The sequence below is a fragment of the Amblyomma mixtum genome, chromosome 8 (assembly GCF_055824585.1).
Source record: "Amblyomma mixtum isolate Tamu chromosome 8, ASM5582458v1, whole genome shotgun sequence".
Taxonomy (NCBI): domain Eukaryota; kingdom Metazoa; phylum Arthropoda; class Arachnida; order Ixodida; family Ixodidae; genus Amblyomma; species Amblyomma mixtum.
This window is the reverse complement of record NC_143019.1, coordinates 120,740,046-120,884,224: the sequence shown is the minus strand read 5'-3', so window position 1 is coordinate 120,884,224 and position 144,179 is coordinate 120,740,046. Positions and strand designations below refer to the sequence as shown.

General features: G+C 47.8%; 2 protein-coding genes and 1 long non-coding RNA gene across 4 annotated transcripts; 2 read left to right on the top strand and 1 right to left on the bottom strand.

Annotated features, from left to right (window-relative positions):
- Positions 1–15,197: 15,197 nt before the first annotated feature.
- LOC149334138 (monocarboxylate transporter 9-like) lies at positions 15,198–33,962 on the top strand. 2 transcript variants are annotated; one of them, XM_089555032.1, is made up of 7 exons: positions 15,198–15,494; positions 18,249–18,532; positions 21,220–21,363; positions 22,819–23,321; positions 25,446–26,054; positions 27,332–27,524; positions 29,875–33,962. In XM_089555032.1, the coding sequence occupies exons 2-7, from the start codon at positions 18,322–18,324 to the stop codon at positions 30,024–30,026; spliced, it is 1,812 nt and encodes a 603-aa protein (XP_089411158.1). In that variant the 5' UTR covers positions 15,198–15,494; positions 18,249–18,321; the 3' UTR covers positions 30,027–33,962. The 2 variants fall into 2 exon arrangements, with proteins under 2 accessions (XP_089411158.1, XP_089411157.1); XM_089555031.1 differs by having other exon boundaries at positions 15,199–15,490.
- Positions 33,963–50,873: 16,911 nt separating this feature from the next.
- On the bottom strand, positions 50,874–90,640 carry LOC149334137 (cytosol aminopeptidase-like). The gene is made up of 15 exons (XM_089555030.1): positions 90,330–90,640; positions 83,184–83,314; positions 81,095–81,149; positions 79,705–79,810; positions 76,675–76,743; positions 72,744–72,855; positions 69,144–69,287; positions 67,769–67,927; positions 64,705–64,829; positions 62,307–62,395; positions 61,590–61,692; positions 58,670–58,749; positions 55,586–55,735; positions 52,538–52,631; positions 50,874–51,060 (listed from the first exon to the last, which is right to left on the bottom strand). The coding sequence occupies exons 1-15, from the start codon at positions 90,432–90,434 to the stop codon at positions 50,999–51,001; spliced, it is 1,584 nt and encodes a 527-aa protein (XP_089411156.1). The 5' UTR covers positions 90,435–90,640; the 3' UTR covers positions 50,874–50,998.
- Positions 88,556–123,111, top strand: LOC149334136 (uncharacterized). The gene is made up of 3 exons (XR_016284721.1): positions 88,556–89,027; positions 122,846–122,982; positions 123,048–123,111. It is a non-coding gene; the product is annotated as an uncharacterized LOC149334136 (long non-coding RNA).
- The last annotated feature ends 21,068 nt before the right edge of the window (positions 123,112–144,179 follow it).

Genomic DNA, 144,179 nt, shown 5'->3' with positions numbered 1-144,179 from the left:
CGCTTGTCTTCTGTGTGTGTGTCCCGCCTTTGTTCTGCTGTTCCCCATAAGATGAATACTTACCAACTCGGCCAAATTTCAGCTTTACTCATTTTACACAAATTTCTGTTTTTGTGAACGTTATTGATGAGAAGTTCACATTTCTTCCAACAATGAGCCCGTAATTTTTTTAGGAGACTCCTACTAACCACACAGTTGCGCCCAGTTATTTTTCTTAATTTCAAAGCTTTGGCTTTTTTTCTAACATGTTGCCAGCTAGAAGCGCAGGAGTTGTTTGTGCTAATCTTGAAGGTGTTTATTTCAGACGATGTGTAAGCTCTAACAGCAACAAGTTTTCAGTTTAGGTTTAGGTTTATGGGGTTTAACGTCCCAAAGCGACTAAGGCTATGAGAGACGCCGTAGTGGAGGGCTCCGGAAATTTAGACCACCTGGGGTTCTTTAACGTGCACTGACATCGCACAGTACATGGGCCTCTAGAATTTCTCCCCCAAAGAAATTCTAGCCGCCGCGGCCGGGATCGAACCCGCGTCTTTCGGGTCAGCAGCCGAGCACCATAACCGCTGAGCCACCGCGGCGGCAGTTTTCAGTTCGCTCTGTGCAATTTCACTTTCAATAGAATACCAGATACACTATGCTTTTACGCTTAAATAAATATGGCCTCAAATTCAAGAAAAAAGTGAACAAAGAACTTTTTTTCACAACAATAAAAATATCCCCTAATGTTCTTATTTTCTGCCACTCCTCTTTAATATTCATAAGCGATACAGATATGTTGAATAACAGTCCTGACAGGTGCAAAGCGTCTGTGAGACCCTTCTACAAGGAGCCGTCGCGGTGGCTCAGTGGTTATGGTGCTCGGCTGCTGACCCGAAAGACGCGGGTTCGATCCCGGCCGCGGCGGCTGAATTTCTTTGGAGGAGAAATTCTAGAGACCCGTGTACTGTCCGATGTCAGTGCACGTAAAAGAACCCCAGGTGGTCGAAATATCCGGAGCCCTCCACTACGGCGTCTCTCATAGCCTTAGTCGCTTTGAGACGTTAAACCCCATAAACCATAAACCTTCTACAAGGCTGGGCACACCTGTTATCGGGAGCATGTATGAAACGCCGGCCGTTTTGTACAGAGAAGTTAGGAATGAAATAACCGAACAACGTTGTATCCCAAGCCACTTTAAGTGGCGCAATAATTTAAATCACTGACTGAATGCGCAAAAGAGGCTTCATTTACCAGAATAGATATGCGGACATCACTAATTGGACAAGATGCAAGGTTTTAACTCCTTTAATGGGTGATGTGAAACTCGCGCCTAGTGGTTGATGCTCGTGGCGGTGGCAAGACCCTCCCACCTAATTCCTTGCAATGTATGCTTTGCACTCCCGACTGTCAAAACTGTACGCCGCGCTCTTTCTGTAGCCGGAAAAAAAAACAGAAATGAGCATCCTTACAAGCACAATCTATGAAAAAAACTCGGACGACGTAAACAGAGTGATGCATTTTTTGGTCGTCCTGGAAAAGCTTTCTTGTTCTGTGCTTCGTTTCAGCACTAGAATTTTCGTATCTGCAATATATAGGAATGAGTTTTAGAATGTTTTGAAGATATGTTTACAGACAACGCAATGTAAAGCAGATATTCTTAGAATCATTTTTTCTTTTCTTAAGACAAAATCTCGAAAGTAGGGAAGAAAACATATTTTTTTTACAATTTTTAGAAGTCTAAAATTACTAAATCAATAAGAAAAATTTATATTACACTTAAGATGAAGCCTTTCAAGGCGCATATGTCAATCGCCCGGCAGTGGCCAGTATCTAACCTTGAAAATTACAACAAATTTTCCGTACGTGAGTTTTCAGGTTTGGTATGGTTTATTAAGGTGTAACGTCCCAAAGCAACTGAGGCTACGAGGGACGCCCTAGTGAAGGGCTCCGGAAATTTCAACCACCTGTTGTTCTTCAGCGTGCACTGACATCGCACAGCACATGGGCCTCTAGAATTTCGCCTTCATCGAAATTCGGCCGCCGCGGCTGGGATCGAACCCGCGTCTTACGGGTAAGCAGCCGAGCGCCGATTTTCTCGGTGTCTTGACTAATTTCCTTAGACCTGCTAGCGCGACATCGCAAGAGGTGGCAGATGAAAGGGGATGAGCATCGTATTAACCACGGCGTCATTAAAATTGGTGGACAGTATTGGCTGGAGAGCCTTCTTAGAGAGGAATCTGTCGCTTCGGTCTTGGGTTGTATGAGACGTACTAAGAAATTAAAACAGGTTGGCCGGGGGAGGGCGTTTTTGGAATGAGCTAGGCGTAATGAGGTAATGTATACATACCAGACATTGTGCGCCCATGCGGTAATGCTTTCACAGTTTGGGAGACAAGAGGGCGGTACCCCTGGTTATGCCTTGTTGTTATCGCGTTGTTAAGCACAAAACAGCCGATGTGTCTGCCACTGCTCATGTTAACTCACATTCGCGCTTCTTGTAGAAATTTCATGCTGAAAGCCGAGATATGTCAGGTGAAACAAAGAACAATATTGCGAAGATAAGCAACGCGGTAAGCAAGTCAATCTTGCTTATAAATGAAAAATCCTTAAAGACCTTCAAATTCCTACGTTGGCCTGGGTTCTGTCAGTAACTAGCATCAACAGAGCAATAATGGTGAAGAAATAAATGGAAAGGGGATAAACTTACCAGTGTTCGGACGAACTGCTGATGACTACTTGAAGTCCGTTCTTCGGAGACCTAAGAACAACTGTATTCTTGTTCTAAGACTGGCTCCTGCTATGAAGTATTAGTCACGGGTGAATATCCTTAATATTCGACCATTTGCTAACTAAGCGATATCCTATTTATGAACCTAGGAATAACGCAATGCTTGCTTGAGCGGAGATGAAATAAAAGACGACCTAGAGTTTTGCTTCAGGGAGCGAATGACGTGCTTAGAAACAACAGGCTTCTGCTATTGATCGCATTTTTTTTAATGCACGGCTTGATTTTTTTAAAGGACAAAAACGACAAGAACTCTTTCCAGAAGTAACATCGCTTTGGAACCCAGAAACATTGGGCTCAATACGAGAAATTTTAGTGCAGCCCACGAAACATGCCTTGTTACGAAATTAAAAATGTATTTGTGTTGATGCGCTGAAGAAACAAGATGAGTATGCCTTTTCATCACACGACATGGTGCGCTAAGATATCAGACGGTCATATTTTAAGTGAGCATCACCGATGCGGGACCTCAGATTTTTTCAAAACACGATAGGAAAAAGAACAAACCATTTTTTTTTCTCGTGCACCGCTTTTGGCGATGATAACTTCCCAGAGTAAAGTTCACTTTTACTCCCAGAGTAAGGTTCACACTAAGATGTTAGATCGACTTTACCGCTGGTTTTTTTTTTTCTTTACTGATCTACTTTACCACTGGTACTGATCGTGCCATTGCAGATAAAGCTCCACCACGTCCAGTCTCGCGTTTTCGTGAGCCCTGCATCTGTGCCGCTCCTTCACATATTTTTTTTAGTCAACCAGAAATCGTTTTTGGTATGACGGTATGGCGTGTCCTGCATGCCTGGCCATCTTCCCTGTATATTTTTTTTTCCCCTAGCCTCACATCTCCCTCATGCACGAGCTGAATCGCCGGGTGCTGGGGTGGCCTGATGAAAAGTTTTAGTTGGTTACGGGAGTGATACAGTGCGAAAGCATGGATCAATACTGACTACGCTAAAAGTGCGTTGTATCCACAAAGTCCATGAAGTAATAACCGTTTTTAAGCAATCAATATCATCCCAACAAAACTCATCGCGTTTAGTAACATCAGCGTCGATACGAGGAACCGAATTCTTTTTTTCAAACCGAAGCCAGAAATTGCATTTCTTCAATTAAGGATGCACCCGCAAAAGCGAATTTGTATATTGTCACGTTGTAGTGACGGCAGTCCAGCGGTCAGGAAGACACCAGAAAGACTTGTAAACGAAGCTCTTTATTTGGGCTGACTTGCGCCCTCAAAAGAACTGAATCACTCGGCGGCGGCGTAAGCAACAGGCGTGCTCGGCGGTCGTCGAACTACGAATGTACGCCGCTCGCGGCATCGCTCAATTTAAAGCCGACAAGGAAACTTCCAGATAACAAGACAAGATCATCTACAGAAATCTGGAAAAACCTAGATGCAGCCTTTCATGGCTGCGATCAATCGAGATTAGTGTGGTCGCTTCTCGCGTCACGAACAAAAGTAATAACAACCCTTTCCTGCCGCCTTGAGCGTGAACGAACAAACACTACAATGATACGTGGCATTACCCCCCTTCCAAAAAAAGCATCGTCTCAATGCTTTAAAATGAAAATAAACACGGAGAATGAAACTTCGAGTCCTTTAGCGTTCATAATATGGCTTCAGACGTACGACATGTACGACTTCCGGGCGTGGGCGGCGTCGCTGAGATGCTGTCGTGCCGTCGGGGATGACTTCATAGTCGAGGTCACCGATGCGACGGAGAACCCTGTACGGGCCAAAGTAGCGTCGAAGCAACTTTTCGCTCAATCCACGGCGGCGAACTGGCGTCCATATCCAAACCCGATCACCTGGCTTGTAATGCGTGTCTCGTCGGCGCAGATTGTAGCGTCGGGCGTCGGTGTGCTGCTGGTCTTGAATGCGAAGCCGCGCAAGTCTTCGGGCTTCCTCGGCGCGATGAAGGTAGGCGGCGACGTCGAGGTTGTCTTCGTCGGAAACGTGCGGGAGCATTGCGTCGAGTGTTGTCGTGGGCTTCCTGCCGTATACCAGCTGGAATGGAGTAAACCTGGTTGTCTCCTGGGCGGCAGTATTATAGGCGAAGATCACGTAGGGCAGAATAGAGTCCCACGTCTTGTGTTCGGCGTCGATGTACATGGAGAGCATGTCTGCGATGGTCTTGTTCAGACGCTCTGTGAGTCCGTTTGTTTGCGGATGACAGGCAGTTGTCCTACGATGGCTTGTCTGGCTGTATTTAAAATGGCTTGCGTCAGCTCCGCTGTAAATGCTGTTCCTCTGTCTGTGATGATCACTTCGGGTGCGCCGTGTCGGAGGAGAATTTGTTCGACAAAAAATTTTGCAACTTCTGTTGCGGTACCACTAGGCAACGCTTTTGCTTCGGCGTAGCGGGTCATGTAGTCGGTGGCCACGATGATCCACTTGTTACCTGATGATGAAGTCGGAAAGGGGCCGAGGAGGTCCATCCCGATTTGCTGAAAGGGCTCAGTTGGCGGTGGTATGGGGTTCAGGAGTCCGGCTGGTCTAGTCGGAGGCGTTTTGCGTCGCTGACACTCACGGCACGTTTTCACGTAATGGGAAACGTCGGTAGCTAACCGCGGCCAATAGTACTTCTCCTGGATGCGGTGCAACGTGCGAGCAATCCCGAGATGCCCTGCAGTCGGCTCATCATGACATGCCTGCATAATTTCTTGCCTGAGATTTTTGGGCACGACAAGAAGATGCACTGTCCTGTTGGGCGCGAAGTTCTTCAGAAGGACATTATTGTGAAGGACGAAGGACGACAGTTGGCGCTTGAACCCCCGGGGAGGCGATGCGGTCTTGCCTTTCAAATAATCAACTAGGCTTTGCAACTCAGGATCCGAGCGCTGCTGCTGCGCGAAACTGCTGGCGCTTACCGGTCCTAAGAAAGCGTCGTCATCTTCCTCTTCCGGTGCTGCGTCTACGGGGGCTCGCGATAGGCAGTCTGCATCGGAATGCTTGCGGCCAGATTTGTAGACTATAGTTATGTCGAATTCTTGAAGACGCAGGCTCCAACGAGCAAGGCGGCCTGAGGGATCTTTCAAATTGGCCAACCAGCACAGAGCATGGTGATCGCTCACAACCTTGAATGGTCGTCCGTATAGGTAGGGGCGAAATTTGGACGTGGCCCAAATAATGGCGAGACATTCTTTCTCTGTCGTCGAATAGTTGGCTTCGGCTTTCGACAGTGAACGGCTAGCGTACGCGATAACTTTCTCCTGTCTGCCATTTTTCTGAACGAGGACCGCTCCTAAGCCCACCCCGCTTGCATCGGTATGAACTTCGGTTTCGGCGTTTTCATCAAAGTGCCCGAGCACAGGAGGGGACTGTAAGCGGCGCTTCAGCTCGTTGAAAGCTTCCTCTTGCGGCCTTTCCCATTTAAAAGGCACGTCAGCCTTGGTAAGTTGGGTCAAAGGTTCAGCGATGCGCGAAAAGTTCTTGACGAATCGCCGGTAATAAGCGCACAATCCAAGGAATCTGCGTATAGCCTTCTTGTCATTAGGCTGTGGAAACTCTGCGATCGCAGCCGTCTTCTTGGGGTCTGGGCGAACTCCATCCTTGCTTACGACGTGACCAAGGAACAGCAGCTCCTCGTAGGCGAAGTGGCACTTCTCTGGTTTCAGTGTCAGGCCTGAAGACTTGATCGTTTCCAGCACTATCTGAAGCCTTCTGAGGTGGTCTTCAAAGCTTGAGGAGAAGACAACAACGTCATCTAAGTAGACTAGGCAAATCTGCCACTTCAAGCCTGCGAGCACCGTATCCATTACTCGCTGGAACGTCGCTGGGGCAGAGCAGAGGCCGAAGGGCATCACCTTGAACTCAAAGAGTCCGTCTGGCGTGATGAACGCAGTCTTCTCGCGATCTCTTTCGTCGACTTCAATTTGCCAGTAGCCGCTCTTCAGGTCCATCGATGAGAAGTACTTAGCGTTGCACAGCCGGTCCAGTGTATCGTCGATGCGGGGGAGGGGGTAGACATCCTTCTTCGTAATGTTGTTCAGGCGGCGGTAATCGACGCAAAAGCGAAGGGTGCCGTCTTTCTTTTTCACTAGGACGACCGGTGCTGCCCAGGGGCTCCTCGATGGCTGGATGACGTCGTCACGAAGCATTTCCTCAACTTGCTTGCGGATAGCTTGGCGTTCTAGCGGCGATACGCGGTAGGGGCTCTGTCGCAGTGGTCTTGCGTGTTCGTCTGTGACAATGCGGTGCTTGGCAAGCCGGGTTCGTCGCACATTCGATGCTGATGAGAAGCAATCGGTGTACCTTTGAAGAAGACTGCGTATTTGGTCTTGTCTGCTCGGGGTAACGCCGGGTTGATGTCGAACGTGGGTTGATGGCCTTGGTCAGATAGTTCTGCGGGTTGGTCGGGTAGGGCAAATACGTCTCTGATGTCTGCCAGCTCGTCGAGGAAAGCGATCGTCGTACCTTTGTTTAGATGCCGGTATTCTTCGGTGAAGTTGGTTAGCAACACCTGGGCTTGGCCATTTCGTATTTCGGCGACTCCCCTCGCGACGCCCAATCCTCGATCCAGGAGTAACTGGGTGTTCCCCTCGATAACGCCTTCGGCATTTGCGATGTCTCCAGTACCTATGCCGACGAGAACACTTGATCGGGGCGGCACGCTCAATGCTTCAGCGAGGACGTTTAAGGCAACGTGGTGAGTCGCGCTCGTCGCAACAGGTATGGCTTTTTCCGTGGAAAGCTTGATCGACTTAGATCGAAGGTCGATGATGCCACGTATCAATGCCACGTAATGCCACGTATCATTGTAGTGTTTGTTCGTTCACGCTCAAGGCGGCAGGAAAGGGTTGTTATCACTTTTGTTCGTGACGCGAGAAGCGACCACACTAATCTCGATTGATCGCAGCCATGAAAGGCTGCATCTAGGTTTTTCCCATTTACAGTAACTCTCGCGGTGCAGCGTCCTGACGGCGTAATCAGGTTGCCACCTGCGGTGCGGATCAGCGGGCCATCCCAGGTTGTTGTTACCTTCCTGAGTCGGACAGCGAGTGGGCCACTCATGACAGAGTAGTCAGCTCCCGTGTCCACCAAGGCAGTAACCGCGTGACCGTCGACCGTAACTTCAAGGTCACTTGTTCGCGTTCTGGTATTGTACGTTGTCTTCGGTGTCCGATCTCGGCTCCGTCGAGTAGTGAGGCTGCGGTGGGCGTACTGCGACGTTACTTCACTGGGCAGCGGTAAAAGCTTCAAGTCTGGCCGCGTCGTCGTCGGTGTCGTCGTCGTCGGTGTTGTCGTCGTCGGTGTTGTCGTCGTCGGTGTCGTCGTCGTCGGTGTCGTCGTCGTCGGTGTCGTCGTCGTCGGTGTTGTCGTCGTCGGTGTTGTCGTCGTCGGTGTTGTCGTCGTCGGTGTTGTCGTCGTCGGTGTTGTCGTCGTCGGTGTTGTCGTCGTAGTTGAGGCATGGTCTTGAGTACTCGTCGATGGAGGATCTTTGTCATTGCGCTTAGAAGCAACCTCACCTCCAGAGGCTGCTTTATTTAGTTTAACCTTCGGGGGCTGGGGGAGCGTCCACGCACGGCGTAACCTCGGCTAGGAGAAACAAAGCGCGGGGACGATGGCGACGGGGAACGTGATAGGCGGCTCGGCGATGAGTATTCTTCCCGACGTAAAAACTCCTCGATTTCGGCTGGTCGCTGGCCGGGTCGGGGTCGTGGAGCGTCGTAAGAGAACCCTCGGATGCCCAGTCTTCTGTATGGGCAGTGCCGGAGGACGTGACCGGCTTCGCCACAGTGGAAGCATAGTGGGCGGCGCTGGTCGGGAGTTCTCCACTCGTCGCATTTCCTCGGCTGCGCGCGTCGCTCGTAGGACGGGCGGGTTGGGGCGAGTGGGCGGCGGTCCAACGCAGCTGGCTGAGGGCGATAGGGGCTTGGGTCCCGTCGTCGAGGTGCAGGACGGCGCACAGCTGCGGCGTAAGTCATGGCTGGGGGCTGCAGAGGCTGCGTGGGTGTCGGCGTCACACCCAAGGCCTGTTGAACCTCGTCCCGGATGACGTCAGTGAGCGATGAAAGTTGCGGCTGCGTTCCCGTTGGCAGCAACCGTCGGAGCTCCTCTCGCACAACTTCGCGTATAACCTCCCGCAGGTTATCATTGTTAGCGGTGTCCATGCAGCTTGCTGACAAAAAGCGCTGCTGGCGGTCATACTGGCGGGCTCGGGCGTCAAGAGTTTTCTCTATTGTGGATGCCTCTTCTACGAATTCAGCGACGGTTTTCGGTGGGTTGCGAACGAGGCCGGCAAATAGTTGCTCTTTAACTCCTCGCATAAGCAACTTCACCTTCTCTTCTTCCTTCATGTTCATGTCGGCACGCCGGAAGAGACGCTTCATCTCCTTAGTATACACTGCAACGGTCTCGTTTGGGTGTTGTATGCGAGACTGTAGCAGCTGCTGGGCTCTCTCCTTTCGCACGACGTTTGTGAAGGTCTTCAGAAGCTGTTCCTTGAAGGTTTCCCAGTTGGCAAGGCTGGCTTCTTCATTCTCGAACCAGACTCTTGCTGGTCCCTCTAGGGCGAAGAAGACGTACCTAAATTGCATGGCATCGTCCCAGTTGTTGAAGACAGCCACACGGTCGAACTGCTCCAGCCATTCCTCGGGGTCGGCGCCAGGCGAAGCGTCGAAGGTTGGTGGCACCCGGGGCTGCTGCAGAATGATTGGAGTGGTCGTCTGGGGCAAGGTCATGATGGACGTTGGTACTTGTTTTCGCTTCCGGGTAGGGTCCGGCAGGGTCCCGAACTCAGGTGCGTCCCCTTGCAGGCGTCGGCTTGCGCGGTGGACTGGACTCAGGTCCTGCGGTAGATGACTCAGAGGGCTGGCGTCACGACTTGTTGGGGGTGTCCGGAACATGAAAGGCTACCCAGCACCTCCACCAGATGTCACGTTGTAGTGACGGCAGTCCAGCGGTCAGGAAGACACCAGAAAGACTTGTAAACGAAGCTCTTTATTTGGGCTGACTTGCGCCCTCAAAAGAACTGAATCACTCGGCGGCGGCGTAAGCAACAGGCGTGCTCGGCGGTCGTCGAACTACGAATGTACGCCGCTCGCGGCATCGCTCAATTTAAAGCCGACAAGGAAACTTCCAGATAACAAGACAAGATCATCTACAGAAATCTGGAAAAACCTAGATGCAGCCTTTCATGGCTGCGATCAATCGAGATTAGTGTGGTCGCTTCTCGCGTCACGAACAAAAGTGATAACAACCCTTTCCTGCCGCCTTGAGCGTGAACGAACAAACACTACAATGATACGTGGCAATATTTAAAAACGGCATCACTGTCATGTCACATAACGCGTCCTTTAGCATACGCCAATTTCTTAATGCCCTTTAGCATATGCCAATTTCTTAACGTTTTACTTGGTAACAAAACTAATTTTTAAACCAAGACTCGATTCCTCGAGCTGATTATTATGTTCCCAATATGCACGTGTTGTCTGATTGATGGCGCGAATATGTCACATTGAATACTGCCTTTACCCAACAATAGCATGGTATTTCGGTTGGCTGAGTTCTAATACAGCTTTGATTTTGCTGTGAGGTATGCAAATAAACTATCCATACTAAGTTTTCAAAATTTGACATTCCTTTGTTATAAAAAGAGAACAATGGTTAAAATAGGAGATATTTTAGCGCAATCCTGCGTTCTCGTTTTCACCAGGTGCTCAAGCGACGACGATAGAGAATTTTACTGTCTACCCTTTGTCTGCTGGTGGACATAATTTTGCTGCTTACATAGCATCTTAGTTTGAAATGTAACTGGGTAAAACGAACTTTTCATTACAATGCTGTTAGAAACGGCTTCACGATTGTAAAAAAGCTTGAAGATCAATACTGTCAAAAAGATTAAGCTTTCTAAATGCTCATTTTGACCCTGTAAAACATACCTTTTTAGAAACATTTGCGTACACACCCGACAGGGTATGAAAAGGGACACGCACAGGTGCAAACTGGATTCTTTTGTGATGGGAAGTAATATATATGCTTTCACAATCAGGAGAATCATTGAGAAATGACAAATAAAAACATTCATTGCCACTGATGCCGAAAGCGTAATGATATTTGTCATATCATATCCCCATCCAAGAACTTCAATTCTTCATCTAGTAAAGCCACTGATGGCGCATTTACGCAACCAGGGCCATACAAAAAATTTCCATCGCTTCGCCAATCTCTCTGGTCGAGGCAAGGGAAATAAAATCCGGTTGAAGTTTGCGCCTGTGTAGGTGCCTTTTCATGTCCTGTTATGTGTGTGCAAAAATACTTTTAAAAAACCATGCAGTGCCAACTCGCCCGAAATGCAATGCTCCTGTAAAACAGCGCGGAAGCCTGAAGCACGGATAGTATCGGTGCACGCATTCATGAACTTTTTGAAAAAGGCAGACTTCCATTCATCGAAGAACACTTGGATACGACGGCGATGGTATCTCATACTATCACAGTTCCACCTCTATCCACCATTTTGGACCGTGACGTCATCATTGGAACGCGGCAGTGGGTTGTTTCTACAGTGCTATGATAGATGGCGCTACAAGTATCAATGCGAAATGTGCTGTTTTCTGGTTTCGGTCAAAGATGGCGTTGTGATCTCAGGGTGGTAGCAGACCCCACGAAATCTCGAAACGTGATGAGTAGTTGCTGCTACAGATGGCGCTGTGATCTCAGGGTGGTAGCACACCCCACGAAATCTCGAAACGTGATGAGTAGTTGCTGCCAAAGATGGCGCTGTGATCTCAGGGTGGTAGCAGACCCCACGAAATCTCGAAACGTGATGAGTAGTTGCTGCCAAAGATGGCGCTGTGATCTCAGGGTGGTAGCAGACCCCACGAAATCTCGAAACGTGATGAGTAGTTGCTGCCAAAGATGGCGCTGTGATCTCAGGGTGGTAGCAGACCCCACGAAATCTCGAAACGTGATGAGTAGTTGCTGCCACAGATGGTGCTGTGATCTCATGGTGGTAGCAGACCCCACGAAATCTCGAAATGTGATGAGTAGTTGCTGCCACAGATGGCGCTGTGATCTCAGGGTGGTAGCAGGCCGCACGAAATCTCGAAATGTGATGAGTAAGAGCTAAAGCTCTTAAAATCTTTCCGCACAATATTCGTGAAGCGGGGTGCTTCAACATTCTAGGCAAATAGCAACTTTATTAAAGCTCTTTTCAGAGCCCCTTTAAGGCGGCTAGATTTTCCAGGAAAGAGTGGTCATTTTTGCGGCTGGTATGACAGCACTTCAACAAACAGCAGTTATACAGGCCGGTTAGTGATTGTAAGTTAAGGCAATCCAAAATAGGCTTTGCAAGTGAGTCACAGGTTGCGCTGAAACGAATTCTAACCGCTTACTTTCTATAGCACTTTGTTCCCAGACGGCGCGCTGTGTAATTGAAGTGGTATGACCTTTTCCAGTCAGGCTCAAAGATGTCCGCAAACCCACTTCGCGCTTGGGGGTTTGCTAGTTCCCTTGCAGGAACGTATGAAGCGAAGCTTCTGCGGTTTCTTATGACAGAGTACTGCCTATTGTAAGTTCCGATGTTTAAAGAGTCTGCGTCCTCAGCTTCATCTCTTTCTTTTTCTTTTTTTACTGCCGCAGCTTTATTTACAACCTCTTGAGAGCCACTTAAAAATGCAGCTTGTACTCAGCACTTGTTCCAAGTAGAAGACAATCGCACAGTGCAGGAAATACTTTGTTTGCGGACAAATCCTCCAAAGCTCACGCGTTTTGGACTTTCATACCTTATTGCTGCCTTCGATCGTGTGCACCTAAGAGCACGCAAATGTCAATCATTTATTGCCGCCTCGGCCTAATCTTGAAATATTATGGATAAGTATGTGTCCGTTGTAGCGCCCCTCACCAAATACAGATATGTTAAAGGGGCATAAACGCACAATTTCGAACGCAAACAAATATTTTTTTTTCGTTGGCGTAAGGAGACTCCTCCCTGGCAAGTTTGAATCGAAGGCGTGAAACTTAATTTAACAGCATACTGAACGGTGTACTAAGAGCCGCTGGACATTTCCACCCGCATCGACTGGCGTCAAAGTGCACTTGCCCCATTTGTTGTGACGTCACCAAACCCACTGGTTGTTCACGGGAACAAAAATTCAGGGGCACTTTGACGATGTAATGTGCGCGAGGCGAAAGCCTTTCCACGAAAATTTGGCTGCACGGCCGTAGGCACACACGAGGCGGCCATGGGGCGACTTGGATTGGCTAGTCATGACTAATTAGTTGATGACTATCTAGTCATGACTGGTGTGTCATTACTACTTAGTTATTAACCAGTCATGATAACCAGTCATGAGTCATAGACTGGTTAGTAAATAACCAGACATGAGTCATGACTAACCACTCAATGACTCATGACTGGTTAGTAATGACTGGTTAATGACTAATCAGTCAAGGACTCATGGCCGGTTAGTCATGACTGCTTAGTGACTAACTAGCCATGACTAACCAGTCATGCCTGGTTAATAACTAGTTAGTCATGACTTGTGACTAGTAATGACTAGTTGACTTTCACTCCAGATGTAACGGACGGACGGACGGAGTCATGGCTGCGAGTATGAGCCATTAAAGGCTCATACTCGCCTTTAATTTTAGAAGTATAGAATGTGGTCGCCCAGACTGGCCGATCGACCGTGACCTCTAGGTGCAATCCAGGGCCCGCGCCGAGCGAGACCGAAACTGCCGGTATAAAATCGCTTGTAATTAATTACTGAAGCTGCGAAATGCTGTTCTGACCTCATTTTCATTATTACTTGGCTGTAAGCCTCGTTAAAGGCAATACAACAAACACCTGAAAACTTTGTGTCTCTATCCCTTTAATGTGGCTACGAAAAACGAGAAAAGGAATTGTATAAGAGTAACTTGATGCGTTGCAGTAAAATCGGAAAATCGGAAATGGTGATCTCAGAGTCATTTTTGGCCTTAGCACGAGTTTGAATTGAGTGGAGAAAAAAAAATATTCCATTTTGTTACTCTTTCCGCACCGCATGCATCGACCATTGTTCACCCGCTAAAGATGGATGAGAAAGAAAATTTCAAGCCCTATCGCGCCGCTCATGAACATACTGCGTCATTTCCCTTGAAGCTAGAAAACGAAAGTTTACTTTCTCTTTCTGTTGTCTTTTACAAGCATAGCGGCTATTTTCCAACAGCTTATTGAAATAGCATGCCGTAGACGTTGACAATAGAGACTTTCAGAATAGGGTGACACTGTCGGTTAGGCTCATTAGGGAATAGAGGGCGCCAGTGCGCAGGCGTAGTACAATAACGCCCCTCTGGCGCCACACTGTTCCCCTATGCCCATTACCGATAGCTTCACCCTATTCTAAAAGCCCCCAATGGCTGCTTCCGATAGCATGGCGCGCGCCCTGAAACAAGGCAACTCTCGTGGTTCAACGCTGCCTTTTCGCACAAAGGAAGAGAAATGTTTCATTAAGCAGGCACTCGGTTCTACAGACAATGCTAGCGCTGGAGCAAAGGAGCATTAACGCACAGTTCGCCCTTGCGATTGTTCTGAACCAATTACATAGCCACTGAGCCAAGATTTTCCTATTGTTGTTCAGCAGCACACACCTCCAGCCCTCTAAACAACTCTCCTGACGACAGTACGGCACGTACTGTAAAACTGCAAATGCTTTTCTCTGCATTGCACAGACTTCATTCATATTCAAACTTCATTCAAACTGCAAGTGATTCATTGCACTGCACAAACTACATTCCCTCAAACCCTCTATCAAACTTAAATAATAGTATGTGAGCAGGCCTTTTGACAGAGTGGTATGAGACCAATAGGAAGATTGCGCATTTGAAACGATAACTGCACAGGAAAAATAACCATCAATTTCGAGCTCTGGCACATGTTGAACTTATTTTGAGTTCTATTTATTTATTATTGGAACCTGAGTGCACGTATGCAGAGTTATTCCTTTTAAACATCAAGGTATATTTCTATTGTTTTTATAATCACACTTAGACAGGATTAATATTTTCACAATGAGTCTATCAGTTTCTTGCATTAATACAATGCAAGCGCCAGCGACGAAGCAGTGCTGAAACTTTTGTAACTCTGTGCATCTTTTCGTTGCTTGGGAATTATGAGGTTAACAGAGACTTCCTCCCTCATTACTGACGACATTCTTTTTCGGTTTCAGTAATTAGACGGTCGACTGATAGAGTGTATCCACAAATATGCGAATAAATACGGTACTCAGTTACAGATGGAGTGGCGGCTAACATAAGTGGTATGACCTTTTCCAGCCAGGCGCAAAGACGTCAGCAAATCCACTCCACGCTGGGGGGTTCGCAATGCGAAAGCTTTTTGTCTGCCTGGCTGGTTCTGTCACTGGAGTGAAGAAAACAGTTCCTGCAGTTTCCTATGACAGAGTGGTGCCCATTGTATGTCTAATGTTTAAGACGTCTGCGAATTCATTTTCTTTTTCCTCTTTTGTTAAGACTGCATCCTCATTTCGAACCACCTGCAACACAATTTGAAAAATACAGCTTGTACTGAACACTCGTTCCAAGTTGCAAACCTTCGCAGAGTGCAAAAACTACTTCCTCTCCGGATTAATCCCCCAAAGCTCATGCATTCTGTGCTTTCGTGCCATAGTGCTTCCTCCGTGTGCGCCTAAGTGTGCGCAAATGCTCACCATATAGTGCCTCCTGAGCCGCATCATGAAGAAAGGTCTACACGACTCAACGAAATTTACCTTCCAAGTTCTGTTTATCAAGTAGGTACGTTCAACTATCTTGAGGTTCAACATTACTAGAAAAAATAAGCCCACACTAACCCTTCTTTCAGATATATCTGCTCTTAGTAAGCTATTCTGCGCACTTATTCTTACTCTGAGGCGTCTCTAGGGAGTGGATTTCTTCAACCTCTTCTTATACTCCATTTCATACATAGCAGGCAACGCTTCGGAGGCTACGGAAATAGTACGTCCGCCGAACACATATTACTCCGCCACGTTTCATTCGTCCGTCTCGTAGCCTCGGTTAGCGTCTGGACGAAAACACAGCCCAGTATAAAACGAAGTGGCAGTGAGGCGCTCAGGGCTCGGACCGTCTAGCTAAAATTTTCACTCAGTGGGAACTACTTTTTAGGCGCGGATGGATTAAGGGTGATTCGCCCTGCCCGCCGCGTATCAGGTCACCAAAGTCATTCTTACTTCACGAATTCTCGATGACTCGCAGGAGGAAAACGTGGCAAGAGATTAAACGAAGTCCTGGAGATTGTCATTCACAGCACTTGACATCTGTCACAACGAAATGTGCTTGTGTTCACTTTAGTTGTAAGGCGAACTACTTTTTGGGTGCGGACTTAGCCTGCGAACAGGCGCTCTAGCTTTGGCAGCGTTGCCTGCTAAGTATGAAACGGAGTATAGGTCATGTGCGTCTCTGGGCAACAAAGTTCAAACCAAGTTCAGTAGATTGTTAATCCCGGCCGGTAGCTTCTTTGCCTGTTAACGTAAACAGCACGAAAAACGATGACGATGATGTCGTTACGTGTCCATCCACTTTCATGCTCCTCGCGTTAATCCCTGAAATGAGTTCCGGAGCGCTTCGAACATCTCGGCCAGCTGTAGATTTGGTCAGGTTGGGTAGAGCACAGGGCAACCACATGGAGGGGATTCAAAATTAGGCTTTAAGATTTTTTAAGCAGTAAGCAAGAGCCGCTTTTACACGCAGGTTATGTGTCAAGGCGGACACAACGTGAGAGAATAACTGTTGTCGTTAATATTCATTGTTGTCATTGTCATTTCGCGCCCATTGTCATTGTCATTAATATACAAAAACGACCTAAGATTATTTAATAAATAAAATGTTTTGTGGCGTCCAGGATAAGCATGCACCAACTAGCTTGAAATAATATTCTAGCAATTAATAAAGTTCTGATTGAAAGCAGTGAGCGCGAATTTATATATGGGAAATATCGAGATTGACGTATTTATACACTATTCCAATCGGTAAAATTCTCGCAGTAAGCCCTTATCCCGAGGCATTAATTTCAAAGTTTCCAGATCAGTCCGGATTAATACCAATGCATGCAGTACGGTAGCAATCAGCGCGGAACTCCCACCGGCATGACGTAGATACTGTGTCATTACTAGCATTTAAAGACAGAGCCCATCCAGTGCTATTAAACATAACGGCTTATCCCGTTCCGTTGTGCATCTATTCGGTCATTCACTTTCTTTCGCACGTCACCAGTGATGTCAGCGCGCTATCTTTTTGAAGCACGAAGCCGTGCACTACATGGCGGACACTAACTGTGCTGGAAGCGCTCGCCCAGAAGTTTTGGTAATGGTGCATTTCTATCTGTGAACGTCATTAATCAGCAAGTCAAGCTGATAGCTTATTACAGTCTACCGAAATCGAAGAAACCCCTACACAGCGGCTGCAGCATACCAACATTAATTTTGCACCCATCGTCATTGTCGTCACAAACACGCGTTGTTCTTGTTTTTTAAACAACAAGGTTTGCGCAACGAAGGTGAGAAGACAGAAGTATTCACGAGACACCCGTCACAAAAACAGTGAGGTTCAAGTTTCGTGAAATTAGGTACTTTTTCAAGAATGCGTCGCGATGGGTCGTCAATAATATGCCGCTTGTAGAAGCTCCACCCTGGACTTTGTAATAAAGGACCTATTACCCATCAGCATCCACCCAAGCGCTGTCATACGGCTACACAAGAAAGATATACAGCGTCCACAGAAATTTCGCAGTTAAAGAAAGTTCGCAACGCTCCGGGGGTCGAACCCGCGACCAGGACAAATTTTGCGTCTATAAGCTTTTCCGCCTATGAAGCTCATGCTTCTATTTAGGAATGCGGAAACGACAGTACAACACCTGCAACATGGTAGACGGTGTGTGTGTGTGTGTGTGTGTGTGTGTGTGTGTGTGTGTGTGTGTGTGTGTGTGTGTGTGTGTGTGTGTGTGCGTGTGTGTGTGTGCGTGTTTGTGCGCGTGCGTGTGTGCGCGCGCGTGCGTGTGTGTGTGCGTGTGTGTGTGCGTGTGTGTGTGCGTGTGTGTGTGCGTGTGTGTGCGTGCGTGTGTGTGTGTGTGTGCGTGTTTGTGTGCGCGCGCGTGCGTCTGTGTGTGTGTGTGTGCGCGCGCGTGCGTGTGTGTGTGTGTGCGCGCGCGCGTGCGTGCGTGTGTGTGTGCGCGCGTGCGTGTGTGTGTGTGTGCGTGTGTGCGTGCGCGCGTGCGTGTGTGTGTGTGTGCGCGTGCGTGTGTGTGCGTGCGTGCGTGTGCGCACGTGCGTGTGTGTGTGCGTGTGTGTGTGTGTGTGTGTGTGTGCGTGCGCGCGTGTGCGTGCGTGCGTGCGTGTGTGCGTGTGTGTGTGCGTGCGAGTGAGCGAACAATCTGAAGAAACGAACAAATCAAAGCAAGCGCTGTTTTCTACATCGGGTCCTATACTGCAAAGCTCCTTTTTTTCTTCTATTTCCCATTAAGCTTTCCTTTTGCCAATTTGGTTCTTTTGGCAGCTTCAATGCTTCGAGACTGACCAACTAGGCATAAAGGAAAGGAGAGGAGACAGACACGCCTCACGAGTGAGCCATGGCTTCTTCAACGGCGTGCCACCGTTTGAAGCCCGACTGCTCGTGGAGCTGGACGGTGGCGTTGGCATGCTCGGCGACGAATTTCTTCACGGCGCCCATGACTTATTCGGCGGGCGTGGTGTATACGTACATCATGGAGCTGTACACAGTATCGCGCCAAGACGCCGCCTGGCCGCTATCCATTGTACCATTCAGCCTCAACATTGTCGGTAAGAAACAATGGAAGGCTCACATGTCGCATACAGATAGTTTGGCGTCTTGGCGCTGGCAGCCAATTCTTCTCACTTTTCTTTTGAGTGATTTTCACGATGTCCTTTTTACGGCAAGAACAATTATACGGAGCTCAACCTTTGCCTTCGTGCAACCGTGGTCCGTAGAATTCGGCAGTTGAGCGGAGAAGCACCAATCGGAGTTTGCTCCGGCACACGCCTGCCACGGAAGTTGCCTCCCCCGGAGCACACTCGTGTGGATGCACCTCCGGCCACCTGCCGAACCAGGAGGGTGTTTCAAAGTTGCTCTGACCCCCTTTGATCCCGTAGGGGCTCTGGGTGTGGCTCCCACCCAACGGCATATAAGCGCCACCACCCACCCTCCTGCACCCTTCACTAGTTTCGCCGCTTGCATTGCTGACTAATCTACACACACAGAGACAGAGCAATGCTTCTTCGGTCAGAAGAACGGACCTTGAACTGTCATCTCGGACGAGGTCCGTGCTATAAAGGCTGTAAAAGTGCAGGAAGCGTCTGCATTAAGCAGCCGCAGCCTCCGCCTCAGATTTACAACCAATTACGGCTCTGGCCGAATGGTTTAACTAAGACGTAGCCTGGTTATTGCCGTAATTTGTCTTATCTTGTAATATATATACCGCAATTCGCTACACACTGTTGGAATAACAGCTTTTTAACTGCAAGGCTTTTGTCCCCTTAGTCATCAAAACGAGCCTGGTGATGAATGCAGGAAAAATAGTATATAGTGCGCAAAAGAAAGTTCGAGTGTCACTGACGCAAAAAAAACAACAAATAAATGCAAGTATACGCCTCCCGAATGTACGCGGAGACGCTGCACCGCCATTCCCTTCAAAACGGTGCCAACCGAGCAAAGCCGTAAATGAATAAAAATAAGCATTGCCGCTACTGGGATTCAAACCCGCGGTGGCGTGAACAGGTAAGCTTCGCTGGCCACTGCATGAGAGCACTAGGCTATCGCCGCAGCCGACCACGGCTCACGCTAAGCTGCAACGCACTCTAGCGCTGTGCATTGCACATCATCGTCTGAATCAATTAATACTAATACCAAAATAATATTGTAACGTGGCGGCCAGCCGAAGAATGAGACGTGGTGAACCATGGCTATGAGATGATTTAATGGCCGCTGGCCTAGCGCGGGCGCTCCGTCCCGCGCCACTGCCAGCTTCGTCTTCGTCACACTACCCGGGGCCTCCGAGCGATCGTCCCGATCGGTGACGAACAGACGGCGAAATGGCGATGGTCTTGAGTGAAGAATCGAGCAATATGTAGAAGATGGTGCAGTGCTGGCCGCCACGATGAGAAAGATGAGAGAATGAGTCCCGGTCCACGAAGCACCCGCGCCGTAGGGTGCCAGGAGCTGACGGCCGAGGTCTCTGGACGCACCGAACGGCGGGGGCAGGGGGACGGTGTCTTCACGTTTGGGTCTTGGGTCAGTGGGGTCTTGGGTCGGTGGGGTCTTGGGTCCGTCGGGTCTTGGGTCCGTCAGGTCTTGGGTCGTCCTGTAGTGTGGTCCGGGCGGGGGACGGGGCTGGGGTGAGCGTCGAGGTCGGTTCAGGTCGGGCGGGCTGGGGCACGGCCGTGCGGCGCTGACCAGGTACTCACGGCCGACGTCCACGGCAGGCCCAGGACGCCGAAGCTCCGTGACCAGGATGGCGATGAAGGGATCCCAGCACCTCCACCAAATGTAACGTGGCGGCCAGCCGAAGAATGAGACGTGGTGAACCATGGCTATGAGATGATTTAATGGCCGCTGGCCTAGCGCGGGCGCTCCGTCCCGCGCCACTGCCAGCTTCGTCTTCGTCACAATATCGCCGTCAGACGAGCCGACGAACCAGCAAACCAAAACAATGAGCCTACAGAGACTGAGAGCCGCAGCCGATCACGCCGCGTGTTAAACTTCAACGCACTCTCGCGCTGTGCATTGCACATCGTCGTACTGCCACTAGTTATCGAGTACTACTACTATACGCAAAACAGTTAGCCTACAGAGACTGTGACACCTATATAGCTTCTCTAAAAGTTCGCATTAGAGAGAATTTTAATCGTCCTTAGAATTTTTTGTTTGTTTTTCTCTAAAGACCTGATGCGTTCGAACTTAGCGGTGGGAAGAAATTTACATTCAATTTTTTCGCCAATCAATGCTTCTCTTCCTGCCAAACAAACGCTTAAAAAGACAGCCAGAAAGAGTCAGCAGAAAATCAGTGTTCATTGAGAACAATACTGGACTTAGTTGCCGTCAGTGCACTTACAGACGCGACGACAACACAAATCCGGCGTGCGTACACCCGTGTTGTCGGCTTTATTTTTGTTTCGGAAACAAGCTGTTCACTCTGGCGTTTAAACTACGTCTCAAAGTAACACACGTTCTATGAGGGACGCCATAGTGAAGGGCTCCGGATTAACTTAAATCACCTCGAGTCCTTTAACGTGCGCTTACATCGCACAGTATAATGGCGCCTTTTGAGTTTCGCTTGTATCGAAACATATGCACGCCGCGGCCGGGACTGAAACCGAGTATTCCGGCTCAGTAGCCGAGCAACCTAACCATTTAGCCACCGTGGCGTCGCAAGTAATTCTTGATAACATTTGTGGGTCGCTGGACTTTCCACAAGCTGTGTCCGTTCCTCTAACGTTCCTCTGCCATGCAGCGCCCCTGGCGGCTATCATCGTGAAGAAGATCGGCATCCGCCCGGTGGCTGTGGCTGGAGCGGTGATCAGCTCGGTGTCAGTTGCCCTCTGCTTCTTTGCACCAAATGTTACGTACCTCTCTGTTTTTCTTGGAGGATTTTACGGTGAGTGACCGCTAGCAGAAATATAAGTGCATCAACGCTTTCGCCTAACATGGGTTAGAAAAGTACCTTGGATGTTATTGTTTATTTAATTAGCTTGTTGTTTATATACTTTATTCACTTATTTCATTATTTTCAGAGTCCGAGGAGGTTAAAGAGCGGAGTGGGTTACGCACAAAAAGAATAAGTATACAAAATAGCGGGAAATGTAAATACGAAAGGTCCGCGCCAAAATGTGAGTTAGTTACACCAAGAGTGCAGATAAATAAGTAGCAGAAAGTACAAACTGCAAAAAAGTTTGGACATTTAACTATGAAAGTAAAAGTGGAAAGCGTAAAAACATAGCTGGCTATCAGACCGAAAAAATAAAAATAGAACATTATAATATTGAAGCTCGTAAAAGCACCAGACAACCATGTGCCTCCACCACTGGCCATGAAAACACAGCAATAAAGGAAAAGAACTTTGGAACAGTATGGGTTTAACTGCAAAATTTATACAAAAAAAAGCAAGATGTACAGTAGCAAGAGTTTTATATGCTCAAGAGTATAGCAAGTTGTTTAGCGCAAATTTGAACTCAGAATGATCAATATTGTCACGTTGTAGTGACGGCAGTCCAGCGGTCAGGACGACACCAACCAGTCTTGGAAACGAAGCTCTTTATTTGGGCTGACTTGCGCCCGCAAAAGAACTGAATCACTCGGCGGCGGCGTAAGCAACAAGCGTGCTCGTCGGTCGTCGAACTACGAATCCCCGCTGCTCGCGGCATCGTTCAATTTAAAGCCGGCAAGGAAACTTCGAGATAACAGGTCGAGGTCATCTAGAGTAATCTAGAAACACGTAGATGCAGCTGTTCATGGCTGTGAACAATCGAGATTAGTCCGGTCGCTTCTCGCGTCACGAACAAAAATGATAACACCCCTTTTCTGCGGCCTTGCGCGAAGGAATGTTGGCTACATGATCTACATCCGTCTTGCAAGATAGATGTGACGCAATAAGTATGCTTGAATATTTGTCACAGGGCACAGATTCAAGATAACTCTTCTTAAACCGGTACATACGAAGTATAGAATTACGGCGAGAGGCACTTGTTTATGTTCAGTTCCATTGTTTGCAGGTTCGCACCATTGAAAGTATGCATATAGTCATAAAGTTACTACCGAAAAAATATGTGTGCCACACATGTGAGTAAAAAGACAGCATGGAAAACGTCACACACCATACATATGTATGGTGTGAGATCTTGGAATCTATTTCGTTACTCTTAAGGACCAGCGGTAATCTTGCCTTCGCATTACGCGCCCTGCCCAAGCCCATTTCTTCCTCTTGATTTCCACTAGGATGTCATTAACCCGCGTTTGCTCCCTGACCCACTATCCTCTCTTCCTGTCTCAACGTTTTCATGTCCCTAAGGCAACTATACAACAACAACCAGTACTCGTTTCTGTGCCATTCCAGGCATTGGCAGCGGCATGCTGGTCATTCCGAATGCAGTCTGCGTCAACACCTGGTTCGACCGGAAGCGGGCTAGCGCAAGCGGACTCGTCCACGCGGGAACGACGCTCAGCGCCTTCGTCTTCCCCACCCTGTTCAGGTACTGCGCGGACGCCTTCGGACTCAGGGGTGGCTTCCTTATACTCGGAGCCATCATGATGAACGCGACCGCGTTCTCTCTCGTGGTCCGCTCACCGCCCTGGACCTCGACGCGCGGCGAAGACAAGCAGGCTCCGAAACCGCTGCAGGAGCCCGGCCGAAGTTCCGCCTCGGCGGGCCTGGTACGAGCCGCAGCCGGTAGACGGAGACACTACAGCTCGTTCACCTCGGTCAGTGAAAATGCCAAGCTTGGTAGAGACAACCAGGCTTTCGATGTCCGCCCGGAACCATTCGAAGTCAACCGACTAAGCAAGGTGCCCCTGAGAACAAAAGACGCCAGTACTGGAACCCTAAATGATGCCAGCACGGTAAGTCGGTCGTCAAAAAAGACGTAGCCATTTTCCTTGAATCACGGCTGGTGACCTTGCGTAATGGCTAGAACCACTCAGGTGTGGTTTTCTTCTTGGAATAACTCGGATAATGATTCGACCATGCTAAACAGGTTGCATTTGTTCGTGGAACAAAAAAGTACGAAAAATTCCACTCGAGGCAATCGGCGCTCGCGTAAATCATTCACGGGACGTAATGGTACATCTCGAATTCCGGCTCTGTTCGATTCAGCTTGTTATTTTATAGAGGGGGCCGTGGTGCGAGCTTAGACACCATAAAAAAATCAAGCCAAATAAAGATTAAAGACCCTACGCTTTGACATCCAATTTTTTATAACAACTTCACGTATAACATCGCTAGGCAGGAGGTTAAGAGCGCAAGTTGTACAAAAATTATTATTGAAGGCCCCTTCCTCATGAATGTTTGCATGTACACATACGTAAAAACGCTGTGGGTATGGTTCACGTACCCTGAGCCCTTTTTTCTGAAAGCGAATGGACGATTCCTAAAGGTTTCTTCAGGTTCCTTTTATTGTGCAAGTTTTCCCAGGAAACGCTTTAGCGCAAATAGGGCGTATGCTTTACCTCACTACTATCCTGCCGTTGAAGTTCCCACAGCTGCTGCCAGCCAGTTAGCGGCGCTATTACTCCTACTACGCGGCCTTCAACCTCTGTGGAAGAACGTCAGTAGGTGCGCAACTAATTCGGCTAATTAAAACGATGCAGAACAGCCACTGCGCTTTTAACCGGCTGACTAGCGAAAGAAGTGGATTCATCTTCCTCATCACCGTCAGCCTAACCAAGCCCTCTTCAGGACAAAGGTCTCTCCCATATATGCCCAATCAACCCTGTCGTGTGCCATATACGGCTGCCTTATCGCCGCAAACTTTCTAAGCTCATCCGGACACCTGACTTTCTGCCGCCCCGTGCTGCTACGCTAGCCTTATCTGGGAATCCAGATCGTTACCCTTAACGACCATCGGTTATCTTGCCTCCGCTATACAAGCCCTGCCCATGCCCATTTGTTCTTTATTTCAAGTGGAATATCATTCACTCGCGTTCCCTCTCTGACCCAGTCTGACCTCTTCCCCTCTCTTAACGTTACACATATCCTTTTCATAGCCCGCTGCCTTGTACTCAGTTCAAGTCTAACTCTTTTCGTTAGCCTGCAATTTTGTGCCCCATAAATGGTTACTGGAGAAGATACAGCTGTTATGTACTTTTCTCTTGAGGGATACCAGGAGAAGGCCGTTTATATTCTAATACCACCTGCAAAATTCACTCGGTCCCATTCTTATTCTCCTTGTTATTTTTTTCTGGTGTCCTGGATCTGCGGCCACTACGTGCCCTAAGTAGATGCGGTGGTTTATCAGGACTTAACGTCCCAAAGCGACTCAGGCTATGAGGGACGCCATAGTAAAGGGCTCCGGAAATTTCGACCACCTGGGGTTCTTTAACGTGTACTGGCATGCACAGCACACGGGCTTCTAAAATTTCGCCTCCAGTGAAATTTGATCGCCGCAGTCAGGATCGATCCTGCGTCTTTCGGGTCAGCAGCCAATCGCCATAACCACTGAACCACCGCGGCGGCCCCAAGTACATGTGTTTTATTACCACTTGCAACATTTCGCTACCTATTGTAAAGCTCTGGTTCCTTTTGAGAGTGCTGAAGATCGTTTTCATTTGCTGAATAGTAACTTTCAGACCTACCGTTTACTGAGATATCTTCGATTACCTCTCACTCCCAACTCCTCCCAATCCAGGCCGTTATATACCCCTCTAAAAAAATATTACAAAGGTGCTATCTCCGTTCTCTAATACGCATTAATTTTCTTTGCGCAACCTTAAACGCCTCAGTACGCGTTGTATATTTCCACTCCAGCGCCAACAGAATGTGAGACAGTGCAACACACCAGCTTTGCAGTTTGCCGTGCGAACCCCTTCTTCAGTCTATGATGACATGTTGCCAACAATGTTAAGCTTCATAGATGCAACAGTAAAATTGTCCGAAAGATGCGATGCAGCGTTCTAGCTTTTACACTTTAGACTGACAGATTGGTATATCGTTGTCTCCTTTTTCATGTTCTTTTCTACTGTGACAAGGATCCAAGCTGTGTGCACGGCTGCGAGAACCACAGATATGGAACAGGGTGTGAACTTCCTGACGTTCTCCAGTCTTCGCGTCCAGAACTCGTGGCCATCGAATGCCCCGACACCATCAGCGATGACAGGTCGAACGCTCGGTCCGTCTTACGCAGGAAAAACATGCAACTATCGCATTCAGTGGACAGCACTTGGTCAGAAACCTCATGTTACAGCCGCATAGCGGAATATGGCGACAGCACTGATCATCGGTTGGGCGTCGGTTGCGCCAAACAAGACGGAAGTGAATTCTGCTCTGTCAAGAGGCCGCCGCCGTTTGAAAGTTCCGAAAGTAATGTGGAGCAGACTGGTCTGTGCACTACCCTGTTCATGCTAGTGTGTGTGACATTCGTGGTTGTGATGAACACGCTGATGATGTTCATGACGGTGGTAATGGACTTCGCCGCGGACCGTGGCATCCCTCTTAAGAAAGCAGTGTACCTCATCTGCGGGTTTGCCGCGGCAGACATCGTCGGCCGCCTCGGCTGCGGTTGGGCTGCCGACGGTGATCGTGTCTCGCACAAGACCATCGTAGGCGTCTGCTGCTTGCTGCTGGGCGTCTGCTTTGCGGTAAGCTGACTCTACAATGATTATTATGAACTTTTCTTCGTCCCAGAGATGCTGCCTTGCTTGCAGTATCTTCGTCGATCTGTGTAATACCCGCCCCCATACCACACGCTTTACTATCGTGCTCAGGTGATGGCATGCGTACAGCAAGTGGGGAAGAGAGAAAGGGCAACGGCTCATTTTCAACGCACCACTAAGCGTCGCTGATGTCCTACGCTAGAGTCGCCAAGCCCAACTGGCCCGTCAGCTAGTCCCAGGCTAGCCATGCCCACCACGTCGGGGGAAAGGGCTTGCATAATGGGGAACTTGAACGCAGTGAGGCCTGAGAAAAGGGAATGCCACATATGAGCGTAAGGATCGGGGAAATTCGGACATCCAAAAAAACGGAGACGTTAGAGCAGGAAACGGGTAAGGAAGAGGAGTATATCGAGGTGGATGTGGCGAAGAATGCGACAAGAGATTTCTCACGCACGCAGTGCAAAGAAATTTTCTATTGTTATCATAATGAACATATATTTTGTGTTTGCATAAAATAGCAGTGTCCCACATTAATTGATCGATAAGGCCGAGGGACCTCAGGCGCGCGGTCCTGAAGTTAGCTGGCAAAGTTACGAATCACATCACTGCCTAGAATCACAGCATAAGACTACATAATACACTGAATAACGCTGCACATAGCAAGATGATATTTTATCATATTAAACAGCGTGCACTTTGAACGTTCAATTGCCAATGCGCGTACTATGTACACGTTAATACAGTCTTAACGCAGTCAATAGAAATGTAATGTGAATTCTAAAGAAAGTTAAGCATTTTTGTTAGAACTTTCAGATGCAGGTAAGAGATTGCGGTGTGTGTCCATTCCTTTGTGCTCTGTCTTAGCGCTGTGCCTGGAAACTACGCTCTCAATTCACCCACTCACTCAGCCAATTTGCAATCCTCAACGATTACTTAATACTGCAGCAGTAGTAGCAACGAAAAAGGCAAGAAAAATACGCATACACTGGCGCTGACTGCAACACCTGACGCATTTTGAAACCGAACCGCTCCATGGGCCTCAATACAATTTCCGACACTGTTGGACAGGTCTTCGTGCGGGATCAAATAATACAAGTTTTTTACATCCACAGAAAAGGCTAAAAAACTGTCGCTATGCCAGCCTTTTAGATACTCAATAACCTACTCGTAACTTTCCGTTTGAAAAGGGTCGTCAGTCGTTTTATGTTTTCAGTGTACAGTATGGATATACGGTAAAGACTGGCGACGTTTCCGGTTTGCAGGTGCTGCCCTTTCTCACTACATACCTGTCGATAGCGGTGGCCATCGCGATGATGGGCGTAGCCATCGGCAACTGTGCGGCCCTCTTCACGGTCGTCCTGAGCGACGCAGTTGGCGTGAAGCTAATTCCGACCGCCATGGGCATCGTCGGCTTCTGCGCGGGCATCACCGCCCTCGTCAGGCCGTACATCATCGGTGAGTACTCAGCCTCCGAACCTGACCGCGCACGACTCGTCCTGATTCTATTCTCTGCCACGGATGTTTCGCACTGAGCACAGAATACCACCATCAGGGTCTACAGGACTAGATCTCAGATGGGTTTGGGGTTGTCTCATACGAATCTGCACTGTGAGGCATGTCCCATCTATTCTCTTCTGCTGACTACTCTTTCTTTATACAGTCTTGTCTGCATGCGGCAGTGATGGTGGCCACCTTGATGTCTGCCGACAGGCGCATGTCCTGTCCTCGTTTTCCTTTATCCACTTACTACAATTACGACTGAAGTTAGAAATCTTTAATACGCACTCCTCCACCACTCATTAAGTGTATCAGTGGTCATACACTTGGCACACGTCGTGTTCACAGTCAGCGGAGCCTGTGGATATGGCTGTGGGCCATGTCCAGCCGTCACACCTAGGTAGCTCGACCGTTCATTCAACATTACGCTGAGTTCAGCAAAACAGTGAACCTGAAAGGCAGCTTTTGTTCACCACGCATCCCACGCGCTCATGAAAGTGCGTCCACGAAACTGGACTGACCGTTATTTGAATTTTCGGCCAGAGTGCCCAGTTGTTTAGCGGCACCGAAAAGAGGCGTGACAGAGGTGCTGCAGACAAGCCGTACTCAGATTAAGTGATGGTGTGTCACGTCACAGTCTGCGGACAAAACCGCTGGTCGAATATCCTCGGATATCCTAGCAACTGGGACAAGTGCCATGACGACTAAACACCCCTGATGAATAATTTCTGATGTTTGTTAGGTCGCCAAGATTCACCTCAGTCCCAGTCTTTAGCACCTGTAAACATGGAAATAAAATGCGTTGCATCTTTTCAAGCGATACTCCATACATTTTGTTTTTAAATTTTATCCTAGTGAACGTTATCCGTGTTAGAGCGTCTTGCACACCTCCGTGTACATGCATTTCGGTGTTCACTTACTGTAGACGTATGCGCGTAGACGTGCACTGCAAGATCAACTATGATAGTGCACTTGCGCTTGCGCGCTTTGTAAGCAGTCTGTAGCGAGTCACCATAAGCTGGCTTAAATTAAAAGCACATCGTGTGCTCTACGCGCCAGCCAAGTGCTTATTTCCTCCACAAAGTAATTTTCATTGCCGGATTTACAGCCCACTCCCTTCGCGAACTTTTTCTCTGGGCAGATCTTTTATAAAACACTACTGAGCATCGCATAATGTGACGAGTATTTTATTACAAAGCCGGTCCAGCTGAAGCAAGTAAATAAGATATATATTTGTAACAGCACGCAGCATCAGCATGCACGTGCCTTGCATTGTTCTACAGCGCTGTTTTTTAATTGATCAGCGGCGAACCAAACAGATTTCATCTTAATGCTCTGGTAAACTGTCATGGAAACTGGCGCTGCGACAGCAACATACTTGCCACAAATGAAAGTAACCAGATTCATTCTAGTTCTGCACCAGTTTGTGTAGCAAGCAGACGCCACACAAGTGTTTCAAAGTTCCGGTATTCAATTCCCATTCTTTTTTCCTATTTTTTTTCAGTAATGCGGAAAAGACAAATTTGTGAATTATTATTTGATGTTCAAAAAGGTGGAGAGACTGCAGGAAGATGCGCAACTGCTTGCCGTATCTTCATTTTATACAACACAAATTCCCCAACGAAGGCGGGTTGCTTCCCGGCAGAGACCCATATGAGACCAGTTAGATCCCACTTGGCCTCAGACAAAACCCAGCTGCCTTCTATCCTGTTTCCAACATGAAAGCGTTGATTCCAGCTGAGTTGATACCAGTTACGCCCAGTTGACCCAGGGGAATATTTTCACCTGGGTCCTTTTGTGTCCTTCATCTCCCCTCTTCCTTCTGGAGAAGGCAAACGTTGTGCCTCTTTTGGTAGCAGGTGCCAGCTTATTCCTTTTCCTTTTTCCACTTTCCTCTGTTTGTTTTCATGCTTGAAACGAAGACACAAAATCAAAATGTATAGTGCTATTGTAAACGTAACGTATGCAACAAACACGAACAACCATCGGGGCTGTTCAACTTACGTATTCGCTCACGTGCCTGCGAGTACCATACTTCGATACCTTGGTCAGAAACGGTTACTTCGCTCAAATAATTGTTCGATTCTACTTTCTTTTTTGCCATGAGGTATGGGATGGGAGCAACAGCTGTCTAATTATAACCGTGTAGCTGCGAAAAACGTCGGCACCCTCCGGCACAGCTAAGTGTTGTCCTTGATTAAAGTTGTCCAAGCTGTGTATATTGCCTTTGATGACGACTCTTCTCCAGAAAAAAAAAATGGTCTTTTTTTTGGGCCTTACATCAGCGCCCTTTTTTGTTTCTTTCCAGGCTACTTTCGCGACCAAGCCGGCAGCTACGACAACATGCTTCAGGCCATGGGATACGCCGTGATCGCCGTGGGAATCACTATACTACTTCATCGCGTCTTCGAGGTTACGCGTGAACGAGAAAGCTGGGCACTGCAGCCATGCGCCGATTAATGGGAACAGTGTATTTACAGAAACGCCAGGGGCTTCAAATCAAGGAAAGAACCCAGCACGTTCGTGTCGGGAAATTGTGCGCGCTTCGGCGCTTCTTCGAATATATCGTAACTTTTCCAGTAAAGATACCAGTGCGATAATGGCGCTTCTGCGAACGCTGGCGTTGCATAGAGGCTAACGATAAGCCCGAACCTCAGTTCACAGCGAGGCTTGCGGCACGCTTTTTGCCAGGGGTCTTCTGCGTGCAAAATAGTTCTCCACGGCACCATTTGACACCCTTGGTGTTATTAGCCACAAGACTGGGAACATTACAAGACTGGCCACAGTAGCCAGGTGGTTGCGCATCCTATTTTCTTCCTAAAGGCTTCGGCCTGCCCTACATGCCGTACCTTGTCAACTAACCACAACGGTTCTGTCTGGGAAATGGCCCGAACTCCGTGGTTCGAAGCCCTAAAAAAACCACTCGGTGGCGTTGGCTTTGATCTCAGGCCATTATACACCGAGCCAAATTCAAGTGGCGTTATTCCTCACGACAAGTCGTCGCTTCAAGTATCAATCATGCCTGATTCCACGGTGCTGTTGTCGAAGTTAGCCAGAGTTGTAACCAGAGTAGGCTCACATCGCTCAGAGTTTCACTTCCCATGCCGAAGACGTGATAAACTGCTCTTTTTATTCCCTGCATTCCTCTCCCTAAACAGCATGCGACGAGCCTTTCGCCATCTCTTTGTTTTTTTCTCGCGCACCCTTTTTCATAACTGCCTTACAATGGCAACGAGGTGAATTAACACTAGTCAACAACACCTTGCTTCGTCACTGCGAGTTCTTGAGCGGAAGCGCACGTTTTTACCAAACCCTGAAAGCATTTCTTCTAAAACTCTACGAGGCACAAAAAAAATGTATAGTAAAGACCGATCCTGAATGTCACCTACAGAGCTCCAGGGCCGCAGTTCCGTCATGAAAATATATTGTTTGAATAAAATATTGCCACATTCCTGGACATTCTCGTGGCGCCGTCTTCAGTTTTCCCGCCTTGGGGACCTGCCTCTGAATTCGCCAGAGGTCGACGGGCGGCTGGGAGAAGAGAATCTCCTTGGCGATGGGGATCGAGACTGGCGTCGCGGCACGGTCTGAGCCTGCAAGTTGGACGTCAGGTACTGCTCAGTCTCCTGGGGTCGCTCGCCGTAGCGTGGTCGAGGAGCGTCTTAAGCAAAATCCCTGAAACCCATCCGACGGTAGGGGCAGTGGCGCAGGATGTGGCCGGGCTCACCGCAGTGGTAGCAGAGTGGCCGATTCCTCGGCGTTCACCACATGTCCGCTTTACACATGGCGGGCCGGAATTCCTGCGGCACGGTGGTGGCCACAGTTGGACGTGGGTACTGCACAGCCGGCACAGGTGAAAAAGCATGTGCCACTGCCGCAGACCGTCGAAGTGCCTCGCTGTAGGTCATGATGTAGGGTTGCGGCTCCGGAACAACTGGTGCTGGCTGCACCACTCGACGGATTTCATCCCGTACCACGTCCGACAGTGCGGCGACGCTGGCCTGTGGAGCTTCGAAGCGAAGTTTCGCGAGTTCTTCGCGAATGATGCTCCTTACAAGCTCTCGAAGATCTTCAGGGGGCAGCGTCGTAGGCCGATCACCATCTCGACGGGTGCGCACGGTGAAGAGCTTAGTATAGAGAGAGAGAGAAGGTAGAGACGAGTGAGCTGCTAGCGGGCGTGGTACGGCTTCATTCGTGCGACATGCACAACTTCGGACGTTGGTCGTCTAGAGGAACGAACAGTTCCTTGAGGCAGAACTTCATAGTTTACCTCGCCGAGTTGGCGTAACACTTTATAGGGGCCAAAGTACCGCCGAAGCAGCTTTTCAGAGCGCCCTCTTTGACGGACTGGGCTCCACACCGAACATGTTCTCCGGGCTGGTAAGTGACATCCCTGTGGCTGTGGTTGTAATGGCGAGCGTCTTTTTCTTGTTGATGCCGGATATGCTGCCGAGCAAGTTGGCGGGCGGCCTCGGCTTCGTGAACAAAGCGGTCGGGTCCACGACAGTGGAGTTTTCACTACCAGGAAGCAGCATTGCATCGAGCATAGTCATGGCCTCGCGACCATGGACTAAGCGAAACGGTGTGAAGTGAGTCGTCTCTTGCAGCGCAGTGTTATATGCGAAAGTAACGTAAGGGAGTACTGCATCCCAGTTGCGGTGGTCGTCGTCGACATACATGGAGATCATGTCGGCGATCGTCTTATTTAGGCGCTCAGTGAGTCCATTAGTTTGGGGGTGATAAGCTGTTGTTCGTCGGTGACTCGTGCCGCTGAGTCGCATAACTTCCTGTGTCAGCGCCGAGGTAAAGGCCGTTCCTCTGTCAGTTATAACGACCGTGGGTGCGCCATGACGAAGCACGATGTTGTGCATGAAGAAGGTGGCAATTTCCGCAGCTGTTCCACCGGGAAGAGCTTTCGCCTCACAGTATCGACTGAGGTAGTCAGTGGCGATCACAATGTACCGGTTACCCAGCGAAGACTCCGGAAAGGGGCCGAGTAAATCCATGCCGACTTGGTAGAAAGGAACTTGTGGTGGATTAATAGGCTACAATAGGCCGGCCGGCTTAGTCGACGACGTCTTGCGACGTTAACACTCGCGACAAGTTCGGACGTAGCGTTTCACAACCTCCGCGAGCTTGGGCCAGTAATACTTTTGCCGTATGCGTGCCAACGTTCGGGAGAAACCAAGGTGACCAGAGGAAGGGTCATCGTGGCACGCCTGCAAGACTTCATCGCGAAAGGCATTAGGTATAACGAGCAGATAGACAGCCCCCGTCGACCTATAGTTCTTTTTGCACAGGATGCCCTCCCGTAAACAGAATGATGACAGGCCGCATGAAAAGATGCGGGGCGGAGTCTGAGCGCTTCCTTCGAGATAGTCAATCAGGGACCGTAATTCAATGTCGTCTCGTTCGCGTTGAGCCAGGGCGGACGCGGAGATGACCCCAAGGAAAAGAGAATCGTCGTCGAGGTCCGCGGTGTTGGCTGGAAGTGGGGCACGGGACAAACAATCTGCATCACTATGCTTTTGCCCTGATTTATACACGATGCTCCTTACAAGCTCTCGAAGATCTTCAGGGGGCAGCGTCGTAGGCGTGCAGATTTTAGCGGCTGCCATACTATCCTGCCGGCCGGCCATACTGCGCACCGCGTTCCTGCAAGGAGCGTTCCATGCTCACTGCCTCCCTCGTCAAATCGGCCACGGTCCTTGGGGGGTCGCGGACAAGTCCAGCAAACAGCTGCTCCTTAACACCCCGCATTAGGTGTCGCAATTTCTTGGCTTCGGCCATAGCAGGGTCGGCTCGACTGAAGAGGCGCATCATGTCCTCAACGAACATGGTGGCGCTCTCATTTGGCTGCTGCGACCTCGAGTGCAGAGCGACTTCCGCCTTCTCTTTTCGTTCACTGGTGCCGAATGTCGCCAGCAGCTCGCGACGAAAAACCTCCCAGGTGGCAAAAGAGGTCTCGTGGTTCTCGAACCAGATCTTTGCCGAGTGCTCTAGTGCGAAGTAAACGTTCCTCAACTTCCGCTCACCGTCCCACTGATTGAAGGCTGCCACACGGTCGAAACTGGCCAACCAATCTTCAACGTCCTCGAACACCGTGGAACGTCGGCGGTGACCTGGGCGCGTGGAGTACGAACGGAGCGTCAGCTCCAAAACGTTGAGTGGTCTGGCTACCAGTGGTTTATGTCATATCTCTTAAAGCCGCTGAACTGTGGCTGCAGGCCTCGCAGGCGGCGGCTCGCTTTGTGGACGGGGGTTGTGTCCACGCACTGAGAGCTGGCTTCAAAGGTGTCTTCAGAGGCAGTGTACATGGGACGTTACCCAGCCGGCTCCACCAAATATGTCACGGCTAGACAGTCGGGACAGCCAGGTCACGTTTTACTGAGCAGCGCAAGGCAGCAGCGAACTCCCGAGCGGAACCCGAAGAAGAGACGGCGAAGAAGCACTGCCCGCCACCATGGCTAAGGCTAGCCAGGATGGCGGTTAAGGCAGTTCGGCCGGGAGACGGCGCCACGATAATGTCCAGGAACGTGGCAATATTGTTGCGAGGAATTCCACGGAAATATTTCTTTTTCGTTGTCGTACAAAAAGAATCATTTAGGTGGCCACGTCCACCAGTGCCATTTTCAATAAAACCAGTTGTGAAAATGGCGCGCTCGCTGCGTCTTTTTCCTCCGCCTACGTTAAGTTTGCACTCACAAAACATCACGAAATTTATGGGAAACTGTCTACCCTTATGACCGGAGTCCCTATTGAAAGTTCGTTCCTGGAATTTTTTGTTTCGCTTGAATAACGAGGGCCAATATCTTTGCAAAGAAAAACTCTTGCTGGGATTTCCTTCCCCTTTCATATATTGAAGGCATATTTAACTGCCTTTAGGTGACAGCCGTTTGGCAACTGCTTTTGGTTTGTCTTTATAAATTTCCCAGGAGATGAATTAACACTTCGCACTACTTAAAATCGAGGCAAAAAAAAAAATGGCTGAGGCTTAACTTGGTTAAGCCTGGAGAATGCGAAGCATCATCGTGTCGCGTAATTTGGAGGCGCACAACCACAGCGACGGCGCGAGGGCCCCCGTTTCTCCACTGTCGTGACGTCGTCGTGTTGCGTGGTGCGACGTCATGTATCACGTGATTTGGAGGCGCACAACCACAGCGACGGCGCGAGATGGGCGCCCGTTTCTCCACTGTCGTGACGTCATCGTGTCACGTGGTGTGGCGTCATGTATCACGTGATTTGGAGGCGCATAACCACGGTGAAGGGCTGAAGTGGTAGCTAAAGTAGTATGCTTCGCATAAAAGTAAGACCGCAGAGGCTAGGAAGAGCCGATTAACAAGCGAGCACTTGAGGGCGTGACCTTTCTCGTGCTGTGCGAGTATCGACGAGCGAGCTGTCCGGCGTTTTGATTGATGAGTGAACTGTGTCGAGAAAAAATCGTTTCTTGTGTCAGCGCGTGGCACACCAAGGCTTTGTATGATTGTTTTCGGGTGGAAAATGCCAGCGTTAGCAAGAGACGAAAAGCGACAAGACTTTAGAGAGTTTTAGCATAACGGAAGTGTACTAACGTATACGTATACTGAATTACCGGATGCCTCCTGGGCATGTGCAGTTTGCATGAGCGGGGCCAATGTACGTGCCCGGCCGGTGTCCAGTAATCCGGTATAGTCTATGGTAGTACGTCGCAAGTTATACTAAAACTCTCTTTCCAGCCCATTTTCATGGCGAACATACATCCTTATGGTGAAAACGCCCCTTGTGGCTTAGAGCCAATTGAATAACGTTATAACGTCCAGAAGAAACGAACGGCACTTTCTTGTTACACAATTGAAAGTTTTTGCCCCACCCTACGGTAACTACGCCAACTGCGCCATACAGCAAAATGTGACCTGGCAAGCGTGGCAACAGTAGCAACGGCAACACTTTACCTTACTGGCGGTACGGCTGTCCGACTCTGATAAAAGTTCCCGATTTCGCCGTTTATCTCATAGTCGTTCCTCCACTTATTCGTAATATATCGATTAGAAGGGCGAAAAACGAATTGCAGTTAAATGCAATTTCAACGGACTTCAGGGAACCTCAAGAAAGTGTCCGCTGAACCTGAATGAGCCCGTATCCACTCATTTTGATGAAACGAAGACAAAAATGTGCGCACATGGCCACGGGACAGTGAAAATCCATTCGAAGCATTAAGACTATATTAAATGCCACTTGCTCACGACTCAACGTCTGCAGGCTCTCACAACGAAATCGGCCGCCGCGGTGGCTCAGTGGTTATGGTGCTCGGCTGCTGACCCAAAAAACGCGGGTTCGATCCCGGCCGCGGCGGCAGAATTTCTTTGGAGGAGAAATTCTAGAGGCCCGTGTACTGTGCGATGTCAGTGCACGTTAAAGAACCCCAGGTGGTCGAAATTTCCGGAGCCCTTCACTACGGCGTCTCTCATAGCCTGAGTCGCTTTGGGACGTTAAACCCCATTAACCAAAACCATCACAACGAAATCTGTTATCAGGCGCGACCGCAGTAAACACAGCACGACGTCAGCAACTGACGCCACCCGCGGTGCCGTTTTCCACAGAACTCTGACGTCAGGAGCCAAAATGCTGTCTTAAGCAGCCTCAAAGTAAACAAGATCAATCATAGGGAGCCAAACGTTCTTTTTTTCTGCTGGGGAGGGTGAAGCTGCACCTACGATATCAAAGACTACTCGAGCGCACGCACCCGTGTCTGCGAATCCATTTCTACACTCTTTCACTAGGACATTTGTAATTCTATAGCCAGACACTGTCAAAGGGTTATGACGCTGTGATGTCGCAGCTAGCTGCAGAGTACTGGAACGAACAAAAATCACTGACGCGTATATTCTCGTGTGTGCAAGGCTAACATCCTGCACGCCTAGCCGGAGCCCGGAAAGCCTTGGACGGTCGTGTTCTATAATGTACTGCACTTGCGAGGAGGTCGTGAGCCTTCGAGCCAAGTTTAAAAGCTCTGCCGAAGCGCCATCATTTAGAAGTATTCCTTATAAGCGCAGAAACCGGCGCATTAGTGCGAAATCACGCGTTTTCAGATCTCTCTGTACTTGCTTGTTGCGTCACCTGGAAAGCTTCAATGAAGGGGCTCGGGAAGGCGACCTCAAGAAAAATTGTTGCAAGTCTTCAACCACAACAGAGCACTAGAGTTTTTCGAACAATGTTGCTTTCCTATTTTCTTTTGCCTCAAAGGGACTTTTTACATTTTCTTTATTGTTCGCAAAATCCAATAGTTCTGCACTTCAGTGCTTTGTTATCGCTTTTCCGGCTGCGAAAGATGCATTTATTGCTAAGAAATTGGGATTCGAAGTTGAAAAACTTTTTCCCGCCATTCTGATTCAAACTCGGGACTCTCTCATGACGTAATACTCGAAAAGTGACGTAAACTGGCGTTAACGTGGACTCCGTGATTGCCGCGCCAACGGTGCAGCCTAACAGGAGCCGAAATGAAAACTACTGCCCCCAGTCAAAAAAAAAAAACCATTGAGATTTCCAATTGGAACCAGTTGATTTTTGGGCACCATTGGAACCAATTGGCTAGAAACTAATTCGAAAGTCTAATTGGTTCCAGTTTTCTTTTGAGCCAATTGGTTCCAATGGTGTCTGAAAACCAATTGGTCCAAATGGTTTTTTTTTGACTGGGTAGTGCCAATCAACATTTTTCTACGGAAGTGAAATTAACATGCTTTTATGGAAATCAAAGCCAACAGACACACATACATCACACACAAGCAACACTGCACAATCAGGCACTAGTAGCATACATTAGCTCAATATGTACATCCAGAGAACACACTTCTGCTCCAACTTATATACTCAATTTATTAGGCTCTCATGCGGGGGCCGGTGGTGCTTGCCCACTGAGCACAGTTATTTAATTTAATTTCAGCTCCAGTGGTGGTGTAGGTGATGAGTACAATTTATTAGGCTAAGCTGCTGATAGCTCTTATTGTAAGTGCCATATTAGTTCTACCTTTTTCGTCAAACATGCAAACATTCATTGGATAAATTGGGTGCAGTTCGGCGGACCAATTGAATGCAATGGGTAAGATCAATTGGGCTCACCAATTGGAAACCCAAATGGTCCAATTCGATTGTCCATTTGGACCATCCAATTGGAACACCATTCCAATTGGAACCAATTGGAAACCCGAACGGTCCAATTGTATAGTCCATTCGGACCGTCCAATTGGAACACCATTCCAATTGGAACCAATTGGAAACTGAACTCGTCCAATTGGAACCCATTGGAAATCCAATTGGTTCCAATGGTTTTTTTGACTGGGCCGGCCGGACGTTGAGGGCCTATTATCAGCCATTATCGCTTCGTTTACGTTTGCACCAGCGATGGCCGTTCCCGATCCCGACGACGAAGTTCTCGCAAAGAACTGTGACCTGAACTTCAGCGACTTCAACCAACGCACCCTAGATAGGGGGCATTAACTCAACCCCACACAGCGTGCGATGTTTTTGAGCGCTGAGGCGACGGGTCGGCCGGGATAGTCCGAACACCAAGGAGTCAGCATGCAGAGTCGGCAGCAAGCCAAGCTACTGGTGCGAAATCTGCTATCACTGACCCACTGGCACGACTAATGAGTACAATGGGGGGACAAAATTCTCCAGGACGCGCGACAAGCGATTTTGGTTAAAAGCCGCCATGTTTGTTAGTGATTCTGCAATCACTAGCGCACATCACAGCACGCGATCCCGACTTTCACCTATACAAGTGTGGTCTCCAGCCCGCGGTTAGTCACAAAGCTATCAGCTTCGGTTCCCAATGACGCGTCCTGGAGACTTTTGTCCCCGACAGTACATGTTTAAATTCTGTTACAATAATCCTCGTGGCACTGGTTATATAGCCCAGCGTCTTGATACGCAGACGAAGCGAACACGCCAAGCGATGCGTTTGCTAGCGTGGAGGTCCGCGCAACATTAGCTAGCCACGAGTGTTTTCCTCGTCGCAGGTGAGTGCCCTGGCATAAACTTCGTCCGAGTGCTTGGAGTTCCTCTGCTGCTTCGTACTTGCAAATCGAGGAGCTTCAGAAACAAAACCATACGCTTACGCAAACCGCAAAGCTGGCATAGCCGCGAACCACCAAAACATGACGAAACTCAGCTGGCCGGCTGTTGTGCCGCCAAGTATAGGTTTTTTTTTTTGCTTCTAACAATCACGTTGTCTATTTTTTTCTTTTCGTCTTCCTTGAGACATGAAAGTGGACTAGCGGTTTCAAAACAAAACGTGCATACTTCATTTCCAAACGCGCAACATTCGTGCGTGTTTGTCAGCCTCAGAGATTCGTGGTTGTTTTCGGGTATTTCGTCATCGCGCTTCTACGTGCGAGACTGGCCTGAGGCGGCGATGCCTGTATTTTAGTCCTTGCTCTTTTCTCCCTCACAAGAGGCTTGTTTTATAGCAGCGCCACCTTTTCACGGTGGTCCACGGGAGGAAAACGGAGTTACACGAGCCGCGTGGCAGAAAAGCTCGGGCTCCAGGTCGGCTCGAGTGGGTCAGAATAAAGCCTGCTCTTAAGACCAGCAGATGACCATGGTTCGGCTCCTGTATCCGTTGGCGCTCTACAGCTGGTGACCCAGACCTGATCCCTGTGTCCCTTGCTGAGACGAGTTAGAGCCATGGGGTGCCATCAGGAGCTGCTCTCTACGCGGAACGCAGCTCGTTTCCGACTGCGACGCCTCAGGCCACGGAATTATTCTCAGCTGTTGCTTTCCGCCTTCCTCCCTTCTGGGAGAGCACTCAGCGCTCTGCTCTCTCCAGACCGAGGCACACTTCGACCTGACCCGAATCACATCGCAAGCCATCTGGTATTTACACGCGTCGCATCCTCACTACCTCCCACCGTGGCTGAAGAGGTAGCCGACATCCTGGCCAGGTCCAGCTCGAACCTCCCGATGGATACCTACTACCGGCCCAAAGCAGCGCTCCTAGAGCGCACTGCAGCATCGGAGCGCTCGCGGATTCAACAGTTTCTGTCAGCAGAAGAGCCTGGTGACCGCTGAACCAGCCAACTTTTACGTCGCATGACACAGCGGCTCGGTACTGCGACACTCTTCTGCGACAGCTCTTCCTTACAGCGGCTTCTGGCGAACGTCCAGATAATCCTGGCCGCTGCCTCGACTAGGACGTCTCCAAACTCGCCGACTTAGCCGACGAGGCTATGGAGGTAGGAAACTCCTGTCCACAGCTTGCCACCGTCAGCTCATCCACCAGCGCCACCCGTGCGCCCCGGGCACCCACTTCTTACCCGGGGCAGACATTTGCATCTGTGCCTATCGATCAGCTCTGCCACGTCATCGATCAGCTCCCAAGCAACACATGTAGTCGTCCCAATGTTGGTAACACACTGGCAAACGTCGGTCCTACAGAGGGCCAGAGTGGAACCATCCATTCGCAATATTGGGCCAATTGCCTGTGCTGCTTGGACTGATTGCTGCCACAGCGCCTCAAGCCCACAATAGGCCTTGGCTTCGCCAACGAAAGGTCCCCTTCCGGTTCCCAGGAACTTCGTTCGACCTCACCATCGAGGTCAACGCTCTTGGGCGGGACACCAGACGGCCGACGGCTAGCAGCGTTGAGCGGTCAGGCCAGAAGCCCTGTCGCCTTTTCTACGTGATTGACAAGACCACCGGCATTAAATTCCTGATTGATAACGGTTCCCAAGTTAATTTTCTTTCTGCTACACGCCAAGACCGTACTTCACAGCCGTTTACCTAACTGCTCGCCGTGAACGGCACACGCATTCCTGTCTATCAGCTTAAGCTTGGGCCTCCGCTGAGTTATCGTGCGCTAGCACTAAGGCTTCGAATCTAGAAAAAACCTGTTGCCCGTGTGAAGCCAGCGAGACCTGCAGAAATAAAAGAAACATGGCCGCGACCGAGTTTCGAACCAGCTGCGGTACGAACAAATCAGCTTCGCTAACGACAGTATGAGAGCCCTATGCTATCGCCGCAACCGATCACCTCTCGTGTTTAACTGCCACTCGCTGTTGTTGTTGCCTCAAAAACGATGGCACATACCCACGGTGGGGGAATGGTGCGGGTTTGGTGCAGATCCAAACAGGAGAAAACTCATCCAGGTTTATCTCAAGCGGTTCTTAATATAAATACATGATTCTGTGAAAAAAAAATCACGAATCTTAAGAGATCTTGAAGAAATCGGAATGAAAATCAAGGAAACTGCACTCTCTCGCTCTCTGCATTGCGTGTCGTCGTCTTCATCAACTTCCATCCTTGCACAATGGATCCAAAACACACCGCTATTGCAGTGCCCCCTCATGGTGCGTTAAGTGGTCCCAAAATTTTATACTTCTCTACCACTAAGGTCCCCAATCACCGATGCCCGAAGCCTGACCTTGAAAACCTAGCCTCGAACCGAAAGCGAAATGAAACCCGACGTACTAGCGCACATACTTCGCATTTGTTTAAATCGGCTTTAATTTTTTCCGATGGCTATTCGTGGTTGCCGACGTCCGCACGTATATTACTGGTGCCGACTTGCTTACCAAACATGCTCTTTTTGTCGGCGTCAAGCGTCGCCGTCTTCTGGACTTTACCACCCAGATATATGTTCAGGGACTTGCTGTGGAGGCAACAAATGATGCGTGTCCTTCCTGTTCCGCGGTGGCCTATCCTCCGTTCGGCCCTTTGCTACGCGAGTAGCCTATCGTAGCGGCCCCGCCGGACCTATTCCACATGAGCCCTAACAAAATATTTTAGACAGTCTATAGACTTTCCATAGACTTCTCTCTATAAAGTCTATAAACTATCTATAGACAAATCCTACAGAATAGTCTATAGGCAATACAAATGCTATAGATGGTCTATAGACAACATATAAATTTATGGCCATACACTTTTAGTAGGCATTTGTCTATAAATAGTTTTGTCTATAAACAGACAAATAGAAATATCTATAGGAAGGCAAGAGTGTATAAGAAGTCTATAGACTGTCTATAGCCCATTTTTATAAGACAGGTGCGTTACCATCTGGTCACCACCAGCCCGCCTGTCTTTTTCCGCCCACGTCGCCTTACACCGGACAAGCTGAAGATCGCTCGAGCCGAATTTGAGTACATGCTTTTGCTTGGCATTACTCGACCATGTTCTAGGGGCTGGGCGTCTTCATTTCACATGGTCCCCGAAAGGATTGGGGACTGGCGGCCTTGGGGCGACTGCTATCCGCACGATCCCTGACTGCTACCCACTGCCACATATACCAGGACTTCCCCGCAGCTCTGTACGGCAAGACCATCGTCTCGAAAATCGATATCGCCCGCGCCTACCACCAATACCATCGGTGAGGCAGATATTCCAAAAACAGACATCACAACACCTTTTGGCCTATTCCAATTCCTGAGGATGCCGTTCAGCCTCCGGAATGCTGCACAGTGTTTTCAACGTTGCGGTGCTCCGTGGTCTGCTCTTCATTTTCGTTTACGTTAGCAGCGTTCTTGGCCGCCGCGGTGGCTCAGTGGTTATGGTGCTCGGCTGCTGACCCGAAAGACGCGGGTTCGATTCCGGCCGCGGCGGTTGAATTTCGTTGGAGGAGAAATTCTACAGGCCCGTGTACTGTGCAATGTCAGTGCACGTTAAAGAACCCCAGGTGGTCGAAATTTCCGGAGCCCTCCACTACGGCGTCTCTCATAGCCTTAGTCGCTTTGGGACGTTAAACCCCACAAAACCAAACCAAACAGCGTTCTTGTGCCCAGCCAGACCATGGACGAGCACTTGCACCTTCTGAGCCAGTTGTCTGACCGACTCCCTACCCATGCCCATAGTATCGTCGTCAACAGTGATAAGAGCGAGTTTGATGTCCCTTCTCTTGGCTTCCTTCACCACGTCAACTAGTACATATACAGCTCCTCCACAATGTGTTTCGACATCATCGACCTAAGCCATCCCTCCCCGGGGCACCGCGACCAGTTTACGCCTTCCTATGTTTTGTCCGTCGCGACTCCCACCGCAACCCTCTTCAGCTGTGTTTCCTCAGGACTTTTCGCACCCTGGAGTGCCATCCTATGCAATCGACATAAAAGGCTCTACCGACTCGGTGTGCCTGGAGCGGCTGAAGCCAGCCTGCCTGTTTAACAACTCCGTGACTCCACACGCTCCTGCTTGTTTCTCTACAGCGGGTTCACTGGCGTCAGCACCTTACTCTCACTCGTCGCCTAGCTCCTCGCGGGGGGCAGGAAAGCTCGGGCTCCGGGTCGGCTCTAGGAGGTCAGAATAAATCTGGCTCTGAAGTCCATCTGGGAGAAAAAAACCATTGGAACCAATTGGATTTCCAATTGATTCCAATTGGACGAAGTACAGTTTCCAACTGTTTCCAGTTGCATCCACTTGCTTCCATTGCATCCAACTGGTCCGCCCAACTGCAGCCAATTTATCCAATGAATGTTAGCATATTTGACAAAAATAATGGTTTTATAATAAGAGCTATCAGCAGCTTATCCTACTGAATTGTACTCATCATCTACACCACCATGGAGCTGAAATTAAATTAAATAACTGTGCTCAGTGCTCAAGCGCCACTGGCCCCAGCATGAGAGCCTCATAAATTGGGTATATAAGTTGGAGCAGAAGTGTGTTCTCTGGATGTACATATTGCGGCAATATATGCTACTAGTGCTTGAATGTACAGTGTTGTTTGCGTGATGTATGTGTGTCTGTTGGCTTTGATTTCCATAAAAGCATGTTAATTTCAATTCCGTAGAAAAATGTTGATTTGCACTGAGCACAGTGTCTCTCTGCAGTCCTCATAAACCAGTTTTCCTTTTGCACATTACAATATGTTAAGTTGTAGAAATATTTATCCAAGATCCTAGCGTATAATATTCACGAATGTTTAGCTACCTTTCTCAATGAACGTAACATATTGTCATGACCAGAGGAACCGTGAAGGTAGGCGTCGGGAAGAACCCAAGACTGGGAGCCTTCTTTTTCTAGTACACTATAACCGAACAGAACAAGCGCGCTGCGAGAGCCCACCGCCGCTTCGTCGTCGTTTTCGCGACTCAGCGCGGAGGCCGCGCGGTGCGTTAGGCGCGTGGCAATATTTTGCGAATATTTCCTGGCCGAACTAACTGCCTGGCCTAATGGGTCCATTTCGCTAGCCCAGTTCGGTCCAATTGGTCGGGTGGCTAAGAACACAACTGGAACCAATTGGTGCCAATTGGGAAATCCAACTGGACCCAATGGGAATGTCCAATTAGCTTCAACTAAAATGTCCAATTGGTTCCAACGGTATTTTTTTGGCTGGGCAGCAGACGGCTGGGGTACAAGTCCTGTTTCCGCCCGCGCTCTAGTTTTCAGTAAGAGTGGTCGTTTTGGTGATTAGGAGGTAGTATTCTGTCGATACAAGCCAGCTTCAATTTCTCCTCACTGTCCCTTTGAAAGGGTAGGCACATATTGTAAGTGAAAGTACAAAAATATGAAGGAATTCAGCTACAAATTCCTCACATCTAAACCATGCATTTGCAGCCATCATTCTAAGCATGACTCATGAGCTTGAACGCAATCGCTCGCTGATGCGGTGCAGGCCAAGTTTTCTTCTTTTTCCGACAAGTGTGCCGACAAGGTGTAGAAAATCAGGTGGGAATTTAGGAGAAATATAGGACTGCAAACGAGTATTGCTAAGGAAGCCACCAAGTTTGTCTGTATGGACGTTACCAATAAAGGCTCCCTGGACACCGTCAAATCGGTGTCTGCACCCCGCGCAAGTGCGGTAGAAGCGGCAGAGGAAGCTGTTTGCAACAGTCCAGAGAGGAGTAGTTTCGACATCCTCCTCTCTCGACGGAAAGGCGTCCATTGTCCTATCATAACAGTCTCATCTGCGGTTCCACCGTGGGCCTGCCTCCGCGAAGAACACATGCGTTGCTAGCAGTAAAAGTGATGGGTCCTGAGTAGAGATGTGAAGGCCTGAAAATAACACTGCAATTTTGGAAAAAGACCGTTTTTTTTTTCGTTTTTTTCAGACGACAAAAAATGGAAAGAAACATCGAAAATTTCACAATGCAATTTCAAGGTTTTATAATTGCTTGCTTTTATTTTAAGCTTTTGTTTTTGCTTTGAAAACCATTACAGCGTGCATCGTTGAACGTTTGGAGAGCAGTCGTCATCGCCTGTGCCATGTAGTGCTTTTTAAAACGTTCGTGCTACGAGTACGCAGGTTGAAGGCCAGGTCACATATAAGATCCAGGCTTGACTTAAAAACACACTAATACTTCAACTCACGGCTGAAGTAGAACAAAATGGCTGCAAATTCTACAGCGCTACACACACGGCATAAATAACATAGGCTGCTGTGCATGTAAGCGGTTTTAGCTAAATACAAGCTTAGCTGCTTGATTTCCAACGTAGCACAGTACAGGACAACCGCAGGAATTTGGTCTATAGGACAGGGGTCCTCAGGGAAGCACGTGACCCCATCTACCTGGTGGCAAGGCCTTTGCACCAACCAGCCGCTAACTCGTCTGGCTTGCCGACTGCTGCAATACCACCATCATGCGCCAGCTGCGAACGAATTAAACTGGTCACGTTTCGGAAACGTGGAAACAAGGATTCGCAACAGGCTTTCAGAGGAACGCATTCTAAAGCTTGTATATGTGCAGTCAAACCTAGCTGTAGACACAGCTTCAATCCATGCTGCTGAACGTAGTGCCGCATCCAGCGACAGTGACTCTAAGTCCGATATGGAGTGACTTATAGATCAGTTTTCATGTTCCCTTTCTCGGTGCAAAAGAACAAGAAGTTCGTTCTACAAATATGATATTTATATCTCCATATTCGCCTGAAGTGCAAATCATTATTTATCTTCTCGGTGCAATAGAACAAGAAGTTCGTTTCACAATATGACATCTATAACTGCATATTCGACTGAACTTCAGAGCGTTATTACTGATCGTTGTGCTGTTGTAAATAAATCTTTTTGTCAAGTTTCGCAAAATTTCCAAATTTTCATGAAAAAAACCCTGAAAGAAATGGTTTTTTTTCATGCCTTTCAAAATTTCTTGAAATTTTACATCTCTGGTCCTGAGCGGCTGTTTCATGCAGCAATAGCGAACATGACGGCGTGCATTACGAGACGGAAGACGAGGCCTTGTCAGGCTTAAGGCCCTTTGCCTTGTCTTCCAGTTTCATTAGGAAGAAAATAAAGTGAACTGAGGTGAACTAAAGAATATGGGCTGTAGATAGATAGATAAATTTAATGAAACGAAGGCAAAGAGGTTGGCCATCTGGCTGGTTAATCTGGCTTGCTACTCTGCACTGCGGAAGGGGAGGAGAAGAAACAGGCTCGTGATGGGTGACGAAATCCACACGGCTTTCCACGAAGCCACGAAGGTGATGGGCCACAAGTGGAACAGTCATGAGTGCCGGTCGAATTAAATGTAAGTACTTTCGTGTGAAAGCGACGTCTAAACGTAGTGTCAAGCATTCATGAGGCCGCGGAATTCCACGCGGTACCTACAATTTCACACCTGCATCTAGTCTTTTCAGGCGGATTTGCCGAGTGTCTGTCTGGCCCAGTATCCCGCCGTCGTACTCTTCATGAAGTTCAAGGGAAGGCAAGTGATGTCCGGTCTAGAGAAAGGTACAATTAACTGTACAGAGGACATTGCTGAGAGCACTGTTTCCTTCAGCATCGGCCCTCTCACTTCCATCGAGCCTTAAAATGATAGGTGTGACGTTGAGACAGGAAGCGGGCAGAGGGGGTGAGGGAACAAACGCAGGTTTGACATCCTAGCCAAAATCAATAAGAAATGGGATTTGGCGGGGTATGTATGCGAAGGCAAGATAAGAGCAATAGTCGTTAAGAGTAATGGACTGGATTCGAAGAGAGGGGAAGCATATAGCAGGGGACGGCTGAAAGTTAGGTGGGCGAGTGAAAATAGGAAGTTACCGGGAGTAAAGTAGCCGCAGCTGGCGCAGGACAGGGTATTGGAGAGACATGGGAGAGGCATAATTGTCCTGTAGCCTGATAGTGTCAGCGGCGATGATAGCGATGAAGGCCGCTTCAAATAGAGGATGGCGATTAAGACCGAAGGAGCGCAAGGGTATGGATAGGCCAGGGTCTCGTGCTCCCGGCCTGCGAAAGAGCGGCGGCCAAGGTCGGATACGTCGAGTTCGCGGCTTTATAAATGATGGTTCGCAGTGCGGCATGAGCTGAAAATTCAGCCTCTACAACCGATCAACTCGGACGCGGTCCGAAAGGGGGCCCTGTTGAGGACCCATCGGCATACAAAGTTATCAGAGGCGCCTCATCACCACTAGTTCGTTTTGTGAATTTCGTTACTAGCCCTGGCGGTAGCGGCTGACGGCAGCGCATCAGCGAGCCAATTAAGCTTAGCTGCGCGCCGTTTTGGACGGTGGTTAGCGCGTCGCTGGTTTTTGTTTTCTAGAGCACGCAAATCTTTATTATCCTGGATTTCTTCCCCGTAGTCTTGAGCGCCGTCAACAAGCGCTCATCGTTTACGTGGTGAAGCCTCCCTTTGTGGGACACATACCTCCCACTTTTTCTTTGCCATGCTTTCGCGTTACCAGCTTAAAAACTTAAAAGCAGCTGCATCGATTGGTTTCACACTTCTAGCAACACAGCCTGGACGTGCAAAGAAGCTTTTTCTGCTTTTGTTTTAATGGTATTCACACGGTGGCAGCACATTCCTGTATATCAAATGAACCGTTCTGCACGCGCGCGCAGTGAAGGATTTCATCACGCTATTCAGAAAGTAAATCATGAGTAGAGTCAAAAGTTTACTTCTTACTCATGAGTCCTTAGATATCCTGTTTGCTCCGTTTTTTTTTTTTGTCCAGCCTTTACAGGTTCCACAAAAAGTTGCGCAACATATAATTAATTACTCTTTGGCAATATACTGTTACGTGGCGGCCAGCCGAAGAACGAGGCGCCATGAACGATGAACAAGAGATGATTTAATGTCCGCTGGCCTAGCGCGAGCGCTCCATCCCGCGCCACTGCCAGCTTCGTATTCTTTGTCGCAATATTTAGTTTGTTTTATATTATTTTTATATTACTTTTGTATGTTTTATAATCTGGTGGTGCTCGACGAAAACAAGAGAAGTGAGGACATCATCCACATGCAAAGTCTGTGTAGTGCGTCTTTGTGCAATTTCCTTCCTGTGTTTTCAAGAGGGAAAATATCCTGCTGTAGGCTTGCTCATTTCTGTTGCCGAAATGTTGACAGGGAGTGGATGTAACATGAATATTTCAGCGGGACGTATGCATCCTTCTCTTTTAATGCTTGCTGCACGAGAACGTCACCGCCAGAAAGCCGCGACAGAAACGCAGCCCGCAAATGGTGTCATCACCCTTCCTCGAGCAGTAGGCCATCAAAAGGCAGGTGTAGATCAAGACAGGGAGTCGCTTTTCGCGGTGAATGGAAACAGGTTAGGAGGCGCCCCTTCCTCCTCCCTGCAGAGGCTATACAATACCCTCTCAACTGGATAACAAAACAGGCTTCCCTCCAGATAGGTGTGGGGCAAAAATGTGGCTCACTAAGTACATCAGTACCCCTCCATTAGCAATAGGCCATCACAAGACAGGGGTAGACGGGGAAAGGCAAATCAACTTTGGTGGTGAATGCTAACAGGTTTAAGAGTTGCAAAATACTAGTATTTGTCTCATAGAAATCCATAAAGCAATTCAGATCTAGTATTAAAGCATAATGAGATGCAATCTTGATAATTCAAACAAAAATATCTAATTGCTCGATGTTTTAATTAATTAACGAGTCCACTGTACTGTACAAGCACTTTTTCCCTTCTCCTAGAAAATGATAAATAAGCTTGTGCTAATGTCTACCCCTGCTTTGTCATACTTCATGCTCCGAGCTGCTAAGGTGCACTAGGCAAGGCATGTAAGCTATGGAGACAAGAAAAATATCCGCAGTAAAGTATGCAAGCATACAACAAAGAATTTTGAAGCGAAAAGCTTCACTAGGCTCGTCAACACCGCCCTTCGCGTGAGCCACCCCGGGGCGCCGCCGCGGCGCGCGCTACGTCGCCACTTCGCCTCCTCGCCACCGGTTTACCCTTCGCCGCTGCCGCGCGGTCGCCGTCACAAGAGAAGGTTCTTTCGCAAGGCGTTGCGAGAACGACTGAGCGGCGGCGGCCGTAGAAGAGGCGCAGACATTCGCCATGGAAGGAGGAAAAAAAGACCCAGAGGTGGTAGCGAGGGAGTTGGCTCAAAAGCAGCGAGCACATGAAAAGTGCAAGGCTAGACAAGCGGCTGAAACACCAGAAGCACGAGAGGCACGCCTTGCTAAACGGCGGCAAAAGGACGCTGAATTGCGGCGTTTGGCTGCGTCAAATGGGAGTGGCCAGGTGAGCGAAGACTGTACTTCGGGAGACGTCGAGCGGTTTTGAAGAAAGAATGAAAACGCCAGAGCTAAACGAGCAGCTGTTTGACCTCTCGCCGCAGCCGTGCGCAGTGCACATTTGAAAGCAGGAGTATAGTATAAGCCGCGCTTGCCCATAGAACAGGCGCAGACACTCGCCATGCAAGGAGAAGCAGCAGCAGCAGTCGGACGGTGCAGAAACACCGATCAAGAAGTGGTAGCTTGGGAGTTGGCTGAAAAGCGGCGAGAGCTTTTCGTTTATCCAGGCTTAACCTTAGCTAAGCCACAGCCAATTTTTTTGTATCAGGTCTATATGCCACCTTAAATACACGAAATAAATGCATTTAGCACAGTTTTGCAGGTCAACAGAACACTGGATTGTAGTGGTCTGGTCTGCAGACCATTTTTGAACAGCCGGACAGGGTTGTTTGACAATCACCAATATGGATTGTCTCAGTACAAAGGCACTTTTGTGCTTTGCCAGTATTGGAAGTGCAGCCACCATTGCAGGGATCAATGTCTCGAACTTACCACAATCAATCCGATCTCTATCATCGACTAAAAAGATTGATCCAATCAATTTCCCAAAAGGTGGGTTGCAGAAATCTGGTAACCAGCTTCCCTACACTGGTGAACTCCGTCAGCATGGCCGCCAGACCAGTTTTTGTAGAAGAAATTAGGTGCAGCACTGAAGACTCAGAGAAATTCCATGAGTCTCCTTTACACTCATCCACTGTGCTGCCATCACGATTAAGGTATTAAGCACAGTTCTCCCGAGCCACTACTTTGCAACGGGGGATGAAACCCAGCCATGCAAAGTTTTCTGCAGCTCTGCAGCCAAAGCTAGGCAGGAAAGGGAAGTGAGATGCCTTTGTGCCCATGCCATAAGGAGTGGGTAATTGTCGTCCGAGAGTATAGGCACATGCAAGACATGGAATGGAAATCTCCAGCACTGCACGTAACTTCTGCCCGTAGGATTAGCCGCACCGCCTTAGTGAAGTATTTTTGCTTTGCTGGAAAGCAGACTTCTGTATTTATGCAACCCACATATAAGAAAGGACAAAAGGCAAAGGAGTCTGGTGTGCACTTTTTTTTTCACTTTGCGCTTCCTTCTGCCCATTTTTTTCTGAAATTAACTGAAACTGAAATAGGTGCATCCTGCAGCTGAAGCTACTAGATTTGAGCTTTTTGTTGTTCAGTGTCAATGTGCAAGGTTTCAGTTCTCTCATTCAGCTGTGATTAAGGTTTTCTGCCAAACTTCAATAACACTTGACTTCAACTGAAGCTGTTTTTAACCCCTATCTCTTGCCTGAAGAATACTAACCTGCAGCATTTTATTGACAAATGAGCCAAATGGAAAGGCCCTGTGCTCTGTGGTAGATGTGCAGTCTTCGTCAAATGTAAAAAGCCCAGGGGTGGTCTGTCTCTAAGCCGAGTAGCAAGCTCTTGTAGTAGCATTTGCGGAAGTCCAAGCCTTCGGAGAGGTGAAGACAAATCTTTGACCTACAAGAGATTTAGAATGCTGAGGTTGTGTAATGAGCCATCAAAAGTAAACGGAAGGCGACTTTGTTAAAACATTTTAATTTCTTTAAATCTAAAGCATAATGGTCCATGTTTGTTAGCGCACAGTGCAATTCGCACAATCACAATTAGGCTGTTACATATGTATTCAAGGACGCATGAATTCGGGGGGGGCAATGATTAAATTTTTTCGTTAATATTGCCTTCCATTTACTTCTGACGGCACCTGTACAATGAGCCACATAAGATGAACCCCCTCCCAAAGAAAAAAAAGAAACACCTTGGGCATTAAAGTTTTGACAAAAGCCACACATCTACAAGTATACCTCTGGAGAACCCAGAGCTTCACACTTTTCACGACTTCTGCTTGCACGAAAAAAATATTACTGAATGATGTGTGTCAAAAAAAGGACGGTTTTTTAATCGTACGTCGTTGATTTGCTGCAAAAAAACACATCAACAAGTAGCCCGCAAACTAAAATGGACTGTTGTTGCGGCCTAGTGGGTTGGCCCCCATCAAAGCTTCTCCAGCTTGGCTACGCGTTCCACAAACTCCACCAGGGTGCGCACTGGTCGACCTGTAAGAAAAAGAAGTTCGGCTTTACTCAACATTTGCTAGATTCGCGAAGCACATGGGCGTGCATGCAAAACGAAACCTCTAAAAGACTGGACCTGTTGTGTACAGCACCATATGCTAACTTGAATGTGCACGAGTTGTAATAAGAGTAAATGCACGACCTAGGCTTATCAGGCTTACACCAGCAACTATAGTTATTACGACCAGCCTATGTGAATATAACAGCAGAGTACTTAACGACCACTTGTGACGGCGCACTGGTCAGAAAAGTGCATAGGAATAAGATACATGCTAAAAACAATAAAAAAGAAAAAAAAGAGAGAGGGTGTTGGAAGGTGAATACAAAAAAGCGTTTTGGTGTGTATGTCAATTTTCAAAAGCAGGAAAAGAATGCTCCCAGTAAAGCAGAAAAAGTAAGTGCAGAGCAGCTATCAAAGGTAAATTTATCAAGGACAACGCTCAAAAATGCCCCATGGCCAGGATTGGAACGAGGCCAGGATCGAACTCGCATCTCTTGAGTCAGGAGCTGGGCGCCCTAACCACTGGTGGTCTGTTGTGGTTAGACGGTTAAGTTACCAGCATAGCTCATCTATTTGCAGAGTCTAGGGCAGCTTTGGATGAGCGGCGGGTAGTATGCACCCATTCCTGGTAAGACGCACGGGGCTCCAGGCGTAAAAATAAAAATCGTTAATCCGTATGCAAATTGGTTCCCCTAAAGCAAATTCGAATTGCGCGTCGTTTACAACGTTCTTTTGCACTGGTGGCCCTTTCTTCTGACGAGCGGTAGGCAGCGCGAGAGCTAACTCTCGATAATCACTGAGGCTTGTGTCACACCGGAATTCATGTAAGGTAGAATTATAAAGCAAGGGGTGAGTTTCACGTCTGTTTTTCGACTACAAAAAGTCTTGCGTTACATCAGAGTAAACGTGGTAGACCCCCGCATGATCTACCATAGCTACTGTGATTTAAAACCTGAATGTCGCCATTTCACAGTGCACACTACAATGGGATAATGCAAATGCATAAAATGGGGAAGCATATGCTAGACCAAACGTTCTAGAAGTTTCTAGCCTCTGGGAAACCTTGGGAAACCTAACGGCTTTCGAAAGGTGCTGCCAAATCCCATGTTTCTTGGCTTCAGCCACTTCCAACCCAAGATGCATGCAAAAAGAAAATAGAGATGTATGGCGCCACAAAAAACAAAAAGAAATGGCCAAATTTGATCCATAACCACTGGCCACAGAGTGAAGAATGACTACAGCGTGATTATTCCCAAAAGATAATGTGGGTAAAGGAAATGATGTGGGGGGCTGAAAAGCATGCGCTTTGATCCAAGGGCTCAGAGAACTCAAAAGGAACCTGGTTTGAGAAACCCTGGCCTATGCCATCCCAGCAATGAAATCAATTTCACCGTCCTACACTAAACACCAGATCCCCGTTTCCCTCTGGGCTTCAGTGAAGGAGGAGGGTGCACCTACCGGCCATGCCCGAACCCAGGTAAGGCACGTCGTCCTTGTTCTCCATGACGCCCGCTATGTCCAGGTGCGCCCACTGGGGGCACTTGACAAACTCCTGCAGCACGGACACGGGCAGTGGCAGTGAGAAACGTCACTAAAAGCCCTTTGGTGCAAAAGGCAACAAACACCTTCGCCCATACTACAAAATACATTATATGCACAGCACTTAGACAGGGTGCTAAACAAATTGGAAGAAGTTATCTAAATAGGAAAGAAGCAGATACTAAAACTACGCTTGCGAGAATATTCAATCATTTCGAATATTCAGTCGTGCAAACTATTTGACATTCAATTCGATCCGCCTTTTTTATACAGACCTTTTTTATATATAACCAAAAGGTCACCCCTCGACTTATATACCTGCCTTTGGCACAAACTGAATAGTCGTCTGGCAACATGAGCGAGCCACGGACATTTTGGCATCCGCATCATTACCGCTTCCATGTTGACGATTCTTTCCTTCCTCTTTGTCAGCCGACGCGGCCAAATGTTGACGGCGGTAATCATTCTTGGCGTTGTGGCGTATTAATTTCACGACAGCCCGCAAAATGAGTACCGGTACTCGACCTCAGTTCACCGCGGCATTTAAACAAAATTATCGAATTCGTTGAAGAGTATAAGAACATGTCCGCCCAGCGACACTTTGGTGTCTCGGAAAAGAGCGTCCAGTACTGGTGAGCGCAGAAAATCGAGCTGTCTGCCTGCAACGCGCGGAAGACGTCCTTTCGCGGGCGCCACACGGTGCACCCTGAGCTCGAAGACAAGGTGGCAGATTTCGTCCGCGAGCATCGTGCCACATCCTCGCCAGTGACCGCAGAGCTTATCCGCATGAAAGCTATCGAGCTCGCCCGTGAACCCGGACTGTCCCAGGAGCAATTCAAGGGCTCCATTTACTGGGTTCGTCGCTTCATGCGACGCACTTCGCCGGCACACATCAATCTGCCAGAAGCTTCCAGAGGCATACGAGGACAAGCTGGTTGAATTCCAGAGGTATAATATCCATCCCCGGCAGCAGCATGGCTACTTGCTGGGACAGATCGGCAACGCCGATGAAATGCACATACCGCTGTCCACCAGAGTGTGCGAGCGTGGCACGAAGGAAGTTAAGCTTCTTTCGGCGAGCATTCACGCTTCACGGTAATGCTCGCGTGCACTGCAGACAGCAGAAAGCTGCCCCTATATATAATCTTCAAGCAGAAGACACTGCCGAAAGAAGCTTTCCCACGGGACGTTGTTGTTCGTGTGAACGAAAAGGGCTATATGGACGAGGCCCTCATGGTGAACTGGATCAACACCGTCTGGAATCAACAACCCGGCGCACTCTTGCGGTGTCCGAGCATGCTCATGTTGGATGCCTTTTGCGGGCACTTGACCACCGGTGTGCAGCAGGCGCTCCGCGATGGGAGGACGGAGCTCATTGTCATTCCGGGGGGCATGACTTCAGCCATTGGACGTCGTGCTGAATAAGCCCTTCAAAGACCGCGTGCGTGAACTCTACAATCAGTGGATGGCGGGCGACAACCCTCCCACCGGCCGGCTGCGCAGGCCGCCTCTCGCCACTGTGGCCACCTGGCTGGCTCAGGCTTGGCGCTCGCTGCCTGACGATATGGCGGTGCGGGCATTCAAGAAATGTTGCATTAGCAACTAACTGGACGGTATCAAGGACAACATGCTGTGGGACGCAGCCAGCGCGGAGCAGTCGTCTTCGGACAAGAGCTCAGACAGCTCGGACGAATGAGGAGGCTACGAGTCTGGTGGCACCAGTGAATAAAACGAAGTTTTGTGCCTCATAATTTTTATGTTGACTTTTTTGCTTCAAGGTAAGGGGGTCGACCTATATTCCGCCTCGACCTATATTCCGCATTATACGGTAAATGACAATTTTTAAAGCAAGGTCTCCTAGGCAAAGTTATTAAAGTTCAACTTTTTTTGGAACTGTTCCATTACTATTCAGAAGATTTTTTGGGCATCGCCAGGTCCCGGAAATTGGTCGGTGAGTGTATTACAAAAGGAGTGAATACAAGAATATGCAGCAAGACCAAGACAGAAAGTACCGGGAGACATCAAAAGTAAAATAATATCACGGCAACTTAAATAAAGCATAAACAGACAGGAGAAGTAATAAGTGTGACAGAGATGCAAAATACGAAACCAAAAGAGAGTGAATACAAATGTGAACGAACGAAAATAACACAGATGTGAACAAAAACAGATGCTCCAAAAGCCAAAACAATGCAGGAAGAAGAAAGGCAATGAAAGAAAAATAAATGCAGGTTGCATGGAAATGATATAAAAGTCATAATGAATGATCACGTGTCAAATGGATTCAGCAACCCTCGGATTACCCTTCCTTCAATGCTCCTAATTAATTTTCTTCACAAATAACTGGGACGACATCTCAAGAACACCTTGTATCCCGTGGTGTGGGATAATACTGAGACTGGGGAGCGCTAGATTCTAGACAAGGGGACAACACACACAAAGGAGCAACATGAGCGCAAACTTACAACTGAGTTTATTTTGGAGATGGTGTAAATTTATACGCATCTAATCATGGGACACACAAACATAAAAGCGTTAAAACCAGCCAAGATAGCCGGGCAGTCGAAAATCATGCAAGATACAAGCTATCCTCGCAAGTGATGCATGGCTTCAGTAAAGGACGGTGGCAGGTGTGTTAGTGACCCGTACATGGTTTAAACAAAAAAAGAAAGATTGTTTTTAGCTGGTCAGATCTCAAATTCATTACTTGCGAGGATAGCTTGTATCTTGCATGGTGTACGACTGCTCGGCTATCTTGGCAGGTTATAACGCGTCTCATGATTAGATGGGTATAAATTTACGCCATGTCATCAGTTGTAAGTTGGCGCTCGCGTTGTTCCTTTGTGTGTGTTGTTCCCTTGTCTAGAACCTAGCGCTCCCCAGTCTCAGTATGCCCGACCAACTAGGCCCCTACAAAGCTTTAGTGGTGTGGGGATAAGCGCTTAGTGCTCTGAGTGGCCCACCCACCTTGAGGAAGGCGGCCGCCACGCAGGATCCTCCGGCCCCGGCCTGTTTGGAGATGTTGTTGATGTCCGCAATGGTCGGCTTGGTCACGTGCTTGTGGTACAGCTCGTAGAGGGGCATGCGCCACATTCGGTCACCGGTCACACTGCCAGCCTGCAGCACACGCCACATCCGGTTGAGACAGTTTCCAGGAATGAACTCGCTTGCCCAAGCTACGGAATACTGTGTGCCCCACTCAGGGCCCAACTCAAGGCCTGATATCTGCGTGGGAAGCTTTTTATTTATTTACTTATGTATTTACAATAGCCCTAAGGGCCCTCGTGCGAGGGTGTTACATAGAGTGGGAGGGGGGGGGGGGGGGGAGGATATAAGGATGAAAATACAGCACAGGAACTTGAAACAAAATGTACGTAATAACGAAGTATGAAATAAAGCTAGTAATGTACACAAATAACACAACAAACAACGCAGAATAAAATACTCAGAAAATGCACATAATGCAACAAAAATACAAAATCTGTTAGTCCATGGTTTGCTTTAACGAATGCTGAAACAGTTGTAAGTTAACCTCAGTATCTATGTGTGATGTCAAGTTATTCCAGTCTATTATGGTGCAAAGAATGAACGATTTCGTGTTAAGCAATGAACGGTATGTTATGCATTTCAGGGCATTATATTACATGGCTGACTGACGAGGACAATGCTGCAGTGGAATTACAGCACTAAACTCCAGAAATGCAGTTCAACCCATAATGGGAGACATAATACATAACATAATGCAAGCTGAAACAAAAACGGCATTCGTTGTGGCAAGGGCCGATGGCATCAAAGAAAGGCCACTCTTATCACAAAAATCTAGAAAGAAATTGAAATTGAGGAAACACCAGATTTCACATCCATAAGATATTTCTAACTAAATATCAAAAAAGATCTTCCCCGAAAACAGCCTGGAAAGGACATTAAAGAATATTTTTTGTGATCGTAGGTAGCAAAAAAACTGGCTGAGATATCCAAGAAAATGGCAGTTTTCTGAAAACTGTTTCTTGACCTGATTGCCCTGCTTGCAAAAAGCATAGCATGACGATGGCTTCATGAATTTTCAGGAAGTTTGATGCATTGTGTTCCTTGATAAATCCTTTATGCAGTGATGTGCCTATTTTTCTCAATTACTTTCTCATTTTATCACTCTGTCACTAATCTTGAATGGTAATGAGTGCATTATGCATGCATAGACATAATGTCCTGGGTCGAAAAAAAACCAAGGCTGAAAAAAAATATTTCAAGCATGTTGCAGCAAGAACCATTCCTTTGGCTAAAACGCAAGAGAGGACCAAGGCTCCTGCCATGTCTTGTTGCCAAGCCAGGCTTTCTGCAATTTTGGCACATCAATGAAACACATAAAAATTTATAACATCAAAACTACTGAAGACATGCGAGCGAAAATTTGTATTCATTCATTCAGCGCACTGTCCAATAAGCGTGTCAAATTTCATTACTCCAGAGCAAAAAATAAAACATTTCTAGGGGTGTGCGAATATCAAATTCTTCGAATACGAATCGAATACGAATACTTGGCTCCGAATATCGAATCGAATATCGAATAATCAAGGACAGGCGCATTTAATCTCTACAAAACATTAATTTGAGCACCCAAGAACATCACAGTTCAACTATCGATGATTAAATGAACACAAAAGGTGTGTGTGGCTGCACAAAAAGTATCAGTCTCGAACATTATTCTTAGAAGAGTGGAAATATCAGAGAAGATGGCTGGTAGACAGCATTGATTAAGGCTAGCTTGCCATCAGCACGAACGCGCGTTGCTGGGATGAACATAAAAGGTTGTCGTGAAGGAAAACTGGCTGCTCCACATGGTCAGACAGTAGTAGTTCCCTTCTAGCTGAAACGACTCCTCCAGCCACAGAAAATGCCCTCTCACTTGGCACTGAACTGGCACGTATTGCGAGGTACTTCGTGCACAGCTCTTACTATACCAGCTTCGCAGGTATAGCCACTAAGAAGCTCACCAGCGCAGTCAGCTACGGCATGGCCCTTGGAGGTCCATGCGCATTGCTCTGGGCGCCGCCTTGTTGTTATATCTTTGTCGATAGGGCTTGCTGACCGAAATTAACGCCGGTGCTCACAATGAATATTCGGCTAGATATGAATATTCGCGTCGGGTCGAATATTCGAGACAACACGAATACTTGGATTTCGAATCGAATACGAATACTAAAAGTATAAAAATAGAATTATATTCGAAAATTTCGAATATTCGCACACCCCTAAACATTTCACCTTCGAAATCCATCCCCAGCAGCACAGCTAAATGGCCCAATACAGTCGCCGACCGATTTTTTGGACTTGGCGGGACGCGGAAAATGGTCCAAATAATCGAACAGTCCAAAAAATCTGTGAATTTAAAAAATTACACATTCTGCGAAAAACCAGCTTTCAAAATCACGAAAATCACCGCTCCCCATGTTCCGCCTTCAAGTGATAATATTGGACTCTATCTGAGTCATAGCCATGCTTTCTTCATGTCTGCACCCTATCACATCATGATGCAGAACAAATAGCCAAGCCTATCCAAGCGAGTCCGATTGCGCCCGCCGAGCTGATTCCAATTAAATCCAAGATGGCGCCTTTCGCGGTGGTGGCAAACGGGTTGTTTGTGACAGCGATGCCCGCTCACGTCTATATTAGGTCAAAATGACGGGCTTCCGGTTGAAAAATGATCATCACAATATTGTTGGCGCCTATTTTAGTCCGAAAATTCCAACTTTTCGACTCCACAAAGTCTGAAGTATTGGTCGTGAAAATGTACACATTCCTATGAGGTGCATGATGGTTCCTCAGCGAAGTCCCGAAATATTGCGCAAGTCCGAATTATTGGAGTCCAAAATATCGGTCGGCTACTGTAATGGAAATGTATTGGCAGAGTCCGGTCCTACAGAGGATCCTGGTGAAACCATTCATTTCCAATGTTGGGCTGCTCACTAGTGCAGCTTGGGATGTGCCCCCCTAGATGGGTGATTGATCAGACTGCCCGTTCCATGCATGCTGTTCAAAATAGGGGGCGCTCACCTCGTGCAGCAGGTTCCAGAGGGCGTTGGAGGTGCAGAAGGCACCCGTGGCACCGGCCCCCAGTGCCACCACCATGGCACCTGCACCACAGGGGAGGAGGTGCAGAACACAAGTAAAGCAACGCAGACTTTGACCAGGTTTCGTCACTGTGAGGTCAACCCAAACTTTTAACAGCAATGGTGCTTAAGCCAGAGGTTGTCCCGTTAGTTGTGCACAGCGGTGTTCGCAGTAATGAGGTCGCCCACAGACACCTGACGCCCCCTGCCGGAGCAGACCCCAACTACTGTATTAGTAGTTGTCATCTGCGACAACAGGGGGCGTCGGGCATCCGTGGGTGGTACTGAAATAAACACTTGTACGTACTTATGACTGAGTGTTCGTTGATCTTGGAGGAGGGAGTACTATAGACGACACCAGATAGAAATGACGAGTATAATCACGGTTAACGTAGTATAGAAACCAAACTCAAAGAGCATCGCTGTGTCATCAGTCTTACACACGAGTGCAATCTGCCCTACAATTTTTTTTTTAATGGTGTTTAACGTACCAAAGTGACTCAGGCTATGAGGGACACCGTAGTGGAGGTCTCCGGAATAATTTCGACCACCTGGGGTTCTTTAACGTGCACTGACATCGCACAGCATACACATCTCTAGCATTTCGCCTCCATCGAGATTCGTCCACCGCGGACGGGATCGAACCCGCGTCTTTCGGGTCAGCAGCCGAGCGCCATAACCACTGAGCCACCCCAGTGGCTAATCCAACCCAAACTGTGTGACATGGGGTGAAGCTGATGTGACGCTGGTAACCAAAGCAAGATTTAACAAATGCAATCAATGCAACCAATGCATGGTTGAGGTTGGTAGCCAGTTACACCAAGAACCTTCAGTGACTGCTTTATGACGTCTTTCTGCTAAGGAGGCACAGGACGCAGCTCTGAAATCCCTTAGAATGGCCAAAAAACTTTATTTTTTGAAAACTGTTGTACCTGCTTGTATGCCTCATTTATTTTTATGCTGTTCCCAAGTTTTGGGGCTGAAATTGACCGGGGAGTACTTTAAACAAAAATTTATTCGTTAATTGTGGTGGCTGTGCATTTTAGGGAAACGGTGAAACAATGGGCATTTTTCTCCGTTTCGTTTCTGTGGCTAGATACTGAAGTAGCAGAGCAGATTTTTTTCATGACTGGTTAACGTATTTTGACCTCGTTTGTTTGTTGCACTGCTAGGACCACAGCGCAGGGCAACATTCTTTGTTTTTAATATTTGTGAGCTTTAAATTTCTAGTATGAAATATTTTTCTCACTCTAGATATGTCACCATACAGTGCATCATGAAAATTCAAAATTAATGTTTGAAGCTCTGCGGAAAGAAAAAAATTCTAAGAATTAATTGACCTGTAGGACGACAGCAGGAACCCAACGAATGTTGAACCAGCTTTCTGCCACACTTTCTTAGCTCTGCACCCTTTACACAAGATTCAGAGGAAAAATAAAGATAACGAGACACTTTTTGGAAATAGAACAGTGAAATTCTGTGATAGCAGTCATCAAATTATTTCTAATATGCTGAAAAGATTTCATATAAATGCATCACAAAATACAAACATCCTTTACAAACGGGAGCTTTCGTTGCTTTAGAAAATTTTTGATCCCTCCAGAAACCGAAAGTGTCGCATTAAACGTTTTTGTCAACTTCTTCATTCGCAAGACTAAACCATGCCTTCCTATTCGCCTAATTTTGTTCACTAATGTTGCTTATGTGTGTTGATTTATCTGTATTACCTTTTGTTGCTTCTCCGATTGATTGTCGTCTTGTTTCATTCTGTATTACCCGTTGCTTTGTGATATTTTTTCATTTTTGTGTAAGACTGGCCGTCATCCTGCTGTCATGCCAACTAACAAGGGGTCGGGACCTCGTCAAGCTGTTCGAGCTTTTAGTCCCGTACTCCTCCTTTTCTAAGGAAATAAAATGATTGATTGATTGATTGATTGAACCAAAAGGAAGTTTAACCGGAAAAACCCAACATGCCACGTAACAGTCCTCGCACCCTACACATGTACACACCAACAAGGAACACACACTCTCAATTTCTGACTGCAGTCAGCAATGCTCACAACAAAGAGCACCACTGAAAACCCTATTGCGCCTGTAAGCAAGCACAGTTCTGCAGCTTCTGTGTAACATGAATAACATCACAGCAATGATATATGTACTATAAAGGAAGATAAAAGTCATTGAAACCAAGGAGAATGAGGGAATGTTTCCTTATTTTGAAACTTGCGATGTTCTAAATGAGAAATGAAGAGAGCAGTTATCTAAGGCTGAAAGATAATTTGCTAGAAAGTAGAAGAAAAAAAAAACATGTAGCAGGTGGCATACCGACTCACGACCTCCAAATTTAGCGTCCAGTGCTCTACCAACCGAGCTATGACGATGGCTGTCCAATCTTATTTATGCTTTCAGAGGTATTTACGTTGCCTAACCCTGACATCGTTCACCAGCACCACCCTAGTCCACAGCAGCGGATGTAGGACGTCCCGTATTTCCACGAGTGGAACATGAATCGTGGTCGAACAGCGGAAGCTGTGCAAGAACCCTCTTAAGTTACCGATGGCATCAAGACTGACAGAACCGAGGCACTAGTTAGCTACTGAGCAGTTTGGGAAGTGAGAGGCTTGTTATCACATCCATGCACGCTCATCGCAGGAAACAATATCCAGAAACTTGTGTGTGAAAGGCACCCCATTACTTTCTTGATGTAGTGACCAAAGGAATGAGGTCACCGCTATGTGCAAAACCGCTTGCTCCTTGACAACAAATGTTATGCGCACTTCCAAGTAGCAACACAACCTCACACACAGTGCTAAACGCTGCGCCCCCAACATAAATTCTCGTGCCAGTGAGACAACAACGCCTACCAGTGAGGGTGGCAATGTCGATGACCACCTTGGGGTTGAAGGTGTCCGCATAGCAGAGTGCGTCGGCCAGGACAAGACGGCCTTCAGCATCAGTGTTGTCCACCTGCACGGTCCAAGTTAAGCAGGCAATGTCAGTGGGACCAAAGAGGACTCATAGGGGTGACAGGATGCTGATGCTGACTAGCGTCAAATACACGAAACTTATTCACAACTGAGAATAAGTCATCAATGAAACAAGCCTTCACAATGTATCTTATTTACTCGCATGATTTGCGCATTTTCTGGGGGGCTAGTTTCTACACAAATTTTAAACATTCTTTTTACGTTCTAGAATTTTTCCAATACTTTTTTTCTCTAAGAGATACTACCCAGTAAAACATATACTTTTTTTTTTCAACTTTTTTGTGTTTGGTTACTTTTTTCGCAAAATTCGTACCAAGTATTGGTGTTGACATGAATGTCTCCAGGAAGCACATTCTCCTGCCATCATTTTCTTGCACTTCGTATTTTTTTACACCTCACAAGTTCTGCGGACAAAAATTCGGTCCAAAACCTATCAAAAACAGCCATTTTCTCTGCAGAAATAAGGCAGTTAACAAGCAATTTCGCCACACAACAACACTACAAAAACATCTTTTTAACTGGAACTACGAGAGCACTGACAGCTGTTATAAAACAGAACACGCTGGCAACAGGAAGGTGAGGCGGGCACTTCACCTGGATGGTGGTTCCGTTCATGGCGGTCACCACGTCCCCTGGCTTAGTGGCCTTGCCACTGGGCAGATTCTCACAGAGCGGGGTCAGACCTGCACAAGACGACATTGCCCTTCTCAGTTGCTGGTTCCTTTAAAAAGCACAGACGCAACAGATACAACCACGAGTGGCTACAGAATCTGCCATTGCATGCAACTACCAAGCTGCAGACAGTGTTCTTGCATAGTCACATCATAAACGCAGCTACGCATTAGGAAAATACTGGCCCATATTAGCAGTGCTCAATTCCTTTGCTCTTCTGTCCCATTCTTTCTTTCTGTCCCTTGTCCGTTTTTTGCACTAACTTCTTCAGAAAATGCATCACCAACTAGCCCGGCAGCTTGCTCTCCCGTTCTGTCCCATCCTTTCCAGAAACAGACAAGACAAACGAATGAGAGCAAAATCGAAAGACTGTAAACCTCGTTAATTCGACTCTGTTAATTCAGGAATCCAGATATCATATACACTCGCATAACGAGCCTACTTTCTTTCAACAAAAGTTAACATGAAATTGGGGGGAGCGTTCATTACACGGGGAAAGAAGTTTCAGCAGGTTTTTTGGGCAATTCCATTCTGTTCGCCATACCCATCCATGGTTCTTCCATTCCGCTGAAACCGCATGCTCGTCCCATGCCGTTTGTACAGTTAAGCCCCGCAGCGTGTCCGATCCAAAGGGGTGTGGGTAAAGCCTCTCTGGACTGCAACCACATCGCACTGTGCATGATCCCCGGGAAGGCCCTTGTCATTTTAGTGAGAAAGCATTACTCCATGGAGTCAAACCAAAACAAGAATCTTATGGCTTGCATGACCTTGAGGGTGCCGAAATAAATATTGCCGTGACTGGGTTTTGAACCCGTGGTGGTGCGAACAGATCAGCTCTGCTTTACACTGCATGAGAGCACAATGCTATCACTGCAGCCGATCACACCTCGTGTTTAAACTGCAACACACTTTCGTGCTGTGCATTGCATTTCGTCATCTTCATCAGCTTCCATCTGCGGCATGAACAGATCAGACCAGCTTAACCTCGATCAGAGCTTAACCTGAGTCTAACATCACCGCCAGATGTGCCGACGACCCAGAAAAGCAAACCCATGAGCCAACCAGGATGAACACACGCTTTTGTGCGCCTACTCAGTTTGACTATGTTAAAACTCTGGCAGTTTTTTGTGCAGTTCTGCAAAGACAATCCAGACGGTGTGTACACCACGAAGCACTGATGGAAATGTAAAAAATAGTCACCACTGCGCTGTTCTCATCTCGCACAACCTTTCACTAAGTAAATTGGCTGTGATGCGAGTATTTCTTGTGAGTTTTCTTCTTGGTCACGTTTAGTATTGTATCTGGTATTTAATGTCCCAAAGCAACGTGGGCTTTGAGGGACGCCACAGTGAAGGGCTACGAATTATTTCCGACTACCTGGAGTTCTTCAATGTGCACTGACATTGCAAAGCACACAAGTGCTTTGCGTTTCGGCACCATAGAAGCACGGCTGCCACAGCCGGTATTGAGCTTGCATCTGCAGCCTGAATTGTTGAGTGCCCTAACCACTGCATCATCACAGTGGGGCATTTGATAATTCGAACATGCATTCACTGCCGCAAAGCAAAAAAAAGCTGGTCCATATCGAACAGTGGAACTTGCCAATAGTATGGAATCATAGTGTGTGATCGATGGGATCAATAGTGTGGGATCAATGGAATCACCAATATCATGGGACCAATGGTATCACCAAGAGCATGGAATCTATGGGATCACCAATAGTATGGGATCTATGGGACCACCAATAGCATGGGACCAATGGGATCACCAATAGTATGGGATCTATGGGATCACCAATAGCATGGGACCAATGGTATCACCAAGAATCCAATAGTATGGGATCACCAATCACATGGGACTAATGGGACCACCAATAGCATGGGACCAATGGGATCACCAACAGTGTGGGATCTATGGGACCACCAATAGCATGGGACCAATGGGATCACCAATAGTATGGGATCTATGGGATCACCAATAGCATGGGACCAATGGTATCACCAAGAATCCAATAGTATGGGATCTATGGGATCACCAATCGCATGGGACTAATGGGACCACCAATAGCATGGGACCAATGGTATCTCCAATAGTATAGGATCTATGGGATCACCAAAAGCATGGGATCTATGGGATCACCAATAGTATGGGACCAATGGTATCACCAGCAGTATGGGACCAATGGGATCACCAATAGTGTGGGATCTATGGGACCACCAATAGCATGGGACCAATGGGATCACCAATAGTGTGGGATCTATGGGATCACCAATAGCATGGGATAAACGGGACCACAGACAGAGTAGCAGCCAAGACTCACCAATCATCTTGACGGGCAGCTTGAGGGCGGACACCGCAGCGAAGGTGGCAACCACGCAGGCAGCACCCGACATGTCCGCCCGCATCTTGTCCATGTTAAGCGGGGGCTTCAGGGAGATGCCGCCGCTGTTGTTGGGAAGGAGGGAAGAGCAAGAACCGTCACACTAGTGAGCACGAGTTGCCTTCGCACATACACAACATTGGTTAGAATGATGACTCTGACCTCTGTGGGCCACTCCGAGATTGTGTCTTTCCAGAGTACGGTGTGCTTAAATACTAAAGATTGTTTTGTACAACATCCATTCGCTCTGATAAACTAGAGCTGGGGCAAGTGGATCTCTCAGTCACACTTTATACTACAGTATATACTGCGCGTAGTGCCACAAGTGGTTATCATCTATCACTCCCAGTATAACGCATCACGTGGAAAAAATTCTGCACACATGAAACAATTCTTGTGGCTGACCTTTTTTTACGAATTACCAGTGGCCAAACAGGGGGTCACGCCCTTACCCGAGTATAGTATATATACAGTACATAAGTAATCATTGCAGATTAGCATGTATCCTGAAATAAACACTGCGCGCAAGTTTTTGCACTGCACATGCAAACAAGTACTAACAATGAAGCAACTAAAAAACAAAAGCACTCCGAGTGCAGTTGAAGTAATGTGGATTTTAGCTGCTGCATACAGCAAGCAATGCTTATCTGGTGAAGCTTTTTATAAAGAGTGCACAGCTTACATATGCCTCTCAACCAGGATCCTCGGAGGTAATACTATACAGCTCAGACCATTTATAATGCACCTGCTTACAATGTGGGACCACATTATATGCGGATTTTTGTGACAACCGCTTCGCTTCTCATAGAGCTCAATGTAGTGACATAATGTTTAATACGTGGCAGCGCGTAACCAGAGACCACATAAAGTGCGGTTTCTGGGAAGCCTGGCGGCCTGCAGGCGCGACGAACGTGCTTCCCAGATTGCGCAAGAAGGGGGCAACAGGCGGGATGGGGAAGCGTTGTCAGCGTGGTTCAAGGCAAGGCTGAAGGCAGGAGAAGAGACACAAAAAACATAGAAGTCGCAAAGCAGGCGTTTTTCCTCTCACTCTCCGATACACCTCGACTGGGCACAATAATTGGACAAAACTTGAAAGCACGTGACAGCACGGCCAGACTGGAGCGTGCTGGAGCGGCGGCGGCAAGCGCATGACCTTGCAAGCGCTGTTTGTAGCACGCAAACGTGTGACAGCATCTTGTCACACCTGCGCCCCTGAGCACGATATGTGTCGTCGCGTGTTGCGAAAAGTTGACAATGTAGGCAAGTCAGCTGACAATGTCCGCAAGTCTACCAGCCTCGGCTGTCTTCAGTTCTGATGGCGTCTGTTCCTCCGAAAGCCAGGAAACGGCAAGTCCCTCGAAACCAAGCAGAGCAATGTGAGGGACATCAAGAACGGTTTGAAAAAGGATAGGGTGCCAAAAAAGTATGGTGTCGCTGACGCTACTGTGTCTGCCATTTGGAAGAATAACAAAGAGTTTCAACAACTGCTGCAGCAAGACTCCGCGTCACTTGCAAGGATGCGGATCTGTGCAGATCAGAGTACGAAGATGTTAACGCCGCTTTTTTTAAGCAGTTTCGTGAGGTCCGAGCCCAGAGCCTTCCTGTAAGTAGCCCAATATAGCAGGCCAAGACCAGTTGCTCCGCAAATCTTTTGGAACATGATGGTTTCAACCCACTGAATGGTTAGATGCAGCGTTTCAAAAACCGGTTTGAAATAAGCTCGTGGTAGTAGTTGCCGCCGCCGACGCTGTGTGCAAAGTAGCCAGCGCAGCAGATGAAGACATCGTGGCAGCGATGTGCAGTCGCGATTAACCTCTATCCGAGGATAAGCCTAAGCCCGACGAAGTGAGTGAAAGTAAAGCAGAAGTTCCATGCAAAGACACGATCAACTGTTGCAACAAACTGCGCGTCTACTGTGCTCAGCGAAACCTCAGCAAGCAAGCACTCAAGTGCCTCATTGGTCTTGAAGATGAAGTCATTAGCAATGCAGTTATATCACAGTGCGAGACGAAAATAACATCGTTCTTTCATTCACTCCAATACTTGGCCAGAAAGATCAAATAAACCATAAACTTCTTTGTTGCCTGTAATTGCAGTGTTGTGCATATGATGCGTTGTCAGGTGCACGGAAAGGTAGGCTGGCCATACTGAATACACGAATGCATGAAAAAGCTACATTTTGGTTACAGCGCAGTACCACTTATAATGTGGATTTTCTCGACTCCCGCAGTATGCATTATAAGTGGTCTACGCTGTAATGAGAGAAAAATTGTCAACTCATGTCGGGTAGTCGATCACGTCCCTTGCCATCGCCAACAAAATACTTGCTACTCTTGACATCGGCCGCTGGCTTGCATGCTTTGTCATCTGGTCTGCACACCTTACATGCGCCATGAGCAGTGAAGCCACACTGCATTAAGCAAATTAAAGCTAGCAATAAAAGGTAATGAACTAAGTAATGAACTCATCTAACCGCCTGAATCTATCTCGGTAGCTGCTTTTATTTGCGCAGCCACGATGGAAACAAGTAGAAAACGCTCTTATCACAGCCTTCTTGAACATTGCGCCTGCAAATGCCGCAGTATGCCGATATTTGTAGTGTTTTTTCGGTAGCCTTTCCACACTTCTAGCCGTGGTAGCGCCCTTGTCCTACCACACAGTGCAGCAATGGCCACTAGGTGGCGCTAACGGTCGGTGGGGAAACTCCAGCGCTGGTCCCCAGTTCCATGCACTTATTTGAAATAAGTTTTCATGTCTTTTTTACTTTCACAGTGCACTCAATCCTTATGGGATTGTCAGTAGTTGATGGAAGAGCCGACATTGCTCGTGCATAGTTTCTCTTTGACTCTGTTTGACGCATTTAACTCCGCAGTCGGCCATGTTTTACCAGTGTTTACTGTCGCGCTTCATTAATCGTCAAAGTGTTGCAGGTCCGGTAAGCATTGGGTGCTGCCCCACAACACTAGGTGGCAGCAGGTGCAACACCACTCGCAATCCTCCTCACCTGTCGAAGGTGATGCCCTTCCCAACGAAGACGATTGGCCCACCCGGGAGGTGGCCGGGACCCTCGTAGTGCATCTCCAGCAGCACGGGGGGCTCGTCCGATCCCCGCGTGACGCTCAGGAAGGAGCCCATCTTCTGCTCCTCAATCCATTTGCGATCCCTGCACGCAACACCACACAACGGTCACACACACACAAAGAGAGGAAGGAATCTGACTCGAATGCATTCCATCCACTCTAAATCTTCTTTTAGCAATTCTGGATGCCGAGGGCTCCAGGATGCAATCGCTAACTTGCTGTGCGCACCGCGCAACTGGTGATCACAACACTGACGATGTAATAAGAGAGTAACTACTCATGGACATCCACCCGAGTACAGCCAAACGGCTACAGAGGAAAGCTACACAGCTTTCTCGGAAACTTCGTAGTTAAAGAAAAATTCGTCCTGGTCCGGGGTTCGAACCCGGAACCACCGTGTCACTGGAGCAGTCGCTCTACCTTGGGGGATTCCCCTAAACATTTGACCAACACTGACGATGTGCGGGCAGCGTTTACTACTTCAGATGGGGGTTGTGGCTCGTGCATTCGTATCATCCATAGTGGTATACAGGACAATGTTTGGAACATCCCAAATTCTGCACAATGTACTCTGGCAAGCAAATTTCACAAATTCGTATCAACCGTGATTGTACCATCAAGATTTGACTGCATTTTCAGTTCATGACTACATCCCATTCCTTGAAGGCCCCTGTCTCTAGTGCAACACACTGTTATTGAAAACACCTCATGAAACTGCGAAATGGCAAGAACAGCAACAAGAAACTGACGCTCAGCTGCATAAACATGGCAGTGTCCTGCTTGATGCAGCAATGGCGTGACATACATTATTCTGAGAACACTTGTATGTGACGGGTGGATTAGTGGCTGGAATGATGACTTCGATCATAGTGTAACAACCTAATGAAGCTGAAAATTCTGCTCAGCATGCGGGGAAGGGTATGACGGTGTGGCTAATGTCTGTGGCGTCGCAAACTTTGCATTGCACGCAGAGAAATCACCTGAACTTGAGCCTTGGAAACGGCAAACTTTAAAATCGATTTGGTCAGCAACAAAATTCTGCATAGTTGCCCAACTTGGTCGAAATGACCAGGATTCAGAGGAAAACATGCAGTAAAACTCTCGCTAGAATGGTACACGAAGATCAAAAAGCTTCAGGGTTGGCCTCAAGCAAATTTTTGACCCCTTCGTTATCATGTCATTTCGCATTCTGTGCCCTCTGGGGAATACTTCAATCTACCAGTTTTTTCTCTGCCAACTCCGGAAGGCCACGACTTCACCGACTGCACCAGACTCTGCACCTGATGAAGGTCCACCCACCTGGCGATGACCCTGACCCCCCTCTTCTCCAGGACCTCGGCAGCCTGGTGGGCAAAGCGTGTCGGGGTCATCAGGTTGGCCGGTGTCTCGGCCAGGCGCCTGGCCAGGTTCTGGGCCATCGACTTCTCCACACCCCGGGTCCACCTGGACAGTACAAAGGCAGAGGTTGGGCATGCATGACCCAAGTAAGTAGTCAATAACATGTTAGTAACGTGTTAATAAGTTTTCCGATCAGGAATTTCTTTCCATTCAGCAGTTTCTTTGCAAGCGAAGAAATGCAATTGTGCAATATCTTCAGTGCTAACTGACATAGTGAAAAACTGATAATACCATATAAACGCATGTAAGGGCCGCACCCTGTTCTCCTGAAGGAAATATTAAAAAAAAAAGATCCGTGTAAGGGCCGCATCTAAACTTTCCACGAGCCATGAAATGTATGTGCTGTGGCCTTCGCGATCAGCTCCACCCGCGAGCACCGGCGCGTTTGATCGCGGAGGCCACATGCACATAGGAGCTTCCAGGTGCCAACCACAGATGGCACCCGAGGCCATGTCTCATCATCATCATCAAGTTTTCCTCCTGCCATGAACTCCCGCTATCCATATCAGCATCAGTCTTACCAGCTCCAGCTTTTTGTTGCAGTCAAAAGCACGGGAGTTACGGTAGTGTGTTAGTTCACAGTTCTGGCCTTTGCATGCTGCCGCCGAGCGTTACAATTTCAGCACGATGGGCAAGCACCTTCTTGGTAGCTACACGGCTGGGAGTTTGCTCTCAGCCACAGCAAGCATGCGGTGGGCAGGAAATTCGACGCGGCCGAGAAGTGCGTCCCATGATGGTGCAACCAAAAAGATGCACTGAAGAAAAAATTACCGTATTTACTCGCATAATAGGCACACCCCCAGTTCGGTCGCGAAAAATCAGATTTTTTTATTTCCGTGCATAATAGGCGCACCCCGAACTTGGCACTGTGATCAGTACTGTATTTACACGATTGCAAGCCGACGCCTCCCCACCCCCACAATCTTTATTTTAACAAAGTTTTTGCTGAACTGACTACTAGTCCCTACTAGTGCTGCTGCCGTCGCAGATGCTGCGGACCCACAGCACGTACGACATCGCGTGGAACAGCCACACGCAGTTTTCAGGGATGCTCACTTTAAACGTCTGTTTGGAAAGCTTCATCAGGCGGAAACCTTCCCGACTTAGGACCTCGAAAACCACGGTGATAGGAGTCGCATACGAAAATTTAGGCACGCCGCAGTCGAAATGCCGCACTTCTCGTCCACATCGAATTTCCGGCCAGCTGCACGCTTGCTGTGTTCGAGATCTAACTCCCAGCCGTGTAGCTATTACGGCGCTTGTCTGTCACGCTAAAATAGCAACGCTCGGCGGCAGCGCAAGAAAGTCACAATTAAGATGAACTAACACGCTACGGCAGAAACCGGACCTTTGACAGCCATAAAAAAACTGGAGCTGGTGATGCTGATGTTGATATGGATAGCGAAAGCTCACGGCTGCTCGTGGTGGGCGAAAAAGTTGATGATGGTGATAAGCTTGACCTTGGGCGCCATCCTGGAAGCTCCTGTGCGCATGTGTGGCCTCTGCTCCTCCGCGACCAAGCACGCGTCGCTCGCAGCCGGAGCTGATAAGGCTATTCCCACGTGGATCGTGGGAAGTTTGGGTGCGGCCCTTACACGGATATTTTTTAAAATTATTTCCTTCGGGAAAACAGGATGCGGCCCGTTCACGGGTGCGTTTATGCGGTATGTTCAATTTTGCGAGTAGAAAATTTCCGGAAATTTTACCCCGCATAATAGGCGCACCCCGAACTTTGAGCCGGATTTTCCGGAAGAAAAGTGCGCCTATTATGCGAGTAAATACGGTAATTTTTTGCGCATCGTGTGTATGGGCCACATCCCGAATATTGGCTCTCGAAGCTGAAAGAAAAAGTTCGGCCCTTACATGCGTTTATACGGTATATTTGAAATCTCCACAAAAAAAGTGGGTAAGACTGAATAGTTTTGTTATGTTTCTCCCAAAAGTAACAAAAACAGTTCCATCTCCCCTCCCCATAACACCTTTGGCGGATAGAGTACATCACCGTGAGCATCCTGGCTGGGCCAAATAAGGAACTGAGTAGCACATACCCCTCTCGCTGCAATCAGCACTAAGTCTTGCCTACCTTCTAGAAGCTACAAGTGCTGCCGGAACACAGAGAAAGGAACCCCACTAGAAGAAAGACTGAGAAAGCTCCCGTATATCGCCGATTATTAGTTGACATTTTCACAGAGTTGACGTTTTTGCATCCAATGAAAATTAGCTTTTATAGGCCAGAAGAGGCCGAAAAATGAAATACAGGCGTCATAATCACCACGCGACTTTGCAAGAGAAATGTGTGCACTGACATCAATTCCTGGGAGTGGGTCCCAAAGGCCATGCAGCTCAAAATGTTGGCAACCCGTCCTTTTCAGTAACAAGATCACTAAGACTCGCGGCAACATTTTTATATCTAATCCTCTTGGCAACACACGACTCTTTTGGTGCTGGACAAACCTTAGCACAGCCACGAAACAACCAGAGAACAAATTTTTACCGACAAGAATAATTGGGTCAAGTTGTCCCCCGTGCACCTTCTTCAACTCTGCTGGCATTGCCACACACTGAGAAAAAATTCCCTCAGGGCAACCTTGCTAGTGTGGGTCTCCAAAGATTCTACGGTGCTCTTGGAATCGATAACGAGGTGTCCAAAGCTTGCTCTTAATAAATCCTTCTGGGGCCAGCCTTACTACAGTGCAATCCACTCATAATGATTATGAGAAAATTAGGAAATCCGAACGTTATAACTGATTACCGTTACATCTGGACTAGCAAAAAAAAAAAAGAATTAAGAAGCTCCAAAAGAATGATGAGTATGATGAGATGTCAACATCTCATCATAATCCAAAAGTATGATGAGATGTCAAAAAAAAGTTAAGAGATCACTGTGGCGACCCACACAGGGAGAATGCGAAAGCATTGACGCCTCCTCGGCACCCGTCCCGTCTTTCTGCCTCTTTATGATTTGCTCTTTGTTTGTTAATTTAACTATTTAATTAGCACAATTATCTTATGCTTTAACTAAAGATCGATTTATTTACTCTGGTTGTACCTTCTTTTACCTGAATCAACGATTTTGGTTTTTCAAATTTGGCGCCATGGTTGTTTTGCCATCCACTTACTAAATTCCCATCCAATGGTTTTTGCTGATAATTAACTAATTATTCTATGTCAATTAAACTTTTTTGCTCGATCAATTATCACTCATCAAATACGTTTCAATTCGTTTCGAACTTTATTTTCCCTCCTTTGCCGATTTTCAACATTTCGACATTTTTGGCTCTAAATAATTAGCCAATCATGCTATCAACATCATTTTTTTGCGCAGCATCCTCACATCATTCTCTTTCGAGTACAACCACTCATTTGATGCTAGCTCTTCTGAGAACATTGTAACTGCTGCAGACGCGTTTTGCGGACACGTTTTGGGGAAACGACCCCGCCGACAGCTCGCCGACAGCCTAGAAATGCTTTTGCATGAGTAGCCAAAGACTGAAGGCCCACCTGTCCTGGTCGCTGCTCCCCAGGAGGGACACGGTCACGGGCGGCTTGCGGGACTCCTTCTTCTTGAGTTCCTCAAACACGTGCAGGGCCAGGGTGCAGCCCTCCGCAGCCGCTGGTGAGAGCCACGTGAAATGAAACAGAGAAGAACTTGCTCACCTTCCTAATGATTTCAGGGCACAGAAGAAACAGAAATTAAGGGGACACTCCATTTGTATTTTGTCCTCAGTGAGAATTGATTGAGCGGTTCTTCCTGCTTTTGCTTCCATTTGTTTGGCAGTGAGAGGGACATTTAGGGCTAAGAAGATCAGATCTGAAAATTTTTTGGCCGCTGAATTCAAACTTGTGACGTCAAGGCCGACAACAGCCTACCATCATTAAGCCCGTGTCGTTAACTGTTGTGCTTAACTGTTCATTAAAAAATACATAGTCTCAACGTCATCACACTCCACTAGCACAAACAGCTGGCGGCAGTGATACCTGCATTTCATTTTCACCGTTTTCTAGTTTAGAAAAAAAATAAACAATCCGCTTTTAATGAAGGCAGCATCTTGCTTGTTAGAAAGCAGTAATCTACGGATACACACCGGCTTGAATTTGTGCCTGGAGTGCCTTGAATGAAACGCTCCCAGTAAAGAGAGAAAAATCCCCATATTACCCCAGAGAAAAAACTGCGTAACGAAACCACTCACATAATAAACCCACCCCCCACTTTTGTCCTAAAAATTTAATTTCTGTTTTAAACTGTTAGCCTTTTGTAGCGCATTCCTCAGTTGTCACGATTTCCACGTTGTAGACCTTGCCAGCGTGCCAAGATGCTGTGCCGATAACATCAATATCACGCATATTTGTTTATCTTTTGATGAAAGCTCTTGGAGGACTTGGCAGTGCTCAGCGAACTTGGCAGAGTGCTAAAATGCCCTTGACAAGCAAGAAACAGTGGCTTGCTTTGCACACTGCGCTACTGTATGCTTAGGAAGCCAGCGAGCGCTTGAGCATCGGAAAGGAGCGTAGCAGTCTAAACCGGAACACTATAAAACATCCTCTACACTGAACTGCTATGAAAGAAGCACAACCTTCAGACCCTCAAGCATTTTGGCAAACTGATCATCGGGAGCGAAAATACCTAACCCCTCACCACAGCTAAGGCTTAAGCATTCGCATCACACACTTGTGACTGTCCTCCTAGTTTTGTTTTTTTTATCCTCGCATAAAAAACACGCACTCGGCCTTCAAGGCCAGTGTTGACCATGTTTGCCTTATCTCGCCGTGATTGGCCGGCGCCGCTGGCTGTCACAAAATCGTTGGATCGCGCTGTAATATGGCAAACACCTTTCGAAGCTAACAATGATGTGCCAGAAAGCTTGCTGCATGGTTGCTTTGCGCTTTCTTGCGGTTCTAGCCCGTAAGTTTTGGTACGTGAGCAGCGGAATGTGAACAGTTTAAAACACTGGCGACATGAATGAGTCTGACTGCGTGCTTTTGTTGATGATGAATGGGCAGGCAGGTGGATGTACAATATCAAATTTCGAGTCTGCCTAAAGAAACTAGTATTGACTTTTTTTCTTTTTCGTGTAATGAACCTTCCCCGCAAATTGATGTCAACTATTATAGAAAAAAAAAGTGGGTTCATTAGAAGAGCAAATAAGGTAATTGAAAGAAACCTAAAAGAACTTAGGTAGTCATTTCAAATCATTGCCATGCTAGAACAGTCTCCAATCACTTCTTGTCGAACTCTGCAAAACAATTCCATCTTCCCTCTTGCATGGAAATGCAGCGTTGACACATCAACGCTGCTCACTTTTGCACTTTTTTCTGCACTTTTTGATGTGCGCCTTTCCTGCTGGTAAAAAAACATTTCCTTAGCAAAGAGGCCAATTAGCTTATTTTGTTCTTAAGAAGTCAGACCTGCGAGTTTTTCAGCTTTTGAGCTCCTTAAAGGTGCACTGAACAGGAATCTGAACTCGTATTTTTGCCACGGGAACTCGATCTACACGTTCCCAGCAATCTTAGAAACTGCGACTTATTGCCCTGTGTGGCCGATTTCCCTAATTAAATCGAATTAACGTCCGGCTCCCGCCCTTTTTTTTTAATTCTGCCTCGTACGGTGGGCGGAGTCGACCAACGCGTGGAGTGCCCTTCAGCCAGCTCCGTGGAGGCTTTGCTTTCGCTTCATTTTGTTTTTTAGGTTTCCGTGAATAAATCGTTTCATTTGTAGATAATATAACCGCAAAATAAGCCCGCAGAAATAAAAATACGCGTGGACTATTTGCTTCTACGGACTACTACGTATTACTCCGCCGATGGCAGATCAGCAAGCCGCCACGGGACTGGGTGAGAGGCACTCCCCGCGTTGGTCGACTCCGCCCACCGTACGAGGCAGAATTCGAAAACAAAGGCGGGAGCCGGACGTTAATTCGATTTAATTAGGGAAATCGGCCACACAGGGCAATAAATCGAAGTTTCTAAGAATGCTCAGAACGTGTAGATTGAGTTCCCACGGCAAAAAGACGAGTTCAGATTCCTCTTCAGTGCACCTTTAATGGAAAACTGTGGACACTGAGGACGCACTTAATTTGGCAAGTATTGATAGATCACCACTGTAAAATTAGAGTGGCTACTCTTATTAAAACTGAGCTTTTATAAACTAAGGAAAATTTAAAAAATTAATATACAAGTAAATACCACTGCCCGTTTTCACAAGCAAGCAGCAATAATATTGAGAGAGATTTTTAACACAGATCTCTGAGGCTACACTACATCACTATTCACTTCAAAATGGTGATCTGGGGTCCTTTTCAATGTACGTCACAAGTTTGAATTCAGTGGGGAAGAAAAACATGATGCACTTTTCAATCATATTTTCTCACCAATAAATGCGTCTTCTATTCTTAAACAAACATCAATGTAGACAAAAAGACCCGAACAATGAATTTTTATTAAGCATAAACACCGCATGATGTCACCTGTACCCCTTTAAAAGTGCCGCCACATTTCACTTGGCACTTTGGCCTTGCTTCAGCTAAATAAGGTAGGAGCTAGGGCAGCCAGTAAACGTGTACCACTCGAGATAGAAGTGAAGATTTGGGGGACAACAGACGGATCAAGAGAACAGGATGAAGCAGCTCTTCCTAATAATCCTACTTCAAGCAACCCTGTGAGTTTTCAGTAACAAGGAACAACCAAAGCACTAAAGCACTACAAAAAATTCAGGGGGGGGCACTTTGTTGACCTAAAGTGCGGTGAGGCGAAAGCCTTAAGCGCAGTGTTGCTGCTTGCGTCACTGATTTGTGGCTAAGATGTTAAGCTTCGCCTCTGTGTGTGGAACATGACAGCGTCTTGCAACGCTGCCATGGCGTCCCCAGAACGCCATTGCCCATTCGGCTCTGCGCCTTGCTCGTCGGTAAATTGTTTTTTGAGGAAAGGAAATGTATCCCTCTCGCATATCTCAGCATATCTCAGTGGACACCTGAAACTCATGGTAAGGGAAGGGAGGAAGAGGGGAGTGAACGAAGACCCATATCAAGCTGCTCCCCAACTTGACCAATTTCTTACTTGGTTTTTATTTATTTATGTGGTCTGACTAGAGAGGTTATTTAGGCTAATTGGTTAACTAAGCAATGAACTGAGCTCACTCCCACTTACTTGGAGCATCACTATACCATCCCTTTAATTGGTTGCATGGTTGCTAGCCAAAGTACAATTGGCCCCGTTTGAAATTCGCGTGCAGTGACGTCTCGACCATTTAGACCAATTGGAACAAGGTAAGCGTAGCTACGGTGGCCACCTGAGGTCTCGCTTTGGCTGTCGGAGTGTTGCTTTCACAACAAAAACCAGGGCAGAAAACAACATGACGCACACATGCAACGTGTTGAACACAAGCTGGAGTTCCTAACCGGTGAAAGCAGGCCGCCTAGTAGTAGTGGTCCCTTACCTTCGGCATTGGCACAGGGGTCCACGTCAATTGCTGTGGCGCCCACACCCCGCAGGCCACGGACACCGGCTGCAAAGAGGAAAAGAGATGAAGAGAGAGTGATTGGTGGCTGTTTGCCAGACAAGGAATGTGCGATACAAGCACAGGTCAGCTGGTCCACTCATGGCCAGTTCACTCAGCCTAGTCTGCACCCACAGTCACTAGGGTCGTGATCAAATGTCTGCGGCTCTGGAGCCAAGGATAGGCAGGAAAGGGAAGGTGACGGGGCTTTGCCACCATGCTGTCTCATTGTATCGAGTAGTCTGGCTAGTAAATGAAGAAAGGGACCCTAATTTTCCAGCTCGTTACTGTACAAAAACATTTTTCGTACTCACCTCCTGAGCCTTAACCCCCCCTAGCTCTTGAGCCACCTAACCCTAAAACTGCAAAAGGCAAATGGCAGAATTTTTCAACAGTTAAAGAAAGACAGGGGTCGATTCTTCAGTGAAAAGTTGTTGGCCTCGTCCACATTGTCTTCAGGACCATACTCAGCTGCCGAATGACACTAGCACTTCGGTCCTCCAGCCTTCAGAAGACAAAGGCCAGTCTCCTTTCCTTTTCTACTTAACCTTGGCTGCAGAGCCACAGAAAGTTGACTGCAAGTAGCATGCTAGCACATCTATACGTTCCATTCAGGTTGAACCTGAGTGGAAGTGAATGCACTCAGATGCAAACCCATCTCTAGCCAAGGAAGAGGGTCTCCACAAGAGTGAATCCACAAGAAGCTGGATCCACAAGATGCTGAATCCACATACCCATAAACGACGTGAACATGAGTTTACATGCATTTCACCGGGATTACAAGCGCCTGAACTTGTCCGGCTACAGTTGTGTTTGATGCCCTTCTAGAACAAGTGAGGCAGGCCTTTTTATAAGCATGGGCACGGAACACAGGGCCACAAAGGCAGGCAGGCTGAGGTTCAACTATAGATCCACACATTACTTAAGAATGATTTGTTGCCGGCTTAGTTAGCATTTGCTGTTGCTTTATTTATAGACTCACCCAGGATACACATAGTGCTCAATGATATTGCTGCTTATAAAAGAACAAAACAATCTGAGCTTCAAATGCAACTTGTATTTTTGGGAAAACAAGTAACAAAACTGGGAACAAAACTAAAGTATTGGCTATGTTGCATCATTCAAAAAAGCTGCTGGTGTGAGTCACAGTGAAAAGGAACGAAATTAGGCTTAGCACTTTGGTTCTACTGAACTGCCATCAGCTAGATGCCGCTGACCTCGAGACGCAATTTGCTGGTAGCCATCCAGAAGGCGTGAGGATATGCTGTGTTAACATAAAGAGACAAGTGTCAGAGGAAAATGTATGACACACAAACATTACAGCATCAGCCTTCGGTGACGTGAATTATTCCCACAAGCTTTTACGAAACGTTGCCTGGTTTGTGAGGTTCCCAATTTAAAGAAGATGCGCTCCAGCACCCATCAACTTGGTCCAATTAACTGTGATTTGATCGAAACCACTGCAGCTGCTGACATATTCAAGTATTTTCATAATACAGCTACACCTAGATATAACGAACCTCCATATATTGAATTCCCCAATGTTATGAAGTTTCTCAATTCCTCAACTGCACCCACATTCAAGTGTGTGTCTTTGCGAACTGCATGTAAGGAAGGAGCAGCAGCGGTCATCCTTGACATAACAAACTCGTCATGCCAACTACCCATTAACTAGTGTTGCGTTAGTTGAAGTTCGGCTGAATCATGCGAAAGTTTCACGAGATAAAATATGAACCACCACAAGAGGAATACCTACGATCACAATCAAAATGAGCAAAACGAGTCGAAATAACGTGCCATGCTTCAAAGCAACTCGTGTCTCTCCAAGGCAAATGCAATTTCACTTTTGCAATTTTACCCCAAGTAGCACTGCAAGAGCTCTGTCCAAAAGCACCATAAAACAACAGAACACACCACAGTAATCAAGAAAATGCCGTGCAAACCAAGACTAGACACAAGGCAGAAATACGCACACAAACACGAGCACAAACTTATATAAGTTCGTGCTCATGTGTGTGTACTTGTGTCCCGTCTTGGTTTGTGCAATGTTTTCTTGATTATGTTGCTTCACCAACTGGCCCGACGATCTGCCCTACATAGCACAGAACACACGGGATGTCCAGTGCGCGCCACCGCCGCTGCTCAGCGATTCAGGCAATTGAGACATCGACAGAAGACGCGTGGTGGAAGCCAAGATGGTGGAGAGCCCCAACAACACAAGTTGAAGAGTCACACTTCTGAGCACTACGGAGGACAGGCATACTGAGATATCTTTTGTCTACAAGAGCTGGGAGCAGGGAAAGAGGTAGGTGCTTCCAACTCTCTCTCTCCCCCCCCCCCCCCCCTCCTCCGCTGTTCTCCCCCACTTCCCCAACTCTCTGCCGCCGCGGTGGCTCAGTGGCTATGGTGCTCGGCTGCTGACCCGAAAGACGCGGGTTCGATCCCGGCTGCGGCGGCTGAATTTCTTTGGAGGAGAAATTCAAAAGGCCCGTGTGCTGTGCGATGTCAGTGCACGTTAAAGAGCCCCAGGTGTTCGAAATTTCCGGAGCCCTCCACTACGGCGTCTCTCATAGCCTTAGTCGCTTTGGGACGTTAAACCCCATAAACCAAACCAACCAACTCTCCCCACCTCGTGTGTAATGGCACTGTGTGAGCCACAGCAGAGACGGTCGCTGCTGCTGCCACACTCGCATTATCAATGTGATCGCGAATTGTCTTTCAATTGTCTTGTCGCGAATTGTCTTTCAATGTTTAACATTTAATATAACATGCTAGTTTTGTGAGAACACTTTCAAGGTGATCTCAACTACATTTCTTTCATACTTTGGTTTCTATTCCGCACTGCCCTTTGTTCACATAAAAACTGCATGTAATGATAAATTGAGGGCTTTTTTCAATTCTTTACAATTACGTTTGACTCATACCATAATCAGCGCAACACTTGAGAAATACCAATGACTCCTGCCTCACCAGCGACAGCGGCCCGAACGTTCTCAGCTGCTTCATCGCAGTCCTCGAGCTCGTGGACCTCGGCTTGTCGTGGCCCCAGGTGCACCACCGAGGCAAGGGGGTATTTCTGCAAGGCCAGTTTGACAGCAAGGTCATCATCATCATCATCAGCCTGAGCACGCCCACTGTAGAACAAGGGCCTCTCCCTTATCCCTCCAATTAACTAACCACGCCCTGCACGAGCTGTGGCTACCATACTCCGCAAACTTGCTACTCCCATTCACCCACCTAACTTTCTGCCGTCCCCTGCTACGCTTGCCTTCTCTTGGAATCCACTCCGTTACCCTTGAGGATCAGTGGTTATCTTGCCTTCGCATTACATGCCCTGCCCAAGCCCACTTCTCCCTCTTGATTTCAACTAATGTATCATTACTGCCGTTTGTTCTTTATTCCAGCCTGGTTTACTGTTTCAAGGTGAAGCTTTTCTCAAGTGCAAGGTGACTTTTCTACAGAGAAAGAGCAGTAATAAAAGTTCCTGAATGATAATTCCCACGTCCAGGCTAACTTTCAGTCATTTAACATGAGCCCTTCTACTGAGCCTCGATGAGCACAAACTCCAGCAGCTTTACATCAAAGCAGCTGACTGGATTCCGTTACTCCAAGAAAGCTGAGGGGAATTCGGTTCAGTTTTGGGGCCTTTTTGTATGTTTCTCTGTGCATTGGTCAGAATAAAAGAGCTGCACTGACACAGTTTTTACACTACCTTACAATAAACACTTTTCAGCCCGACTGAAGCATCAAATGCGCAAGTTCCAGAGAAATGCGTAAATGTAATATCCGCTTCTTGGTCACTTTAAAGGGACTCTATGCAGAGGTTCTCCATCTTTTTTGCTTCAGGCAACCCCAGTGACTTCCAAAAGGTGAGTGAGGAACCACGTGTGTCCTGGTACCAATCCTTCCTGCCTGACATGCATGCAATTAGGAGTAAGTAGAAACACAACCCATTAAGAAAAAGCTAAATTCAATAACAATGACTGGCTGTATGTAGAGTCGAAGAGTCTGCTGTAAGAACTGGCTAGGGTGGGACTGACTAGGGTCAGTCTCAAGATAAAGTGGGCTAAGGATAGGCAAGACTTGAGACATGCATGGATACAGATGCCCAGGGAAACCAAATCAAGAAGGATTCCACTGCTATATAAAAGAAGGCATCCAGGAAACCTTGACTGCTTGGTAACTTAGCTTTAAATGTACATCAAGGAAGCTCCGATAAATTAAAAACAATGCTCTTCCTGTAAGGAGCTTAAACTGGTGTGAGACCCTAGTACACCATGGGCAACAGTATATGCAGCACTACTATGTAACACTACCTATTGTGTAATACTAGGCAGTACTACAAACAAAAATTCTTCACCTCATCGAGACCGTAGAAAATTCTTGTTTCGCCTTTCTTGAAGGAGCCCTTGGTCCTGCAATGAAAACAGAAATAGTCAAGGCAGCGAGGACAGTTTCCACAAACCAGCACATCAAAGATGTGAAGTTTTACCACACATGCCAGCAATGTGAACACTGCAGAGCGAAGACTACAACATGAGCCGTTATCTTCAGAACAGCGCAGGGACCCGGATGGGTAAAGAAACACACACATAGGGCATTGTTAAAACCCAGTTCCAAAGGTGTTGCCCCAGCTTCCACTCAGATCATCCATTAGGTGGAAAATTCACAACCGCCAGGAGAAAACACTTTTCCAACATTAATTCGGTAATTGCTAGGGATGTAGGGGGCTTCAATGATCAAACTAATGACCCATTAGTGCTTGGACCTTGCAACCTGAAAAGAACCAAACACATTGAATACCGCAAGAGTATATGAATACTGATTTGTGCACTTTCATTATAACACAAGGTACGAAAGTGTGGCATGTCCTCGAGATTTGCCGGGAAAACAATAATTATGCCACAACGTGAAGTATGCTGCATTCGAAGCTAAGGGCCAGAAAAAGAACATCAACCTGGACAGGGCACACATTTCTACTGAGGGGTTGCCCTAAACATGTGGGACAATAGAGGCTTTGCATAGAGGCTTTGCGTTTCATGCGGCTCATAACAATGAAGTCACAGTTAAGAAATCTTCAGGGAATATGTATTTTTGTGCGCCGATCCTAGATATGTCATTTAATTTCATGTAAGAGAATTCCGTCAGAACTTATGTAACTTTTATGCTTGTACTTGGTGAAGAGCTTTGAAAAAAATTTCTTGCAGGAAACTTGCTGAAATGTATGCCATGAGGTTCTCTCGACACCAAGGAATGCAAGAAGGGTAAAACTGTCTTCCTGCCTATCATAGAACTTGAGTTATAGGGTACTGAAGCTGCCAGTTCAGAAATGAGAAGAAAAGTGTGTACTCCTGTTTCTGAAGTGGCAGCTTCTGTACCCTATAACCGTGGTCTAGACACTGCTCCATCTGCCTCCCATATGCCTCACACAGAACTGCAGAGTCATGCATAGCACTGCACTAAAGTACATGAATGTACAGTTCGCAAAATGACAGGATAGTGCAAAGCAACCAAAATGTACTGTACAATTAGGCAGACAAGCAAAATAATGACAGCTTAAGTCCCACATGACATCTTTAACACAAGTAGCAAATATTCCCGACTTTCCATGTCTGTCATTCTAAGCCTGCTTCTGGAATGAATAATAGAGCAAAAAAGACACACACGAAAAGGCTGAGCACTACTCTCATTTATGTTTCTCTTGGCCTTTTCCTGTTAGTCTTTTCTGTGTTATTATTTCTTCCACAAGCTATGCACCCTCTAGCCCCACCATTTTGCATTTTGTTAAGCCCGCTTTGGCTACTTTAACCCTTTCAGGCACCATTTCTTGTTTTGACTGAAATCAATTATTTTTTCACCTAAGTCATATATTCAGGCCTCAAGAAAGGGAATTTGTTAGTTTTCGAGCATGAAAGACCAGCAGGTAAGTTTTTACAACGATATGGAGAATTCCATAAAAAGTGTCAGATTTGTTAGAAATAATAACATCGAAATGTTCTCGTGTGTCAGGTAAACACCCTAGGGATCGTGGAATCACTTTGTGCTTCGAAGATTCACATTACACTTGAAACTGAGCAAAACAATCAATGTTTTCACTGGTGGCAAAATCTGTCTGCACAAAAACGGCGGACAAAGTGCTACCTAGCTCACTCTCATGTGGAATATTATTTACTGCACTCTCTACATAGTACCAAAAAGCAACTTATCTGGAACAAGAAGGGTGCTCAATTTGACTGAAATAATGAAATCACTGTCAAATGCTCCAGTTTCTCAGAAAAAGCTGTAAGTTTGCCGCTTACACAGTTGTGTACAAAGCGCCTGAAAGGGTTAAAGAAAATGTCTTCAGCCCAGCGCCATCTACTTGGAAAGACTGGCTCTCTGAATTAGCAATGATGCAGCAAGGAAAGTAAGTTTGTGGAGTTGAGCAAGTGCCCGACACTGCCACTCACAGTTCGAGGAGTTCGACCACCTTGGCACTGGCGGCAAACTGCTTGGCACTGGGCGTCAGCACAAAGTCCCCTCCCCCCGCGTCCTTGTCCTTCTCCTTCTCCTGGTACACGCCCAGAAGCACAGCCTGTCTCTGCAGGGACACAGCGGGGGAAGCACACCGTTAAGAGGGTGGACGTCCACTTCCCACCACCAGGGGGCCCCGTCATGGACGCCACAAAGTTAATGACGATGATCATGGTGACATGGGAGGACATCTACGTACACCCGGCCAAATCTTCAACTGGCTCGGGTGTTGCATCGCTAAATGCACCTTGTGAAAGGTTCTTTTCAGCTACACTGCTGGCATATTCATGCTGTAATTTGACGCGTGAGATGGCATTTCGTAGTTCCTTTTTGTTCAAATAAAGTTTGAGTGGAGTACTAGCATGTTTAGATCAAAGTTATCAGAAATATTCATCGTCTGCCACTACGAAGAGCCGAAACAAGCGGAATTCGCAGCAATGGTTCTGGTGGCGCATTTGCGCTTACTATGGGTAAACGACTTGTCCGCCACGAAAGAAGTGGTAGTTTACCCAGAGGAGGAGGCCATATGGACCAGAACCATTGCTGCGTATTCCGCTTTTTTCGGCTCTTCATAATGGCAGACGATGCATATTTCTGATAACTTTGATTTAAACACGCAAGTACTCCACTCAAACATTATATGAACAAAAAGGAAGCACGAAATGCGATCTCACGCGTCAAATTAGAGCATGAATATGCCAGCAGTGTAGCTGAAAAGAACCTTTTACAAGGTGCATTTAGCGATGCAACACCCGAGCCAGTTAAAGATTTGGCCCGGTGTACTGCCATGTCTAGAGTAACATGCAGCATGCTTCAGCGCTATAACCATTCACGTGCTTCACGCAGAGATGTTTCTTGCACTCAGCACACAAGTGCCACTTATGAGAATATGTATTAAGTGGCTTCTAATTTTTTGGCAGGTAAAGTGCGAGAGGAGTCTGATCACTGAGGCAAGCTTTGTAGTGTTATGGCCACGACTGTATCCATAGGTAAAACAAGCAATGGTTATGGTAAGTGTATTCATTGTTAAAACATGCACTGGTGATGATAGGTGTTCTCACAGACACTTAAATCACGGCTAGAGAGAGGGCAACGTGATGCATGCTACAAAGTCAGAGCTGTGAAGGCCACCATGTAGGTCGCTGTTTTTGAGGCTAAGTACATGGCACTTATACCAGCCCCATTCGAACAATGAACCATATTTGTTTAACAACGTCTTCTCTACATCGTGTGGCTTTTACAAGTGCTGGCTAACCCACTGACAAAATTTCTCAACTTGCTCAACTATGGTCAAGATCATGAATGGCTGTGACGTCTGTTTGGGAAAAAGAAGCTGCTATTCATCGATGGAGCACTGGATGAGTCCTCTGTTATGCTGTGGATTTCTTTCTTTTTCACGAGCCCAAACAGACCTCCCTGGAGTCAAAGTGACATCCAAAGAGGGTCTCTCGAGCTACATTAATGATTTGGCTTTTTCAACGTGATCAACATCTCAACACAAGGAGGGCGCAGCTGAATACTAAGCCTAATGCAAATTCTACTACAGAGGTGATCAGAGCTCCGTCATCATAAACTCAGCAGTAGCTCAGCAGTGCCCAACTTATTCTGCTTTGAAAGGAGTAACTGAGAGCCTCTACAATTGATAAGCTCACACAGAAAGAAAAATTGACGGAGAAAAAGCACAGAGCACAAGCTGCTTAAATTTACCCGCTACAAGTCTCACACTGGTGTTTTAGCATCCGGTACAGTTTTCCCTTTTTGTAAGGATCAAACAAAGTACACAGCTGGTTGTTTCATGCAGCTGTACACTTAGCGCAAATGATTCAAAGGTCCTGGCCCCACATGATAATTCCCGAGTTCAGACTCCACTGCAATGCCTTTCTTTTAGTTTGTACATGTCCTCAGCCCTCATCCTCACATGAAACTGATCTGTATGTTGAGACCATGGATTAACTTAGGCTTGCAGGAAGCTGGGATGATCTTGAGGTACGCATTACATTGAAGCCATGCAAATCACATGTTCAAGTGAGTAGACTAAAAGCTGAACACATTATCACACTAATCTTCCACCTTGCACCATAAAGCTTGCACAAGGTTCAGGCAGCATTAAATAGGGCTATTATACTTTACGTCCGCTAAAAGTCTTGAGTTAATTAAAGAGCTGAATACGCTATTTGCAGTTTTAGTACTTGTACGATTTGGAACACATGCTGAAGCGCACAAGTCAAAGTCTGCGATAAATCCAACAGCCACGTAAAATTTGTGCTCAAGCAATGCTCACACATGTTCAAGGGCTGTTAAATGTTGACCACATCATTTAGAACTTGGGCCTACATAAAGCTTAAATAAAAGTAAAGCCTGCGATAAATCGAGGAAGCATCTAAAACTTTAAGCTCAAATAATGCTCAAAAAAGCCACTGAGCTAGCCAAACTCGCACAAAGCGCCTTCACATAGCTGTTCAGCTCCGTGGGGAGTCTTACCTCCATGGCGACCGACCGCTCAGAGAGTTGGGGGTATGTCACACGAGGCCCTTTCTAGGTGTCCATTCCCCCCACATGATGAGGGAAAAAAAAAAAAAGCTAATAGTAGGCCACCTGGTGGGTAGGCCGGACGTGAAAAGGGGGGGATCCAGGTGTCGTTTAGCGACCTCAATCGAGCCAGCTGCACCTGCTCCCTCCCTCTCTCTTTCCCTTTCCCTCAAACTGCCTCCCTACCTCGAGGGGAGGAGGAGACACAAGCCATGCGTGTACCTCAGCCAACACAGAATATAGAAGCCACATTCAACGCTGGCTTTTTCCGACTGCTCTCCCCTTGGCCACGCCTGCAGCGAACGGCATAACCTGGGCTCCTTGATTCACTTCATTGCTTCAATGCGCACATTAGAATGCCTCCTTGAATTCGAATTACACGCACTGGCCCACAGATCAAATAAATGCCTCCCATTTTTGATTCTGTATGCCTTCCTTTGCTCTACAAAAGGTAAGCATAGCTGCACGAAAGCAAAATGCACGGTCTTCCGATTAACCCATGTGGCAAAAAAGATCAAGAAACTCCACTGGGAAACCCGTGCGCTCGTATTTTTTCAGCCTCGACACAAAGCAGCAAAAGCAACAACAATGGTTTGTAGAAAAGAAAGAACTGCCGGTTAAAGAATGACCCGCTATTGTAGAGTTCGGTCAGCAGCTAGAGCATTTGCCAAAGGTGTTTGTGCAAGCTCCAAAACTAACCCATGGACGGAATACACAGAGAAGTGAACGAAAGGAAAAAGTTCAGTCGTGACTAACGTCTCAAGCAGAATGGCCTACTTATGTCAGCTGAAAGAATGTTGCAAGGAAGACAATGCCAGTTCATTTAAGAACTGAGCATCTGCATTTGGTGCTATTCCTTGAGACAGAAAAATGTAATAAGAGGCATCCACAACCAATGGTAAAAACAATACCATGACAGCTGTTAACTCAAAATAACACTAGTTTATGCTCCTTCTAACATTAAGCTACTTTGTTACTCTTCAATAATTAGACCTAAACTGGAATATGCATGCATAGTGTGGGACCCGTATACTAAATTTAACGTAAAAAATCTGGAAAGAATACAGAGAAGAGCCGTCAGGTTTATATTTAATAAATATGCAAGGACTGACTCCCCAACCACTTTAATGGAGATTAATAAAATTGAACAACTTGAACATCGGAGAAGAAAGCTTAGGTTAGAATTTATTTCTCTCTTATTACATAACAAACTTGGTTTGGATTCCACATCATACTTAACGCCGGCACCAACCAGACAAACTCGTCAACACCATCCCACTTCTCTAACCCCTATATTCGCTAGAACAGACACTTACAAGTTTTCGTTCTTTCCACGCACAATAACAGATTGGAATCAGATAGTTAAATCATTGTCTCATGAGTTTTAGCCAATTATTGCTGTATTGTGTTGTTCTTTTTTTTTTTGAACTGTTGCGTTTTTTGCCGTTTGATTGACTTGTTCGCCCACCCTGCTTGGACTCAGTGTACGCAGTATTTTGTAAATAAATAATAAATAAATAAAATAAATAAAAATAAATGTGGCATCAATTTTGATCAAAAACAGAACAAAAAGGCCATCATTTCCAAAACAAAGTTTGAGAAGCACAGCATTTTTCCAGGTTGAATATTTTGTTGTGAGGCAGCACCCAAGAAGCTCATCAGATAATTTTTTGAAAAACTCTCGTCAATAAATAACGGACAACCATCACAATTTCGATGTTCAATCATACTTCTTTTTGCTATGCCTTCACAAAGATGGTTTCTCGTATACATTAGGAGACTTTTATTATTCTCATTTCCTGGAAGGTACGAATGAGGAATGTCACAACTGCACATCATTTCTTCCCTTCATGCAGTAGGTCATCTCAATTTATCATCCACTTTACCCTCATACAATATACGGGTCAACTGGACAAATATTTTCCCACGCTCTGTTTGCTGACATGACGAGTAAAGGGCTTTTTTTTTTTTTGTGCCAGCAAGATTTTTCTCCTCAAAATGAAGAGTAATTCTATTCACTTGGATTGACCCACTCTTATCCCATTAAGTCAATCATCTATCACAGTTGTCCACATACGCATATCCATAATAGCAGTGCATTAAATTTAATATAATTAGATTAATGCAAAACTTGTTTATCATAGTTCAAATAGACTGTGATTTTTGCAAAATCTCAAGTACCTACATAGCCCCACTTTTTTAAGGTTAGATTAACAGCCACATAATACCTCATTGAGGTATAGTAGTAAATATTAATTTATTAATCACTTAAGATGTTACAGCAATAAAATTTTAAAAGAAAAAATACTGTTAATTCTTTTTTTATGCGCCTGGACGTTAGGGCTGACTAACTAACAGTAGTGTTTAGGTAAACTAGGTTAATGGTTCTGATACTTGCCACCAAAATTTTTCCAGTACACAATTTTTTTTTTCCAGTAGTGAAGCATGCAAACAAAAAGAGACACCAGGTCAGAGGTGAGGCTCTCAAAGTTACACTTCATATGCACTACATACCACTCATAATAGGGTCACTGAGTTGATGATGCAGAGTAGAAGAAAATACTACAGCGCACATACCATCGTGGAGGTCTCTGAGCTCTCCAGAGGACCATTTGGAGGTCTGCGGGCTACAGTTCGAGAAACACTGCCCACGACTGAATCGTCACAACCCATCACACCCATCCCAGTGCAGTCCCAACCAAACTTCCTTGTTGCCAGTGGTGCTTCAAACGACTTCAAAGCTATACATGAAGAGCTCCCAGCCACCTTTCTGGGTGTTTACATCGTTCAAGGAATAGCTGTTCGGCCTGGCTTCACTGTCCTTATCAACGAACCCTCTGAAGTATCAATAAGAGGGGTCCCTTTTATGGCCCTTTATGACCACACGGATCTTCGGCTAGAGATAAAGGAGCCTTCCCATGATGCATTTGGGCCTGTGCGCACTCTGCAGCGTTTCAAGCTCAGTCTTGAGGCTGTGGACAGTCTCTGTCTGCGTTTGAAGAAACGCGAAGTTCAAATTTCTTTTTTCATACATCATCAATATATGCACAATAGAGAGAAGCACTATCTTCAATTAGCAGAAGGGCTACGAAAGAATGACGAATTGTGTGACAGTGCCACTGGTGTGCAAGGCTCATGAGAGGTGTACTCCACTCGCAGGAAGATACTTCAGGAATCAAATCTGCGGCCAGTAGATGCCCAGCACGGAATAATGGCTGGCTAATCGCCACACTGGACTTCAGTCTGCCAAGGTAATCAGGAAAGGTAACAAGTGTGCATGGCTGTTAAAGCGACCAGATAGTACAGCTGCCAAAAGTCCGCAAAGGCCAAGTATTCTGCGCACAGACTGCTGCAATGTTGTACACACACCGTAAAATGCTTCCCTCAGCTAAACTGCTCGCTCATTCCTGCTGGAATTTGAAGCACAGATAGCATATGACAGTCTTGCTTTCTCAATACTATTTTTGGATGATATACTTTTCTGATTTGATCAGAATTAAGCATAAACCCGCATAGTCAACAGCATGGGAAAGAGCAGCTTTCGCATAGTGCGTGTTTAGCATTGCAATAGTCTGTAGCTTCGTTTTCGATGAGCACTGCCGGGGACTACTTAACGTTCAGAGTGACGCGATTTAGCCCCTGGATTTCCCCTTTGCTCTTTGGCAGCGTCGTTTTGGAAAGAATGGGGTTTGCAGCGTCAATGTCCGCACGCAGCCAGCAGGATACGCGCTCCATATCCACAGTGGCATGCACCGAGTAGATCGCGGATGCTTCACGCTCGGGCGATGACTTGCATAGAAGGTTCTCGGCTTCTCACCCCTACTCTCCTCTCCACCTCTACGCACGCGTTTATTTTTACTTACTCTACCCGGATGCACGACCGTTCCCGCCGATGACTATGCTGGCCGCGGCGACATCGGCGTTATCTACAGGGACATAAAGTGCACGCAATCTACGCAGCTCTCGACAAAGCCGCAATAACTTTTCGCAACACGATGATTCAGCGATTGAGCGCTAGTACGCCTATCCGTCGCTCGCAAAAATTTCAGACGTAATCATACGGCTAAGTTTCGCATAAACCACCTCAACCTTCCCACATATCCTAGGGCGCTGAACAGTTAAGTTCACCCGATGCAAACCTAACTAAACTCACCGGCATATGCCGATTTATCGAGGTAATCGAAATAACCGGACCGTTCTTATTAGTGACTGAGATGCACGTTTACAGAGAAACCAACTAGCGCCGATCACGCGTGTGAATCAGCACAATTGTAGGCGCGGTCAATCGCTTGACCTCGAGCGTGCGGCATTATTTTTCAGGGATCGCGGGGCTGCCTCTAAGATCGTGCAGTGTTTTTTTTTTTTTCTAACAGAGAATGCGCGCGATCTTAGAGCAATGCACTGGGCTCACCAACGAATGGGATGCGAAATCGCGCCACGATCACGAGACAAGCCCGCGCTTCGAGCGGTCGTCCGACCGGCGCCACTGCAGGCGGGATGCTGATGCTGCAGAATTCGCGCAGGTAGCAATGGGAATGATTTGTAATGGGTACCTTAGCGGCCATGGCAAGGCTTCTCCGGTGAGCAGGGCCAAGTGCCGAGAGGACGATTGGGTTCGACTTGGTGCAGGCTGCCGAGATCGCACGCAAGGAGAGCATTTATCGTCGACGACCCCGTATCTTCGAGTATGCGTTGCTGACGCTAAGCGATCGGTGCACGGGAGAACGCCCGCAGGTGCTGATAGGAAATCAGTTACGGTGTTGTGTTTTCTAACTTTAGAAGAAAGTAAACCCCTTCCGTGCACGCGATCCCTGTTGCGGCCCGACAACACGCTCGGGGTCGCCGGAACCGGAATGCAATGTCGCGTGGCTAATATTCATGGCTGCCACTGTGACTTGTTAGTGGATTTTTTCACTTTCGGTTTTGTTTTCAGCAAGTCGTCAGCGCCCAGATATCTTAGCTGTTGCGTCGCGCAGAGTAAATCGAAAAAAAAAAATTCCTTCAGCCTAACCACCTGCTTTTTCGAGCTCAAATTTGGCATAAAGCTGATATTTCGTAGTTAGCTGTGTTTTAAACTTCATTTCGGTAGGGTACTTGCCTAAAGAGTCATCACAGGGCAAGTGCGGTTGCTTCCTCTTGATTTGGACTAGGATGCCAATAACCCGCGTTTGTTCCTTGGCCCATTTCGCCTTCTTCCTGTGTCTTAACATTACACCTATTACTTACACATTACACATTTTCCTTTCCATATTTCACTGCGTTGTCCTTAACTTACGTTGTCTCCTTGCATGACACCCTTCCGTATTAGAATTTTATTGCTGACTTTATGTAGGGCTACGGTTGCTGTGCAGCCGTTCTAGTTATCTTTCAGTGTTTTTCAGATATCTTCCAGTGCTTGCCTAATTAGGTGAGAATTAATCGATAATCTCATCGGCTGCGGTGAAGGCGGACCAAAACAGCCAGACGCAGGTTTCCACAGCATTACCGGTAACGCCTTTGCGCCCACCGGAGGAACGAGCGCTCTACCTTTGAGACTGCGACAAAGAACAAGTGGGGGAAGCGGCTGCATGCATGGTTGGTTTAAAAGTGCTTTCGCCAGCTTTCTCGACTAATGTATAAAAACTGAGCGCAGAAAACATTGTTTGCACGCGAGTCTCCTCCTCCCCGCACCTCGCCTTTCTCCCAGCAGCAATATTCCCGCGACGTCACATTGGGCATGGTTTTTTTTAAATGAACGATGGCGATAATCAGCCTTCGATTCAAGCTGATCACGCTTTTGACGGAGGAAGCCATCCCTTCGATCCCAGGTGGAAATTTTTTATGTGGGACCACTTAAAGAGGGTTATGGTCAGGGACTACTCGGCAAAGTGGGACCACTTGACAAACAGGACCATTTGGAACTAGCCAGAAAAGTGGTTTATGGGGACATTTAACATTCCAAAGCGACTCATGCTATGAGGGACGCCGCAGTAAAGGGCAACGAAAATTTCGACCACCTGGGGTTCTTTAACGTGCACTGCCATCGCACAGTACACGGGCCTCTAGAATTTCGCCTCTATCGAAATTCGACCTCCGCGGCCACGATCAAACCCGCGTCTTTAGATCAGCATGCCGAGCGCAATAACCACTGAGCCACCGCGGCGGCTCAGTGGTTATGGAAATTTGGTTATAGAAAAATTGGAAATTTTAGAACTAATTTCAGATGGTCCCAACTGGCATTTTAAATATGTTCTAATTGCGCCTTAATCAGCTTACATATTATTAAGGGGCAAAAGGAAAACTGATTTTGGAGGACTGCAGGGCGGCGCTGAGCCTGATGCCAACGTTTTGACAGGAGAATTGAAACTGAGAATTGCACACGCTGTCTGGAAATACATACACACACTCACAAGCATACATCACACACAAGAAAAACATTAATAACATTAGCTCACGCATACGCATACAAAGCAAACACTTCTGCTCCCACTACTTATGCGGCTCATGCTGGGGTCAGTGGCGCTTGCCTATTGAGCGCAGTTATTTCATATAATTTCGACCGCAGTGATTGAGCAAATGATGAATACAATTTAGTTGGCTAAGCTCCTGACAGCTCTTATTTTAAGAGTCGTATTATAGTTATGCCTTGTTTTGGATCGTGGTTCCGCTCGATGCCCCGCTGTGGCCGCTTGCAGTCTAGTGGTCCCACTTTGCAAACCACTTGCTTTCAAATTGCACCCCTTGATAGCAAGTGGGACCACTTGTAAAAACCACTTGCTTAAATGGCACCACTTGAAAGCAAGTGGGACCATTTTAAAACCCATTGCATTGAAGTGGCACCACTTTAAAGCAAGTGGGACCATTTGTAATCCCACTTCATATTTTCACTTCGGATGACATCCATGGAGCAGATGTTGCCCTTAGTGTCCTGGATGAACAAGTGAGCGTCCCACCCCGATGAAACATCATATGGTCACCGTAGATGCCACGGATGCCAAGAACGGAAGCCAGATCTCATCGAGGGGAACACGGAGTTGCTTCTAGAGCGAGAAATTGTCATCGCAAAAGGCATTGAACATTTTCGCAATGGCCAAGCTGAAGTGCTGCTGACTTCAGCGAAGAATACCGGCACCCTGGTGAAAATCTTTCCCAGGCCAAGTGGTTTATGGAACAATTTCCAGCTGGTTCCAGTTGGAACCAACTGGAACCCAGATGGTTCCAACTGGAACCCACTGGAATTGTTCCATAAGCCAGTTGGGCCAGAAAAGATTTTCGCCAGGGCACGTTAACAAAGGAACGAAGACTGCTTTCTTCGACGAACTATCTGACGTTCGCGACTCCCTAGCCCTCTCCGATCGAGTCCCCGGCGATTCACCTAATGAAGATCACAAGCACGTCTTAAATATCAGCCCAGCCCTGCCCCGGAACAACAAGACCAGATCCGCAATCTGCTTCCAAGCTACAGCGCGTGCTTCTCGTCATCGTCTAAGGTCCGACAAACGCATTTCCAAGCATCGCATTGTAACCGACCAGCACGCCCGACCTCTGCCAGAGCCCCTGCCGAGTGTCGCCGCGAGAACGACGAGCCATCCGGGACCAAGTGGAACAAATGCTTCGCGACGACGCCATGCAGCCATCGAAGAGCCCCTGGGCGGCACCAGCTTTTCTAGTCAGGAAGACGGCGCACTTCGATTGTGCGTTGATTACCGCCGCTTGAACATCACAGAGAAGGACGTCTATCTCCTCCCCCAATCGAGGACACACTGGACCAGCTGTGCAACACCAAGTATTTCTCATCGATGGACCTCAAGGGCGATTTCTGGTATATTGAGGTCGGTAAAAGAGATCACGAGAAGGCCGCATTCAACACTCCGGATAATCTCTCCGAGTTCAAGGTGATGCCGTTTGGTCTCTGTTCCGCACCATCGACATTTCAGCGAGTAATGGATACAGTGCTGGCAGGCCTGTAGAGGCAAATTAGTCTGGTAAATTTATATGCCGTCGTTGTCTTCCCCTCATACTTTAAAGGGCTTCGAAAAGTACTTTACGCTACCCAAGTAACCACAGATATCCGTCGTACGTCCGAGCTAGATCCTAATGTCCTGAGCCGAGGTCGGACGTCCGTCGGACATACAATCGCAATTCGGCTTTGGATATCCTTTTCCGTACGTACGTCGAAGGTACGGACTGTGTCCACTTTTGTATATCCGCATGAGAGACCGAGTATTTTCCCAGGCCATGAATATGGACATTTTTTTTTCACAGAAAATTCGCGCCTTTCATGTATGTATACTGTGTATACTATGCAGTTTGCTTTTGTAGCCGCGAGAGGCTTATTCCGCAAAATTTTTTCAAGAAATTATTTGCATCACTTGGAGGGTTTGACGCGAATACGTTTGTAAATTGGTGCGATTCCACTCCTACCTGCAGTGCAAGAGCCGCCAAAGAGAATTTATTTAAGGGGAGAAGCAGGTGTTGCAGAATTTTGCAGCAACTCAATGACATGGTTTCATATTTAGAAAACTCCAAATTAGTGGAGTTGTGCGACATGTCCACCGTTTTGCTAGCTAAACTTGCCGTTGAAACGATTCGTAAGTATCAAAACTCCCGCGCATTCTGATATAATCATTATAGACGTCAGTTCGCGGTCAGTCCAATCCAAACCATCAGTACGGCTCTGTCGGCTCCGTTGTGCTCTGTTGGCTTGTTGCGTAGTGTTGTGGTGCTTTATAGGTCTGTTGTTATAATGCGTGGTTTTGTTCGGTCTGTGGACGAAAGTACTATAACTTCAGCAATTCGAAAGATACAGGAAGCACCTGAAGCTCCTCTGGAACGCTGGAATGCCGTACTGCATCGACCTTGGTTTAAAGAAGGCTTAGTGCACATGCGATTGCCTATGTAGGTACAGACGCCCACAGACTTAACACATAGAGTTAATATAACCAACTACTTAACACGAATGACGGAAAGCCACGACTGCCGTCAGCGCCACGAAGCGATAGTCATTGGTGCGAGAGAATGCTCTCGGTATGTTTGCGGTGGTTGACGGCAGCTGGTGCGCAGCTCGCTTGTACTGCTTTTCCGCTTGTGCCTGATTGCCGCGTGGACAGCGCGCTCGTCACGGGGGCGTTTACGCGCTTTTTGCTCGCCGATTCGGCCTCCACGGTATAGTGCCTAGAATATACTGGCTAGTGTGCGCAGCGCGCGTGTTTCGTACGGGAGGGCGAGGCCCCCGCCGCGATGCCTGCGCGGAGAGGCCGCAAGGGGCGCTGCCGGTCGGGTGGGTGCGCGAAAGCCGCCGAACTCCCGTCGTCTGCTGTCGCGCCGATACCGCAGCCTCGCGCGATTGCTCGTGTGAAATCAATGTTTGACAGGCATCATCTCTTGAATTGTGAAGCTGGAAGACGCTAAACGTGAGCAAAAACATCCTGAAATGGTAAAGGCTAAGCGGAAATGCAAAGAGAGGACGTGTTTTGTTCCGTTGTGTCGAAGCGGTTATCGGTCTAACGAAGAAAAGGCGTCTTTGTTCACTGCACCGGCGGACCCAGCACGGCTTGCTGAATGGGCAAATGAGATCAAGAGGACAGACAGAAGGCTGACACCGAAGGCTGTCGTATGCGAAAAACATTTCAAGAACGAATGCATCGAAAGATCTTTTAAGATCACGGTGAACGGCGTCGTGAATGAACTCGCCCGAATGAAGCCACGCCTGAAGCCCGATGCTGTCCCTACAGTATTCGAAAATTATCCACCTCATCTTGTAGGTACCTAAAAAGACGGTGAAAAGGAAGGTGCGAAACATTTGCGACTAAGGACCGGCCCCTAAACAACGGAAGCGAAATGTCGAGCTGGTGGATCCCGAGTTGTTCTCTGCAGTCGACGGTGATATGATGCGCGGTTTGACTCTCATTGCGTCGCTCGTGGAGGCGCATCAGAGAAACTCCAGAAGCGTTCCGATTCCGAGCAGACAGACATTGCTACAGGACCGGTGTGTGATAACGAAGCGATACTGCAGTGTCCGTGCGCAAGTGATGTTCGGCACCCGTTCGATGGAATTCTGATTCCGATGACATGGATTAAGTTGCCTGCTGCGTCGAATGGCGCTTTAACTTATGCCTGTTGCGAGACCGAAGCTGGTGACTTCTCGAAACTATTCATCGAAAGAATGGTGACTTTTGGAAAGCCTTTGCGTGAGCACGGTTCTGTAATTGCCACGATTTACTTCCGAGGAAGAGAAAAGCAAATGCGCGTGCTTACAGCCCGCCATGAGACAGAGACACTAATCAAAGAAATGGCTCTGCGTGGCCTCTGTAATGGATGTGGCATGATTCCTGTTGCAGGCAAGCACACTTGATACAGAAGTATGTACTTTGCAGAAAGATGCTTGCTGACCACCGATGGAAAAGGAGAGTCATGCTTGCACTGCAAATATTTACGGAAGCTCTCGCAGAACAACATGTACAGAAGAAAAAAAGACGAAAGGTCCTTGCAGTGACAAAAAAAAATCAAGAATTTTTCTTGTGCTTTGAGAAAGACAAAGAAAAGCGCGGCCAATGCTCAGCAGCATGTGACTCAAAAGAAGGAGCAAAACAATGCACTGAGCGAAGAAGCACTCGAGACAAAAATACAGTCACTCCCAAAGAAGCAGCAGTTAGCTGTGAGAGCTTGTTTCCTGGCTGCAAGACGAGAGTCTCTGAGAGGCATGCCTTATGAAGATGCCTGGATTGTGGAATGTTTGCTAATGAGGATGCGGAGCCCAAGGCTCTACGAGCACCTTCGGAAGCAGAGCATTATGATTTTGCCTGGGCGAAAATGCTTGCAAAAATATCTGCAACGATTTAAGGGTGGCTTTGGTCTGAACACGAAGGTTTTTGAGGCTTTAAGCGAAAAGACCAAAAGCATGGACCTGTTCAGCCGTAATCGTAACAAGTTCTCTTTACTTGGAACTTTTAAAATTTATATAAATTATAGGCTGCAATGGATTCATAATAGCGTAGTGTTTTATCTGTTTCCGTACTAATATAATCAAAAGCTGTAAGTTTGATATCCTGCCGCTGTCGGCAAATATAAAATGCGCTGCTCTATCACACTCAGAGTTAATTTGTGTAGGTGAAGCCTACACAGTATCTATCTGTTGCTGGCTATCTGTGACAGTGTCTGTCTGTTGTCACTACAATTGAATACGCGCTTTTTCGTACTTTTTGTTGGCCAAAAAGCATTACCCCACTCGCACTTCCCCTTTGATTAAGCATGCTGCATTCATTCTATTAAACCGAATTGTGTGTTTTGTGAAACGTGTTTTTTTTTTAGTTTGAATTCTATCACCCGCTTACGCTCGCGTGTGCTTACATTTGGTTAGCGTTTGGTTGGCGCGACGCGTGCGAGAAACCGGCTCGCCCCGCCGCGCGCGCTCACCCTACACCCTCTCGCACCACAGCGCCGCTATGCGGCTGCCGCGGCAGGCATCACCTTGGGTGCCACCGCGCCGCCCGCGCTCAGCACACTAGCCAGTATATTCTAGGCACCACGGCCCCGGCAACGCTCTTTCCAGTTTTCTTATCGCGGCAACCAGGAATTGCCCGCTAAGCTGCCGCGGTTAGCACCTCCTATCGTGCATGCGCATGGAGCAATGCAAAGAGGGAAAGCAGCTGGTGAGGATCAGGTAACAGCAGATTTGTTGAAGGACGGAGGAGAGATTGTGCTACAAAAACTAGCCACCCTGTATACGCAATGCCTTGTGACCTCGAGAGTACCAGAAGCTTGGAAGAATTAACGCTAACATTATCTTAATTCATAAGAAAGGAGACGTCAAGGACTTGAAGAATTGCAGACCAATCAGCTTATTGTCCGTTGCCTACAAGGTATTTACTAAGGTAATCGCTAATAGAGTCAGGACAACCTTGGACTTTAGTCAACCAAATGATCAGGCAGGCTTTCGTAAAGGATACTGGACAATAAATCACATTCACACTATCAATCAGGTGATAGAGAAATGCGCAGAATATAACCAACCCCTATATATAGCCTTCATTGATTACGAGAAAGCATTTGACTCAGTGGAAACCTCAGCTGTCATGCAGGCATTGCGGAATCAGGGTGTAGAAGAGTGCTATGTGAAAATATTGGAAGATATTTATAACGATTGCACAGCTACTATAGTTCTCCATAAAGTCAGCAATAAAATTCCAATACGGAAAGGTGTCAGGCAGGGAGACACGATCTCGCCAATGCTCTTCACTGCCTGCTTACAGGAGGTATTCCGGGGTCTGGAATGGGAACAGTTGGGGATAAGAGTTAATGGAGAATACCTGAGTAATTTGCGATTCGCTGATGACATTGCCTTGCTAAGCCACTCAGGACAAGAACTGCAAAGCATGATCAATCAGTTAGACAGGCAGAGCAGAACGGTGGGGCTAAGAATTAACATGCAGAAAACCAAAGTAATGTTCAACAGCCTAGCAAGGGAACAGCAGTTTGCCATTGGTAGCGAGGTGCTGGAAGTAGTAAGAGAATATGTCTACTTAGGGCAGGTAGTGACCGCAGATCCGGATCATGAGAGGGAAATAACTAGAAGAATAAGAATGGGGTGGAGCGCATATGGCAGGTTCTCTCAGATCATGAATGGTAGCTTACCAATATCCCTGAAGAGAAAAGTATACAACAGCTGTATCCTACCGGTACTCACCTATGGGGCAGAAACGTGGAGGCTAACAAAGAGGGTTCAGCTTAAGCTGAGAACAACGCAGCGAGCTATGGAAAGGAAAGTGATAGGTGTAACGATAAGAGATCGAAAGCGGGCGGAGTGGGTGAGGGAACAAACGCGGGTTAATGACATCTTAGTTGAAATCAAGAGAAAGAAATGGGCTTGGGCAGGGCATGTAATGCGAAGGCAAGATAACCGCTGGTCCTTAAGGGTAACGGAGTGGATTCCAAGAGAAAGCAAACGTAGCAGGGGACGACAGAAAGTTAGGTGGGCGGATGAGATTAAGAAGTTTGCGGGGATACAGTGGCGGCAACTGACAAAGGACAGGGTTAATTGGAGAGACATGGGAGAGGCCTTTGCCCTGCAGTGGGTGTAGTCAGGCTGATGATGATGATGATGATGATCGCGCATGCGCGCCCATTACCGGGCCGGTAACACTTTACGGAAACTCTTCAGCTTTGCGGAGAGAGTTAGCGTTCGCTTGTAAACAAACATGGCGGCGCCCTGCTCGCCCGCTTCGGAATAAATGCATGTGACCGCTGGATTCTTTGATGCGACAGCTCACTCAAATGGTAGCGGTTCGCTTTTATTTCGCATACTCTCACCCATACGTCGAGGTTTAAGTGACAACTAGCCCATGTTGTTGAGATAATTCTGTGATTTTCGAGCACTTAAGCCTAACTATCTGCGTCGCAAATTTTCCTTCCTCCAAGCGAGTAGCCAAGGATGCAACAACACTGTAGCTTTTGTGCCAGCTTTAACATTTTTCTCTCTATTTTCATAGTTTTCTTCCTGGAAAAACAAAAACATTCTGGTAATGCTTGTCATATTCACCACTAAATTCAGAAAAAAAAAAATGTTTCTCCAGTCCAGAGTTCAAGCGCTTTGACTTACTGTCACCAGATGGCGCCACTATGTTTACATCCAAGTCGTGCATCCAAACATCCAAAGAAGCGACGTTGCGCACGGCAAACAGAAGGTGTTGTAGCTGCGTTTTTACAGCATTCGCAACGCAGTAAGCGCAGCGTACACAAGCTTAGTGCGTTCTGTGTAATAAACTTGTCTACTGGTCAGGGTACTTTTGAAGCCACTGAGCCGGCCGTTAGCAGAAAAATAGTGAGCACGTCTTTATATACAGAGAAAAACATGATTAAAGAGCATGTAGCACCTCACTGCAAAGAAATGCTTTCAATGCATGCGTATTTCTGTTTGTAATTAATGCTGGGGCTTCTACCATCATCATCATTCGTTTTCGCCTTACGGCATGGAGGAAGGAAAGAAAGGAGAGGCCCTGACGTCTTTTTTTGTGAAGCCGCCCCGCAACCAGAAGTTGGCTCGGCTCTCCTCACTATCTTCTTTCTCCACCGAGCTATGACCGAGCTACGGGGCGGGAATCGCGCGCGGCTCGCAAGCGCTTCGTAAAAGAAAGGTATAAAAAAAACCGCGCCGCTTGCCGCTACACTCCTACACCTCCCTCCCCTCAAACACGCACCTAGACACAGACCGGCGCACAGGTGCGGTGAACCTTTTCCGACGCCAGGCGAAGAAAGACGACATTGCACGCCGCTTATAGCTCAGCTCACCATTCTCCTCGGGCTACCGTCCGCCGTGTGGCCTTCGAAACGCAGCTCAGCATCGCCGAGAGCGGCTTCATGTTTCTGTGCTGTTTGGTGACGTGCGAAAATTCGCTGATCAAAACAATCAACGCTTCTTCGCGTGTCGAAGCGCGATTCCGGAGTGCCACCTTTTCGCGAGATTCATTTCAATGCATCGATCGCTCCGCGTAACGACACCAAGTTTGACGAACAAAATATCAAATGAGCGGTTATTTGCCGCACTTAAAAGCAATCCTAGATGCGTGCGTAACGTCACGACACCAGGCATGTAGACTTTAACACGCAAGGCCGAACACACCGTGCCGAAAGCCCATCCACCGCCACCGAGAAACACTCGGGCCCCTAGCAACAACGACGCTAGCGACGCCGTACGCCGTTGCTAGTGGCCCGAGTTCTCTTAGCAACAACGAAAACGTTGCTAGTGGCCCGACTTTTTAAGCCTAATTTTTGACGTCACTTCCGCCACATTCTTGTCAATGCATTGGGAATGCCATGGAGGAAGGAAAAAGAGAGGAGAGGCCCTTTCCACACAACACCATGGGAGAAAAATGTGGAGGAAATCACGTGGTTTTTTTCGCGATCGGGAGGCCACCTAGTCCGGGCAGCTTAGCAACGGCGTCGTAGTTGCTGCTTGCAAGCCGGGCGGTAGCAGACGACCGCGGCGTAGCAGTTGTGGTGCGGCGTACTTTTCTCAACTGCTCGAGTTTGTTTTTGATCGTGCTCACAAGCTTACGTTGGCGCCGTTCACTCATATCTCAGGCGGAATTCGCTGCAAAACTCTCGTTGTTGCGTGCATTGATTTCAACGCGCTCGACCACGATCGCACGGGCATTTCGTCAACTGCGTGACTGCTCGGAGCCGTCGGGAGACCATTGCTGCTTACTGAGGAGCACTCGCGCTGTTCGTTCACCAGTGATTCAATACGCCGTGCGCTAGAGAGGTCGTCGGCGTATTGCGCGGACGTTTCGCGTCCTGTGCGTGCAGTGTGCGTGTGCCATTCGCGCTCCCGTTTCCATCGGCAGTGAAACCTCGTTGCTATTAGGCGTGCTCTTGCAACGCTCTAGTGATCGTCACTGGTGTTAGTGTAACTATTTTAGTTTTTCGCGATTGCGCTTGTGTGAGCAGCGGGGGCCATGACATGGGTGGAGGGCGATATTTTAAAGGAAGCCGCTGCGCTCGCTTTGCATGCTTGCACGCCCCTGTTATACGCCGCCGGTAAAAATGAAAAGATACCTGCGCTTAAACAATACCTTAGAGATTTTTTTTTCTTTAATAAAGGCGAAGGGTTAGTTTTGTTCGCTGCAATATCTACATAAAGATACGAATGCACACAGGATGCCGAGAACTTCATTTGTAAAAAATATTTATTTTCTCACAAAAAACAACTCGCACGAAAAAACGTGGCTATTTACAATTCACATCATATACAACAACACAAAAGCTTCTGCTCTATAACAAAGTCATCAACTGCAAACAAATGACATTTGTCAAAACTTCAACCCCACATGCAAACCTGCGCTCGGCTGCAGGTCCTTTAAAAAAAAGCACTTTTTATTTTCGCGATACATTCATTTGAGGAGAATGCAAAAGGATGAAAAAGTAAACTGACGTTAAAAGGTCTGTTAATATTGGGGTGAACTGTGCCTGGAATTAAAAGGAGTGCCATACGCCGTGCGAGTGTGAAGAATAAATGGGCACTCTTATTTTCGTTTCCACATTTACTATATCAATGCAATGTGTGTGTGTGGGGGGGGGGGGAGGATGTAGAGCTCGGAAAATTTTGGGGGGATGTTCTGACACCGAAACACCTCCCTGGCTACGCCCCTGGCGACTACAACTGGGGCTCACCGATGGTGCCGATGTACAACTGGGGCAGGTTAATCAGAAAAAAAAGTCGTAACTCATATATATATGCACACACATACACATGTGAAAAGGTCACCTGTCAGAGCACATGTACCATGAGCACGAAGAATGAAACGCCAGAAGCAACACTAGCTATATGAGACAGATATACACAAAACTTCACTGACAGCTGTCAGCGGCAATGAAAAATGGCCAAGAAAGTAACAGGATCGCGGCTAATTTCGAACGCTGAGCTAAACAAGCAAGTATACTAGTTTCATCGAATGCAGCCTTCAACTTCAGAGTCCCAGGGACGGGCGTTGCCAGAGGGGGGGGGGGGGCACCGCAGTAATTGAAAGCGAAGGTCACTTCCCGCGCTTGCAAGAGCTGAGATAAGTATTTTTCTCGGCTGCTACTAATTGTGACCAGGGCCGAGCAGTTGGAGACGGCGCGGAGACGACGCAGTACGAAGCAGTAACTGAAAGTAGCCGCCTGTCTCACACAGGTATTTCCGCTTTATTAACTTTTACGCTGACGAACACCGGCATAGGGCGCCCTAAACCGGTCGGCAAGCAGCCAAGCGCCACCAGCGCGGGGATCTGTGCCCATCTGTGCACGCTCCTTCGTTGGCTTTGAAACGCGCGCGCAGTAATCGAAGGCGGGACTTACGCGATGACGTCAGCCCGGACAAGATGGCGCCGAGTTGATTTCCGGCTTCACAAAATGTCACGTGACGGCCTCTCCTCTTTTTTTTCCTTCCTCCATGGGGAATGCCAACGTTTCTAGATAAAGACAGTTGGGAAACTTCGCCGGCGAGCCATGGAGCAGAGCGGCCCCACGCGATCGCCGTCTAGGCGGTGGCGCTGCGGTCGCTTTAGGATGAGCGCGTCGTCTGCTACTCCCAGTTCAACGTTTTTAGATAATATAATCAACATAAAGTACGAGGAGGCAATCGGCACGTCATGTTTCTCTAAACCGCGGAAAGAAGGGCTTCCAATTTTTTCCGATATTTACAGCCAAAAGCTCAACCTCGAGCATCCTTACCTCACGTACCCCAGACGTAGAGCGCAATGGGCGCAATGCAATGAGCCAATGGGCGCCGCGGCGGTGAAGAGAAATCGTGGCCTCTGAGATCAAGCGCGATGTTAAAGTACCGATGCATGAGGTGGTCACGGAGGCCATAGAAAACAAACGCGGTACTCCCACCACCCAAGAGATGGCGCTCGCATCTCTTTGAGATGAAATCGGCGACAGAAAGGGGCCGCATACCCGGACAGAGTTTTCCAACTGTCTTTATCTAGAAACGTTGGGGAATACGAAGGCACGAGACTAAAATCCGCCCGATACGAAGTGCCTCTCCTTAGTTTTCCTTCCTCCATGCCTTACGGTAACTTGTTACGGGAGAGACCGGAGAGACGATATGCTAAAGCGTCTTCTAGCGTGCGCAGCGCTAACCGGAAACTCCGGCGTCCGGTAACACGGTAAACGGTAACGTAAACACGGTAACGATATGCTATAACTCTCTATTATCTCGCATCCGATGACTCGCTTCATGTCGCTGACGGCAGTTCAGGCCACGCATTCCGTCATTCGTGTTAAGTCTGTGGGCGTCTGTATGTATACAGCACACTTCTTGGAACTTGCTTTTAGGACAATGCAGCATGATCATATAACATTCGTTCGCAGGGGAGTGGGAGCAGTTAGCGCTAGGCGATGGCTTCCACAAATGTGTGTTGTTCTTACGCTTTCGGGAGCCTACTTCACAAAGCTGCTGAGCCCTCAACTCGCGCGGCTAATTCCCACTCCTCTGCAAAGTTGTGCGACGGAGTATTTTCGTATCTTGTTAATTTTAAGGCATCGCTAGGTTTACTGTTCCTATATAAAGAGTGCCAACACGCGAAAGCTAGACGATAGGGAGCACGTGTAGTTCGCAGTGGTTCGCAACGGAAGCTTTGCGGCTTTCTGTGCACAGTCACGTACAGTGGTGCGCAGGTTAGTGCCTTAAGGACGTGAATGGATGGTTGTGAAACGTAAAACCATCAGAGTAAATAAAGAACAGCTACACTGTCAAATATGGTGTGGAAAAGTGAGAGCTGTTATTGCCTTATACTTGTTCAGGTGTTTGTTAAACTGCATTTTCTCTTATACTTGCAGCATTAAACACTTCTATTAATTGATTCCAATGTTATTACTTAGGCTACTGCATTGTGCCATTTGTTTCACATTACTAATGTTTGTCGCTTTCTTTTTTTTTCAAAAATCCTGTAGGTGGGAAGGTTATGGATGTATGTTCAAAGCTTGTCACATTTGAATAGTCAGATTTAAGATATTTTACGAATATAACCCATTGCTCTGCTGATGTATCAACGACAATAAAATTGCACGTTAAAGAACCCCAGGTGGTCGAAATTTGCGGAGCCCTCCACTACGGCGTCTCTCATAGCTTTAGTCGCTTTGGGACGTTAAACCCCATAAACCAAACCAAACCAAACCAAACCAAAATGTGCCTTCTGTGCGTCAAATTGTTTTTCGTTTTATTGTATCGCACGGAGTGAAAAAAGCACGCATGTACCATATATGCGAATATTCGAGAAAGATCCGCCGATGGACGTACTCAACTGGACGTCCGTCGGCGGGCGAAATGTATACCTTTGACCGCCAATCGGACGGCCGACGGAAGTCCACCGGCTGTTTGCGGATGTTCAGCGGACGTGCGGTACATCCGAAACAGACCTCTGTCGGCTGTCCGAAGGATATCGGTGGTTGCTTGGGTATCAAGTCGTCCGGCCTAACCTTGAAAGCAGAGAAGTGCCACTTTGCCTGTGAAGACCTGCTGTTTCTAAGTCACATCGTTAGCAAGGAGGAAGTAGGCCCAGACCAGCAGAAAACAGTCGCTATCGCACTGTTTCCGCCGCCGGCCAATAACAAAGCTATGCGCAGATTCCTTGGACTGTACGCGTATTACCAACGATTTATCGAAAACTTTTCACACATCGCCAAGCCTGACTCAACTGACAAATGCAGACGTGCCATTTAAATGGGAAGCGCCGGAAGCGGAAGCCTTCAAGGAATTTCGGCGTCGTTTTACAGTCCCCATCGATCCTCGCGCACGTCGATGAAAAGATGAAAACGTCCAGACTGAAGTTCATAGCAACGCATGCAGCGTGGGCCTAGGCGCCATCCTCGTTTAGAAAACAGATGGACTGAAGAAAGTAAGCGCATACGCTACCTGTTCCCTGTTCAAGGCCGAGGCTAACTGTTCGGCAAATGAGAAGGAGTATCTTGCCATCATCTGGGCTACGTCGAAATTCCGCCCCTACCTGTACGGTCGACTGTTCAAGGTGGTCAGCAATCACCATGCACTGTGCTGTCTTGCCGATTTGAAGGACCCCTCGAGCCACCTCGCTCGATAGAGCTTGCGCTCCAGGGAGTTTGACGTCACCGTCATTTACAAGTCCGGACGCAAACACTTGACGCCGACTGCCAGTCACGAGTCCCTGTAGACGCACCGCCGCCGGTCGAAGATGAGGATGCCTTCCTGGGACCAATCAGCTCCAGCTCTTTTGCTCAGCAGCAACGCTCGGACACTGTTCTCAAACGCCTCATTGAGTACTTGGAAGGCAAGGTTTCTTCACCCCCGCCTCGTTCAAGCGTGGATTTCTTCATTTTGTGTACGGAATGGTGTTCTCGTGAAGAAGAACTTCGCAGCGAACAAAACAGCCTACCTCCTTGTTGTACCTGCCAGTCCTCTTATTCCTCCTCCTCCTCCTCCGCAAAGTTCTACAGGCTTCACACGGCAAGCCGACCGCTGGGCATCTCGGGTTTTCTCGCACCCTCCGCCGCATTCAATACAAGTATTACTGGCCCTGACTATCTGCCAATGCCGCACATTAGGTGAAAACCTGCCGAGACTGTCAGCGACGAAAGATCCCTCCCACCCGACCAGCAGGATTTCTGAACCCTATTGAATCCCCTCAAGGCCCTTTCCGCAGATCGGCATGGACCTGCTTGGCCCTTTACCGAAGTTAACGTCTGGAATAAAGTGGGCCTCATAGCGACAGACTACCTGATCCGCTACGCCGAGGCAAAAGCCCAACCGAACGGAACAGCAGTAGAAGTCGCCAAATTATTCGTGGAGTGCATTCTTCTGAGGCACGGCTCCCCCGATGTGCTCATCACTGACAGAGGAACAGCATTCACGGCGAAACTGACGCAAGCCATCCAGCGCTACAGCCAAACAATCCACCGGAGGCGAACTGCGTACCATCCGCAGACCAATGGACTGACGGAGCGCCTGAACGAAATCATGACATGCTCGTCATATATGTCGATACATGGCGATCATGTACGGGACGTCATCCTGCCTTACATCGTCTTTGCCTACAACACCGCAGTGCAGGAGACCTCCCAGATGACGCCTTTTAGTCTCGTCCATGGCAGGGAAGCCACGTTACCAACGTTACCGAGAAAGATAACGTCGATGTCGCCGCCTACCTTCAGCGCGCAGAGGACCCTAAGACCTGCCAGATTACGGATCGAAGACCAGCAGCGGGCCGACGCCAGACGCTAAAACCTTCGAAGACGCAACGCGGAATACAAGCCTGGAGATCGAGTCTGTGTTTGGACGCCCATTTGCCGCCGCGGATTGAAACGGAAAATTGATTTTCAGGAATGGAAATGACGCTGTAACTGTCTCGCATATCTCGGTAGACACCAGAACCGCGCCGTAAGGGAAGAGCTAAAGGAGAGAATGAAAGAAGAAAGGAAGAAAGAGGTGCCCTAGAAGAGATCTAAGCATAAACATAAACTAAGTGTACTGAACACTGACCCTGCAGTTCTTAACTGGATCCGCGAATTTCCTTCCGGTGTTGAATTTTTCCACATTAATGACGCTGATTCCTCTGGTGTACCACTTGGTTCTGGGGTTCCTCAAAGATCAGCGCTTGGTACACTTGCCTTTTTATTGCGAAAGCAATACTGCTCGAGGTTTCCGCTCTTGGCCGTCGTCCCGGAGAATCCACCATTGACCTTTAGCGTGACCAGCGTGACCTATGTGTGACGTCATACCAGCTGTGGAAAAGCGGGGCCCCAACTGGGCTCGTCGCGATCGTCCCAGAGAATCCTCTATGCCGCAGCTGCGCGCCGGTGCCGCGAGGGGCGCTCGCTGTACGTGACGTCATGCCAGCTGTGGAAAAGCGGCCCCCCCAACTGGGCTCGTCGCGATCGTCCCAGCGAATCCTCTATGCCGCAGCTGCGCGCCGGTGCCGCGAGGGGCGCTCGCTGTACGTGACGTCATGCCAGCTGTGGAAAAGCGGCCCCCCCAACTGGGCTCGTCGCGATCGTCCCAGCGAATCCTCTATGCCGCAGCTGCGCGCCGGTGTTGCGAGGGGCGCTCGTGTACGTGACGTCATGCCAGCTGTGGAAAAGCGGCCCCCCCAACTCGGCTCGTCGCGATCGTCCCAGCGAATCCTCTATGCCGCAGCTGCGCGCCGGTGTTGCGAGGGGCGCTCGCTGTACGTGACGTCATGCCAGCTGTGGAAAAGCGGCCCCCCAACTCGGCTCGTCGCGATCGTCCCAGCGAATCCTCTATGCCGCAGCTGCGCGCCGGTGTTGCGAGGGGCGCTCGCTGTACGTGACGTCATGCCAGCTGTGGAAAAGCGGCCCCCCCAACTCGGCTCGTCGCGATCGTCCCAGCGAATCCTCTATGCCGCAGCTGCGCGCCGGTGTTGCGAGGGGCGCTCGCTGTACGTGACGTCATGCCAGCTGTGGAAAAGCGGCCCCCCCAACTCGGCTCGTCGCGATCGTCCCAGCGAATCCTCTATGCCGCAGCTGCGCGCCGGTGTTGCGAGGGGCGCTCGCTGTACGTGACGTCATGCCAGCTGTGGAAAAGCGGCCCCCCCAACTCGGCTCGTCGCGATCGTCCCAGCGAATCCTCTATGCCGCAGCTGCGCGCCGGTGTTGCGAGGGGCGCTCGCTGTACGTGACGTCATGCCAGCTGTGGAAAAGCGGCCCCCCCAACTCGGCTCGTCGCGATCGTCCCAGCGAATCCTCTATGCCGCAGCTGCGCGCCGGTGTTGCGAGGGGCGCTCGCTGTACGTGACGTCATGCCAGCTGTGGAAAAGCGGCCCCCCCAACTCGGCTCGTCGCGATCGTCCCAGCGAATCCTCTATGCCGCAGCTGCGCGCCGGTGTTGCGAGGGGCGCTCGCTGTACGTGACGTCATGCCAGCTGTGGAAAAGCGGCCCCCCCAACTCGGCTCGTCGCGATCGTCCCAGCGAATCCTCTATGCCGCAGCTGCGCGCCGGTGTTGCGAGGGGCGCTCGCTGTACGTGACGTCATGCCAGCTGTGGAAAAGCGGCCCCCCCAACTCGGCTCGTCGCGATCGTCCCAGCGAATCCTCTATGCCGCAGCTGCGCGCCGGTGCCGCGAGGGGCGCTCGCTGTACGTGACGTCATGCCAGCTGTGGAAAAGCGGCCCCCCCAACTCGGCTCGTCGCGATCGTCCCAGCGAATCCTCCACGCACCGCTGCCGTGGGGGTGGCGCTCGCTCCACGTGACCAGCCAAACCAGGCGCAGCAACCCAGGTAGCACACGGCAGCGGGCCAATATTGGAAATCCACTGGCAAAGCGTGGCCCTAACTAGGCCCAGAGTTGCCAGTGAGCATCCGATATTGGTTGTGCCACTCCTTAGCACATCCAACAATGGCCCTGGTTGTCCGTCGCTTTACCAGTATTGGCTGAGCCGTAATTAGATCCTGGCTATCATGGGCCAGGTTACCCAGGATTGCCCCACTGTTTGCCATTGCTGGCTGTGCCATCATCGAATCCTGGCTATCATGGGCCATGTTAGCCAGTGTTGTTCCACTCTTTGCCAGAATTGGCTATGCCATTTCCGGGAGCTGGCTATATTGGCCTAGGATTGCCACCGCTTATCCAGTGTTCAAAGTATACTGGCAAACGTTGGTAAACATTGTGTCATCCATTAAAATGGGTTCAAAATTATTTTTATTGTCGAGTACCATATCGGCTGTTCATAATTTTCGAACGCGCTAAAACATGCGAGTTCAAAGATTTGGTTTTATTTATTATTATATTTTAACCGAACACTTTTGCAGTTTGTGAGCAAAGCTACTCATGATTCCGTTGGAAAAGCTGCACTCTGGTTGCGCAGTGAGCAGCAATAATACGTTTAGCAGAATTGCGATCGAAGTCCTGTTGATCAGAATTAACGTTCTGATTACACCCGAGACGCCTTCAACAAAAATTGTCAACAGGCGCCTTCAACAAAAATCAAATAAGTTTGATTTGATTAAATTTTTGGAATAAAAAAATCGCTTTTTTTTATTCGCTCTAGGAATTCACTGCCGCAGTGCGCAGCTGGTGTCTGCTTCATGGAGATCGCGATACAAACGTAATAGATTAGCGCAAGTGCATTCGCTAAACCGAAATTGTGCTCAGTTTTGGCAACGTCCAGAAACGAAGCAGTCGCCTCGTAATTTCGAATTATGCGTTGCGCTCGTGAAATATTAGGCGGGTGCTTCATAAACGCACGCGGACACATGCTAAGCGATTCCTACGCTTCCCTACCTAGTGCCCTGTGATCGCGCCTTTCCCGTGTTTTCTGATTTGCTATTTCCTTCCTTTTCTGCATATCGTAGTGTTGGAAATTGTTGTTTTTGACCATTTTATTCTTCTGTTGCGTAATTTGCATTGGGGGCAATATAGCTCTTGCTCACGTCCTTGCATATTTACTCGCAAGTTTTTTTTTTCTTTCGAACAAGACCTTTATTGATGAAAACCATCGAAAGTAGTTGCGAACCACAATTCAACATGCCTTTGTTTGTTTTTGCTTTTTTTGCGCGAAACTTCCACACCAACAAACAATTTGAGGATTCCTCGACGACCACTGAATAAATGGACTGACAACTGGCGTTAGACGCATGTTAACCTAGCTTGTTTGGCGTATGTACGGTACATGAAACTATGAAAGAGCACGCATTCTGCTTGCATATTTTTTTTGCTTTATATTTTTGTTATTATGTGGTAAAATTTTAAGCTATCTTGAACTAACAGAAGCCACATCATACGGCCCCACAAAATACGCGAGTGTCTGAACTCGTTTTGGCGAAATTCATCTTGAAGCTCCAAGTTTTTCACTTCAAAATTTTCGGGCTTTTGCTGCAGCTTTGTAGCAATACTTTGACGCTTCCGTGTTTCCCATCCACTTGTTCCTTGTAGGTATTGCTTTCCGTACTGCCTGTGGCCATGTGACTCATTCTCCAAAAATTCCAAACCCTTTTCACGTGTTTTGGCCGCTTTCCCTCTCTCTTTCAAGTCTTCCCATATCTCCCTACCTGTTCTCCCGGCCGCGCCCTTTTTTTAGGTAGCGGGCTAACCCCCCCCCCCCCCCCCCCCACCCCGCGAAGCGCTTTTTTTTCTTTTTGGTTGTCACTTCCTCAAAGCTATTTTCCCTCGCGCGCAGCTACGCGCTTCGCTGTTCGTGCACCCTTCCACGATCTCCCTGTCTCCACCTTTCAGCTCGAGAACTTTTCTCGGAACCACAAAACCTGTGTAAAGGAAAACGACTCTCTCCCATCCAGCCAACCCCCCCCCCCCCCTCCCCCCACCATCGTCTCCACTGCTCGTCTTGAAACCGCGCGACGCATCACAATAAAACATTCTTGACTCCACGGCGGAGCCCAACCACGTGCACAACCAACACGACGAAAATGCATGCACACTCGAGCTAGCACCGTTCATAGTCTGTGCACGCGAAAAGCCACGCTCATATATTAGGAGAGCTCCGACGCTGTTCGTACCGCCTGCAAGATCTTATTTGTAAGTACTAAAACTCTTTTATCTTGATATACGTCTGGAAGTTAAAGTGGTTTTTGTAGTAAACGTTGATTTGACTACATGCGCCTTTATTTTTTTCGGCAGGAAAACAGAGCGAGCCAATAAGCACGAGGACGACTTCTGTGTACCCACTCTCATTGCGAAATGGCTTGCTTGACGTCGTGCGCAGTGGAATTGTGGCCGAATGGTGAGAATTTAATTTTTCGTCTTTGGTGAGATGAACTCACTGAAGATTCACTACTTTGGCTAACAGCGGGTTTGAACTCATATGACCTGATATGGGATGCATTCGGGAATATGTCCTTTACCGCTTATGCACGACGGAAATCAGAACCGTTTAATTAATTTTTCACTGCAGACCAGTTGGTAAGAATATGTGTAATACTTCCGTACTGCCTTCTACACTTGCAGACTCAATAGAAAATCCGCAATTTCTGGTTAAAGCTTTTGCCCAAGTTCTCTCGCAATGAAAAAGGGCATTGCTCTGGACTATCAGACTAGTATTTTTGTGTGGTTTGCAAGTCGCAGTTTCGAATCCAATTATAGCATGCATGCGAAGCGACTAAGGTAAAACAAAGGTGCCCTGAGTTCCTTGCGTTCAGCGTATTTCGCAAAAAATCGCGAGCCGTATTTTTAACCCTATTAAAAAAAAAACTAATCAAAAATGTTGTTTTGACGTCCATGTGGAAGAGACGCTACAACCTGTGCATATTTACTTGAATAAAAAATTAGCTCGCAATTTAGAGATACGAGTTATGATATTAAAACAAAATAATACATTAATCTGTTTTCAATATCACATTAATTTGCTTATCTCGCATTGAATATATTTACTGGGAGTGCGACACGACGCATTGGACTAAATTAAACCATTTGGTATAAGGGAAGTTTAGTAAATTAAATTCCACTTTGTGCAACTAATGTAGTGCTGGTTCTTAAGAATAAATTTAAAATTATCCTGTAAAATATGTTGCTAGTGTCTTCACGATGACTGTGTTTCACAAAATTCGGTGTTATTTAATCATTTTTGTTTTTGTTCTGTGATGGCCATAATTCAACTTACCATGACATAATGCATCTCGATCGTTGCAGGCTTGGCGCATCGTGAGGCCATCGTGCAAGAGCTGGACGAGGAATTTGTTTGAATGCAGTCCAGCAGCCCTCTTGCAAGTGGAGTGCAACGATTACTTCGGATATGACTGATCAGTTCACTGGAGGACAGCTCCGTTGAGCATTTTATGGATCAGCTTGCCCAGATGCTTTGCCCAACCTGATCGGCACGCACCAAACTTGAAAATAAATTGTTTTCCCACAGCCTCTACCACCATGCTCTTGGGCCCCCTTTCTTTACTCCCCAGGGTGGCTGGTGGTAGCGCAAACCATCCTGTGCGGGCTAAAAGCGTGATTCTTGTAACTCAAAGCAATAAACGGGTCTTTTTTCTGGAATTCTTTCGCACCCTTTATTATGAATATTTGCTAGGTAGAATGGTATGTACATCCATCCACAGTGCCGGTCATTGGCTAGTGGGTTAATTGCATGTGCCAGCGTTCGAAAGCTGGATGCCATTATTCGAAAGCTGGAAACCATTATTCGAAAGCTGGATGCCATTATTCGAAAGCTGGAAACCATTATTCGAAAGCTGGCTACCAATGTTTGAAAGTTCGATACCAGTATGAGACCCTTGCTGGCCCATGCTGCAGAACGAACATTGGTACTGCGTTGGCCGCTTGATCGTCCGAACATTGGCCCAAAACTGGCATGCAAGTAGGTCCAATGTGTAAAGTGGTAGCGCTCGGCCCAAATGCCAGTGTAGGACCGATGTTCGTGCCAATTTTTGCCAACAGTTGACCGACCTTCGGCCAATGTTGTTGTGCTGCCTGGGAAGGGCTATTGCTTTCGCAACTTACCGGGCTTGACCAAGCTAAGCCTCTGCCAACTTTTTTATCGTCTGTATTGCTGTGAATTGCCGTTCCCTTCTGTAATGTACCCTATATCCTGAGAAAAAAAATATCTCTAGCAAAGGAGCATGCCCGGAGGAAGGGGTAGGGTGAATGAAAAAGAGAGAGGGTGCTAACTGCCTCCCCCCCCCCCCCCCCGCGCGCCAGAAAAAAACTCGGTGCCTAGGCACCAAGGTGTAGCAGTTATTGCACCATTTCCTTTGATCGAAAACCAAACAAAACAAGTGAGTTGCTTGCCAGAGAGAGAGAGAAAAACTCTAATGCAACAGGAATTCGGGGCACGCCCCAAGGTCCTCGCACGACCACACTTGCGTTCATTGGGTTCATTGGCGTTGGGGTTGACAACAGTGTAAAGTCCGTTGAGTTTGACGAAAGGAAGGGCGCCTAACTGGCTCCCTGGGTAAATGGACACCTCAATCTCGCTTACATGTAGTACGTGTCGTTGGTGTCCACCTGCAAAAACCTGCTTTCAGTGAATATTCCGTGCTTAGCAATGCTAAACCATCAGCAATTTTTACTTTTTGCTCTCAGGTGTAAAAGTATCAAACGTCATTCCTTGCCCAGATTTTATTGCTTTTTATTGCAAGCCTCTTTTATTTATGCGGTGGAGGCTGAGAAATTTTATTTTACAGTTTTCAGGGCAGCCTCAAACACCTGAATGCATCTTTGCGCTGTTTCTCACACTGCGCCTATTAAAAGCTGCAAATTTATCCGTCATTCTTGCAGTTTTATTTCTTAAGGCTTCCTGACTGATATGTTCGGAAATCGAAGGGGGCAGTTAATATAAGATCAACCGCAGAGTGCGCCAAACAATTGCGCTAGCCGCACTTTTTTTGCCGCTTTTGGTTCTTTTATGCAAGAGAGGGGTCTGCGCGGAAGGTATTTGCCGGAAGCGTCGAATTTTAAAACTGGGTTCCCCGAACCAACCCGCGCGTTTCACACTCAGATGCATGATGTTCGCGGTCGTACAGTAAACATATATGTTCCAAGGAAGCAGTATCAAGAATGCAGAGTTTATTTAGAAAATGTGAAAGGTCTGTATTTGCAATCAAACGGCTGTTGTTTACTCTCCGCGAAATATTGCGACAAATATTTTCTTCGGTCCTTGAAACAGGACTTTTTTTCACCCCCGCCGGAAACAATGTCACATGCATTGTGTTAACGCTGAGACTCTCGGAAGCAACTGATAATGCCAAGGGGGTTCTTAAACACTCCATCAGTTCTTAAAAGACAACTGAGCTTGACGATCAAGGTCAAGTGAAACTGCACAGAAGTAAATGTGTAATTTGAGAAATGTTCCACAGGAATTCTTCCCAGGACCGGAGAAATAAAGAGAACCGGAGACAGAATAGCACCTTGGGGCACGCCTTTCGCGTTATTTAATACTTCGAGTTCTCGCCACTGGTGTAATGCGAAGTCGTCGGAAGAAATCTTAAATCTTCGGCCAGGAACGACCGCACAAAGCTGGCAATCTACGTACAGTCAGGGACAAAAGTCTCCGGACCACGTGTTCCTCTAACGAAGCTTATAGCTCTACTATCAGACAGCGGCTGGAGACCGCACTTGTGGAGATGAAAGAACAAAAATTTAACTTTCACCTCCACAAATGTGGTCTCCAGCCGCCGACTAATAGCAGAGCTATTGACTTCGTCAGAGGAACACGTGGTCCGGAGACTTTTGTCCCCGACTGTACCAGCCCAGGTCTCCTGTGAAGCGACAGGACTGCCGGATGCGCGACCGCATCAAATATCTAGTCAGTTAAGGGCCATCGCAATGTAAGGGCCGCATGGTAAGGGCCACGACAACTAATATTCAGCGAGTCTCTGGACGTCCTGGACTGCCGCCACCGACGAGCATGCGCAGCAGGAGGAGAGTAACCTACCTGTACAGGCACGGCCGGAAGCCACTCTGTACAGGGTCGAAGTATTAAGAGCTCTCTGCCTTCAGGTGGTAGAATATAGGCGGTTCAGCGCCATGATTCTAAGGAGTTTACCCAGTGTCGACGTCAGTGAAATAGGCCCAAGGTTGGAGATGCTTGGCTTCTTGCCTGGTATCAGGGAGACGACGGAATGCTTCAGGAAAGCAAGCTGCCGGGCTAATTGTTATTGCATGTTGAGAAGTCAACGCAAAAAATGGACGAGGTACAGAAGAGAGGATACATAAGACTGCCCTTGTACGTTTTTTTGCGCTTACTTCAGCACGACGGAATGCTTCTACTCTGTTGAATGGTCGCCGGTGCGCCAAATCACGTTCAGCCCATCCAAGAGCAAATTGTTGTGATTCGTCTAGGTTATCGACATTTGCCACGTGATGCCGTCCTTGCCCGGCATCTTGCGCGCATAGGCGGCGCTCATGGCTACAGTCAGCTCTTGAAGCGTGAACGGATAGTCGAGCCCGTAGTCGCTAGATGCTGGCTGTAGGTCGTACAGGGTCAGTCACACTTAGAGGGAACACGGCTCCGCCTGGCTGCGCACACGCGGAGCACTATTGCGACCAGGCCGGTGGCAAACCCGTGCAAAGGGGCTGATGACACGAAGCACCATGTCGAGGGCCCTCTTCTCGTGCGCCACTCTGCTCGATTCACGAACGGGTTAGATGTAATGGCACTTCGCAGGTACGAGTACATGGCCACGCGGAGCCGTGTTCCCTCTAAGAGTGGTTGACCCTGTACATGCTGAGGTGTTGTGGTGCGGCCGGCCGAAGGTGAGGGTGAGGGTAAGTGCTGAGGTCAGGAGCGAGCACGATGCTGCGTGCGGTGTTGGTTTTCTTGCGCTTGCTGGAGATCGCCTGATGATTCCGCCAGAGACTGTTGCTGGCAGTGCGCTCGCCTAAGAATGCATAGTGGTCTAACCACATGTATTCATCCATTCTGTTGTCGCTCACTATCGTGCTTCCGCCGTCTTGCTGCGTAATCTCTTACTGTTAGCCACAGAGATTTATTGCATGATCTCGGTCCTACATGTTCTTTATAGAGGCCACGCACTTTCCCGAGGGGTAATGCTGTCTGAACCAACGAAGTTTTAAAAAAGCTATAAAAGGTGACTGCTTGTCGATAGAGGCGACACGTGATGCTTTCCGCATGCTTGAAAGCAATCGACGTTTACGCGGCGACTAGTAAACGCTTTCGGTAAGTTGTTTCAAGAATTATTACCCGAGAGGATAACAAGGCATTATTTTATTTCAACTATAATGGTCATATTAGGATGTGCACATAAAAAATAACTTAAGGACAAAAGTTCGGCACCAAACTGACCGCTTCGAAAAAAATAACGAAAAAGGTAGAAATTATTTTCAATCTGCTATTTGAGCTTTTACTTATTTTTCGAAGGAAATGCTCCATGTGGATTCGGCACAGACACGCGCTCAAAAACACAAAACGCACAAAAAATTAAATTGACACAATGGGAAGCTCCTGAACGCCTTAAAAATATATCAGATTGTTTTCCTTAAGCTTTGTTGATATTATCGTGCCGTTGGCATCTGCAAAAATTTCTGAAGAGTTATTCCCTCTATTGAATGTGGCCTGCGCAATAAACATGTTGTCACTTCAATTATACTTCAAAACATTGCGGAAGCAAACAACTGTAGCATTGTTCTTGGCGGGTGGGTTAAAGAATGTTTGACGCATGGAACATTAGCGCGTGGTATAAAGGACCAATTCCTACCCCGAGTGGCCAAGAAAAGACTTCAGCAGCGACAATGGAGAGGCGCAAAATTTTCCTAGTGTTCGTGTTTGCTTTTCTAGTCATAACGGATAGCTCAACCGGTGGTGCTTTTGCAGAAGGCCAGGATCACAGCGACAGCGTCGACATTAAAAAGGTAAACATACTTTAAGCTTTATACAATGAAAAAAGCAGATGTTTGTGTTATGTTAGATGAAAAAAATGCGAGGGCACAATTATGCTCCGTCTTAAGGGTATGACGCGATAGCGTAATGGGTTAATGCCCATATATGCGGAATTCGTCATTCTGTGTAGTAGATGTCTGGGACAGATTTTTCGCAAGTCACTATCAACTTCAAGTACTAATCTGCCACATGACTTGCAAGAGGCTAAAATAATACCGATCCACAAGACAGGAGACAAAATGTTGCTAATTCCATGACTCTAACGCTACTTCATGCAAAATACTAGAGCATATCATTTTCAAAAACATAAGAATAATTTTAGAACGCGGAAATATACTATCATTTCACCAGCATGGTTTTTGATCGGGCTTATCAAACATCACTCAGCCCCGCCGCGGTGGCTCAGCGGTTATGGTGCTCGGCTGCTGACCCGAACGACGCGGGTTCGATCCCGGCAGCGGCGGTTGCATTTCTTTGGAGGAGATATTCTAGAGGCGCGTGCACTGTGCGATGTCAGTGCACGTTAAAGAACCCCAGGTGGTCGAAATTTGCGGAGCCCTTCACTACGGCCCTCACGCCTGAGTTGCTTCGGGACGTTAAAACTCCAATAAACCAATAAATAAACCAAACATCACTCAACTAACAGAGGCAGTTTAGCGTTGCGGTTGTAGCGGTTAAGCTGTCACTGCCCTGCGATGGCAGGTGCTGCCACCTATAGGACTTACGAGACCCAGGTTTCGTTTCCCAAAAAAACCTCTCGCGACCAATCAATAATTGAACTGCCACCTGTTGCACTCGCAACCAGTGGGCAGGTTTTAGTGACGTCACAATGGCATGTTTGAGTTTGAGTTGGAGTTTATTTCAAACAAGCATGTTTACAAACATGTTTGGGGGTGTATGGGAGTAAAAGCCGCTAAAGAGCAGCTTGACAAAGCTCCCATATCCCTTCTATACTCGGCAGTGCAGGACAGAAAACACAGATTACACTAAAAGATAACAGATAACAAAAATCAGCCAGAAGCAGTACAGTACAACAAAAATTGTGCAAATACTACAATACAAGACATTATTATATGTTCACTTTGTAATGGTACTCGTGCAATCAATATACAGGTGCATTAGAAAAAAGTTCTTTTATGCTTTTAAAAGAAAAAAGAAGAGGTGGTAATGTTTTGTTGTGTAACTTTAAATTTATTTAATGTGTACAGCAAAGCATAGTAAAGTGTTTCAAGGTCATAGTTTGTGCGCGGATATGGAACGTGCCAGTGTTCGTGGCATCGTGTAGTGTGATTTGTGGGATTCTCATGTAATTTAGCGATGTGTCTAAACAACATATTGTTTTGTTGTGATATCACATCACATATTGTGATGTGATCTAAGTTGTCCGCTTGCATTCAGGTTGTTTCTCCAGGGATTGGATTGGATTGGAAAACGTTCATTCACCGTCAGAAAGTGGTTTAAGGTGAAATCTTGGTGGCGCTAGATGGCCGTCAGCCCGTGGCTTATACAGCGACCTCGTTGTTGGCTCGCTCCACTGTTCGGAGTTGGTTCTCCGGGTCGGAGCTGAGCAGCACGGCCTCCCACTGCTCGGAAGTTGGGAGCTGAATTAGGACCGGGGGAGGTGGATGCTCTGGGCAGTTCCACAGGATGTGGTCTAGTGTGGCTCTGTCGCCGCACTTGTTACACTTTGGGGAGTATTTCCCGGGGTACAGATAGAAAGTAGCGCCGGGTTGGGGTGAGAATGGGTTTGCAAGCGAATTTTTCGCTCAGGACGCCGACACCGGCTTTTCTGCCACTCGCGTCCCTTAATTCTATCGCGAAAAAGATCAGTTCGTATCGCTGTAGTTATTGGAAACGCACATAATTTATGGGGAAACAGATGCGCGATGGTTCAAGTTAAGAGATAAATAAGTTTATTTATTTGCAACATTCTGCTGGCATCATTTCAGGCTGTGGCAGGTTTGGGACACAGTGTAGACAAAGAAACAAGTTCAAAATTGAGAAAAAAAGCTCAATAACCCAATCTATAGCCAAAACAATGAGCAATGGTTTGAAAATAGTCAGGGAATAAAATAAAAAAAATAAATATAGCCACAGTCTTAAAAATTTGAAGTGAAGCAATTTATGAACAAATAAACTACGCGATTATAATAAATGTCCCTAAGCAGAATAAAGAAATAGTACTCAACTTGCAAAGAAATGGAGAATGTGAAGTGGTACTAGCAGCTGCATCAGGCAGGACATACCAGTCTGGAAGAGCTTTCGGAAATGAGTCAATATTAAACCAATTTTCGTTTAAATGTTCAGAATATCTCTTCCTTGTATTGCATGTAGTTGTTAAATACAAAGATGTGCTTGCGTCCGTTTTGAGGCCCCATTTAACAAGAGAAAGATAAATTTGAGGCGCATAAACTTGACGCGAACGCTTATTGGTGGCAGGCCAGCTCGATGCAAAAGTTTCAGGATCATCACGTATGCATCGGTTGTAAACGAAACTTATTGCCTTGCGTTGGACGCTCTTTAACTCTTTTGTAGAATGTTTTGTATATGGGAACAAGGCTGTGATGCTATATTCTAGTATCGAGCGAATTAATGAAGTATGTTATTTTACAATACTGCCGCTCTCAGCCGAGAGCCTAGCAGACGAGCTTGAACCGTGATTTTTTGTTCGCGTACAAGTACCATCGGGGACAAAAGTGGTATTCTCCACGCGGCGGGAGCCGGAGCAACGGACTACTGGGGCATACTGGCGAGCTAAAGCACGAAATATTGAAACGAGCCAGGCGACATGCCAGCTCATAATAAAGGACACACATTGGCTGTCTTGATCCTAGATGCCGGCTGTCGATGGCGTTGCAGCGCAGTTTTCCGTCCCGCCGCGTGGACTATACCACTCGTCCCCGATAGAACACGTGTGAATGACAAAATAATGGAGAAACGACGCAATTCATCAAAATATAGGCGATAAGGTCATACAAAATACAATAGGAAATAGCGTAGGATATAACGAAGAACAGCGGTGCACGTCACCGACAAAAGCAAAACGGGAAAATTTAAAGAACAAGCAAAGGTATTTCAGTTCTACTCATTCGGGAACAAACATTAGAAAACCTTAATAATCTTTCGTGATGGGCTCTAGCTGTGGAACAGGCTGGATAATGAATTTGTCATTGTTAATGACCGGCTAAAATGGTGGCGTGTTTTTGTAGATTGTGAATATGAAATATACTGGGTGGTGTCCATTGTATTCTGACGATGCAGAATTTGAAAAGGGAACTTTAGTCGACCTTGTTTTGCTCTCGCCGATAGTGTGCTAAGGCCTGAACAGCCTAAGAGACGTGAGGGTGCGTGAGTAGGACGATATTTGCTGCGGATATACCTTGCGGGTTTTCTTTGTACGCCTTCAAGTTTAGCTATGTTAGTTGCGGTGTAAAGCAACCAAACTGTGTTAGAGTACTGAAGCTTAACATTCATTGGAGCGAGCTTTAGGCATGGGCGTCCGGAGGGGGGGGGGGGGGGCAAGGGGGGGCGGCTGCACCCCCCCTGGAAAATCACTCACTCGAACCGTGGGTGATGGCCGCACGCCAGGGGCGGTGGTGCGCTCAGCCAAAAGGGTAAAAGCAGCCCCGCTTCCACGTTTTGGGTCACATCTGCGAAATGCCGCGTCCGGGCGCGCGTTGTTCCGCCGCTTTCAAACCACGCCATCGTTAGCTCTACTGAAGGGCGACCTGTTGCAGACATACAGCGGCACCGGCCAGAATGTGTTTCGAGCCGTCTTGAGATGGGTGCCTGTTTCTTTGATCTCTAGACAGATAGCGACACGGAGGCAGACAGTGCACAGGGCATCTTGTTTTCGCCTTCGTTACGCCGGCCACCGATGAATTCTTCAGGAGGGAAGGACAAATCAGCCGTATCCACCCCCGCTTTGTCGGGCTGCTCAGGGGCAAGCGGACGATGAGTTGGCGCTGCCGCCGCTCGCTGTCTCCTCCGATCCACGGGAGAACGCAGTTCGTAGAAGCGCCGCTTTCAGAATCTTCGGCAAAGGGGATTAGCTGTTCTCGTGCATTGTTGCGCTTACGAAGGAACTGGGACACAATCAGGGACGACACAGAACAGATGTGCGCAACATCTGTTCTGTGTCGTCCCTGATTGTGTCCCAGTTCCTTCGTAAGCGCAACAATGCACGAGAATAACAACCACCAACTAGCCCAATTTGAAACTCTCCTAAGGGATTAGCTGCTTTTGTTCACGGCGACCCCCCCCCCCCCCCACCACCACCAGCGTTCCTTGCGTCTTTTCCGAAAACCAGCGCCTTTGGTCAACGCAGCCCGATGGCGCCTGCCTGGCTCGCCTGTCACCTCTGGCTGGGCCTCAAATCACAACAGCGCCCATGTACTGTGCGTGTCAGTGCGTCGTAAAGAGACCCAGGTGGTCGACATTATCCGGAACTCTGTACTACTCCGTCCCTCATAGCCTGAGTCGTTTTGAGGCTCTGAACACCATAAGAACACAAAAACAAATTTTCTGACCGGACCGGAGTGGCGAGTGTCCCTTCCCCTCGCAAGTCGCGCGGCGTTCCATTCACCCCCAAAGTGCACATTCGGGGATATTGCGGCAAGTAAGCCCTTGCACGTGTGCGCGCCTCTGTGTTTGTGCTTCGGTGTTTTTAGTGGCCGGTTGTCAACGAAGGTGAGAACAACCAAGACAGCGGACGAGAAAACGACGAGCGGCGAGCAGTGTGTGTGCGGTTGCTCGACTGTGCGGATGCGCGAGCAAGACGGAGCGAGGTGTATGAAGCTGCGAGCGTGCATTTATCTTGTAAATAAGTTTTCGTTGTATATATAGTCATCTTTTGTTTTCAACGTACGCGTTCAACCGTTTTTCCAATCAATGTGTATGATGAGTGTGCACCGAGAGCGTGTAATGAAGCACAGAAATGAATTTATCACCCGTGTAATTACGCAATTCGCCCAGAAAAATCCGAGGCGCCTACAGTTGCTGTTCAAGGAAGACTGACTGAGTGACTGTAGTTGCGTGTTTGTGAACATATTGTGCTGTGTGCTGGTCATCAATCCGGGCGAGTCAAGAACCCGTATGCAGCAAGACTGAGCACTCTTCTCCACGAAGTGATAGTATCTTTTTGCATTTTTTATTAATTTTAATTGTTTCTTCGTTGATAAACTCCATGTATCTGTCGTAGCCGCGCTTTAATTTGTTGTTTGTAATTTTTCTTTCGTGTGTGTATTTTACTTATTTTTTATTTATATATAAATAAATAAATTTACTCCCCAAAGTGCCTTTTTGCTACGTATATACCCCCCCCCCCCCCCCCCCCCCCTGGCGCCAACGACCAATGGTGCCCCCCCTGCAAAACATTCTGCGGACGCCCTTGGCTTTAGGCGTCTTTTTTTAGATAAAATGGCTTTCGCAGTGCAGTAGATGTAATATTAGTTATGTTTGCTTTCCATTTGAGGTTTGATGTCAACGTTATGCCCAAGTATGTATGTTGATCGACCTTCTAAAGAGACATGGTATTAACGGTGTAGGTGAAGTGCGATGGCGTTTTTTTTCTTGATATTGTAATTTACTTACGCCGCTTTTTTTCGTGGTGATGCGTCGCTTAACGCTCCCGAAAAAAGGTACGAAATGCAAGTGGTCAAAGTGATCTTAGGTCTTGGCCGCCGCGGTGGCTCAGTGGTTATGGTGCTCGGCTGCTGACCCGGAAGACGCGGGTTCGATGCCGGCCGTGGCGGTTGAATTTCTTTGGAGGCGAAATTCTAGAGGCCCGTGTACTGTGCGATGTCAGTGCACGTTAAAGAACCCCAGGTGGTCGAAATTTCCGGAGCCCTCCACTACGGCGTCTCTCATAGCCTTAGTCGCTTTGGGACGTTAAACCCCATAAACCATAAACCATCTTGGGTCTTTAAGACCATGCGGTGCCCATTGTTACGTTACAGTAATCCCAAACTGCGTGTTGATAAACATTTCGTGTCGATTTTACTCAAAATATCAATTCATGCCCAACTGTAAGTGTGGCTCGTTCATTAATGTGCAGTTGAGTAGGATCGATAGCGCTGCTGAAGTGTGCTTCCCTCGTATAGCTGTGCTCATTGAACGCAGAAATCTCAGTTGGAGATGACGTGAGGAATGAAGACGTGTGCTTTAGAAGCATGCTACCTTTCCACGATATTAGCAACTTAGAACACCTAATGAAAGACTTCGCAGTTACTGGACATAATGAAAGTATTGCTGCATTTGTTTTCCAGTTTGTTGAAACGAAAGAACCAATATGGGTTTACAACACGACTGAACCAGGACTGATTAGATGCAGAGCGGACGTCAACTATAACGTTACCGACAACGACGAGTTTTTTCACCGATATTACAGAGAGCGAATCATGAGGTAATAAGCCAAAAGATTAAAAGGCTGCGCTGTTCACTTTTCGCTCGTTTATTTTCTCTCTATAGTAGCTGGAGAGAAGACCTCAAGGGAGTGTTTGGACTTGGCGGGAATGGCGGTGACCAATCGGGCAGAATACGCTACAATAAAATGACAGTTTCTGACTTTGGTAAGTTCTGAAAATCGGCACACACCTGATTTGCAGTCCGGCCATGTAGTTAAATACATTTTCGCTCACTGTTAGGAATTGATATAATATTGCCTTATATGCTGCTAAATTAACGATAACATAAAGCTAAACCTTCACTCACTCTACTGCGACTAAAAATGTTACGCACCACATGCAGAGAACGCTAGCATATAAAGACTGCAGAAATTCCGCGGTGGCTCAATGGTTAAGACGCTCGTCTACAGAGCCGCAGTACCCGGGTTCGAACCCGACTGCGTCGGCCGTATTTCGATGGAGGCGGAACGCAAAAGGCGCCCGTGTGCTGTGCGATGCCAGTGCACGTTAAAGATACCCAGGTGGTCGAAATTATTCCGGATACCCACCTCTTTCTCTCTTTCTTCTTCCCCTCCCTTACGGCGCGGTTCAGGTGTCTACCGAGATATATGAGACAGTTACTGCGCAATTTCTTTGCCTCAAAAACCAATTTAATTTAATTAATTATATACAGCACAACAATGCTTTATTGCGCTTGTATTTTTAAGTTCTTTATTGCTGAACAGCGGCATGCAGCCCTATCAATGTTTGCAACGTGAACGGCGACCAGACCGTATTAGAACATTCATTGTTGCGCACAGCGATTTCTAGCATGTTTGAGATTGTTCGCGACATTTTAGAACGTTATCGCTAATGCTCGCTTTCATCTTTAAATTGAGCGCTGCCGATAGCGACGGGAATTCAGATCCCGATGACATTCCAATTCACGATGGCTGTCGCCGCCACTCATTTGTTTGGAGGCAGTTCACCCGTAATTGATTAAATTTTGCGCCAGCGTGATTGTCTGCCGCTTACTTGAGTCCGTGGCTGCCGTCAAAGCCAGGTGACAACAATGTGTTTGAGGCTTGGGCCTAACTCTTGTGCCATATTAAGTGCTCAGCAAGGCATTCTTACTAGCAGGGAAGGTACAACTGTCTCCATTTAATGTAACAGACAAAATGTGAGCTCCATTCCCCGCTTACAGGGCAATTACTGCCTACAAACGTGGCAGCCTAAGGAAGAGGCAAGAAAGTGAGCGAGAACAAGGACAAATTCTTCTCAAATGAGTGCATCGTTCTCACTAGACATCATAGAGTGCCGTGCTTAAACCAGTACACAAGTGAAGCCACGTAAAAAATAAATACTAGATATGTCTTGACCAAATGTTTTAGGGGAATCCCCCAAGGTAGAGTAGATTTGTAATAAGGGAGTAATTACTCATTGACGTACACCCGAGCGCAGCCATAAGGCTACAAAGGAAAGCCACACGGCTTTCTCAGAAACTTTGTAGTTAAAAAAAAATTCGTCCTGGTCCATAGACCGTTGGCGTTCATTGTATTCACTGCAATGATTTCAAGGAAAGGAAGCGCGCATAACTGACTCCCTGGGTCAGTGGACGCCGGTATCGCGTTTGTAGGTACGTGGGGTGATGAGAGAGAGAGATGTGGGCTAACCGTATGCGTTAGCGCTGACAGTGGTGAGCGAACTCTCGCCATTAACCATCAACTGCCACCTGCCAGGGTGGCAGGGTGGGTGGGCACTTTAATGTAGATATAAAGGCCAAAAAAAAAACAGGAATTCCTTACCATTCATGTGCGAGAAGATCCCGTTCCTCTCGCTCGTAACGCCTCCCACGACTGTGAAAACCTCGCGAAATACTTGCATAGACCTCTTCTTTGAGAACCAGTCATTGCTGCAGCAAGTTGAGCATATATCCATCTATTTCTACGTCCTCAAAGCTTCCTTGATGACAGTCAAGAACTGTTAGTGGAGTGTTTCTTCAGGAAGGAATATGTGTGAAAAATAACAAGTTGTCTGTAATTGTACATGCATGCCTTTCTCGAATTATTTGCCTCAGTCTATCGAAAAGCAGAAACAGCTCATCAGCTGCGCTCAAATTTCGCATTAGAAAGTAACGTAATCGTCGGCAATTTTTTCACGTAGTCACCATGGTTCTCGAAGTTCCATAGGCTAAGTGATCTGTCGAAACCGCCAGGAAAGAAATCAGGGTCATGGTCAAGGAGCCGCCACCTAACAGCCTCCTAAACTTCAGCACCGGTTCTGAAGTGGTGGCCGACCGGGTGCTGGCTTTAAGAAGCTAAAGAGACGAAAATCGCTTGATGCTAGATCAGGTCTGTATGGAGGGAGTTCCAATGCAGTCCATCGTAAACGCCTTACCAGGTCACGTGTAGATGAGGCCGTATGTGGTCGGGCGTTGTCGTGCGACAACACGACATAAAAATTGGCGGGGCTTAGCTTTTGTTAAACCTGGTAGGTTGCGAAAGCGCGCAGCGCCTCCAACTGAAGGAACGCAGTGCGCCGCGTCTACAGGTCACGCGTGGCTACCGGCTGGCGCTGCGCGACTGAAAGCGTCTTGGAACGCAGTGCGCCGCGTCTACAGGTCACGCGTGGCTACCGGCTTTTTGAGGAAAGGAAATAGCGCAGTAATTCTCTGTCATCTCGGTGGACACCCTAACCGCACCGTAAAGGAAGGGAGGAACGCCACCACCCGTTCGGCGCGATGCCCTGTTGCGACTGAAAGAAAGAGAACTTGTAGAACGCCGCCGGGCTCGCCATTCTGCGGCCCAGGCGCGTTGCTTAGCCAACCGCTTTTGCTTTTCTTCATCTGTCTCCTCGGCACGGCGCCGGCGCTTGCGCGCGGCACGTCGCTCCAGCGACGCCTTGTACAACTACTCAGCATGTAGCATGTTAATTACGTCGTAAAGAAAGCTCCTGGTATATTAGGTTTGTTAAGAAGAAATTTCAGCCACCTTCCACAGCATCTTAAAGAACAGCTATATTTTACTCGAGTCCGCACAGTACTCGAATATGCATCAGTGTGCTGGGACCCGCACACACAAGAACTTATTGACAAATTGGAAAAAATTCAAAATAGGGCAGTCCGCTTTGTACTTGGAAACTATTCCAGGACACTCAGTATCTCGGAAAGCAAAAGGAACCTTCAGTGGCCAGAACTTAAAACTCGAAGACGAAATCTGAGATTAAAATTTTTGCATAATATTTTCTATTCCAAGACTGGCATAGACGGATAAAAATATTTGAAGCCGCCTTTCTATGTCTCGAAGCGAAGGGACCACAATTTAAAGCTTCATGAATTTCCTTTTAAAGGTGACGTACTCCGTTATTCGTTTTTTCTGCGAACAGTTCGCGAATGGAATGCTTTGCCGCCACATATTGTCAATGTTCTACCAAATGATGCCTTTTTTCACGCGTTAAGTGCATGATTTTTTTGTTTTTTTGAATGTGAAAGTGCCCCCCTGCTGTAATGCTGAAAGGCGATGCAGGTACCAAATAAAAAAAAAAGACATGACTAAGCGGAACGCGCCTGCGGCACCCCGTTTATCCTCTCCTAGCGAGCGCCCTCACGCGGCGGGCCGAGGACCGTCACGTAGTAGCCGCCGCGCCGAGCGAAGGAACGACTACTGCCGAACAGACGAGTTGGGGCCCCTGCTTTCCTCTGGTCGTGACGTCACGCTGTCACGTGGTCGTGCGCCGCAGCTGCGCCGGAGCGAAGGAACGACCTCCACCGACGGCAGAAAAGTGCTAGTAATATTGCTTTCGCAATAATATTCGAAAGCAATCCCGGTTGTTTCCTCGAGATCGCCTGCTGCAAACGTTTCCAAATAGCTGGCAGCGTTCATGGTCTCTCCAGCGGTGAGGAAAGAAACAAGCAGCACTCCCTGCGTGTCCCAAAAGACTGCGGTCTTAATTTGCCTCGATGATACCGTTACTTAAACTTCTTATGGGAGTACAGAGGGTTGTCTCCTTGATACTATAATATCTTCTTCGTCTCAGGCGTCTCATAATGTATCCACGGTTAGTTCTTCGTAACGATACGGTTCAGCAGTGAAACACCCTCCACTTCATATTGCATTAAAGGGTCAGTCTACTCACTGAGATGAGTGTATAATCTAGTAGTTGGCACCCTATAACATCAATAACGAGGGAACTTCTCCCGGTTTGGACAGGAATTTGTATTTTATTTCGGCGTTAAAAGTCGCGTAAAAATGCATGGTGGCGACCCCAAACGTTCATTTCGTTCAAGACGGTGGTAGTCTTTTTTTTGTAGAAGCATAAGTGAATATACTACGTACAATTTGTATGCCCCAATGTCAGAGAAACGCACGTTTTGTCCTCGTAAACTGTAGAAGGCGTACCGCTCGCTTTTTCTGTAAATCACATGAATATTTATAGTTACACGTACGTGAAACGCAGGCACATTCCCACCTTTAGTTCAGCGTATGCTAGGAGAGACGCAAAAATACACTCAGCCTATAGTGGCGCCATCTGGTTGTCAGGACGGGAACCATTGCTGTAAACAAACCGACTCTCCACTTAAGCCTAGGAACGGCAGAATCGTCACTCTAATTATTAAAATAAAGCAAATTCACCCCATATGTTTTCTTATAGGCGAGATGAGACGAAGCGAAAGTCCGGCGCCCCATTTATGGCCAGTGAACGCACTGAAAAAGGCAGCAACAACGAGAATTCAGTCCGAAGCGAGAGGTCCGGCTTCGACGGGCGCCGCCATGTTTGTCGCCGGGCGGCGGAAATCCAGATGGTTGCCAGATGTGACTACCATCTCATACAGATGTGTTCCCACATCAATAAATTCTATTTTAAAATGTTCTACCGCACTTCCTGGCTCCACAGCTGGCTAAACGGTAATTTGAGTAAAGAGCTATCGGTTGCCGCAGAGAAAATATGGTCCATAAAATTCAGTAGACTGACCCTTGAAGGGCTGGTCAGATAGCCACATTCGCTTGACTTTATCCTCGGCTGAAAGTTCCCCTGAAACCCAACGAGAACACGTCTTCTGGTAGCCCAATGTACAACGCACGATATTCACAACACTGCCAATGGAAATGCTGAGTTCACGTGCAATCTGCCTCACATGAGTGCGGCGATCGGCTCGAATCGACCCTTCGTCACTGCAGATGTCATCTGAGAGGGACGTGCTTGGCCGCCCTGACATCTGCTCGCCTCTCACATCTGGTGCGCTTTTGTTATATTCCTGGCACCAAAATCACACTTCTTTCTTGACATTACACTTGCTCTGTTGGCCATGAATTGTAACTGGAGACGTTTTCTTCAAGCGCAAAAACCTCATTACACTTAGGATTTCAATTGACGACCATTCAGCGAGCGGGTGGGCAGATGGATGGATGGATGGATGGATGGATGGATGGATGGATGGATGGATGGATGGATGGATGGATAGATGGATGGATGGATGGATGGATGGATGGATGGATGGATGGATGGATGGATGGATGGATGGATGGATGGATGGATGGATGGATGGATGGATGGGTGGGTGGGTGGGTGGGTGGATGGATGGATGGATGGATGGATGGATGGATGGATGGATGGATGGAAGGAAGGAAGGAAGGAAGGAAGGAAGGAAGGAAGGAAGAGTGTGCCCTTTGAATCTGCCCCCATGTTCGGCTTTTTTTATCTTTAAATTTGATTGACATTGCTAAAATTGGTCTATCGATGCGCCATTTCCTTTAAACCCATTTCTGTCCATTTCTAACCTTATGCCACCTCTCTGCTTTTGACCAACCAATCTTCCAATCGCTTTTTGCTAACTTCTACCGCATATTCATTCACATGACCATTATTATCTCAAAATCTTAGGGCCTCAGGGAGAGTGTCTGTGCCTGCTTCGACATCCGAGGAGACACCACCACATTCGAGTATAAGATGTTCAATTGCTATTATAGACTTACAAAAGAAGGTGGCGCGACAGACGAAGACAAATAAAGCACAGAAAACGACGGGAACGGTGCCTCCTGTTCTCTTTTTCTCGTTTTCTGCGCCTCTTACGTCTTCGTCTGTCTCGCCACCTTCTTTTGTAAGCCTCATATATCAACTAGCCCATACAAGAGTTCTGTTCCTAAAGATTTTCACGCACTGCACATGTGTCTTCTTTCTGCCTAAATTTCTTTCTGTAGCTGCTCGTTCTAAAACGTCCTGAACTAGCCTCAAAGAGTTGGGCAGTGCTTCTTGAGTTATCATGGAACGATTCCTTCCTGATTTGTCTTTCCATAGAAATATTTCAGTTTTTACACCTGTTTTTGCTTGTTTAATGGTCCATATTTCCCCTTATTAGTGACCTGTAGACTTACTGGTTTATTTCCTAGTCCTTTTCTGTCACAGTGAGTCAGCGCTCTTTCTGTATAAGTATTTAAATACCTTAGCTTTCCACCTGTTATCAACCAATTTCCTAAGGCGTTCTTCATATAGTATTTTACTCTTAGCTTCCCGTGCTTCGAACGACGCCCAGCCCATATCTCCTTGTACTGCTTCGTTTGTGGTTTTTCCGCGGGCCTCCAGTGCTAATCTTCCAACAGCTCTGTGATTTGTGTCTAATCTCGACTGAACTTCTTCCCTTAAGCACAGAACCGCATCCTGAAAAGTGCGCCCTCACACCGTTATTCCTTTCCAAATACCTATCAGTAATTCATATTTGTTGTACCACCATAATGCATATGTTTTATTATCGCGGCATCTATTTGCCATTTCATCCTAACAGTCTGTTCATGATTCTCCATGTATATCTGCCCCTCGTTTACCCATACCCCCAGGTGTTTGTATTCTTCCACTGTGGTTATTTCATGCCCTATTATTTTAAGCACCTGACCTGTGAAATCGTTGCACTAATTACAAATTGCACTACTGAATTACTAATTACTAATTGCGTGGACTTAACTGCGCTAAAACTGAAGCCTAGAGCGTCTTCTTCGTCTCCATAAGAATTTACCAGAGTTTGGAAACTTTCCTAGATATCTGCAAACCGCTGCCTGCTAACAGCTAAACGCTACAGCACAGCTACTTCCTTCTACCGGTGGCATTTGAAAGCTTTGATCGTCCCATCTGTCTAGACAACAAATTTAACTAGGACGGATGGGTTATTTATACACATGGGAGAGTTCTTGTTACCTACTTATTGAACCATATATCTTTCGAATACTAGCTCGCCAAGAACGGACTCAAGAGATATTAAAATATCAAAGTAGCGGCAACACTTGCGCCGTGTTTGTGGTGTTCTCCAACTTCATTGGTAAGTACGATGTCTTCTTCCCGAGTATCCGCTTATTCTTGCACAGTTATCTGATATCGTATATGTAACATTGTGTCTTTAATTGCCAGTTCAGGGGAGTCAGATATTAGCGGCGTAATCCACAGTCGCGAGGGAAATTGAAGTGTACTTTATTGGTTATAAACGTAACCTTCGTAGCGAAAGCCGAATGATGAAGTGCTTGAATACTCATCACTTAGATTAACGTAGAAATTCTTACTTCGCAAAAAACAAATTTTATAAAATCGATTGAGAAGTGTCTAAAATGAGCTGTAAGATTATGATTAGAAAGAAATAGGTATACCTTATACCAAATAATTCTTACTTTAAACTTGTGTAGAAAGCTCCCAAAACTCTTAAAGCGATTCTCACAAGGAAAAAATGTATTTCCTTCGTAGGTCTACATTTGAATAGAAATGTTTTGCCTAAATAATGACAACACTTTTGACTATTGCCAAGCGAGCAGTGTTTTTGTTTTTTTGGCAAGTGTTTGTTCCCATTTCCTAGTCGTGCTGATACTTCGTCAATGGAGTTTTTTATGTCAGCAGTTTTTTTTTTTCATAGGACGCTCTCGCTTCGTGTCGGCGTGCGAAACGCCTGGAGAGTGGCAGCCCTCATTTCTTGTCGGTGCATTAATACTTTTGTGCGCTTTGTTAAAATGCGTAAATATCAGCGTGCAGTTTCGTACTGCAGCTGCCCTAACGGCCTTAAGGGAGACTGAAGCACTTTTTCTGAAAATTGGGCTGGCAGCGGCATCCTATAGTTTTTCATGCTGTATACTGGAATATCGCATCCAAATAAGGCAAAAACAAGCGCGAATTGCCTTTTTTAGCCGAAATATGCGGCCTGTGCCGCGGGGCACGCCGCGCGGCGCGCCGCCGCCCGTGATTGGTCAAGAGAGGTCGTGACGTCACTTTGAGGACTGGAGAAGCTGCCGATGCGGATCCGGCGCTGCGTTGAGGGCAGATCGCAGCTTTCCGTGTCGTTGCAAAAGCGAATACGGCGACTATTTTTTTTTACTGACCACCGAAGAAAAGGATACTACAGTTTGCTCATTCCACGTATCGCCTGAAACCAAAAAAGACACAAGCAAAAAATTCTATGCCTAGCACAAGCATACGCCAGCGTCAAAGACGCGAAGCAGACCATGCGTAAAAGGTGCCAGCACAACCTCGGCTCGTATTCTCGGAAAGGAAGGGGTGCGAACAATACTCAAGTCAATTACCACCACCGGACGCCTCCTGGCTCGCCCGGAAGAGCGTCATCCTAAAGAAAAGGCCCAAAGCACTGTGTACAAAAAATTCCGTTCTCAGTACCCGGCGTTGCAGGTTGGGGCAAGAAAGTATTTCAAGGAAACGATGAAGGAGCACAAAGTTGGTGTCAAAATTAGCGAAGCGCAGTGGCCAAGCACTGCGAGGCATGTGACCACAAGATAGTGACGCAATCATGGTGCGCTGGAAACCAAGCCAAATACGCGCACAAATACGCTTCACTCCTGGCGCGTTCAGCAGATGCCAAAAAATATTAATCGCTGCCTCGGAAACGTTCGCCCTTCCTAGATTTGCAGTTTAGGTTCAGTGAAGTAGTTGCCAACTATATGTGTGTTTAAAAGCCAAGCTAGCTGCAACTCGCCCGCTGCCACAACTTGATGAAGAAACCGAGTAAGGTTGCGGTGTTTTTTTGCAAAAACTCGGTTGGCATTCATTTCTGTCATAAATTTGCATCCGAAATCAACGTCGAACGCTTTCATTTTAATTGCTTAGCTAGGATTAAACGAGATGCCGCATATGAAGAGCTTCGATGCTTGCTTGCTTTGCTTTATTGTGCTTTGCTCTGCTTGCTTGCTTGCTTGTTTGCTTGGACACGTCGAACCGAGTATAAAATCACTAACCGAGCCTTGCTGAGCACGTCTCAGGCGGTCTGACCGCACCTAAGCTGAGGAGAGCGACACATGCTTAAGCCTCTATAAGGTTTCTTCAGGGGCTAAGTGAGCATGTTTCTACTTTTAAAAGAGGCGCTTCTTCGGAATGGTGACACGCCTCTTATGCGCGAGGAAATCAATGGAACTGTGTCATGGTTCAGCCGCGTCTTTTCGACAGAAATCTCCAGAGATCACACTAGGACAAGCTCTGCCTGTAGCCGCTCTTAGGAAAGTGTTTCGAGCAGAGTAAGATTGCTTTAGTCGACTTGAATTCTTCGTCACAGCAGCGAGCGGTTGCGCTGCGAGCTTGTGATCTTGCGGAAAACAGTGGAAGACGACACAGTCGCGGCCGTAGTTGTTCGTGGACACGAACGCATAGTAGTACCTGTTGAATCTGATTCTCAAGGTCGGCTGACACACTTTGTACGTCACAACGCACGCAGTACGAGGAACAACGCATGCACCACGAGAAACAACGCGCGCTGAAAGCGCGCTCGGGTGCGCCGAAGCATCCCCGGCTCCTCAACATGACGTCACGCTGGCCGACATGGACGAGGTTTCCCTCTCCGCTGTTCCCCTCTCCAGCGCTCGCGCGGGGCGCGGGAAATTTAAACATCGCATTTTTAATTGGTGATTGCGCCACTGTTTTAGCCAAAATCGAAAAAAATAATTTCACAGACGTGATCAGCAATGACACTACTTCAAAACCCTAGAAGGTTAGCTGATTCGAAAACCGCCTCAGTATCCCTTTAGACACCGTCGCGTCATTTTTTTGTTTCTCTACAATAAGGTGGAGGCGAGGTGAAAAGCTGCATATTGCGGCTTTACGTCACCTCATTCCCAGTCGGTCACGCAAGACATCCTGTAATGTAGTCCAAGACTGTCTGGTAAAAAAAAAAACCTGTTAGTCATGTTAAAAACATTATGTTTTTGCGGCTGGTACAACATTTGTACTCTGCTGGTTTTCGCCCGGCACTTATTCCAGTATATAGTTGTACAAAATGCGTGCGCAAAATTTTTCACAATCACACCAAAGTACGAGCGTTCTTGGAACGATATTATGTTGTTTTTATGCTATCTGTTCCTCAATGAAAATAAGGTGTTCTTGCGGCAAAAATGAAGCCTTTAAAATTAAGTTCTCAATGTTTGGAGCAGGCATGTGCACAAAACAGTTTGATGAAGAAATGTGCCACAGGAAGCCTTGGCGTTCATTCATTTAAGTCTGTGTATTCGTTATCGCGTCTGCAATTTGACTGCGTCGCCACTCATAGCATCTTTTCTGGGGTGGTCCGTCTCGGCTTATAGGGCTAGCTAACTCAAGCTTAGGTTGGTTTGGTTTATTGGGGTTTAACGTCCCAAAGCGACTCAGGCTATGAGACACGCCGTAGTGAAGGGCTCCGGAAATTTCGACCACCTGGGGTTCTTCAACGTGCACTGACATCGCAAGTTTAAGACAGCTCGTTAAATAGACGGGAAGAGCTAGAAATATCACGTGTGATGGCGTAGTGAGAGGAGAGCGCCAATGGAGCTGACAGGGACGCAGTAGTTAGATTTAAACAATATTGTCACGTTCTAGTGACTGCAGGCCAGCCGTGAGGAATACAGCAACAAGGCTTGCAAACGAAGCTCTTTATTTGGGCTGACTTGCGCCCGCAAAAGAACTGAATCACTCGGCGGCGGCGTAAGCAACAAGCGTGCTCGTCAGTCGTCGAACTACGAATGGCCGCTGCTCGCGGCATCGTTCAATTTAAAGCCCGCAAGGAAACTTCGAGATAACAGGTCGAGATCATCTAGAGTAATCTGGAAACACGTAGATGCAGCTGTTCACGGCTGTGAACAATCGTGATTAGACCGGTCGCTTCTCGCGTCACGAACAAAAATGATAACACCCCTTTTCTGCGGCCTTGCGCGAACGAACGGACGCTACAAAGATATGTGGCAATATGAATGCAACCGTTGTTCTGCGTTTGGAATAACTCGCCTGGAAACACGTAGTTGCCCGCGTGGAGGTGTATACTAAAATGCCTAACAAAAATTTGGCGGTGTGGCTTTCCGGAAGCGGCGATGTTCAGCCCTCATGGGAATGATGGGAACGACGATGATACTTCTAAAGCTGGCTTCCAGCTCCTGGAGGTTCATAAAAGTGAGCTTTTATGATCAATTTTTCAACAGAATGAGTACATTACGAAGCACAGAAGTGAGCCGTTGGTTCAAAAAGAAACGAAGAACTGTTAAACGGCATTATAAAAACAATATATGAAGGCTAGTGAGTGTGCCATATAAACGAAGGAGTGAAATTGTGTGGCTCAGTTCAGCTACTAGTGTGTAAGGTGGCTTAATTTGCACCTAACACCCGCAGAAGAAGTGGACGCACAGGAGCACCGGGCCGAGAGATAACGAAGCCGATTTGTAACAAAAAAATTCACCAGCACGTACGACATGAAATACTTAATACCCATATGTGGGTAAAAACAATATGAATGGAAATAATCAGGCCCGTGGCAATATGAGTCGACTGCGCGGTTGCATCTGTTCTAAGTGTGGCGGCAGAGGTTGTGTTTTTGTGCCGTATGCTTCTGAAAGCGGTGCGGCAGTTGTGCTTGCCAAAATGCTCGTTCGGTGCGTATTGAACGTTTGAAATCAGAGGTGCTGTTGCTGTAGTTCTTAATGTCATGAAAATAGTAGGCACATCCAGGTGTCCTTGCTATGGCGGCTGCCTCCAAGTTTTAGAACAGCCACACGCGTGCGAGCGACTCGTGCCGCCACGTGCAAGTGTGGTCTCTGCCATTGTGTTCCTACCTGTATTTCCAATCATTGTCTAAATGGCTCAATGAGCACGGCGCCAGACTCCAAAACTATTTCCGAACGTCACCTCTGCCTGCGCAACACCTGTGGCAGGAATTGAATATTGAAAACTTGTTTTTGAGGAAAGTAAATACGCAGTTCTACACTGGCTGTAATGCCACAAACATTTAATGCAGCCACAGCATTAAGAAACGGGAAGTGTGTTTTATAGCTTCAACTCTACAATGGCGGTGTGGCCACGGGTGGTGGCGAAAACTTTTAATTGTTGAAATAGAGTATGGGAGCCACAGAGTGGCCCCGCTACATGGTCGGCGTCCCTAGTCCGGGACACCGCATGACAATGCCCCGTCTCTCGCCCGTTTCACCAGTAGTAGTAGTAGTGAGAACATTTATTTTCTTTTTTTTTTTAAAGGAAGAGTTAGGGAGTAGGGGGATGGGGATAGATAGATGTGCAGCTTCAGTGGTCGGTATTCCCTAGTCCAGGATCCCGTTGGCCTCCGCCGCTGCCTTGGCCCTCGTCACCAGCATAAGCTGTGTGCTCGGGTCGGAGTCATCCAGGAGGGCCTCCCACTGCTCTAGACTAGGGCTATTTACCTTTGGTAGTAAAGGGCTTTTTTCGCAGCCCCAGGTGGCGTGGTACGTTGTGGCGTAGCCCCCACACCACAGAGCCCTTTGGGACTCAAGCGAGGAGCAGTTGAGGAGGGCAGTCTCCAATGCCTCTCTGGAAGGGGTAGGGGAAGGGGGCAGGTGGGGATTTTGAGTGCATGCCCACACCATGTGGAAGATATCACAGGTCTCCCCACAGTGCGGGCATCGCCCATCCGTGTTTGGATCGTAATGCTTTCAGATTGCAGGACAGAGTAGAGTACCTGTCTGCAGGCGCCTTAAAGTTCGCTCCTCCGTATTACTCAGCCCCTTTGCAGGGGCCGGGAAAAGACGGTGGATGCGGTGGTCCGCCGGTTCATTGAACAACGCTCTGCCGAAAGCCGCTCTAGTCATGACGACCGGAAACGAACTCCTTCTGCAGTTGCTGACGTAAATGCGATGGTTGAAAGAGCAAACGAACAAAAGGGTGCAAAGTGTCGTAGGAAACTGCAGGAAACACAAACTGGCGCCAAGCAGCACAGATCTAGACACTATGCGAACCAACTCTTCCAATTCGAGCTACTATTGAGTGCCCAGCAGCAATGAAGCGTGCGTAACCAGAGCTCGAAACCATTTACTTTCGCTGGCAATAAGGAATTGAACCACTTTTTTTCTTTTTTGTGATGTACCTTACCTGATAGTTCTGAAAAATCCTGAATTAACTTTTTTACAAATTTCCTTTAGTGCTTCGTCAATCCTAACGATTGGACCCTCCTTAAAGTTAACCGAGAGAGCTAAATAGTTCATTATGGTTAAATGGAAACAATTAAATAGTCTTCACCATTTATGCGCGCACTATTCGTATAATAATTCTCTGTTGGTGTCTCGAACTTGAAGCAAACGAAGCATGTTTGTGCCTCCAATAGTTGAGTTTTTCCTCTTCGTGTCTTCAGAACATCCGATGAATAAATTATTTTCAAATAACTGGTAGCTTGAAAAGGCATTTATTTGGAGGTAGCCGCTATGGCTTAGTGGTTATGGTGCTGGGTGGTGGTGGTGAAAACATTCATTCAGAACGGACAGGAGGGGTTTGGATCAGCCCGTAAGGGACCGATCCTTACAAACACTAGGTGGACGTCCCTAGTTTGGGACCCCAGTGGCGGTAGCCGCCGCCCGGGCGCGCCCGACTAAGGCTTGTTGGGCCTGTAAGTCGTGGCAGCCGAGCAGGGTCGCCTCCCAGTCCCCCCGGTATGGGTTGGGGATGGGGGGAATGACCGGGTTGGAGGGGCAGGCCCACACCATGTGATAGGTGTCCGAAGACACCGCACTACAGTGCGGGCAGTTGCCGCTAAAGGAGGGGTCGAAATGTTTTAGGGCTGCCGGGCACAGCAATGTATTGGTGAAGAGGCGGAGAAGGACCCGCTCATCCGCCTTCTTGAGGCCTTTACATGGGCTAGGGTAAAGGCGATGGATATCTTGATAGTAGGTTGTGATATCTTTGAACGTATAGACCGGATTAAAATTCGGTTCCTGATCAGGTGGGGAGGAGAAAACAGCCCGGTGAGAGAGCGTGCGGACGGCTGCGTCTGCTGCCTCGTTTCCTGCCAACCCCTGATGAGCAGATAAGGTAACGGTGTGCGGGGTCCGTATCCCGTATGCAATTTTGGTATATTCGATAGGCTAGGAAGGGAGTGTAGCCTTGTTCGACGTTCCGACAGGCCCCTCGCGAGTCGGTGATTATGTATTTTGAATTGGAATGTGAGGCCGCTAGAGCAATCGCGACCTCTTCTGCTTGTGTTGCACTGCGGGCTCTGAAAGTGAGGCCGTTAACTGTGTTGCTGTTGTGAACTACCGCGGCCGTGCACCATCCCCCGTGGTGAGGGCCGGAGGCGTCCACGTAGTATACACCTGTTTTGTTGCCATAATATCGGGCTAGAGCTTCCGCTCGTGCCAGGCGCCGACCATTATGGTCTTCATGTGACATGTTTGCTGGAAGAGGCCGCACGTGAAGGGCACGTCTCCACAGTTCTGGGGTGCGAAACCTGTCTTCCATTGGAGGGGTGTGTTGGATATGGAGTCGAGCAAGAAGGCGGCGACCCGACTCCGTTAGCGACAAGCGCGTGTACTGGTTTGTAAGGTGTGCCTCCCGGAGCTCCCGGAAAGTATTCAGCACCCCAAGGGCCATAAGCCGGTTGTTTGAAGTAGTGATGGGGAGGTCAAGGGAACGTTTAACAATTTTGCGAAGGATGACCTCAAGGGCGTCCTCCTCTTGCTTCCGTAGGTGGAGATAAGGAGTCGAATAGAGAATTCGACTAGTTACGAAGGCGTTTGCCAGCAGCAAGGCATCCTTACTTCGTAACCCTCCGCGTTTGTTGGAAAACCGGCGGACCATGCGGCCCACCTGGTCCCCCACCTTACGGAGTTTGGCCAATGTAGTGTCTGGCCGCCTGTGTTTGTGGATGTAGAGTCCGAGTACCCGCATCTCATCACTTTCGCGTATGGGACCACTCTCAAGAGAAAGAGATATTTTAGTTGTGCACTTCTGTGAGGGGCGGAGGTGCACAAATTCCGATTTTTGAGGAGAACATTGAAGACCGCAGCGGCGGGCGTAGCCGTCTACTATCGTCGCCGCTGTTTGCAGGCTGGTTTCAATGTCCAATGTGCTGCCCTGCGTGGCCCACAGAGTGATGTGATCGGCGTACAGGGCGTGCTGCACGCCGGCGATACCACTCAGCTGGGCCGGCAGGTGCATCATGGCCAGATTGAAGAGCAGCGGGGAAAGTACCGCGCCTTGGGGGGTTCCCCGCGTGCCGAGTATGTAAGGACCATGCTCTCTATCTTGAATTCGAATGTAGGATTGCCGATCCATTAAAAATTGGCTTATGTATCGGAATGTGTTAAGGCCACAGTCGGCGTGGCTTAGGTTAGTGAGTATGATCTCATGTGTTACATTGTCAAATGCCCCTTTAAGATCCAAGGCGAGTACTACCCGGTCATTATGGGGGCATTCGAGGGGGTCTAGGACTTCCCGATTGAGTGGCAGGAGGACATCTTGTGCGGATCTGTGTGGGCGGAATCTGAACACAGTGCTCGCAAAGACATGTTTGTGTTCAAGATATGTAGATAACCGATCCCGCAACATCGTCTCCATTAGTTTGCCCACACATGAGGTGAGAGAGATGGGGCGGAGGTTATCTGTGTCGACTGGTTTACCTGTTTTAGGAATAAAAGTGACCAAAGCCGTTTTCCATTCGATTGGCAGGGGGGTGTCCCCGCGCCAAATCGCATTGACGTATTCCAGGAGAGACTGGTATGCCAAGTCGGGCAGGTTCGTCAAAAGCTTGACGGTGACCTTATCCCGTCCTGCCGCAGTGCCCCGTTTCATTTTGGCGAGAGCCGCCCGCAGATCATGGAGCTGGAAAGGTTGATCCAGCTCCGTGTTCTCTCTGCCTGCATAAGAGTACGCAGATCCACGGGGGCCTTGGGCTGTACACAGATACTGGTCCCGAAGTTTCTGTGCCAGTTGAGTCGTGTTGCCAGGAAAAGCGTGCATGGCTCGCTGCAAATGTTTTTGTGTTTCGGTTCGTGTTTGGGTTGGGTCAATCAGGGCTCGAAAGAGACACCACGTGTTTCGGCTGGACATTTGTCGCGCGGCCGTTTTGTTGCATCTATCCACCCAGTTGGAGTCGGCGAGTTGGGCCGCGTACTTTGCCGCTTTCTGGGTAAGCTCGGCAATTCAAGCTTTAAGCTTTCTATTGTGTTTCTGGCGTCGCCAACCGCGGACGAGGCTGCGACGGGCTTCCCAGAGGTGTAGAAGGTGGTTATCCACGTCCGTGACCGCCTCTGAGAGCTGGATGTGTGTTTCATGCGAGGAAAGGTGTGTCAGCAGCTGTTGAGACCATGCTGGGTAGCCTTGCGCGGAAATGGGTGTATTATCAAGTGAGTTATTTTGCCTGAATTTCGTCCAATCTGGGATACGGGCTTGTGTTCTGGGACGCTTGAGGGGGCGTGTGCGTAGTGCAGTGTTAAGAATGCAGTGGTCGCTACCGAGGGTCTCCTCGGTGTTGAGCCAATCTGCGTGTCGTATGTTGCGAGTGAAGGTTAAGTCCGGGCACGTATCCCGTGTCACGGAGTTTCCTAGCCGTGTTGGGTGGACGGGGTCCGTGTGGAGGGTGAGGCCCAACGTGGACGCAAGCTCCGCCAGCCTACGTCCGCCAGCCTACGCGATACCCCCACAGCTGACTGGGAGCGTTAAAGTCTCCCACAATCAGCAGGGGATCGCGACCCGCTACTCTTACCGCGCGGCTAAGGAGGTCCGCAAAAGTCACTTGACTATATGCAACGGCGGGTTCCTGCGGCGGAGTGGCAGGATAGTCACCATTACATAGGAATACTCGAGCGGGAGGACGAGATCCACTAAGTTGGCTGTGCAGGCTTTGTGAACGAGAAGACAAGACTCGGGATCCTGTTGGAACGTCGTGTAATTTGAAAGTGTGGCGCCCAGGCCTGGCTCCTGGAGGGCAACCACGGCTGGTAGGGACTCGAAGGTTTCAAGGTAGAGGCAGAAATTGGCCCGCTTAGTGCGGTTTTTAAAGCCTCTACAGTTCCATTGTGTTATGGAAATTGATATGGCCGAATTGGAGATGGCGGAACTCCTTTGATTAAGGTGTCTCGCCATGATTTAAAATTCTAGGGGGGGGGGGGGGGGGGAGGAGTAGGTATTGGCTGCACCAGAGACAGCTACTTGCGCCATCAAGGGGGTGATCACGGAAGGAGCGGGGCAGCTTTCCTCATTGTCCGAATCAATAATCAGACGGTTGAATTTTGAAGGACCGGATACGTCCATAATGGGCCCCGTCCGACGGAGGAGGCAGAGGTTGTCCAAGATGTGTTTTGATACTACCGCGGGGACGGCAGATTTGACCTTGGTAAAGATTTGGTCCATGGCGGTCCCGATCATAGATCGTAATTTAGAGGTTAAGCGCTCCTCCATCGCAGAGATTGCTGTCACGAGGGGAGGCGAGATCTCCGCTTCGCTCTCCATTGCGTCCGAGTTCTGCTCGGAGCGGCGGACGCCAATCTTGATTCTATATTTTGAATTTTGTTGAGCAAAAGCTCATTCCTTGCCCGGAGCACGTCGAACTGTTTTTTGTATTCCGCGTCTAGTGCGGAGACGGTAACTGGGGAGGAGGGGGAATGGGAGGAGGAGGAGGCGATCTCAGCCCAGCTGCTCACCTGTTGTTTGCCGTGTTGAGACGCTGATGTCCGGGCGCCGGCAGCGCCATTTGTCTTGAGCGCCGGGAAGTGGCCAGCGTCCCTGCCGCTGGGCGGTGGCGGTGGGGGCGTAGTCTTGTTCTTGGGCGGTGACTTCACCGAGGATGAAGATGATGACGTTTTGTTGTCGATGCCGTCAGCCCCACGCGGCGTTCCGCCACCGGCACCTCAATTGGGATGACTTGGCTGCCGGCCAGGTCGCTGTTTTCCAGGGAGCTCTGGGCGCCTAGCCTTGCGGCCGGGCACCTTGAGCTGCCTGAATTTCCCCGCGCAGTCCCGGGAGTTGGTGGCGTGGGCTTGCCCACAGACTGCACAGGACGGAGTGCACTCATGCGGTGTCTTCACCCCATCGACGGTCGACACCGCACTGCCACAAAGGCCACACTTTTGATCCGGATAGGGGGATGTGTCCGCTCGGTGTCCCACGGTACCGCACCGCACGCAGGCCGGGATCGTTTTCTTATATGCACGCACAAGGGTGACTTCGGAGTTGTAATGAACGTATCGCGGCACCACTTTGCCCACGAAGGTGAGCGCCGCGACGTCTGATTTTCCAAGCTTGCGGATATCGGGAAGCTCTCCAGCACGCCACTGGATCTTGTTTTGCAGGGACTCACTGGTCTCGTGCTTGGCCACGGTGATGACGCCGCGGCGCACGTCACCAGCGAGCTTCAACTGGCCGTACATAGAGAACTGGCCTTTCGGTGTTGTTAGTTCGAAGTCCCGAAATAGCTTGTCTGCGACGTGCGGCTCTCGGGTGCCTGCCACGATCAGGTTTTGCTCCCATGTGGGGAGCAGGCTGAGCGATGCTGCGGCCTTGGCGCCCAGGTAGGCCGCGAACGCTGTTCCCAGCTCGCCATGTTGATAGACATCCTTCAGAGCGACGGTCACCCGGGGCTTCAGGATGATAACGATGTCTTCGGGATGAAGCCGCGGAAGCGGCTTTGGTTTCGCCTGCTGACCCGAAAGACGGGGGTTCGATACCGGCCCCGGCGGTCGCATTTCGATGGAGGCAAAATGCTAAAGGCACGTGCACTGTGCGATGTCAGTGCACGTTAAAGAATCCCAGGTGGTCGGAATTATCCGGAGCCCTCCACTACGGCGTCCCCCATAGCCTGAGTCGCTTTGGGACATTTAATCCTTAACCCATAATCGAAATCGGACCTATTCTGCTACCACAAGTGTCCCAGTTTCATCGTATTTCTGTTTCAGTTGCCTATTTTTTGTTTCAGTTTTCGGTTGTTAATTTCCTCCGACGTTCGCTGTTAGTGGGTCTATTATGCAAACTGTGCCTTTATTTGCATTCACTAGATGTGTGTTGTTGCAAGGTAGGGCTTATTTGGAGAAGCTTCGGAATGGGAGCAGGCCAACAGAAGTTCGAGATCAGACAATCAAGCCAGAAGCGTGCACTAGGCGATGGCCATGTGTATCTCGTCTTCTTCTTTAGCATGGCCCCCGGGCAGAAGAGGAGCCATCCTGGCGACTTACGGGGCGGACAAGACAGCGGGTAGTAGTAGGCCTTGAGTCGCTGGACATGTGCAGGCTTGTGGCCGTGGTGTCTAAGATAGGGCGACGTGAGTGGCTCAACATTATAGTTGACAGGAGATGTTCGATTGAAGATACGATAGGGGCCTTGATATTTAGCGACCAGTTTCCGGGAGAGGCCCGGAGTACGGACAGGTGCCCACAGCTAGAGAATAGAGTCGGGCGGGAAATGCTGGGCTGATGGATCTTCGTCATGGCGAGCTTTTGGATGGATTGGGTAGCTGTAGTGAGCGACCGGGGGATTTGGTGGCAATATTCAGCATGCCTAGCGGCTTGGGAAACAGTGGTGCAGTGAGATGTGTCAAGGCGGTAGGGGAGAACAGTATCGATGGGAACGGAGGGGTGTAGGCCGTAAAGAAGAAAGAAAGGAGAAAACCCTGTTGTAGACTGCGCAGCAGTATTTTACGCAATCATAAAATAGGGGCGAATCAGGTCTCAGTCCGTGTGGTTCTAACCGACGTAATTAGCCCATATGCGCAGAGCTCTGATGACGTCAGGTAGGGAGATGCGTCCTTTGTCACTGAGCAGTTCACGAGGGGCACTGTGTCTAAGGGTGAACTGCCGCTTATGAAAAGACGCCACATTCTGGGTTATCGCAGCACGCCGCAAATTTACTAGAACAAGCCAGTTTCGCAGCTCCACAAATTGTCATTCTGAATATTGCAGCGCTGGCAGACGAGGGACCAGGAAGGACGAGACACACAGGGCGCTGAACTAACAACTTTAATACCAAAGGATGGCGATCCGCACATTTCATACAGTACCCAAGAAACCAGTGATAGTAGGGCACATGCGCAAAACAAGGCAAAAAGCAATGAAACCAGAAGAAACAGGGGAAGTGGCCTGGCGAATATTGAACCCATACTAAACAGAAGCAAAAAAAAAAGAACCCAAGAGGAATTCACCCATTCTGGTCGGCCAGGTATCAGGCACACCCCTGAGTGCACAAAAACCAAAGAGCGGAAGTCAAGGGGTGAGGGGGAAAAGACATAACAACAACTGGACTGCGGCAGGGCGGGTGAAGTACAGCTGGACGACTGCCGATGAGATCGGGGAGCCGTCGGTGTGGGCAGCCCCGGCCAGCTGGTCCGCAGCCTCGTTGCCGGCAATGCCAACATGCGACAACAACCACTGCAGAGAGACCGGACGGCCCGCATCCGCGATGGCCATCAGGCGGGCCGTGAGGGTAGCCACAGTAGTCTACTGTCATCAACAACGAACTAAATCAGTTAGCTTCTACAATGCTTTCGTCCCTCGCACAGCCGAAGCCGCATTACTACAGTGTTCAAGGACATGCTCCAGGTGCACGGGGTCGTCCTGACAGAGTTCTAAAGCACTTAACAGTGCCTTGCGATGGGTATTAAAGATTTGGCAGCGGCAGATCAAGTGTTGAAGATCCTCGCGCACACTTGTCGGGCACAGAGGGCTACTTGAGGCATGAATTTTCTGAAGGTATAATTTAGTAGAAATAGGTAGAATTGAAATTTTATAATTTATAGTTCAGAATCATGGCTGGATGTAGACGCTCTAGCCTGTACCATCTTCAGTTTGTACTTCTTATTATGGCTAATTACGATAACTGCCAGTCTCTTGTTAATACCACAAAATTTCTGTATGTTGCCAGCTATACCTTGATTGATGAGGTGTCCTCGTCTGTCCGCTAATCCTCGTTAGCATAGTACGTTCCCACCTTTTAGCACTGCATACGCCTCATCGGTCCTCTAACCTCACTGAGCCCTATAACATTTGATTTTATACCCACT

Coding starts and splice junctions, on each gene's coding strand:
- LOC149334138 (XM_089555032.1), top strand. CDS start 18,322: ATGGCTTCTTCAACGGCGTGCCACCGTTTGAAGCCCGACTGCTCGTGG. Junction 18,533..21,219: donor ATTCAGCCTCAACATTGTCG/GTAAGAAACAAT, acceptor TCTGCCATGCAG/CGCCCCTGGCGGCTATCATC. Junction 26,055..27,331: donor TGCTGGGCGTCTGCTTTGCG/GTAAGCTGACTC, acceptor TCCGGTTTGCAG/GTGCTGCCCTTTCTCACTAC.
- LOC149334137 (XM_089555030.1), bottom strand. CDS start 90,434: ATGCTCTCCTTGCGTGCGATCTCGGCAGCCTGCACCAAGTCGAACCCA. Junction 72,856..76,674: donor CCCCTGTGCCAATGCCGAAG/GTAAGGGACCAC, acceptor GGCTCTCACCAG/CGGCTGCGGAGGGCTGCACC. Junction 55,736..58,669: donor TCTGGAACCTGCTGCACGAG/GTGAGCGCCCCC, acceptor CGTGTGCTGCAG/GCTGGCAGTGTGACCGGTGA.